At 42.7% G+C, this 144,179-nt stretch overlaps 4 protein-coding genes and 1 long non-coding RNA gene across 11 annotated transcripts in view; 3 read left to right on the top strand and 2 right to left on the bottom strand.

Annotated features, from left to right (window-relative positions):
- LOC311138416 (solute carrier family 12 member 5-like) overlaps positions 1–14,476 on the top strand; it is a gene marked incomplete at both ends in the record, with an annotated part of 278,124 nt that extends 263,648 nt beyond the window's left edge. For 3 of the 4 annotated variants that reach the window (XM_084173094.1, XM_084173093.1, XM_084173095.1), the window contains 4 exons: positions 2,596–2,798; positions 3,206–3,220; positions 3,575–3,708; positions 14,385–14,476. In XM_084173094.1, coding sequence (XP_084029220.1) covers positions 2,596–2,798; positions 3,206–3,220; positions 3,575–3,708; positions 14,385–14,476 — 444 coding nt within the window. Of the gene's footprint in view, positions 1–2,562; positions 2,799–3,205; positions 3,221–3,574; positions 3,709–14,384 lie in introns of all 4 variants that reach the window. The other variant, XM_084173092.1, reaches the window with a different exon arrangement.
- Positions 14,477–25,008: 10,532 nt separating this feature from the next.
- Positions 25,009–37,717, bottom strand: LOC311138418. The gene is made up of 3 exons (XR_014614045.1): positions 37,578–37,717; positions 26,569–26,650; positions 25,009–26,402 (listed from the first exon to the last, which is right to left on the bottom strand). It is a non-coding gene; the product is annotated as an uncharacterized lncRNA (long non-coding RNA).
- Positions 36,262–64,019, top strand: LOC311138417 (lysosomal protective protein-like). Of its 4 annotated transcripts, none has more exons than XR_014614043.1 (15): positions 36,262–36,307; positions 37,584–37,744; positions 39,257–39,368; positions 40,451–40,501; positions 40,709–40,795; positions 45,679–45,834; positions 47,192–47,283; positions 47,601–47,685; positions 49,517–49,608; positions 52,484–52,562; positions 54,196–54,344; positions 54,699–54,774; positions 55,018–55,119; positions 58,436–58,537; positions 63,106–64,019. XR_014614043.1 is itself a non-coding variant. In XM_084173097.1 (15 exons), the coding sequence occupies exons 2-15, from the start codon at positions 37,584–37,586 to the stop codon at positions 63,187–63,189; spliced, it is 1,416 nt and encodes a 471-aa protein (XP_084029223.1). In that variant the 5' UTR covers positions 36,262–36,307; the 3' UTR covers positions 63,190–64,019. The 4 variants fall into 4 exon arrangements, 2 of the variants coding, with proteins under 2 accessions (XP_084029223.1, XP_084029222.1); XM_084173097.1 differs by having other exon boundaries at positions 55,030–55,119; XR_014614044.1 differs by lacking the exon at positions 36,262–36,307 and adding an exon at positions 37,086–37,378.
- Positions 64,020–64,077: 58 nt separating this feature from the next.
- On the bottom strand, positions 64,078–88,737 carry LOC311138228 (phospholipid transfer protein-like). The gene is made up of 15 exons (XM_084172902.1): positions 88,617–88,737; positions 88,255–88,354; positions 87,613–87,741; positions 74,912–75,067; positions 74,518–74,581; positions 74,128–74,191; positions 73,897–73,988; positions 73,377–73,553; positions 72,904–72,963; positions 72,575–72,739; positions 72,165–72,232; positions 72,011–72,053; positions 65,588–65,651; positions 65,365–65,441; positions 64,078–64,995 (listed from the first exon to the last, which is right to left on the bottom strand). Exons 1-15 carry the CDS (start codon positions 88,726–88,728, stop codon positions 64,900–64,902), a joined length of 1,467 nt encoding a protein of 488 aa, XP_084029028.1. The 5' UTR covers positions 88,729–88,737; the 3' UTR covers positions 64,078–64,899.
- Positions 88,738–109,908: 21,171 nt separating this feature from the next.
- LOC311138888 (mRNA (2'-O-methyladenosine-N(6)-)-methyltransferase-like) lies at positions 109,909–141,331 on the top strand (the record flags this gene model as incomplete). The annotated part of the gene is made up of 15 exons (XM_084173679.1): positions 109,909–110,032; positions 111,488–111,612; positions 111,804–111,941; positions 112,283–112,425; positions 120,497–120,651; positions 121,141–121,288; positions 121,688–121,771; positions 122,340–122,439; positions 122,660–122,822; positions 127,900–128,069; positions 129,633–129,719; positions 129,966–130,150; positions 131,449–131,542; positions 135,482–135,657; positions 140,977–141,331. 15 exons carry the CDS (start codon positions 109,909–109,911, stop codon positions 141,329–141,331), a joined length of 2,247 nt encoding a protein of 748 aa, XP_084029805.1.
- Positions 141,332–144,179: the final 2,848 nt, after the last annotated feature.

Genomic DNA, 144,179 nt, shown 5'->3' with positions numbered 1-144,179 from the left:
CCTATTCAATGGTTTTTCTTTATTTTTTTATATTTTATACATTGTAAAATAATAGTGAAAACATCAAAACTATTAAATAACACATATGGAATCATGTAGTAACCAAAAAGTTATACAGTTGAAGTCGGAAGTTTACATACACCTTAGCCAAATACATTTAAACTCAGTTTTTCACAATTCCTGACATTTAATCCTAGTAAAAATTCCCTGTCTTAGGTCAGTGTCAAGGCCGGGCGTAGGTGTGGTGTGGAATCAATTGCAGGATGCAGATGCAAGTCCAAAAACACTTTAATAAAGTCCACAGAAACAACGGCTAAAAACAGAGCCGGTTGAACAAGGGAAAAATAAACGCACTCAGCGTAAAAGTACAACAAACGCACAACGTGCGGACTCTACAAATAACATAGAGCACAAACTGACTGGCACCACCTGCTGACATAGAACAACTACACACAACCACAAGACAGAAACAACGAGAACTTAAAGGACACATAATCAAGACGAAATTAGCAAACAGGTGTAACAAATCAGACCAAACCAAACACACACAGACACAACGAACGGTGGCAGCTAGTACTCCGGGGACGACGACCGCCGAAGCCTGCCCGAACAAGGAGAAGGAGCAGCCTCGGCCGAAACCGTGACAGTCAGTTAGGATCACCACTTTATTTTAAGAATGTGAAATGTCAGAATAATAGTAGAGAGAATGATTTATTTCAGCTTTTATTTATTTCATCACATTCCCAGTGGGTCAGAAGTTTACATACACTCAATTAGTATTTAGTAGCATTGCCTTTAAATTGTTTAACTTGGGTCAAATGTTTCGGGTAGCCTTCTACAAGCTTCCCACAATAAGTTGGGTAAATTTTGGCCCATTCCTCCTGACAGAACTGGTGTAACTGAGTCAGGTTTGTAGGCCTCCTTGCTCGCACATGCTTTTTCAGTTCTGCCCACAAATATTCTATAGGATTGAGGTCAGGGCTTTGTGATGGCCACTCCAATACCTTGACTTTGTTGTCCTTAAGCCATTTTGCCACAACTTTGGAAGTATGCTTGGGGTCATTGTCCATTTGGAAGACCCATTTGCCACCAAGCTTTAACTTCCTGACTGATGTCTTGAGATGTTGCTTCAATATATCCACATCATTTTGCTTCCTCATGATGCCATCTATTTTGTGAAGTGCACCAGTCCCTCCTGCAGCAAAGCACCCCCACAGCATGATGCTGCCACCCTCGTGCTACACGGTTGGGATGGTGTTCTTCGGCTTGCAAGCAACCCCCTTTTTCCTCCAAACATAACGATGGTCATTATTGCCAAACAGTTCTATTTTTGTTTCATCAGACCAGAGGACATTTCTCCAAAAAGTATGATCTTTGTCCCCATGTGCAGTTGCAAACCATAGTCTGGCTTTTTTATGGCAGTTTTGGAGCAGTGGCTTCTTCCTTGCTGAGTGGCCTTTCAGGTTATGTCGATATAGGACTCGTTTTACTGTGGATATAGATACTTTTGTACCGGTTTCCTCCAGCATCTTCACAAGGTCCTTTGCTGTTGTTCTGGGATTGATTTGCACTTTTCGTACCAAAGTACGTTCATCTCTACGAGACAGAACGCATCTCCTTCCTGAGCGGTATGACGGCTGTGTGGTCCCATGGTGTTTATACTTGCATACTATTGTTTGTACAGATGAACGTGGTACCTTCAGGCGTTTGGAAATTGCTCCCAAGGATGAACCAGTCTTGTGGAGGTCTACAATTGTTTTTCTGAGGTCTTGGCTGATTTCTTTTGATTTTCCCATGATGTCAAGCAAAGAGGCACTGAGTTTGAAGGTAGGCCTTGAAATACATCCGCAGGTACACCTCCAATTGACTCAAATGATGTCGATTAGCCTATCAGAAGCTTCTAAAGCCATGACATCATTTTCTGGAATTTTCCAAGCTATTTAAAGGCACAGTCAACTTAGTGTATGTAAACTTCTGACCCACTGGAATTGTGATACAGTGAATTATAAGTGAAATAATCTGTCTGTAAACAATTGTTGGAAAAATTACTTGTGTCATGCACAAAGTAGATGTCCTAACCGAAACTATAGTTTGTTAACATGAAATTTGTGGAGTGGTTGAAAAACAAGTATTAATGACTCCAACCTAAGTGTATGTAAACTTCCGACTTCAACTGTATATTCTGGTTTATGGATACATCTACAACCAGGAGTTCAAATATTTAAAGATTGGGACGCCATTAAATTTGATTTTACATATATGGCCACTCCCCCTCCTTTCTGTAATCTGTCACATCTAAACACATTATAATCATTTACATCAATGTCTTTATCAGAGACAGAACCATTTAACCATGTTTCCGAGAGAACCAGAATGTCAGGACATGAGTCCTGGACCCAAATGTCAATTGTGTCAATATTTGTAACCATTTAGGTGCATTAGCCCAAGCCCCTTACGAAATGTAAAGTTAGAGGGAGTATTAAGATAATAATAATTCCCATAAGAGCTAACAGGCATAGGGTCATCTGCCTTGTCTCTCCCCACCCTGTCTCGTGATCTCAGTCTGTCTCTGTCGCTGTGTCCCCTCCCCCTCAGGTCCAGCTCATCCATGACAGCACCACCCCGGCCAGTCCCGCCACCCCGGCTACCCCCCTGACCCCGGCCAACGAGGGGGGTGCCCAGACCCCAGGGTCGGCCCAGGTCCAGATGACCTGGACGGAAAAGGCTGATGGTGAGCCGGCCAAGCCGCCTGGCGCCTCCACCCCGGAGGGCATCAAAGACATCTTCAACATGAAGCCGTGAGTGTGGTTTGGCAAAACTGGTTTATGAGCCCTGATGAAGACCTGAGTGGTCAAAACGTTGTCAATAGTATGCAAAGTCTCTTTTCACTTAAAAAAAAAAAAAACTGGTATACTCCCATGTTGGAACCAAAAGTTATTGAAGAGTAACATTCTGATTGGCATTCTTCTTGTCTTGGGACTTTTGGTGTCAAAATGGCGGATGTTGAAATTCAACATCTTAATAAAGGGATAGTTCACTCCAAAACTATATTTTAGTATTTTGTTCATTAATCCACTGTTAATACAATCCCATGTCAGCAGTGAAGTTTTAAAAAAGAGCACTTTCAATACAGAGAAAAAACTGTGATGATGCATTTTGCATTCTCACTTTTAATCTTGTGTTTCTCTCCCTTGTCATGCTGCAGTGAGTGGGAAAACCTGTAAGTATTTCTGTGGCTCAAACATTGGTGGAGCTTACATGAAACAGTGGTCTGGAAAAAATAGTAATTTTGTGGAAAGAGTGTTTTTTAATATATATTTCATCAAGGATTCCATGGACCAAGTCAGCATAGCAAAGGTTGATTATGTCTTGAGTGTTCTGAATAGAAAAGTCGATGCTTGAGTGAAGGACTTAATGAGTGAAAGAGTGAGCATTTTGTTTTAGCTGTTTGTGAATTAGTAGCCTAAAAAGGTTGCAGTTCCACAGTTTGTTTCACTGAATGCCTAAACATAATACTGCATTATGAACAAATTAACCTTTGGTTTGGAGCTTAGCATCTTGTTTATTCCATCAGAAACCAGTCCAATGTGAGACGCATGCACACAGCACTGAGGCTGAACGGTGTCATCGTGAAGAAATCCTCAGAGGCCAAGCTGGTGCTCCTTAACATGCCCGGGCCACCCAAAAACCGAGCGGGCGACGAGAACTGTATCCTTCTTTCTCTATCCTCTCTCTCTCACTCCCAGGGAGCTTCCAAGGGTGGTCATATTAGAACAGACAAACATGTATTATTGCAGGCACAGGGCCGGCTCTAGTCTTTTGGGGGCCCTAAGCAAGATTTGGTTGGGGGGCCCCACACCTTGCCGCAAAACATTTTAATGGCAGCAGAAAGAAAAAATGTGGTTTTGCATTTCCTGCAATTCTACAATTCAAATGTTATAATTTTATAACAAATTGAATGCAATTCTTCTCATTTTGCCATGGGGTGGAGACAAATTTTTGCAGTTTTAAAGCTAATTTCCCAAAATGTTCCACATTTTGCCATGACTTATGCCATGTTTATATGATATCTGAGTGAGAATGACTAACTAAATCAATGGGGGCCCCCTGGAGGTCAGGGCCACTGGGCACGGCCCTGTGTGCCGGTTCAGTATTTAGCCAGTTTTAGATAGCTGGCTAGACTAACTAACAATCTAAAAATGAACATGGCTAATTGTCAACTAATTGAGACTGACAAAACAAGAGAAAAACTGCTGATGCACAACCACATTTAGAAATTGCACCTGGTGTATTCTACTATTCTTACTCTCAATAGTAAGTCGAGACACGACTGAGTAAAAAAAATACTAAATGTTTTTTTGGGGGGGGGGTAGGGGCCCCCCTAACGGCCGTGGGCCCTAAGCGACCGCTTATGTCGCTTACGCCTGGAGCCAGCCCTGCACAGGCATACAAGCTATTTGTTTGTAAGTTAGGTTTAGGGTTTAGGTGAGGGTTAGGGTTAGGGTTAGGGTGAATGGTCGAAATCAGATTTGTTGTTAGAGAGCTTCTGAAGTGGACTTGGCGTCCATTTTCACACTGAATGGGGTTATTTGTATTTGTATTTATTATGGATCCCCATTAGCTGCTGCCAAGGCTGGGGTCCAGCAAAAATTAAGGCAGTAATATACATTATAATACAATTTGTAAACATTAAAATACATTTTACAACAGATTTCACAACACATTAAGTGTGTGCCCTCCGGCCATTACTCAACTACAACACACAATCCAGGTGTACATGTGTGTATAGTGTGTACGTTATGTGTGTTTGTATGTGTTTCAGTGAAGGCTGGTGACTTGAACAATTGAGGAGGATGGGAGACCCACAGTATAGGCGCGGAATGCACGGAGACGACGACGCGTGTTTAACAAATCGTCAAAGGCTAATTATTTTAACCTAAAGCATTTATTAAAGACATTTATAGTACAATATTATGGGGAATGGGAATGAGAAGGCTACTTACACAGTGTTGGGAAGGGATCACAGCAGTGATTGAATGAGGGTATGAGGCATGAGTTGAGGTGTTCAGAGGCTTGACTTCAGTGCAGGACAGGGGGTGAGGTGTTCATAGGCTTCACTGCAGGACAGGCTCATCATGGATGGATGGTGTTGGAGAAGAGCTCAACTCTTCCACTGAGGGCAGGACAGGATTTGACTGGGAAGACAAAAAACAATAACACAACACACTACACAGTTAGACAAAAGAGCTAAGAATGAGTTAGTCCAAGCAAGGAGTAAAATCATTGATGTGTAATAATGTGATTGTGTTTGTGTGTGTGATTGACTCTACATACAGTAATGAGAGAAAATTGATAGGGGTACTCACAGTGCTTGGAGAGGAAACATTCAATGTGCCAGTGGATGAGAGGGCACATGAGACGTGGCTTCAGTTCATGTCAGGACAGAGTTGACAATGGTAGTGGAGTGGTCATCACCTCTTAATCAGGGAACAGGAGGAGGGGACTTAGCTGTAAATACAAGTAGCAGACACATTCCATTACAGCTGTGCCATCGTAGGTTTGGGCAACGGGTTTCTCCATGAAGTTGACACATCAAAGTAGCCCAAGAAACGCTCCTGAATAAAGCCCTGATCATCCACATACCTGACGATAACTGACAACAGCAAGCAGACTGGTGGCACAATAGGGCCCAGAGAAGTGGGGCAATTGTTTCCCCCTGGGGCCCGGAGTTTTTCCTTATCTGTTAACCTAACCAGGAAAACTCTGGACCCTATAAGGTATGGAAGTGATTAATCACTTCTACAGAAGTTTTATATGGGCTATGATGGGACTAGGGCTGTGGCGGTCACGAAATTTCGTCAGCCGGTAATTGTCAAGCAAATAACAGTCGGTCTCACGGTAATTGACCGGCAATTAACATAAACACATTTAGCATCTCCTGGCTTCCACACATAGCCTACAAGCCACTGATGCAGACCTTTGGAACATCTACATTTAAAAAAGTCTCATAAATCCGTGTAATATAGCCTACACCTTCACAAGAAAATGTAGTCTATTTCAGAAGAACAGAACAGCATACTCTGAGTTGTCCTTATGTTAGATCTTGATCTGGCTATACCATGTGGCTGTGGGCTACACTAGTTCATTTAGTAGACAAGATTTGGTTAGAATTCAGTGTCATTATTTTATATTATTTTATAGTATGAAGAATACAATTGAACAAAGCTGAATAAAATAGAAAATATATTTTCTCCAAACGATTTAAGGGAGTACGCACATGCGGCTATTCAAATGCTTTCCCCGCTTCCGGGGTCCAGGCGAAGGAGCGTACGCTCGTCTGGGTGATGGCTGTCAGGGGAGCGGCTAGGGAGCTAAAATTGAGAATGAATCTTGAGGGATGAGGGCTGGGGCCAATCAAGGAACCGCGCTGACCTTGGCTGGGTCCATCCGTAGGTCCCCCTGGGTGACGATGAACCCCAGGAAGGAGACTGTCTCAGTGTGGAACACACACTTCTCCACCTTGACGTAGAGCTGGTGACGGAGAAGGCGTTGGAGGACCTGCCGAACGTGCTGCTGGTGTTCACTCATGTCCTTCGAAAATATGAGGATATCATCCAAATACACGAAGACGCTGTAGTCGAGGAGATCCCGGAGCACGTCATTGACCAACGCCTGGAACACCGCAGGCGCGTTGGCTAGACCGAACGGCATGACTTGGTACTCGTAATGCCCACTGGGTGTGTTAAATGCTGTCTTCCACTCGTCCCCCTCCCGAATCCTCACCAGGTTGTAGGCATTACATAAGTCCAGCTTGGTGAAGACCCGTGCTCCCTGCAACGACTCGAATGCCGTGGTCATCAGAGGGAGTTGGTAGCGGTTCTTAACCGTGATGTCGTTGACCGTCCTTTTTCCCCACGAAGAAGAAGCCCGCGCCCGCGGGTGAGGTAGAGGGACGGATGTGATATACTCCCTCATGGCCAGCATCTCCGGCCGGGACAAGGAAAACAATCGCCCTCTTGTGGGCATGGCGCCCGGCAGGAGATCGATAGCACAGTCGTATGGCCTATGAGGAGGTAGGCCCTTGGCACACCTCTTACTAAACACCTCCCCCAGATCCCAATACTCCCGGGGAATGCCTGCCAGGTCTGGGCCGGTGACGGAGTCTGTAGCCGCACGGGAACAGTGCGCCGGGTGATGTAGCCCGGAACCGACTCGGAGAGGGAGAGTAACTGAACGCTCCACCCTTGGGCCAGCCCCGCGTCCATCAGGTTTCCCGCGGCCCCAGAATCCACCAGTGAATGCGCCCGACACGCAACGCGGCCCCACTGAACCCTCCTGTAGCTCAGTTGGTAGAGCATGGCGCTTGCAACGCCAGGGTTGTGGGTTCGATTCCCACAGGGGGCCAGTATGAAAAATGTATGCACTCACTAACTGTAAGTCGCTCTGGATAAGAGCGTCTGCTAAATGACTAAAATGTCAAATGTAAATGTAAAGCCTGACGGGGAGAAAGGTCCGGTAGTCTCTGGAGTTGGGGTTTCAGTTCCGGCTCGCTTGCACCCCTCCCGATACTAGCGAGCCCTCCCGGGCATGATTTGCAGTGGTGACCTGTCTGGCCGCAGTACAGGCAATGTCCCTGGTGCAGACGCCTCTGCCTCTATATCCTGGACAAGCACGCCACACCTGCATAGCCTTCTCCTAAGGCGTCTCCTCCCTGAATCGGAGGAAAGCCTCCGGGCTGATAGGGGGACATGGAAGCGCGCCTTGCGTCATTCCTCTCTCATGCGCCCTCTCACGGCGCCAATTGTCTACCCGCACCGAGAGGTCGATGAGGCCGTCCAGTCGCTCAGGCAGCTCCCTGAAGGAGAGTTAGTCCATTATCCCCTCTGATAGCCCCTGAGCGTAAAGGACGACCAGGGCGGCCTCCTCCCATCCTGCCTCTTGAGCCCGGGTCCGGAACTCCACGGAGTAGTCCGCCACCGAACGGTCACCCTGCCGACAGGCCGTGAGCCGCCTCTCGGCCTCCTGCCCCGACACCACTGAAAGGTGTCGAACACCTTGCGTAGCTCCCGGGTGAATAGGTAGAAATCGGAGCACGCCGGAGTTTGGCTCTCCCACTCCGCAGTAGCCCAGGAAAGGGCCCGACCCGTCAACAGAGTGATAATGTAGGCCATCCGGCCCTGCTCCGTCGGGAAGGAGGAGGGTTGTAGGCTGAATATCTGCCCTCTGGACGTCCGTCTTATCTCTCCGGAGGTGGTAGGCTGGGTTCCCGCAATGTCGCAGGCGAGACTGGAGATGCTGCTGCCGCGGCTTCCACTCCGCCGGCTGCCGGTGCTGGTCGGGTGTCCACCCGGCTCTGCACGGCGATCGTCAGCTGGCGGAGATTCTCTGTGATCTGCTGCAGGCTGTGGTCGTGCTGGTTCAACATGGCTCCCTGCGTTGCCAATGCGCTATGATACTGTGCTGCCTCCGCTGGGTCCATAGTGGCTCAGTTTTCTGTAAGGGTTGGTGTGAGGTGTGACCCAGGTGTGGTGCAGGTTAGACAGTAGGCAGTAGGCAGAGATGGTGAAACAAGGATCTTTACTGATGGTCCTGAAGCCAGGATACAAAATAACGGACTTTACACTAAAAAGAAAGGCGGAGCAAATAAGACTCCAAAAAACAGGCAGACAGCCAAAAATACAAAATACTAACTATGACTGAAATAATAAATAAACAGGGAGAACACTTCTCACGTACCTGTCCATACGTCCCGTGATCAGACACTGATTAGTACTGCTTGGCATAGTGAAACTAGCAGAGAAAACTGAGCAAGGGAACACAGGGAAGTGAGGGCATAAATATACAGGTGAATCAGATAGACACAGGTGACACCAATAGGAATATGATTAGTCCCGACTGTGAGTGAGGAGGTGCATATGGTTGTCGGAGGATGACACCTAGTGGGTCGCTCCGGAACTGTGACCCACTCCTGTAACAGAGGCGTACAAGCCGGCTTAGGAAAACGGAAGCTAGCTGTCCTCCGGCTACACCGTGGTGCTACTCCAGAGAGTGCTGTTGAAGTTACTATAGGCATTCATTGCAAAACAGTGTGTTTTAATTATTTTGTGACATATTAATATATTTAGTATAGTTTTATCTAAAAATGATAACTTTTTTAATGTTTCACTATTTTTATTTTTATGAAATTTCATTGAGGAGGATGGTCCTCCCCTTCTTCCTCTGAGGAGCCTCCACTGGTGTGTTTGTACCTGTGTGTGTGACTCTTCACAGTCCTTGTTGTTCCATAAGGTGTATTTATATGTTATTTCAATCTGATTTTACTGCTTGCATGAGTTACTTGATGTGGAATAGAGTTCCATGTAGCCATGGCTCTATGTAGTACTGTGCGCCTCCTATACTCTGTTCTGGACTTGGGGACTGTGAAGAGACCTCTGGTGGCATGTCTTGTGGGGTATGAATGGGTGTCTGAGCTGTGTTCTAGTAGTTTAAACAGACAGCTCGGTGCATTCAACATGTCAATACTTACAAAAACAAGTAGTGATGAAGTCAATCTCTCCTCTACTTTGAGCCATGAGAGATTGACATGCATATTATTAATGTTAGCTCTACGCGTATCATTTAAGGGCCAGCCGTGCTGCCCTGCTTCTGGGCCATTTGTAATTTTCCCAATTCCCTCTTTGTGGCACCCGACCACATGACTGGGCAGTAGTCCATGTGCGACAAAACTAGGGCCTGTAGGACCTGCCTTGTTGATATTGTTGTTAAGAAGGCAGAGTAGCGGTTTATTATGGACAGACCTTTCCCCATCTTAGCTACTGTTGTATCAATATGTTTTGACCATAACAGTTTACAGTCCAGGGTTACTCCAAGCAGATTAGTCTCCTCAACTTGCTCAATTTCCACATTATTCATTACAAGATTTAGTTGAGATTTAGGGTTTAGTGAATGATTTGTCCCAAATATAATCTTTTTCGTTTTTGAAATATTTAGGACTAACTTATTTCTTGCCACTCATTCTGAAACTGACTGCAGCTCTTTGTTAAGTATTGCAGTGATTTCACTCGATGTAGTAGCTGGCGTGTCTAGTGTTGAGTCATCCACATACATAGACACACAGGCTTTACTCAGAGCCAGTGGCAGGTCATTAGTAAAGATTTTAAAAAGTAAGGGGCCTAGACAGCTGCCCTCAGGAATTCTTGATTCTACCTGGATTATGTTGTAGAGGCTACCATTAAAGAACACTGTGTTCTATTTGACAGGTAAATCTCAATCCACAATATAGCAGGGGGTGTAAAGCCATAAACAGTGCATTCGGAAAGTATTCAGACCCCTTGACTTTTTCCACATTTTGTTACATTGCAGCCTGATTCTAAAATGGATTAAATAAAAAATGATCCTCATCAATCTACACACAATACCCCATAATGACAAAGCGAAAACAGGTTTTTAAAATACAAAACAGAAATACCTTATTTAGGTAAGTATTCATACCATTTGCTATGAGACTCGAAATTGAGCTCAGGTGCATCCTGTTTCCAATGATCATCCTTGTAGATGTTTCTACAACTTGATTGGAGTCCACCTGTGGTAAATTCAATTGATTGGACATGATTTGGAAAGGCACACACCTGTCTATATAAGGTCCCACAGTTGACAATCCATGTCAGAGCAAAAACCAAGCCATGAGGTCGAAGAAATTGTCCGTAGAGCTCTGAGACAGGATTGTGTCGAGGCACAGATCTGGGTAAGGGTACCAAAAAATGTCTGCAGCACTGAAGTTCCCCAAGAACACAGTGGCCTCCTTCATTCTTAAATGGAAGAAGTTTGGAACCACCAAGACTCTTCCTAGAGCTAGCCACCCGATCAAAGTGAGCAATCGGCGGAGAAGAGCCTTGGTCAGGGAAGTGACCAAGAACCTGATGGTCACTCTGACAGAACTCCAGAGGTCCTCTGTGGAGATGGGAGAACCTTCCAGAAGAACAACTATCTCTGCAGCACTCTACCAATCAGGCCTTTATGGTAGAGTGGCCAGACGGAAGCCACTCTTCTCTAAAAGGCACATGACAGCCCGCTTGGAGTTTGCCAAAATGCACATGAAGGACTCAGACCATGAGAAACAAGATTCTCTGGTCTGATGAAACCAATATTGAACTCTTTGGCCTGAATGCCAAGCGTCACGTCTGGAGGAAACCTGGCACCATCCCTACAGTGAAGCATGGTGGGGGCAGCATCATGCTGTGGGGATGTTTTTCAGCAGCAGGGACTGGGAGATTAGTCAGGATCGTGGGAAAGATGAATGGAGCAAAGTACAGAGAGATCCTTGATGAAAACCTGCTCCAGAGCGCTCGGGACCTCAGAGTGGGGCGAAGGTTCAACTTCCAACAGGACAACAACCCTAAGCACACAGCCAAGACAATGCAGGAGTGGCTTCGGGACAAGTCTCTGAATGTCCTTGAGTGGCCCAGCCGGAGCCCGGACTTAAACACGATCAAACATCTCTGGAGAGACCTGAAAATAGCTGTGCAGCGATGCTCCCCATCCAACCTGACAGAGCTTGAGAGGATCTGCAGAGAAGAATGGGAGAAACTCCCCAAATACAGGTGTGCCAAGCTTGTAGTGTCATACCCAAGAAGACTCGAGGCTGTAATCGCTGCCTAAGGTGCTTCAACAAAGTAATGAGGAAAGGGTCTGAATACTTATGTAAATGTACTATTTCCGTTTTTTATTTTTAATACATTTGCAAAAATGTCAAAAAACCTGTTTTAATTTTGTCATTATGGGGTATTTTGTGTAGATTGAAGAGGGGAAAAACAATTGAATACATTTTAGAATAAGGCTGTAACGTAACAAAATGTGGAAAAGTCAAGGGGTCTGAATTCTTTCCGAATGCACTGTATAGGTTTTTTTTCAGCAGCATACTATGATCGATAATGTCAAAAGCCACACTGGAGTCTAACAAAACAACTCTCACAATCTTTTTATTATCAATTTCATTCAGCCAATCATCAGTCATTTGTGTAAGTGCTGTGCATGTTGAATGCCCTTCCCTATTAGCGTGATGAAAGTCTGTTGTTAATTTATTTACTGTAAAATAGCATTGTATCTGGTCAAACACAATTTTTTACAAAAGTTTACTAAGGGTTGGTGACAGGCTGATTGGTCAGCTATTTGACCCAGTAAAGGGTGCTTTACTATTCTTGGGTAGCAGAATGACTTTTGCTTCCCTCCAGGCCTGAGGGCACACACTTTTTTGTAAGCTTAGATTGAAGAGATGGCAAGTAGGAGCAATATCGTCAATATCATCCTCATTAATTTTCCATCCAAGTTGTCAAACATAGGTGGCTTGTCATTGTTGATAGACAACAATAATGTTTTAACCTCTTCCACACTCACTTTACGGAATTCAAAATTACAATGCTTGTCTTTCATAATTTGGTCAGTTATACTTGGATGTGTAGGTCAGCATTTGTTGCTGGCATGTCATGCCTAAGTTTGCTAATCTTGCCAATGAAAAATCATTAAAGTAGTTGGCAATATCAGTGGGTTTTGTGATGAATGAGCCACCTGATTCAATGAATGATGGATCTGAGTTTGCCTTTTTGCCCATAATTTCATTTAATGTGCTCCAAATATTTTTACTATCATTCTTTATGTCATTTATATTTGTTTCGTAGTATAGTTTCTTCTTCTTTTTATTCAGTTTAGTCACATGATTTCTCAATTTGCAGTACGTTTGCCAATCGGTTGTGCAGCCAGACTTATTTGCAATTCCTTTTTCCTTATCCCTCTCAACCATAACATTTTTCAATTCCTCATCAATCCACAGGGATTTAACAGTTTTTACAGTCATTTTCTTAATGGGTGCATGCTTATTAGTAACTGGAGTAAGCAATTTCATAAATGTGTGAAGTGCAGCGTCTGGTTGCTCCTCGTTACACACCACGGACCAACATATATTCTTTACATCAACAACATAGGAATCACTACAAAACCTCTTGTAGGACCTCTTATACACAATATTAGGTCTAGCCTTTGGACCTTTGATTTTCTTAGACATGGCTACCATATTGTGATCACTAAATCCGATGGATTTGGATACTGCTTTAAAGCAGATTTCTGCAGCATTAGTTAAAATGTGATCAATAGATGTGGATGATTTCATTCCTGTGCTGTTTGTAAATACCCTGGTAGGTTGACTGATAACCTGAACCAGGTTGCAGGCACTGGTTACAGTTTGAAGCTTTTTCCTGAGTGGGCAGCTTGAGGAAAGCCAGTCAATATTTAGGTCACCCAGAAAATACAGCTGAGTGGCTACCCCAAACTGCATGATAACACTGCCTAAAACTTGTTGATTCATCACCATGGTCATTTTCTGTGCAGTATTTGGCTGCTCTAACAAGGCAGGAAAACAACCACACTTTCTGGACCAGACCCCTTGGTGTACCAGGATTCAGAGCCTGTGAGTTTTGGAGCTGGGCCATGTCCTTATCGGTGATGGGAGTGTGGCTGTTTGTGATATATTTTCCTTGCCTTCTTAGCTGTCTGATGTTGCCCAGAAATACTGTACATGAGGTGGTAAATTCAGTGTCCTTCATAAGGCACCAGCTGCGACCGATGGGTGGGTCATTTAGAAACCGGTTGAGCCCACTCCGGAGTGCCAGGTAGCTACTTATCCTGTACTGCCCGCCCTTCCCATTTCGTACATTTCCATAAAACTGTCGGAGAAGGATGTTAAACTCTTCCTTAGTGACAGTTTTGAAGTCAACAACTTTTTTATTCTCTGCTAGCCAGCCCTCGAAGCACCGCACAGCCCAGTTTGTATTCTTAACTGTTTTTTTCGTTGCGGCTTTTCTCTAGGTCATTCAATGCAGGATCCCCCAAATCTGCATGCCTGGGTATTATTGGCATCTCTTTTTCCCATTCATCCATAGTCATGCCGCCGAAAAGATCAAAAGAAATGTTCCACTCATCCATTTGAGTTTTCACAACAAAGTATCGATTTAGCCAGTCAACTGAAAAAAAGTTGTGTATGTTACTATGACAACCAGCTCAATTTGCTGTCTGTCTCGTTTGGACACATTCACTTAATATGGGACGGTGTAGATCGCAATTCAATATTGAAAAGGTCGGAGAGACAGGCAGCAAGGTTTATACAAATCTCTGTTGTTGAAAACCAAATGCTAGTCTAAAAGAAATGGGAGATAATGTCTAGATGCTTTTTATAGTGGAGATCAAGTTTATTATAAAAAATTGTTGGAGGTAGGTAAAACATTTTTATAAAATAAATATTAAAACAAATAAGTATCTGGCTACTAGTTAAAGTAAGCATGGCGCTACAGAGGTGCACCTGTTAGTTGTTTTCCTTAACTTTTGCACCCTCTCAGACATGGAGTTCCTGGAGGTCCTGACTGAAGGTCTCAACAGGGTTCTCCTGGTTCGCGGTGGCGGTCGCGAGGTCATCACCATCTACTCTTGAGAGAGCAGCCCCCCCCCCCCCCCCCTCCCCCCAAATCCCTTCATCCCCACTTCTACACAGATCCCCCCTTCCATTTGTTTCTGTAAGACACTCCCCTCACACCCAAGCAATACCCCATCTCACCTTGCCTCTCTTCACTCTATCTTCTGTTTTGCCTTAAAACACACACACACACACACGGTCTATTCAGACTAGTAGGATGCCAACTATTTAGATTACCTCACACACTTTAGAGCCTTTTCTGGTCCTATAGGATGTCAGAGGTAGCCTCTTTTAGCTTCATATCCAGACCACATATCATCTAGAGCAGATGGCTCAGAGACTTCGCCTCCCCCTCTCCATGGCCCAAATAACCTAGAAAGGAAAGGTTTTGTCCACTTCCAATTCACCCAGCAAGATTATCAATCAGTAATCTGAAATGAAATAGCGTGAAATACTGCCCTCTGCTGATTGTAGGTAGGCGTCACTGTCCAATTCCACCCCCTTTGTGCTGTTGATATCTGCCTATTGGTCAATCCACTGGTCACTCGTCTATGGAGTCAAGGATACAGAGGGTTAGGTGAGCTGGGTTGTTCAGTGTGATGTGTGTGCCTGTGTGTGTGTTTAAGGCTGTGTTTACACAGGCATCCCAATTCTGATATTTTCTTCACTAATTGGTCTTTTGACCAATCAGATCAGCTCTGAAAAATATCTGATGTGAAAATATCTGATGTGATTGGTCAAAAGACCAATTATTGGAAAAAATATCAGAATTGGGCTACCTGTGTAAACACAGCCTAAGTGTCTCATTCATCCGATTGTGGTTTGTTTTTTTCGAGGGGATGTTTTAGAGTGCCATCGATTTGGAGTCACCTACCTGTCAACATGGAGTAGCCTACCGCAAGACTGAACAGTGGTCAGTGGAGAACTGAGGACGTTGACGTTGTGTAGCTAGTCATTTATATGACCCTGCAAAACCACAGCGAAGAGAGAATATCAAAAAACTCCTATGGGAAACCCTGTTCATTAAGTGCGGAGATGACCACCGTCGAGAAAGACTGCTACCCACGGTCATGGTCGGTGGTTTGAAGAGAACGTGGTCATTCTTTTAATCAGGGTAAGTCGTGAACGAAGGAACAAAGGTTGGAGGAAGATGGGAGAGAAACAAGCAAGCCTCCGTGATGACATAGATCGTGCTCTATGAACTTTGACCTCATCTTGAGTACTCTGCAACATGTCGTCCTCATGTCGCTGTACTTTGTTTTTGCTCTCGCACTGTCATCATATTTATACTTGTCCCCTTTCCCCCTTTCTAAGTGGCTATGACCCCCTTCTAGCTCCAGCCACTGTTAGTGCCAAAAACAACAAGGCTAGTTTGGTTTTAGATATTGATACATTGTTAAACTGTGAGGATCATTCTTAGCAGAAAGGTCGTCTGACAGAAAAGCAGGGGCTCTTTCTCAATTGTCTTTCCTTGACTCCTACCATCCCCTTTGCTCGTCTCCTTGGACCGAGGAGAGACAAAGAATCGAGGAAAGACAATTGAAAAAGAGCCCCTGCTCTTCTGTCAGACGACCTTTCCGCTAAGAACAAGAAACGAAAAATAGCCAGGGATAGATTATGAGCAGTGACTTCATCATTGTCAGACAGCCACACCCCTTGACCCCAGTGTGGATCACTGTAAATAGTGTAAAAGCTCTGACGTGTGTTGTTAATTATGAGTATAGTGTTTTTGTGACTTACTAAAAAGCTTATAGTGGAGAAAATGTTCCTTCTCTCAAAGGGTCGGCTCAAAACTGCTTTTGGATTGCTTAGGCTCCTATCACTATGTAACTATCACTGTATCCTTGACGAGTACTGCACCTGCACTGTCCGCCACTGTGCAACAAGTGATTTAATGAATTTACCAGTTCATTAAATGAACATATGTTATTTTTCCACCTAGAAAACAAAATGTTGTTTCTTATGTTTATAGACAAAAGTTATACATATTTATATAATAGAGATATCATTTAAATGATCGCAAAAAAATATTATGTTGTTTTGCCAAATTTAGATATGTTTACATGTGCCATATAAAAAAATATTTTTTAAATGAAATAGATCTATGAAAGTCTAATATTGATTAAATTACAGAGCACAAATTGTGCATTAGGTTGAAGGGTTAGCGTGCAATTGACTAGTAATAACTATAAAGTGATGGAATGGAAAAGGTTTACACAGCTATTAACCTCACCCCATCCGTAACACTGAACTCTATGCAGTATAATCCAAATATGTGATTTCGTATCCACAAAATTGGCACAGATTTGAGCCAATATGTATGTCCCTGACAATGAATGGATTATTAGCTAATTAGAACAAAGACGTATAAAGTGCATTTTGAAAGAAATAGCTTAAATTTGGTCTCACATATTCATGTTATAAATTTTTTTACTCATCTATTTTGTATGTAGATTTCGTATGTCTAAGGAATTTATTAATATCTCACACTGACCAAGGACAACTATCATCATGTATTTATTTTGTGTTTTGAAAGTCAGTTGCACTTGTAGCTGAACTATGAATATAAATATATACATATATACAATAGAGGAATCAAAACAACCAATGAAACTAGTTTATAGAGCTGTTGAAACCAGTATTTATGTTTAAAGTGTTGTTTGAAACTCAGACTCATATGTTGTGAATTCTGCTAGTATTATTAGATTTATTTGTACTGTAAATTAACATGTCTAAAGGAACATACAAAGAATATCAGAAAAGGGGTAGGCATATATAGAAATACATATCAATGCTGGTGGTTTGTCTCCTCCATGACTTGACCTGGCTTTACCTATTAACTATTGGCCTGAGTCTTTCTGGACAGGAGTCATTTTCAGCTTTGGAAGAGAACTCTCCTGAATATATTATACAGTATCTTGAGGCAATACTTATACCATTAGGGTGCAATTTGTTTGGGGGTCCGGGGCAGTTCCCCCCTGTGCTTTTTTCCTCTTTTCACAAATGGCACTCTTGATTATTCCATCCTCTTAAATCCACATTTATTCTAGAGAAACTCTGAGCCCAGACTACAAGTTTGAAAGTTTTATCGAGTTGAATTGACAACAATAGTGCAATAAAGTGTTAACTGTAATTCACTGGTAGTTCTCTGCCAGTTACATCAGATCTCTTACTAGAGCAAACTCTAGCTACTGGCCTAGCCACTGCTAGTTTATACATATGGCCAATATATGACTACAACCATATGACGCTCTACTATTACAAAATTTTATTAATAGACACTCATATCAACTTTCAAAATACGTGGCTATTTTGGGATTTTACTATAACATTGCCTGCATTGACTGAGCCTTTAATCTATTTATAAAGGAAAGATCTCAGATGTTGGTGAAAAAAAGGATTTATGGGAAATGAGTTTGTTTGAATTTCCAATGTGTTTTATAGTTACTGTTTGCATGGTCTTATGTGGAAATATTTGTTTCAGTGGTATATGGTGTGATGACTTATATGTACAAGGCAAGTGGTTTGGAAGGGGAGTGTCCTCCATCTACACTAGGGCTCACTTTGGGGGTCTGTGATTAAGCTACATGACGTTGCTTTGGTCACAGACGAGAACCTGAGAATGATTGCCTCATGGTTACATAGTTAGACATTGAAAACAAGTATTTTGCAAAAAAAAAGTATGAGTTCACAATATTGTTGTCAATCTTGCTAAATTAATGTTGCGTAACGTAATATGAGCTTATGAGTTGAATGGATGGGCCTGAGAGATGTTCCTTTTGCTTTGTATATAACACTGCAGTCAAAAACTCTGTAGCCTACGGCGATGTTTGTTGTCCTTTGTTGTACATTGTTTTATCACTGTGGACAAAGTCTTAGCGTTTTGTAAGATTATGTGCAATATTGTTTCTCACTTGCCGAATCATTTTTCATTTGGTTGTATAACATTGATGTTTTTCATTGGAACACATTAACAACTGACAATTTGGCGGTGTGCTCATCAGAATGTTTAGAGCCAGGTCTTATGGACCATAAAGTTATTTTGTGTTCATCTCCTCTGTGGTGGCTAAGACAGAAAAGCACTTTATCCAGAGCTAATACTCGTTGTGATTGAAGGTTTGAGGACATAATCAGTGTTTAATAAAAACAAACTTGCCCAGTTTAAGCACCGATTCATAGCTTCCTCTGGTGGTATGAGTGTGTACTGCAGCCAGTTGGAGTAAGATCTGGGAGATGCGAGCGGGATAGCTAGATCAGATCTCGCCATTACTCTGCAGTTTTTCACTGCAATTATATACTAACTATTCATTTAATTTTCATCCTAGCACTTTAAGTAAGTGCCAGGACAGTTTTGGCATGCAGTAAAACTATTTTGTTATTTTTATTTTCTCCAATTGTTTTGGAAAGAATCACAGTATATGGTTGATTTAGAGTATGTGTCACTGAATCTATGTGGTTGAGCCTCCCTCAAACCACAAATCTACCCCAACCCACCCTTATCTACCCCCTGTCACAAATCTCCACCCCAGCACCGTACCTATACGTATGTGATTGCAGTATAATTCTGAATATTGAATCAAAGAATAGAAAACAAGCGCTTCCACTTCTGGTACTGGCTCTGCTTGGACGGCATAAGGGTAACTCGGGAGCACCAACACAGATCTATCTGTCTCATCTAGGGCAGATTCACGAAACACCCCTAAATCTGACCGGTCGCCTGCACAATTGTAGCATGAGATGAATCCGCTGGTGATCATTGTGAATTATTCTCCATCCTCAAATGGATATTAAGGGATCTGAAACGTATCTGCTCCTGTGTTGAAGAGGTTGTCTCTTCGAGAGGACACTCGAACACAAAAAAAACTACGAAAGAAAGAAAGAAACCACATTGAGTTTTGGAGTGCCTCACCATAACCATGGTTTTAGTCAACAAGACTGAACTGTTATCCCCTCAACCTCATAGTCATAGCCTAACTGTCACCTACTTATTCCGAACTAATCGTGTTTATACACTTCAAATTGATGATTGTGTACATGATTCTGTCCATGCTGTGCAAGAAGAGCCCCACTCCAGGCCTGTTGTGTAACTCAACGCATGCACATTATCCTGAACAAAGTGTAGTATTTAAATATATTGAAGTGTTTGTGGTAAACAGTGTTCCATTCATATGTTTTTAGTTAGATTTACCCTTTTCCTTAAGCTAAATGAATATTGATTGTGTTTGGTATATTTTCTTTAAACTGGTCAATCAGTGTGAATCCAAGATTAGTGAATATCAGTTACAGGATTCTATTTTTATTCACTTTATTGGTCGAAGAGGTCACCACATATTATATAGATTGTTTCATATATATATATATATATATATATATATATATATATCTGCAGATAAATGGATTACCAAAGTATATTTCAGTTAACTAGGAAATGTGTTTAGTGTGAAATTATATTATATACCACTAATGAATGAAATGCAAACTCAGATTATTTAGACGACAAGTCATATTTTCGCCTTGATTCCACACACCAAGGCCTCCTGAGATGTTTTAGAAATTGGCAGCTATATTACCAACGGGGGAAAAAAGAAATACACAATTATTTAAGTTAAAAAAGTGAAGGGTCAATGTTGCAAAATAAAAAATACTAATGAAGACAATGATCATGAAGGCCTATTCCAAATACTACAAACATCTAATGAGCCATGGCCAGCATTCTCCACCATGTACTTTTAATGATCTAGCTTACTGTACAAAGGTCTGACCCATAGGCTTTGGGTTAGGGTGTCAATTTTAGCATGCATGTTCCTGTTTTATAGACTATTGCCACAAGAGAAGTCCCTTTTAAATTAATTATCAAACTGAACAATTCCACCGATTCAGATCAACATAAAAAATTATCATCTAAAAAGTCATATTTTGGGTTTGTTCTCAAATTTTTGTATGAATGTTTGGGAAAGGAATGGATGTAGATATAAAGTGTGTGTATATATATATATATATATATATATATATATATATATATATATATATATATACACACACACACACACACAACTCTTAGTGCTCTATTCAATCCATATCAGGGAAGTTCCGCATTACAGCGTGATTGACATTTAAAGGCAATGTTCCCAGAGACTGCATTCACGGTAAATGCTACATATGTTCGTTCAATCGGAAATTACCTTTACATTTCTATGGCGCAATCTGTAACGCTTCAGCTATACAGATTGAATAGAGCCCTTAATCACAAAGAGGCCGATTCAGACTATGCCTCGATCAGACCTACAGTATCAATGCTGTGTAATACACTCTGCATTCAAACGTTTCGTTTTTTAAATTATGTAATCCAACATTTTTACTGGATATGTTTGCAACAAAAGTTCAACATTCAACTTTTGCTACTATTACTGTCAAGTATATGCATACAATTCGATGCATATAATGCATATAAGGTATGCACCACACAGAATGTAACTGCCTCTGCAACGCAATGCTGCAAGGCAAACGCAGTGTTTCATTGTAAATGAATGTACTTCTGGTGTACCAAAACGCAATAAAGCTGTCGGTGTGATCGAGGCGTTAGGAAATCACGCATTTCTTATGCACGCCTTTCCTATGCACTTCTCAGTAGTTGGTATTCAGGCTTACCTTATGAAGGTGCGTAATGGGCTTTGCAGGCGTGGTCCCCTTGCACGCGCTGAATAAATGTAATTCAACTGCTGAAAACCCTCCCACTTGCTAGCCAACCGATTTTCTTGTGGAATTTTCATTCAATCGGGTTTTCAGTACATTTATTTAAAGCCATCCCTTTCAATTTGGTGAAACTTTTAATTTGAATTTTCTCGACAGACTCGCAAGAATATATGGAGAGAACGGTTCAGAATATCAGGGATCAATGAAAGAAACCATGTAGGCCTAAATGCACACATTCGTCTCCTTTTCAGCACGAATTGATAGATTAAAAAATACTCTGATCTTGTATATGATTTAGGGTTAGATATGTATTTTTAATAAAATAAAACAACGGTTTAGAGAGCCTTTAAGCACAAAATACAGTGGAGAGAACAAGTTTTTGATACACTGCCGATTTTGCAGGTTTTCCTACTTACAAAGCATGTAGAGGTCTGTAATTTTTATCATAGGTACACTTCAACTGTGAGAGACGGAATCTAAAACAAAAATCCAGAAAATCACATTGTATGATTTTTAAGTAATTAATTTGCATTTATTGCATGACATAAGTATTTGATCACCTACCAACCAGTTAGAATTCCGGCTCTCACAGACCTGTTAGTTTTTCTTTAAGAAGCCCTCCTGTTCTCCACTCATTACCTGTATTAACTGCACCTGTTTGAACTCGTTACCTGTATAAAAGACACCTGTCCACACACTCAATCAAACAGACTCCAACCTCTCCACAATGGCCAAGACCAGAGAGCTGTGTAAGGACATCAGGGATAAAATTGTAGACCTGCACAAGGCTGGGATGGGCTACAGGACAATAGGCAAGCAGCTTGGTGAGAAGGCAACAACTGTTGCCGCAATTATTAGAAAATGGAAGAAGTTCAAGATGACGGTCAATCACCCTCGGTCTGGGGCTCCATGCAAGATCTCACCTCGTGGGGCATCAATGATCATGAGGAAGGTGAGGGATCAGCCCAGAACTACACGGCAGGACCTGGTCAATGACCTGAAGAGAGCTGGGACCACAGTCTCAAAGAAAACCATTAGTAACTCACTACGCCGTCATGGATTAAAATCCAGCAGCACACACAAGGTCCCCCTGCTCAAGCCAGCGCATGTCCAGGCCCGTCTGAAGTTTGCCAATGACCATCTGGATGATCCAGAGGAGGAATGGGAGAAGGTCATGTGGTCTGATGAGACAAAAATAGAGCTTTTTGGTCTAAACTCCACTCGCCGTGTTTGGAGGAAGAAGAAGGATGAGTACAACCCCAAGAACACCATCCCAACCGTGAAGCATGGAGGTGGAAACATCATTCTTTGGGGATGCTTTTCTGCAAAGGGGACAGGACGACTGCACCGTATTGAGGGGAGGATGGATGGGGCCATGTATCGCAAGATCTTGGCCAACAACCTCCTTCCCTCAGTAAGAGCATTGAAGATGGGTCGTGGCTGGGTCTTCCAGCATGACAACGACCCGAAACACACAGCCAGGGCAACTAAGGAGTGGCTCCGTAAGAAGCATCTCAAGGTCCTGGAGTGGCCTAGCCAGTCTCCAGACCTGAACCCAATAGAATATCTTTGGAGGGAGCTGAAAGTCCGTATTGCCCAGCGACAGCCCCGAAACCTGAAGGATCTGGAGAAGGTCTGTATGGAGGAGTGGGCCAAAATCCCTGCTGCAGTGTGTGCATACCTGGTCAAGACCTACAGGAAACGTATGATCTCTGTAATTGCAAACAAAGGTTTCTGTACCAAATATTAAGTTCTGCTTTTCTGATGTATCAAATACTTATGTCATGCAATAAAATGCAAATTAATTACTTAAAAATCATACAATGTGATTTTCTGGATTTTTGTTTTAGATTCCGTCTCTCACAGTTGAAGTGTACCTATGATAACAATTACAGACCTCTACATACTTTGTAAGTAGGAAAACCTGCAAAATCAGCAGTGTATCAAATACTTGTTCTCCCCACTGTATATTGGTGACAAAAAAATACAGTGGTTTGATTCATCCTGAAAGTTTCCATATTAAATTGTTTAATCCATGAGATATTGGAAGGTGAGAAAAGTGTACAATAGGGGTTGAACAGTAGTGCTATAAATCGACCCTAATAATCCTCACTAACCATGGAACTGTGATGACAACGGTCCAGTCATGAACTGCGCGCAACGCTCTAGGTTTAAACTGCTAAGTATGGCCTGCGTTCCATAATGATTCATATCCCAACATATTGCACAACTTGTAATATGTTCGCCTAATATGATTCACTATTGCTACCGATCCTCAGGAACAAGCACACGAACATGACAGAGGAAAGAAAGGTAAACTATGTAATGGAATGATACAAAATGTAAGGAAACAAACACTACAGTTATAAATGTATGTGGGTATAACTGACGGTGGCTACCGATGGTGGCTAATATTTAACACGATAGAAATTGTAAAAAATACAGTGAAAAGTCTGGGCAAATAATTAAAACATTCTAGAAATCATACATCAACTCGGTAGGTTTTGCGCATGGCTACAGAAGCCTATAGCTTGGGTCTCCAAATTTCATCCCTGCAAGTTATAAGGCCAACATTTCATAAACTTCACTGTGGAAAAGTTGATATGCTGAAGTTTTATGCTATATGACTGGTTTTACATGTCTCCAGCAATCATAAGGTACAACTAGAATGTAGCCTATGGAGAATGCGTTCAGAATGGACATTAATGAAATAGTAATTAAAACATATGCATAGGCTATTTATCGCCGTTTCAGAACCATGCATAGCCAAAAACACTATTTTTCACGGGAAAATGTGTTGGAGAGCCTTTATGGATGAAAGAAAAAGATAAATGTTTTGATTCATTCTGAAAATTGCCACATTCAGTTCTTCAACCCATGGTAATGTTGGAAGATTAGTGTACATATAATTATATATAATAGGGAGAATATTGTATAATACCCTGGTCTATTGCCCGCATGGAACTATGTGATGACAAGATCAAGTATTGCGCCATGGGTAAAGTTCAAACTGCTTGATCGGCGCTTCATAATGATTTAATTAGCCAGCAACAACCACACGGATGTGACGGCGTTTAGAGGAAGCAAATTAAGGTAAAGAAGCAATTAATTAATGTAATTACATGGAATGATACAAAATGAAGGGAACTAACAGTACATTGACAGTTAAATATGTGTGGTTATTAGGCCTACTGACTGATGGTCGATACTGATAGTGGCTCAAATTTAACATGGTAGATAACAGAAAATGGCGGGGTATATAATAACATTGGAAGAGTACCCAAAGGTTAACGTTGGTTATTTCTATCAGAAAAAATAAAAACTTCTACTTGGAACAGACAGGTTGCTCGACCTTATTCATCGTTTCATCCCACGTAAAGGTGGTGACATTGAGGGAATTATAATAATAATAATAACATGCCATTTAGCAGACAGCGACTTACAGTCGTGCGTGCATACATTTTTTGTGTATGGGTGGTCCCGGGGATCGAACCCACTACCTTGGCGTTAGAAGCGCCGTGCTCTACCAGCTGAGCTACAGAGGACCACAATTAAGTTTGTCAGAATACAGCGTATCTGTAGACAACTCTGCCACACCTCCATTTCTGTGATCTCCACCCGAACAAATAGCTGGCATGCCTAAATTCGTCAGAATATGCATAGAGAGAAAAGTGCATAAAAGGGAATTAAGTTCCATTTACACGCATATAACTCGGGTCTGAATCGGCCCCAATGTGAACATGGTTTTCTTCAAAAACCTTTGTCCTCTTCCTTGGTACTGGGGGGTCTTGGGTAAGGGTGGTAGGGGATTATCTGTAAATAAATCAAATACAATTAGTGTTGAGCTGTTTATTTTGTCAGTGTAAGTTAAATATTTTAAATAAATAAAAATATGTATTCTCTAGTGTTTCATGGTACATTAAAAGAGGAAAAGGTCGTTTTAGCTTACATTTCAAATGCTTATCTCTATGGCTTTTGGCAATACCCATTCCATTTTATAGATCTGTCAGCACAAAAAAAATGCAATAAACCAATACCATTTTATTACAGCTTTGTTTGAGTCGTCATTGGAATAACGATTTTAGGCCGGGATTCAATCCGATCGTAGATTACATGCTATGCAGCTTTTAAAGGCAATGTTCCCGCATTCGCGGAGATCCCATTCCCGCTGCATGTCTGCTTAAATTAAAAGCTGCATAGCATTTAACCCGGGGTCGGATTGAATCCCGGCCTTGATGTTTGAAACTACTCAAGGAGTATGCAATAACCATACAATATGTCACATTAAAAATATATATTTCAGGAGCACTGCTAGTATTTACAATCACACATGAACTTGTGTAAAGATTTTGCTGTGTAGAATTGCCCCACACAGACGCCAGATCAATCCATCAAGATCGTGGTTGAGCTGAGGACAATAAGTTCAGCAGAATCCTGAATATCTTCAGACATGCAATTAACTTTTTACAACAATTCACACAATAACCAGAAAATGGAGAAGACTGGTTACAACCCAACATTTCGGACATTCAAATAGTCTTAAATAACCGAGGTCTGTCAATACCTGGGGTAAAAAATGTCCTCTTTAAAATAATTTACAAATGCAAAACAAAAAAAAACAGTCTACATCGACTACACAAATTAATTTAACAAAAGTCGGTTTGCAGAGTCACATTATGAGGGGAATCATCAGTAATGGCTGGGGTACATTGACATGGGCGGAGGCTGACCCATGCCTTGGTCTGGAGGACGCAGAGTTCCCAGCATTCACCAGGTGGTTGAGAGAGGGTCCCCCCCCCCCCCCTGAGGGGCAGCCATGCGGCCTGTGGGCGACCCATAGCCATAGGGGGCGCTGGGGGGCACCCATAATGTTGGGGGCTTGGGATGGTGAGGGTGCCATTTTGGGGACAGGGGAGTCTGAGGACATAGGGAGGCCCGTGGACTGGATGCCCATGGTGGAGCTGTAGGCCTGGGACTGGGGGGCCATGGCAGGGCTGGCTGCGGAGGCCGATGCCCTGGCACTGCTGTTGAACAGGCTGAGGATCTTAGCCTGCAGCTACTACTGGTGGTTGGAGGCAGTGGCGGAGTTGGGGGCCAGCGGTATGCTAATGTCTGTCGAGTGGGCACTGTGGGGAGGTGACGCATGGGCAGGATAGGTAGGATGGGATGAGCGGCGTGACCGGGATGAGCTGCAGGGGGCATCGCCTGGGAGGAGGCTCAAGGTTGGCAGCCGTCGCAGGGGGATGCGCTACTGCAGAGGAAGACAAAAAACAGTCAATGTGCTGCTGTTTATGCTGTTATGAGTTCAATTCAAGTTCAAGAACAGAACAGACTACTGTAAATGGAGGAGCAAAACCCAGCTTTGCCATATTGGACCTCTTTCAAGCCCCATTTGAGGGCAATGTTGAGAGCCTTACCTGCATGTGAGTCGGCTCTTACGACAAGTTCCCTCTTGACCCTCAAATACTCCTGAGACTGTCCAGCTCTGGAGTCAAGAACCTAGGACGTCAAAGAGAAAAGTATTTCTTCATGTCAGACACACACATACAAACCCCACTATGACAACTTACACATAATGGGACGATCCAAAACGGCACCATTCCGTGCCGTTCTCCTCATCATGGTTTGGGTGGGAATTTACGTAAAAAGCGTTGTCATGTGCAACAGCACAATTTCAAGCAATGACAGTCTACCAGAGAGAGATGGAGGGAAAACAAGTAGGATAAAACAAGTAGGATAAAAGTGAAATGGTGAAACAGAACGGCTGTTAAGACACACTGAAATAAGTAGAGTGGACTTAGGCCAGGAGTAGAAAAATAAGTTAGTCGATCTCAGATCCACTGTCTGTGTGGCCAAGTATTTTAGAGTGGCCTTTTATTGTCCCCAGCCTGTGTAATGATCATGCTGTTTAATCAGCTTCTTGATATGCCACACCTGTCGGGTGGATGGATTATCTTGGCAAAGGAGAAATACCCACTAACAGGGATGTAAACAAAATTTGTGCACAACATTTGAAAGAAATAAGCTTTTTGTGCAAATGGAACATTTCTGGGATCTTTTATTTCAGCTCATGAAACATGGGACCAACACTTTGCATGTTGCGTTTATATTTTTGTTCAGTATAGAAGTAGAGAAATAAACATGTTAGCAATGGAAATCTGGGATTCCTTTTATTTTATTTATTAATTTTTTATCAGACAACCCCATAGTAGAATAGTTTACCTATTTAAATAGTCCGCTTGTTGTGTTCTGTGCGAGATAAATATTCCTTGAGGCACATTTAAGTTGCGAGAGCCATAGGGAGGGAAACCAGTATTCTGACAAGCAGTCAATGAACAACTCTTCAATCGCGGGAAATACACCTGAAAGCAGTTTTGGCCTTTGTTAAAAACCTGTAGGTCTAAGCCCTTAACTTAGTAGATATTGCGATCTAACATATGGAATAGTTTTAAGATGGTCATAAAATTGATCATTTAGCCTTTTGATTTTGAATTTCAGGATCCCTGTAGGTATAAAAAAAATCGTATAAAAAATATTTTGAAATATTGAATTTGGCCTTTACTGCAATAGCCCATAGAAACTAATTAAATACCACATTTGTACATGACAAAACAATAAAAAATTATAATAAGGAAAAAGGTTTTGAAGTGTCTGTCCTATATCTGAGAGATAAGAAAACATAGAAGAAGAAAAAATGTAAACCCATGTTTGGTCATATTTTTACCCTCTATGCACTTTGTGCCATTTTACAGCCCGGTACTGGGTTACCTTCAGACAACTCCACTGAAGTTTGTGTGTGTCGTGCAGCAAAACAACCACCTGATTTTGACAACAATCACCCCATTAAAAGGTGGAAACATCTTACCAATCACACCATTCATATGGTGAATGTGGTACCCCACACGCCACGTGTGGTACGCATTACCTTTGAATAGTGATTTAGAACCCCACATCGTACTGTGTGATACGCGACCCTTTCAATGGTGATTTTGGACAATTTAAACTAAGACAGTGCACACCAATGATTCAATGGCGCCGGAGGGGTGGCTGCCTTTTTATGGACTCTTAACCAACCTTGCTATTTTGTGTGTTTTTTCGCATTGTTTGTAACTTATTTTGTACATAATGTTGCTGCTACCGTCTCTTATGACCGAAAAGAGCTTCTGGATATCAAAACAGCGATTACTCACCTTGAACTGGATGAATAATTTTTATTTAATGAGTCGGACGAGAGGGATTTGCTCCAGACACCCGACAGGGCCCTCATCCCTGTCATTCGCAGTAGAAAGAAAATTAGATATTGCGGAAGGAGATCGGGGTGCCTGGTAAGGAGCCGGTGACGAGTGGCTAATCTGCCTTTGCCATCGATACTATTGGCCAATTTACAATCGCTTGATAATAAAGTGGACAAACTGTAATATCTTATGTTTCACTGAGTCGTGGCTGAACGAAGACATGAATAACATACAGCTGGTGGGTTATACACTGTAGCAGCAGGATAGAACAGCAGCCTCTGGTAAGACAAGGGGTGGCAGTCTATGTTAATTTGTAAACAACAGCTGGTGCACGATATCTAAGGAAGTCTCAAGGTTTTGCTCGCCTGAGGTAGAGTATCTCATGATAAGCTGTAGACCACACTATCTACCAAGAAAGGTTATCTATATTCTTTGTAGCTGTCTATTTACCATCACAAACTGATGCTGGCACTAAGACCGCACTCAATGAGATGTATAAGGCCATAAGCAAACAGGAAAACGCTCATCCAGAGGCGGTGCTCCTAGTGGCCGGGGACTTTAATGCAGGGAAACTTAAATCCGTTTTACCTCATTTCTACCAGCATGTTAAATGTGCAACCAGAGGGAAAAAAACTCTAGACCACCTTTACTCCACACACAGAGACATGTACAAAGCTCTCCCTCGCCCTCCATTTGGCAAATCTGACCATAATTCTATCCTCCTGATTCCTGCTTAGAAGCAAAACCTAAAGTAGGAAGCACCAGTGACTCGGTCAATAAAAAAGTGGTCAGATGAAGCAGATGCTAAGCTACAGGACTGTTTTGCTAGCACAGACTTGAATATGTTCCGGGATTCTTCCGATGGCATTGAGGAGTACACCACATCAGTCACTGGCTTCATCAATAAGTGCATCGATGACGTCGTCCCCACAGTGACTGTACGTACCCCAACCAGAAGCCATGGATTACAGGCAACATCCGCACTGAGCTAAAGTGTAGAGCTGCCGCTTTCAAGGAGCGGGACTCTAACCCGGAAGCTTATAAAAAAATCCCGCTATGCCCTGCGACGAACCATCAAACAGGCAAAGCGTCTATACAGGACTAAGATAGAATCGTACTACACTGGCTCCGATGCTCGTCAGATGTGGCAGGGTTTGCAAACTATTACAGACTACAAAGGGAAGCACAGCCGCGAGCTGACCAACTGGCAAGTGTCTTCACTGACATTTTCAACCTCTCCCTGTCTGAGTCTGTAATACCAACATGTTTCAAGCAGACCACCATAGTCCCTGTGCCCAAGAACACTAAGGTAACCTGCCTAAATGACTACCGATGCGTAGCACTCACGTCTGTAGCCATGAAGTGCTTTGAAAGGCTGGTCATGGCTCACATCAACACCATTATCCCAGAAACCCTAGACCCACTCCAATTTGCATACCGCCCCAACAGATCCACAGATGATGCAATCTCTATTGGGCGGCAGGTAGCTTAGTGGTTAAGAGCGTTGTGCCAGTAACCGAAAGGTCGCTGGTTCTAATCCCCGAGCCGACTAGGTGAAAAATCTGTCGATGTGCCCTTGAGCAAGGCACTTAACCCTAATTGCTCCTGTAAGTCGCTCTGGATAAGAGCGTCTGCTAAATGACCAATTATTATTATTATTTATTATCTATTGCGCTCCACACTGCCCTTTCACACCTGGACAAAAGGAACACCTATGTGAGAATGCTATTCATTGACTACAGCTCAGTGTTTAACACCATAGTGCCCTCAAAGCTCATCACTAAGCTAAGGACCCTGGGACTAAACATCTCCCTCTGCAACTGGATCCTGGACTTCCTGACGGGCCGCCCCCAGGTGGTAAGGGTAGGTAACACACATCCGCCACGCTGATCCTCAACACGGGGGCCTCTCAGGGGTACGTGCTCAGTCCCCTCCTGTACTCCAACACCATCATTAAGTTTGCCGATGACACAACAGTGGTAAGCCTGATCACCGACAACAACGAGACAGCCTGGCCGTGTGGTGCCAGGACAACAACCTCTCCCTCAACGTGATCAAGACAAAGGAGATGATTGTGGACTACATGAAAAAGAAGAGGACCGAGCACGCCCCCATTCTCATCGACAGGGCTGTAGTGGAGCAGGTTGAGAGCTTTAAGTTCCTTGGTGTCCACATCACCAACAAACTAACATGGTCCAAGCACACCAAGACAGTCGTGAAGAGGGCACGACAAAACCTATTCCGCCTAAGGAGACTGAAAAGATTTGGAATTGGTCCTCAGATCCTCAAAAGTTTCTACAGATGCACCATCGAGAGCATCCTGACTGGTTGCATCACTGCCTGGTATGGCAACTGCTCGGCCTCCGACCGCAAGGCACTACAGAGGGTAGTGCGTACGGCCCAGTACATCACAGGGGCCAAGCTTCCTGCCATCCAGGACCTCTATACCAAGCGGTGTCAGAGGAAGGCCTTAAAAATTGTCAAAGACTCCAGCCACCCTAGTCATAGACTGTTCTCTCTGCTACCTCACGGCAAGTGGTACCGGAGCGCCAAGTCTAGGTCCAAGAGGCTTCTTAACAGCTTCTACCCCCAAGCCATAAGACTCCTGAACATCTAATCAAATGGCTACCCAGACTATTTGCATTGCCCCCCTCCCCTCCACTCCCTCTTTTACGCTGCTGCTACTCTGTTTATTATCTATGCATAGTCACTTTAATAACTCTACCTACATGTACATATGACCTCAATTACCTCGACTAACTGGTGCCCCCGCACATTGAATCGGTACCGGTACCCCCTGTATATAGCCTTGGCTATTGTTATTTTTACTGCTGCTCTTTAATTATTTGTTCCTTTTATTTCGTATTATTTTATATTGTATTTTTTTGTGTGATTTTTTGGGGGGTATTCTTTCTTAAAACTGCATTGTTGGTTAAGGGCTTGTAAGTAAGCATTTCACTGTAAGGTCTACACCTGTTGTATTCGGTGCATGTGACAAATAAAATGTAATGATCATCATAGAAGGCCAAAGTTCAAATTCGTGGGTTTTTCTGTAAATTGTCCTTTCCCCCCCTTTGTGAGAAGACCTCTTCGAAACGACTCGACTCGTATTGTGACTCAAAGTGGTCCTGTGTTGACAAAGAAAATGTGCAATTATAGCTCAAGCTAAATTAGTTTGTATAAGCTCACAATTTCCCTGCAACATGGCACATTTGTATTCTGCCCATTGATGTGGGTTCTCCAGAGCTAACTGCCCATCAACCCCATTGGGTTGGGACTTGTTAAAAAGTCATGCACATAGCTACTAACAGTGTGACAACAGGGTTGTCAAAATGTTGTAAGGTACAAGTAGAAATAGCCCACACAACTTCGACACAACGTTGTGTGGTGGTTGTGTGTTTGCTGGGTATAACATTAGCTAGCTAATTTTCCCCCAACATCGGACACTCTCTAGTGGTTGGAGGACTAAATCACCTCAAGCTCAACATTTAAATGGACTGGAAAATAACGGAAAGTTTTGCGACTAAAGACAACCTTCTAGCTAGCTGACCACCGATTTTCATTGCAATTTATGTAAGATATATATATATATATATATATATATATATATATATATATATATATATATATATATATATATATATATATATATATACACACACATACATACATACACATTTTGTGGGACACTGTATATTGTAAAATTTGACTGCGCACAAATATAATAATTTAATATCCAACTTTTTACCTCTGAAATATAGCAAACAGATTTTCTAATGTTGCTAGCTTAGTTGCTAAATGTTGATAGAACTGCTAAGTAAGCAAAAAGGAAATAAATTGTAAGCGTTACATAATACATATCACGAAAACAGCTGAATGTTGTCAAACTTTACCGGCATCTTTTGTTTTTAGGAGATTACCATGTGTATGTGAATTTTATCGGCTAGTAACAGTTTTATTTTCTTATCTACCAAGGTGCATGGTGTACCTCGGCAGACCCTGGCGGACAGGCTGAGCGGCCGGGTGACCCATGGTTGTCGCAGTGGACCACCCACATTGCTTGCACCAGATGATGAAAATTATCTGGTGCAGTACTGTATCTCCTGCGCAAGCGATGGGTTCCCCTTCACCAGACAGAGGCTGATGAAATACGCCGACAAAATACGCAGGTATCTGGTGTTCTATGTGTTTATGTACAGTACCAATCAAAAGTTTGGACACACCTACTCATTCAAGGGTTTTTCTTTATTTTTACATTGTAGAATAATAGTGAAGACATCAAAACTATGAAATAACACATATGGAATCATGTAGCAACAAAAAAAGTGTTAAACAAATCAAAATATATTTTATATTTGAGATTCTTCTAATAGCCACCCCTTGCCTTGATGACAGCTTTGCACACTCTTGGCATTCTCTCAACCAGCTTCACCTGGAATGCTTTTCCAACAGTCTTGAAGGAGTTCCCACATATGCTGAGCACTTGTTCACTCTGCCGTCCGACTCATCCCAAACCATCTCAATTGGGTTGAGGTCGGGGGATTGTGGAGGCCAGGTCATCTGATGCAGCACTCCATCACTCTCCTTCTTGGTAAAATAGCCCTTACACAGCCTGGAGGTGTGTTGGGTCATTGTCCTGTTGAAAAACAAATGATAGTCCCACTAAGCCCAAACCAGATGGGATGGCGTATTGCTGCAGAATGCTGTGGTAGCCATGATGGTTAAGTGTGCCTTGAATTCTAAATAAATCACAGACAGTATCACCAGCAAAGCACCAACACACCATAACACCTCCTCCTCCATGCGTTATGGTGGGAACTACACATGCGGAGATCATCCGTTCACCCACACCGCGTCTCACAAAGATACAGCAGTTTGAACCAAACATCTCCAATTTGGACTCCAGACCAAAGGACACATTTCCACCAGTCTAATGTCCATTGCTTGTGTTTCTTGGCTCAAGCAGGTCTCTTCTTCTTATTGGTGACCTTTAGTAGTGGTTTCTTTGCAGCAATTTGACCATGAAGGCCTGATTCACACAGTCCCGTCTGAACAGTTGCTGTTGAGATGTGTCTCTTACTTCAACTCTGTGAAGCATTTCTTTCGGCTGCAATTTCTGAGGCTGGTAACTCTAATGAACTTATCCTCTGCAGCAGAGGTAACTCTTGGTCTTCCATTCCTGTGGTGGTACTCATGCGAGGCAGTTTTTATTTAATTTTTTTATTTAACCTTTATTGAACTAGGCAAGTCAGTTAAGAAAAAATTATTATTTACAATGACGGCCTACACCGGCCAAACCCGGACGACGCTGGGCCAATTGTGCGCCGCCCTATGGGACTCCCAATCACGGCCGATTGTGATCCAGCCTGGAATCGAACCAGGGGGTCTGTAGTGACGCCTCAAGCACTGAGATGCAGTGCCTTAGACCGCTGCGCCACTCGGGAGCTTGATGGTTTTTGCGACTGCACTTGAAGAAACTTTCTTAAGTTCTTGAAATGTTCCGTATTGACTGACCTTCATGTCTTAAAAGTAATGACGGACTGTCATTTATCTTTGCTTATTTGAGATGTTCTTGCCATAATATGGACTTGGTCTTTTACCATATCTTCTGTATACCTTGTCACAACACAACTGATTGGCTAAAATGCATTAAGAAGGAAATAAATTCAACAAATTAACTTTTAAGAAGGCACAACTGTAAATTGAAATGCATTCCAGATGACTACCTAATGAAGCTGGTTGAGAGCATGCCAAGACTGTGCAAAGCTGTCATCAAGGCAAAGGGTAACTATTTGAAGAATCTCAAATATAAAATATATTTTGATTTGTTTGACACTTTTTTGGTTACTACATGATTCCATATGTGTTATTTCATAGTTTTGATGTCTTCACTATTATTCTACAATGTAAAAAATAGTAAAAAATAAAGAAGGTGTGTATGTAGAATGCTGGACCGACTGTTCTCAATGTGTGTACTGTAAATGTGGACGTGTATGGTGATGCCAAAACAAACATTTTCATCCTGGATGGACAATTATATATTATATTCTATTGTAGGTTTCGGCACCCAGGGGAAACGATCCCACCACTGGGGAAGAGGTGGTGAGAAATGTTCAGGAGGAGGCACAAGAACCTGAGCATGAGGAGGCCGGACACCCTGGACAGGGGGAGAGCGGAGTGTGCCACACGTCCGACGATGGACACCTTCTTCACTTCTTATGAGAAGCACTTGGAGGAGAGTGGGTTGAGGGAGACACCCAGACAAATCTATAACTGCGATGAGTCTGGGTTTTGTAGTGACCAGAGCAGGCACAAAGTGCTGGCTTCCCGGGGCGCAAAACATGTGTACCAGCAGGCTCCGGGGACCAAGGAGCACATCACAGTGCTGGCCTGCTTCAATGCAGCTGGGGAGGACGTCCCCCCGTTTATCATCTACCCCAAGTGTTACCCCGGTGGCCACTACACACAGAGGGCACAGGAGAGGGCTGCCATGGATGAAACCATTGACGACATCGCCTCTGCTGGACCCCCTGCTGGAACCACTCCTGACAGCTGCATCACCACTGCCAGTGCCTCCCAGTGTGCAACACCTGTAGGAGCCGCCAGAGTCCCCAGCTGCAGAAGAAGGCCACGTGCCTACTCTCCCGGCCACACCATCGTCGGCCCCTCAACCCCACCATTACAAACACCAGCTCATCCAAGCCATCGGCGGCGGTTTCGACCACCACCACGATGCACACCACCCCCCCTCTCAGTCACCACCAACGCGGCCTCCTCTGGACCAACTGCCTCCTCCGTCTCCCCTGGTCACACCACCATAGCAGCCTCGTCTGGTGTCCCTGCCCCCTGCAATTTGAATACAGCCACCTCCACAGGTAAACACACAAAAATGACTGTTTGTTATCTGTTTTATAAATCTACAATGTTTAAACGTATTTCTCTGTTTACATATCTACTGTTTACATATCTTACATATCTACCTCCTCCAAAACATCTCCAGCATCCTCCAGAGGTATTGATGTAAAAAAGTTGAAAAGGGTTTTCATGAAACATGCTCTGTCTAACACTACTTTTTCTCAAACTGCAGCACAGAAAAGGAAGAGAAAAGCTCCACCGGCCAACTCTGTCACGCCACCACTCTCAGGTACTTCATAATCTGTTTCTCTCTCTCTCTCAGTTGTATCAATTACTATTGTTGTTGAAGAACTTCTACATTTTGCAAAACCATGTTAATCAATTTGATTATTATTATTTTTTTAACAAAAGAAGACACCACTTGCTGTGCTTGCTGCGGGGAGCGTGATCCGCCTGCAAGCTCCCCTCAGGAGTGTAGGTCCGAGGTGCCATGGGTGTGCTGTGACTTCTGCCAGCACTGGTTCCACTGCAAGTGTGTGCAGTGGGATCCAGAGGTAGCAGTGGAGCTGGATTTTTATTGTGATTTTTGTGACAATATAGGGATGGAGGTCGAGATTTTATTGTTTGTTTTCATATGAAATTATTTGTCCAAAAAAATCACAATAAAAATCCAGCTCCACCGCCACCTCTGAATTATTTGTCTAAAATATAATATATATAATTATTCAACCCATCTTGTGTATTTCTTCCTTTACTTTCCAAGTGCATCTCTGCAACACAAACTCCAGTGTTTATTGTTTATGTCAATGCACATTACTGAAATTAAAGTTTTATTTGATGTAAATTATTCAAACTCATTTATATTTTAGTATTAAACTGTTATCTACTTTCTCAAAACATAAGATTAATCTGTAAAACAAATTGAGACATTATTTGGTTACAACACTGAAGAACCAATTTTTAACAGTCCACCGGAGGGCGCACCGGGCTACGCTATGAAATGTTGACAGGCAAGTCTCTCTTTTTTTTAACCTGAAGGCTAGCCAACTAACACTTCGGATACGAGGTTGGTGTCTCTTTTTTTTAAAATAAAATTAAACAGATATATATTGTAATTGAACAAAATAGTAAGGTGGCCAATAACTGGGGACCGTATGCAGATAATACGGGACGTATTTATTTGCTAAACCTCTTATCAAAAAGCTGCTAATAGTTGTATTTCCACTGAAATGTCAAACATGCTAATTGCTAACCCGTTAGCTAACATTTTTACGACAACAATCACAAAACATTGATTGCATGATCACAAGATAACACTGTTGAAGGTAATATATTTATTAAACGCTGTTGAATATGCCGATAATACGGGTTTCCAACGGTAGCTAGTTATATGAAGCTTGCTAACATCTAGCCCATTCAAAGACGCTAACTACCTTTAGCGCCTATTATTGAAGGTATCATCTTCCCCGGCGGACTTTTGTTAAGAGCCCCGACGCTTGCGGTACAGATTTGGAAACATAAGGAGGAACGTATCTTTCATATCAGCAATAGATAATTTTCAAAAAACAAAAGGTTAAATTACTACACACCTTTATATGTTTTTTTCCCACACTATCTCTATGGCAGAGTTGGAGAGCATCAAAACCATAATGTATCATGGGTAAATTGCAACTGAATGACTGCTCTACAAATAATAATGAATAGTTATTTGTGATTTATAGACCAGTCAATCGGCAGTCGCCTGCAAATAGTACAGTAGGTGACGGTAATGCACCATAGGTTGGATGCCAACCGCCGATAAACCCCACTGAAGAAGAAGAGGCTCATCACGAGGTCGTTATCACAACCACAAAGTCATAATTATGTCTAAACCCCGCCTATTTGTACACTTTATCTTCTTAAAAGCGTATTTTAAACCTAACCTTAACCACACTGATAACCTTATGCATAACCCTAACCTTAAATTAAGACCAACAAACACATTTTAGTTTTCATTATCTTTTACGATATAGCCCATTTTTACTTTGAGGCTGTCGTAACTAGTGACAACCTATCACGAGCTCCAACCGCAAAAGTAAACATTTCCGTAATACTGTGGCTGTTTTATAACTAATTACGGCTTAGTTGATCGAAAAAGGTAAGTGCTAAAGTTGATTATAATAGGTTTATCCAGCTAATTAATAATTTAGCGTACTCATACCAGCCTACTTTACTGGTAGCTAGAGTGCTAACCGTTGGCTAGCCTGTTGTCGCAATCACACTGTTGTGTTTGGGACTTCGACTGTAATGACGTTAACGGTTAGCTAACAACTAATAAACATTTAATGCAATTTTACCCCCAGATGTTTCATTTGGTGTTGTCCCTGCTGTTGGGAGCGTTGGGGACTCTTGGGGCACCTGAAGCAGATCAAATAAAGTTCCTCCCTGGGCTTCAAAAGCAGCCTAACTTCAAACAGTACTCAGGATACTTCAATGTGGCTGACAACAAACACCTTCACTACTGGTGAGTGGGTAACGTTAGCTGGGTGATTCCTGCAATGCTGTGCCTTTTCTATCCCCAGGAAATATCACTTCTTACTGTAAAACATTGATTCCAAAAGGCTTTAAATATAAGATCAGGTGTCCTTTACCTTAAAAATACACAAATATGGATTTTGAAAGGATATTTTATGCGTTTTTAACACTTTTTTCAGTCGATGCCATGGCCCCGGGTTTTATTCATCAACTTCCACGAGAAATATAAGCCATTATAATAACATATTTTAAATCTTTCTTCATTATTTTATAGTCCTATTTATATTCTCTCTCGGGGCGGCAGGTAGCATAGTGGGTAAGAGCGTTGTGCCAGTAACCGAAAGGTCGTTGGTTCTAATCCCTGAGCCGACTAGGTGAAAAAATCTGTCGATGTGCACTTAACCCTAATTACTCATGTAAGTCGCTCTGGGTGAGAGCGTCTGCTAAATGGCTAAACATGTAAATGTAAAAAAATGTAATAACACTTTATTCATGATTCTTGTATTTATTGTTATTTTATTTAAGATTTTTGGTGTGTCCCTTAAAATACTTTGTTTGTTGTAATTCTCCATTTGTATGAAAGGGTTGTTTTCTTTAATGACATTCAGGAAGCCTCATCATTTCTTTGGTGGGAAAACAAATATAAACACTCAGTTGTATCTGTTTTTCCATGTTTCATGTTGTTAGTATGTATGTCCCACTCATAAATGTCCTTCCTGTTGGGCAAAATTACAGTATACATTTAAAAATATATATATGTTAAAATATCCTGTTCAAGTGTTCGCCATTATGCTAGCTCAGTCTTGCTCACTCACAGAGCTATGGCTAATTTAGGCTCCAAAAAATACACCAGGAAATTTGCACACATTATGTCAAAATAAGTTAGGTCCTCACCAAAACATGGAGTTTCGCAGAGCAACTATCAATCATCATTACTGTCGTTATGCACGGTATGTACTTCCAAAAAATGGCTGAATAAAATCAATGATCATTTGGGATACTATACTGCTGCTGGATCAGCCGACCTGTGCGTGGCAATAATGATGAGTGATTTTTATTGGAGGTGGCGAAGGTTGATTTGGCTCAAGTGACTTGGTCAAAAACAAGTTATATGACATTATAACAATTGCAGAGCTAGTTAATGGTACTTTGAATTGAAAGATCCTGGGCGTCAGAGGAGATCTCGTCTCCTCAAGCCCAGGTACTGGTTCAGTGCGTTGTCTACTAACTACATATTTTTGTCAAACCTAAAGGGAGCAGTGTAGGGCACACAACTTTAGCCATGACTTTAGCTTTGAGCAAGTGTCTTGGTTTGCAAGAGGAACTATTCAAACAACATGCCAAGTGCACTGCTTAATTTGGCAACCAGCCAGCTTATCGCTTGAGTAGGCTGTTTATTTAATAAAGTAAATAAGTAAACTCATCTTCAAGTTATGCCAACAGAATTCACTTGGGTACTACTATGTCATACATGCTCCACTCAAGTGAACCTTTTATGCAGGTTTGTGGAGTCTCAGAAGGATCCAGCTGGCAGCCCAGTGGTTCTTTGGCTGAATGGTGGACCTGGCTGCAGCTCCCTTGATGGTCTGCTCACAGAACATGGGCCTTTCTTGGTGAGGAGAACCCAAGATACATTCAATGGCCAGTTTTATTAGGCACACCCATCTAGTACCGGGTCGGAACCCCCTTTGCCTCCAGAACAGCCTGAATTCTTCGGACCATGGAAACTTTGCTCAGTTGGTATCAAGGGACCAAATGTGTGCCAGAAAAACATTACACCACCACCACCAGCCTTTACCGTCGACACCAGGCAGGATGGGGCCATGGACTCATGCTGCTTTCGCCAAATCCTGACTCTGCCATCAGCATGACGCAACAGCAACCGGGATTCATCGGACCAGGCAACGTTTTTCCACTCCTCTATTGCCCAGTGTTGGTGATCGCTTGCCCACTGCTTCTTCTGGTTTTTAGCTGATAGGAGTGGAACCCTGTGTGGTCATCTGCTGCAATAGCCCATCCGTGACAAGGACCGACGAGTTGTGCGTTCCGAGATGCCGTTCTGCACACCACTGTTGTACTGCGCCATTATTTGTCTGTTTGTCGGCTGCCTGTTAGCTTGCACAATTCTTGCCATTCTCCTTCGACCTCTCATCAACGAGCTGTTTTCGCCCACAGGACTGCCGCTGACTGGATGTTTTTTGTTTGTCAAAAACATTCTCGGTAAACCGTAGACACTGTCGTGCGTGAAAATCCCAGGAGGCCGGAAGTTTGAGATACTGGAATCGGTGCGCCTGGCTCCGACGATCATACCACGCTCAAAGTCTCTTGCGTCACTCGTTTTGCCCATTCTAACGTTCAGTCGAACAGTAACTGAATGTCTCGTCTGTCTGCCTGCTTTATATAGCAAATCACGGCCAGAGTGGTTTGGAGCGAACCATTTTCGTGAACGGGGTGGTGTACCTAATCAACTGGCCACTGAGTGTATGTATAAATGATCTAGGTACCACTTTCAGTTTAGATGACTAACTTCTTAGAATGTTGCTAGTTAAAATGTCCTGCTGTTAATGTTCAAGAGGCCAATCTTACAACTGAAATTCACACGGTCTGCCATTTTAAAATGCTTTGGATCAGTTTTGTTTTGAAGAACCACTGGCTTGGCATAGTCTTTGAACGCGGTCTACTGTTTTCATTTCAGATTCAAGACGATGGCATGTCGCTGGAGTACAACCCCTATTCCTGGAACATGGTTTGTTTCTTTCCTCTAGCATATCTTCTCTAGCCTGGTCCCAGATCTGTTTGTGCTTTTGCCAACACCATTGCTGTCATTGTCATGCCAATGATAAACAGACTGGCAATCAGGCTATATCTTATCTCAGTCTCAAAACGATTCCATTGGGTATCAGTGTTCCATTTATACACATTTGAAAAGTTACATCAGCTGTGATGTTTTTAGATTGCCAACGTGCTGTACCTGGAGTCACCAGCAGGTGTGGGATTTTCTTACTCTGATGATAAGAAGTACACCACCAATGACACTGAGGTGAGTGTTGTTCAAATGTGCACGTTTAGCTTGCCTTGGGTGGGATAAAACGGGCTGAAAACAGGTGGAGAGGGATGGGTTTGGCTTGGGGGAGAGCGAGAGAGAAGGAAGGATTTAACTATACTATAATGTAATTTATTTTTGTGACTTGCAAACCTGCTGTAAAATGAATAAGAGTTCTGAATACATTAGGAGAGGATGTTGAGTCGTTCTTATTCCTTGTTTGTCATTATAGCTAAGATTCAATGGTGGTTATTGGTGAGAGTGGAGAGGGGCTCTATCCGAGGGATTGGGACTGGGTGGCTGGGAGGACATCAGACACTTCCCTGAAGTGTGTACGTGGGGCCTCCACTCATCTCCCTTCAGTCTCTCGGTGGACCCACTCTCCCCAAGTAGACCCCCACCATTCACTATTTCATTTTAATATAATTTACAAGGTAATACAAATTGACCACAGTACTTAATTGGCAGTCTTCTCCAATGTATCTACAATTACATTATCCACAGACTCTTGGTACATTAGGAGAGGAGTTGGAGCGTAAAAGCACTAAAAAGGCATAGCGCCTACTTTGCTTTATGTTTTTGGTCTTTTCTGTTAAATGTCTGCTCAGCCCACATGCTCACACGCTCTATACTGTATATGTAATGTATACAATAACTATGTATTCATACTATGACTCTCCCATTCCATGGAATTCCCACCGCCCTCATATGACATGTCTGCTAAAATGTTTTATCTGGTTCTTCAATGATAGACGGAACTTTGATTTTGTACAAGTAAAGACCAACAAAATCCAACTTATTACATGGAATGTGCACGGGCTCCATGATAAAAAAAAATAGCATATGGTTCTTGAACACTTAAAGAGATTGTCAGCAGATGTATTTTTCCTGCAAGAGTTACTTAATTATTTTTAAAAAAAAAAGATTAATTTTATATTTAAAGAGGAGCTGGGTTGGAGAGGCCTATGCTGCCTCCTATTGTAGTAACAACAGAAGTGTAGGCATCCTAAAAATAAGAATACACCATTTTCCCTTATATCCCAGCACATGGACCAAGAGGGCTGTTTTCTAATGTTGAATTGTACCTTGCATAGTGAAAAATATACATTGATTTCATTGTATAACCCACCAGGGGCAAATCTGGTGTTTTTAGATAGAATTCAAGCTATATTAGATCAAATCCAGACAGGAAGTATTATTTTAGCTGGTGACCTAAATCAGACATTAGATAAGATTGACAGACATAGCAATAAAAAAAAAAGGCAAATTCAAGAACCTCTAAAAAGGCAGGAACATTTCAGCTCTACAAATAATTTACAGGACACCTGGAAATTACTATTCCCAACTACAAAAGACTACTCCTTTTCTTCTCAAAGTAAGAAAAGCTATTCAATAATTGACTACATTTTTATGGCCAAAAATGCTCTAAACAATTTACTGAGTTAAAAAAATCCATGACATAGGGATATCGGATCATTATCCTGTATCATACTTAATTACACCAACAGAAAATACACTTAGCGACAGAATATGGAGAATGAACAGAGCACATCTTCAATAACCGAAATGTATTAAATATGTAAATGAACAAATTAAAACCTTTACCATTACAAATGTAGACATAGAGGACAGAAAAAAATAAAATAATTAAAAACCGAGATCACCCAAAAATAAATAGTAGACACTGTTAAAACATTCACATGGAGAAAAGCTCCAGGTATGGGTGGCTTTCCCATATCATTTTATTTGACATTTTGGGACAAAGTTGCTCTCCTGTTTACACAAATAACAACAAACGTCACTCAATTCAGTGCTTCCTAGTTCCATGTATCAAACCAGTTATTTCAGTTATATTAAAACCAGGAAAATCTGGAGTCCCCTGCTGATTACAGACCCATAAGTTTAATAAATTGTGACAATAAAATAATAACAAAGCTCATAAGGAATGGCGAAAGTCTTACCAGACTTAATACATATCAATCAAACAAGGTTTATTAAAAATACACTTACAAACAAAATACAAGAACATGTTTCAGTTTTTTATACAAAACGCAAAAAAACAAGATATAGATTTATCAATAAAGGCTGTTGATGCCGAAAAGGCGTTTGAAGGTCTTGAATGGCCTTTTCTATTCAAAACTTCAGAAGCGTTCAACTTTCCAGCTGAATAATAAATTTCATAAAAATGTTATAAATGTCCTAAAGCAAAAATATACACAAGTAATACATTTATCTAATGAAAGGGGCACAAGACAGGGATGTCGTCTCTCCCCCCTCCTGTTTGCACTGGCAATTGAACCGCTTGCAGAAAGAATTAGACAGGAGCCAAACATAACAGGTATCACTATTGGTAAACATTAATATAAACTAAACTTATTTGCAGATGATCTCCTGATATACCTGACCAGTATTACAATCTCAGGATATAAAATGAACATGGAAAAACACAAAATAATGGCAATAGGAAAAAGACTAACTAATGATCTACAACAATCCTTTAAGTGGACCACAAAAAATATCAAACGCTTAGGACGTTTAAGTGACAACCAAAAAATCTTTATGTATATCTCATTACTCAACAATATAAGCAGATCTAATTAAATGGAACAATCTTCCCATAAATCCTAATGGTAGAATAAACCTCTTCAGAATGGCATGGCTTCCAAAGTTTTTATATTTATTCTTGGTAATACCAATTACCCTACCGAAGACATTTTTTAAAGTATACTCAGCCATAAGATACTTTTTATATGGGCAAATAATATTCAGAATAAAAAGGGAAGTTTGACATCTTCCTAAGTCCGAGGGTGGTTTTAACCTTCCAGTCTTGGAATTGTATCAACTCGCCACCCAAGGCTTTTACTTGCAACATATTGTTAAATGCACGAAAGCGGAACAATGGGTACATATTGAAGATGCGCATGCTCATCCTCAATCTTTTCACGAGTCTATTCTCAATGGATAAAGCTAAGAACATTAACAACTTCATAGTTAAGAAAACTATAACAATACGGAAGAAAATGAAACGTATACTACAAGAACCAATATCACTCCTAAAAACACAACCCTATGGAACAATCCTTGGATAGGTTTTCAGAATTTCACTGATAAATTGGCCTATATCAAAAACTAAAGGCATAGAAAACTGTAAAAAATTATTCCATTACAGAATTAAAAAGCAATTTTGGACTGAACAATGTAGACATTTTCAAATGCATGCAACTTAAATGTTTTATCACGAAATTTCCACCAGAAATCTTTTGGACATCAGAGCAATGTTGAGGGAATTCTATTTGACTCGGAAAAGGATACACATATGACAGGTAATACAGTATAAACAAAACCTTGAAGAAAGCCTATCCAACTGACAATATGTAAAAAAAACAATAATAATACTGAAACTATTGGAATCAAGACTTAAAAATAACTGATATAGGCACAAGATGGGGTGTTGAAACATAACTAACAAAATTGCAGTTAACAAAAATGTAAGCTTAATACGGTATAAACTCATGTATAGAATATATTATACAAGAGACAAAATTCACATTCTACAGCACAACGGCAGTCATGTCTTAAGTGTAAAACCAACAAGGCCTCAATAATTCATGCCTTCTGGGAGTGCAATAAAGTGCAAAAGTTATGGGCGGCGTTAGGAAGTTGGCTGTCAGAAGTTTTGCAATGTAAGTTTACTTTTAATCCGTCATTCAAGACATGCCATATGAGGGTGCGGTGAAATACCCAATGGTGTGGACCATGTCTCGTCAATGATGAAAAAAAAACTACTTAAAATCAAATGATCCTCCATCACTAAGACGGAATCAAATGTATTATGATTTCAATATTGAAAGGTTGTGGGCTACGGATAAAAATAGAACAGTGCAATTTGATGCCATATGGCATGGAGTGCTACAAGCACTGGAAAGTTCCGGGGGATGAAGGATGAGGGGGAGTGTGGTTGTGAGAAATTTCTTGATGTGTGTGGTTGAGGTGGGAGCATGTGGGTCTGAGCAGGTGTGATGTCATTGATGTTTGTTGAAATTTGTGTGCGTCTTATTGTTTTTTTGGTAACACTTTACTTGACGCCCAGCGTCATAACACGTTATGACACAGTCATAACATGTCATAATGTCATATGTCATAACAGCTGACATACAGTGCATTTGGAAAGTATTCAGACCCCTTGACTTATTCCACTTCGTTATAGTCCGAACCTGTCATATGGTCATAACACTGTCATGACACACATATTTACACCTGTTGTGATGTATATTGTGTTATTTTTATGGCTGGTTATGACACTTACATAACAGTGTCAAAACCAACAAAACCTACCACACAAGGCAAAACATTCCATTACACCATAGCCTACTTGTCAACAGTTATATAACATTTTCTGAAATTGACCATATGAAATGATCATTATAATTGCACACACATTGATGTCAGACATGCACCTACTCCAATGCTCTGCTGCTGAGGACTGGGATGAATGCAGAAGCAGATTTCAGTAGCAGGACAAGACACCCTCTTCTGGACTGATGATTGATATAAGGACATGTACGTGATAGGCCTATCTGGCTTATATGATTATGATGGTCATAATGCTTCTTTACAGTGTCATAAAGTGTATTTTCTTAGTCCAAGTAAAGTGACACAGGATGGTCACAATGCTTTATGACGGTGTCATAAAGTGTATTTTCTACAAGTTGATGGAAAAAAAACATGTAAAGAATTATATAAAAATCCTAGAAATTTACCACATTTCTGGTAGTTTACTTGTAAACTTGGAACGTTTTCAGTAATATACCCTCCCTTTCCAACCCTTGTTGGAACTGTACATAATCTAAGTGAGTTCAAAATGGACTTTTCTTGTCTAGGTGTCCATGAACAACTACCTGGCCTTGAAGGAGTTCTTCAAAGCCTTCCCAGAGTACAGCAAGAATGAGTTATTCCTGACAGGTGAGAGCTACGGAGGCGTCTACATTCCCACCCTTGCAGAGAGAGTGATGGAGGACGCCAGCATGAACCTGCAGGTGAAAAAGAGATGACCTGCGACACAAATTGCCCTATGAGCCCTGGTCAAAAGTAGTCAACTTAATAGGGAATAGGGTGCCCCTCCCAATACCAACCCTTCCCAGTGGGCCTGAAAGCAAAGAAAGTAAAAAAGATAAATGTGTATATACAGTACCAGTCAATAGTTTGGACACACCTACTCATTCAAGGGTTTTTCTTTATTTTTACTATTTTCTACATTGTAGAATAATAGCGACGACATCAAAACTATGAAATAACACACATGGAATCATGTAGTAACCAAAGTAAGGGCTATTTTACCAAGAAGGAGAGTGATGGAGTGCTGCATCAGATGACCTGGCCTCCACAATCCCCCGACCTCAACCCAACTGAGATGGTTTGGGATGAGTCGGACGGCAGAGTGAAGGAAAAGCAGCCAACAAGTGCTCAGTTTATGTGGGAACTCCTTCAAGACTGTTGGAAAAGCATTCCAGGTGAAGCTGGTTGAGAGAATGCCAAGAGTGTGCAAAGCTGTCATCAAGGCAAAGGGTGGCTATTTTTGAAGAATCTCAAATATACAATATATTGATTTGTTTAACACTTTTTTTGGTTACTACATTATTCAATATGTGTTATTTCATAGTTATGATGTCTTCACTATTTTTCTACAATGTAAAAAATAGTATAAATAAAGGAACTCTTGAATGAGTAGGTGTGTCCAAACTTTTGTGTGTTTGGGCTTTATAGATTGTTTATTTGTGTGTTGGGCTTTAGGTGAGATTATTCTTTAGAGTCAAGTATATTTGTAAAGGCCTCGATTTGTTTCTTGACTAGCACCATTCATTCTCGCTGACAATGTTATAACTTTCTAATAGTAACTGTGTCCACTGGTGAATTGGGGGAGAGTGAGGTGATTGCCATCTAAGAGCAAACATATTTTTTTGCGGCAGTGCTTCCTGCAAGCAGTGATCGTCTCTGATTTATTGAGAGATTCAAGGCGCTATCATCGTTAATTAACATAATATTCAATGCTTTGCTTCTACTTACATTTGTGCACTTCGAAATGAATTCTGTAACTTTGTCCCAGAAGCATTTACTGCAGGGCACTCTCACATCACATGAAGGAATGTGCCTACATGATTTAGGGGACACGGTGAACAGTAGTACACTTAATAGGGTGCCATTTGGGATGCTTATGTTGGACTTTTTTATTCTCTTCCGTAACTTGCTCTCCCCCTCCAAATTGGAATGAATTGAATAAGCAAAATCAATATGGGGGTTAACTACTTAGCCTATTTGTAGGCTATTGCATAGCTTTATGTTCAGGACTCCTCATAATCAGAAGAACAAATATGTTTGTATTTATTTTTCTCCCAGGGTATTGCAATTGGCAATGGGATGTCCAGTTATGAGATGAATGACAACTCTCTCGTCTACTTTGCTTACTACCATGGACTCCTTGGGACAAGGTACGGTTATGGCGTTTTCCTCAAATATAATGTATTCGTCACATACACAGTTTACTGCAGGTATAAAAGGTGCAGCGTAATGCTTATGTGCTAGCTCCCTCAACAATGCAGTACATTGGTAACATCCTGTCTTCTGTGAGTTTTCATGGCCTGGTCCCAGATCCCTTTCTGCTCTTGTCAACTCCATCGCTGTCATTGTCAAGCCAAACATGTTTGGCATGACCATGTGTGAGGAGGAGTTTGCATCATGGCACGAACAGACTAGGGCTAAGTCAGGCTAGATGATGACTGGTAACATGGTTCTGTCTTTCTGTCAGGTTGTGGACTGACTTGCAGGCCTATTGCTGCAAAGATGAAAATTGTGACTTCTACCACAATCAGAACCCCAACTGTTCCCACAATGTGAGTCCATTTACTTGGATGGATTCTCCATTGAGAGATCTTGGGGATTTATTTACAGGATGTTTGGGGCACATTGATTCTCGCAATGGAAATTAGTAAATCCCTAAATGGAGAGAAAGTGGTCACTCAAAAAATTAACATCACATTTAGAAATGTAAATCTTCAGAAGGCGAGGGATATTCAATAGTTGCAATGACTGTAGATCATGTGTATGTTCTCTTGTCTGTATTACGTCTGTATATTCTGTTTGTCAGCACCATTTCACCCGGTCAAATGCCTGTTAAATGAACTTGGCGAATAAAGGTGATTCTGATGACCAGTGGTAAATCTGACAAATTGTAACCTTTTTAAAATCTTTCCCCAATGTATTCCTCTACAGTGCTTTCAGAAAATATTCACACCCCTTGACTTTTTCCATATTTTGTTGTGTTACAGCCTGAATTTAAAAAAAGTATTCAACCCCTTTGTTATGGCAAGCCTAAATAAGTTCAGGAGTAAAAATGTGCTTAATAAGTTGCATGGACTAACTCTGTATGCAATAATATTGTTTAACATTATTTTTGAATGACTAGCTCGTTTCTGTATCCCACACATATAATTATCTGTAAGGTCCTGCAGTTGAGCAGTGAATCCCAGGGAGGTTTTCCAATGCCTTGCAAAGTAGGGCACAGATTGGTAAAAATAAAAAAAGCACACATTGAATATCCCTTTGGGCAAGGTGAAGTGATTAATTACACTTTGGATGGTGTGTCAATACACCCAGTCACTAAAAAGATACAGGCATCCTCACTTACTCAGTTGCCGGAGAGGAAAGAAATCACTCAGACTTCACCATGAGGCCAATGGTGACTTTAAAACAGTTAGAGTGTAATGGCTGTTATAGGAGAAAATTTAGGATTGATCAACAACATTGTAGTTAGTCCACAGTATCAACCTAAATGGCAGAGTGAAAAGAAGGAAGCCTGTTCAGAATACAAATATTCCAGAACATGCATCCTGTTTGCAATAAGGCACTAAAGTTAAACTGCAGAAAATGTGGCAAAGCAGTTAACATTTATGTTATGTTTGGGGCAAATCCAATACAACACATTACCGAGTACCACTCTCCATATTTTCAAGCGTAGTGGTGGCTGCATCGTGTTATGGGTATGCTTGTAAGCATTAAGGACTGGGGAGTTTTTTAGGATACAAAAGAAACAGAATGGAGCTAAGCACAGGCAAAATCCCAGCGGAAAACCTGGTTCAGTGTGCTTTCCACCAGACACTGGGAGATGATTTCACAATAACCTATAACAGTAGGCCAAATCTACACTGGAGTTGCTTACCAAGAAGACAGTGAATGTTTCTGATTGGCCGAGTTACAGTTTTGACTTAAATCTACTTGAAAATCTATGGCAAGACCTGAAAATGGTTGTTTAGCAATGATCAACAACCAATTTGACAGCGCTTTAAGAATTTGTAGAATAATAATAATAATAATAATAATAGACAATTGATGCACAATCCAGGTGTGGAATGCTCTTAGAGACTCACCACCGCATTAATCGCTGCCGTAGGTGCTTCTACAAAGTATTGACTCGGGTGTGAATACTTATGTAAATTATATATTTCTGTATTTCATTTTCAATAAATGTGCGAACATTTAAAAAAACATGTTTTCATTTAGTCATTATGGGGTATTGTGTGTAGATGGGTGGGGGGGGGGGGGGGAATCTATTTAATTCATTTTGAAGGCTGTAACACAACAAAATGTGGAATAGTTGAAGGGATATGAATACTTTCTGAAGGCACTGTACCTTTTTTTTTTTTTTTTTTTTTTTTTTACCCCTAGATTGCTGAGGTGCAATATATTGTCTACAGCTCTGGACTGAACATGTACAACCTCTATGCCTCCTGTCCTGGAGGGGTTGGCCAGAGAGTCAGGTAAGACCATTAGCTGACACCAATGGCGACAGCTAGTCTTACTGGGGTCCGACACATAACGAAAAATACATTGCAGACAAAATACTTCATAATTTACATACACTACTGTTCAAAAGTTTGGGGTCACTTAGAAATTTACTGTGAAGAGGCGACTCCGGGATGCTGACCTTCTAGGCAGAGTTGCAAAGAAAAAGCCATATCTCAGACTGGCCAATAAAAAGAAAAGATGAAGATGGGCAGTCTGAGATATGGCTTTTTCTTTGCAACTCTGCCTAGAAGGTCAGCATCCCAAAGTCGCCTCTTCACTGTTGACGTTGAGACTGGTGTTTTGTAGGTACTATTTAATGAAGCTGCCAGTTGAGGACCTGTGAGGCGTCTGTTTCTCAAACTAGACACTCTAATGTATTTGTCCTCTTGCTCAGTTGTGCACCGGCGCCTCCCACTCCTCTTTCTATTCTGAATAGAGCCAGTTTGCGCTGTTCTGTGAAGGGAGTAGTACACAGCGTTGTACGAGATCTTCAGTTTCTTGGCAATTTCTCGCATGGAATAGCCTTCATTTCTCAGAACAAGAATAGACTGACAAGTTTCAGAAGAAAGTTGTTTGTTTCTGGCCATTTTGATCCTGTAATCGAACCCACAATTGCTGATGCTCCAGATACTCAACAAGTCTCAAGAAGGCCAGTTTTATTGCTTCTTTAATCAGCACAACAGTTTTCAGCTGTGCAAACATAATTGTAAAAGGGTTTTCTAATGATCAATTAGTCTTTTAAAATTATAAACTTGGATTAGCCAACACAACGTGCCATTGGAACACAGGACTGATGGTTGCTGATAATGGGCCTCTGTACGCCTATGTAGATATTCCATTAAAAATCAGCTGTTTCCAGCTACAATAGCCATTTACAACATTAACAATGCACTGTATTTCTGATCAATTTGATCTCAGTCTCAGTTAATGGACAAAACATTTGCTTTTTCTTTTGAAAAGCAGGAAATGTGTAAGTGACCCCAAACTTTTGAACGGTAATGTATTTTTAAAAACATTAACTGTGTGTGTCAGTTACACAAACATGTCAATACAGTGTATTCGGAAAGTATTCAGACCCCTTGACTTTTTCCACATTCTAAAATTGATTAAATCGTTTTTTTGCTCATCAATCTACACACAATACCCCATAATGATAAAACAAAAACAGGTTTTTATACATTTTTACAAATGTATAAAAATTAAACTAAAATATTACATTTACATAAGTATTCAGACCCTTTACTCAGTACTTTGTTGAAGCACCTTTGGCAGCGATTACAGCCGCTTCTTGGGTATGACGCTACAAGCTTGGCACACCTGTATTTGGGGAGTTTCTCCCATTCTTCTCTGCAGATCCTCTCAAGCTCTGTCAGGTTGGATGGGGAGCGTCGCTGCACAGCTATTTTCAGGTCTCTCCAGAGATGTTCGATCGGGTACAAGTCCGGGCTCTAGCTGGGCCACTCAAGGACATTCAGAGACTTGTCCCGAAGCCACTCCTACGTTGTCTTGGCTGTGTGCTTAGGGTCGAGGTCCTGAGCCCTCTGGAGCAGGTTTTCATCAAAGATCTCTCTGTACTTTGCACCGTTCATCTTTCCCTCGATCCTGACTAGTCTCCCAGTCCCTGCTGCTGAAAAACATCCCCACAGCATGATGGTGCCACCACCATGCATCACCGTAGGCATGGTGCCAGGTTTCCTCCAGACGTGACGCTTGGCATTCAGGCAAAATAGTTCAATCTTGGTTTCATCAGACCAGAGAATCTTGTTTCTCATGGTCTGAATGTCCTTTAGGTGCCTTTTGGCAAACTCCAAGTGGGTTGTCATGTGCCTTTTACTGGGGAGTGGCTTCCGTCTGGGCCCTCTAACATAAAGGCCTGATTGGTGGAGTGCTGCAAAGATGGTTGTCCTTCTGGAAGATTCTCCCATCTCCACAGAGGAACTCTGGAGCTCTGTCAGAGTGACTATCGGGTTCTTGGTCACCTCCCTGACCAATGCCCTTCTCCCCCGATTGCTCAGTTTGGCCTGGCGGACAGCTCTAGGAAGAGTCTTGGTGGTTCCAAACTTCTTCCATTTTAAGGATGATGGGGGGCCACTGTATTCTTGGGGACCTTCAATGCCGCAGAAATTTTTTGGTACCATTCCCCAGATCTGTGCCTCGACACAATCCTGTCTCCGAGCTCTACGGACAATTCCTTCGACCTCATGGCTTGGTTTTTGCTCAGACATGCACTGTCAACTGTGGGACCTTATATAGACAGGTGTGTGCCTTTCCAAATCATGTCCAATCAATTGAATTTACCACAGGTGGACTCCAATCAAGTTGTAGAAACATCTCAAGGATGATCAATGTAAACAGGATGCACCTGAGCTCAATTGCGAGTCTCATAGCAAAGGGTCTGAATACTTATGTAAATAAGGTATTTCTGTTTAATTTTTAATACATTTGCAAAATAATTATAAAAACCTGTTTTCACTTTGTCATTATGGGGTATTGTGTGTAGATTGAGGACTTTGTTTTCTTCATTTAATCCATTTTAGAATACGGCTGTAACGTAACAAAGTGGAAAAAGTCAAGGGGTCTGAATACTTTCCAAATGCACTGTAAATACACACAAAAAGTAGTTTTGAAAATGCACCAACAAAGAGTTGTTCCACTGAGATTTTTTTTATTGGAATTTCAGTTTACTTCCTGCATTGACTAAATATAAATCGAATTGACCCCCTACCTTAGTTAACGCACAAGAGCCATGGTAATCTAACTGACCAATATCTCAGACCTGCACAGGTAAAGCCAGTAGGTGTCTCTCCAGATTTGTAAATGTCCTCTTGCTCTGTGTTTTCACTGTAGCATTGACAATGGGCACGTGGTGATTCGAGATCTGGGGAACAGTTTCATCAACCATGAATGGACTCGGCTGTGGAACCAGGTAAATATGAATGACATTCCCTTTTTTTATTGTTAAGTGATGCATTCGGCTGAGGACATATGTGTCAATTGTGACTTTTACATATTTTTTATGTATCTTTGAATGTTCACCTTCTGGCTGATTGTTATAATAATTTATTAGCTGTACATGATGGTCATTTCTAGTTTTGGTTATTCGATCAGTCCATTTAGTTAGAATTTCTGTGTTGGAAATCTCATCAGTAAGGCTGGGTATATACAGTGCATTCGGAAAGTATTCAGACCCCTTGCCTTTTCCACATTTTGTTACGTTACAGCCGTATTCGGTAATTGATTAAATAGTTTTTTCCCCTCATCAATCTACACACAATACCACATAATGACAAAGCAAAAACAGGATTTTATAAATTTTTGCTAATTTATAAAAAATAAAAACGGAAATATCACATTTACATAAGTATTCAGACCCTTTACTCAGTACTTTGTTGAAGCACCTTTGGCAGCGATTACAGCCTCAAGTCTTCTTTAGTATGACGCTACAAGCTTGGCACACCTGTATTTGGGGAGTTTCTCCCATTCTTCTCTGCAGATCCTCTCAAGCTCTGTCAGGTTAGATGGGGAGCGTTGCTGCACAGCTATTTTCAGGTCTCTCCAGAGATGTTCGATTGGGTTCAAGTCTGGGCTCTGGCTGGGCCACTCAAGGACATTCAGAGACTTGTCCCGAAGCCACTCCTGCGTTGTCTTGGCTGTGTGCTTAGGGTCGTTTTCCTGTTGGAAGGTGAACCTTTGCCTTCAATGCTGCAGAAATATTTTGGTACCCTTCCCCAGATCTGTGCCTCGACACAAACCTGTCTCAGAGCTCTATGGACAATTCCTTCGACCTCATGGTTTTTGCTCTGAAATGCACTGTCAACTGTGGGACCTTATATAGACAGGTGTGTGCCTTTCCAAATCATGTCTAATCAATTGAATTGACCTTAGTTGGACTCCAATCAAGGTGTAGAAACATCTCAATGTTGATGATCAATGGAAACAAGATGCACTTGAGCTCAATTTCGAGTCTCATAACAAAGGGTATGAATACTTATGTAAATAAGGTATTTCAGGTTTTTATTTTTAATGTGCAACATTTTCTAAACTTCGCTTTGTCATTATGGGGTATTGTGTGTAGCTTGAGGATTTAGTATTTAATTTTTTACGTCCATTTTAGAATAAGGCTATAACGTAACGAAATGTGGAAAAAGTCAAGGGGTCTGAATACTTCCCGACGGCACTGTACTTCACCAAGCGGTCTCTGTAGCGAAACGTTACCAGAGCATGCATAGACTTTCAACCTACGGCATGCACCAAAATGTCTGCGAGGAGCCCTCTGTACGGTGCATGGTAAGTCACAATATGCTTACAGAGTATGAGTGGGGTCAATACGAATTGAAGTCAGTCAATCACGAAGTAAACTGAAATTCCAATTCAATAATTGAAAAGGGGCATACATTTTCAATGACTTTTAATAACTAAAATGGAGAAACTATTTATATAAAATGTTTAATTTTAAATCACTTCCTAAATTGACTGACTTCAATTTGAATTGACCTCAACCCTGGTCTAGTGGAGCATAAATCCAGCCTTAGTTGTGTACCTCTCTGTTGGTCTTGTAGAAGCTGAAGGCCATGGCGTCTCAGTACAAGCGAGTGAGGCTGGACCCTCCCTGCACCAACTCCACTCCGTCCACCCTGTACCTGAACAACCCCTATGTCAAAGCAGCCCTCCACATCTCCCCCTCCGCTCTTCCCTGGGTGATATGCAGGTGAGTGAGGTATTACATTTTTAGCTACAAGGATGAGGCAGAGAGACGTGAGTCAAGTTAACATTTTTAGTGGGTAGATTATATGGCCAAGATACGGGTCATACAGCTGGGTCTTGACATTGACCAATATGGATTACCCCTTTACGGGACAGGAGGTGTTTGTACAACGTCATGGGTAACATTGTGTATAATTGACACCATTTTGTCATCTTGCTGTTTGTGAGGTACAGACAGGACTTATTTCCCCCATCACTGTATCAAAGTAAATAACTCAGTCTTTTACAACCTGTAGGTGTATACATATTTTGAACTATCTTGACCACAGTTTAATTGTGTTAATCCATGCTGTTACAGTGCTGAGGTGAATCTGAACTACAACCGTCTGTACATGGACGTGAGGAAGCAGTACCTGAAGCTTTTGGGAGCTCTGGTGAGTTTTTTTAATAGACCTGATTTCAAAGACATTTTCTTCCAAATTCTGTGCTTGACTCGGCTTGCCTGGCAAAATAAATCAATAGTATAGTCCCAAAAGTGCAAACCCTGCCCATCTGGCACTCCAGGCAGGCTCAATCAAACGCTCAACGTATTTGAAAGAAAACATAATATTTGATCCCAGGTCTGAACGTGATTGATGATTAGTGGTCTTGGCAGTAGTGCTAGAAATGTCTGTCAGTCTCTCCTGTAGAAGTACAGAGTGCTGGTGTACAACGGAGACGTGGACATGGCCTGCAACTTCCTTGGGGACGAGTGGTTCGTGGAGTCACTCCAGCAAGAGGTACATGAACTGTTTTTACCTTTTGCACAAGACCCTACGTGACAAAGGACAGAAAAAGAGAACACTGAACAGAACTAAACAGAAATGAGGCTGCTGGTGTCATGTCTGGTTCAATGCACTCCGTAGAGAAGTTTCCCTTGGGTACAGATCTAGGATCTGATTCCCCTCCCACAATCCTAACCTTAACTCTTCCGAGTCGGCGAACGCTTCGGCGCGTTCAAATCGCGGGCCGGCTTTAGGACCGCGCAGCATCCAAACCAAGTGACGCAGAGGGCTGCCGTCGATTTCATGCAGAAATGGAGACCCGAAGCTACGTTTTGAGTGTTTGTTTCATGTAAATACACCAACTAAAACCAAAGTTATGATAATTTCAATTCCATGAAAAAAGTGCGTCAAAATATGCGCTCTTTTATGAGCGCGTTGCATTTATTATAATAACTTTGTCGTCTTTTGTGATAAAAAGGAACGGAAAAAAACGTGTGCTTGTGCTAACCCGGTTCTTCAGGATGCACACGAGTATATAAACATTCATTCCCATGACAACTAGCCATTGCGAAAGAACGAACGAGAGGAATTAGTTCAGTTCATGAGTAGTTTTGGAGAGTTTTTCACGAGTTAGTATTTCAATTGTTAGTATTTCAAGAGTTTTATTGTCAGCAGTATCGTTTTTGTGAAGCAATATGAGGCGCACACTTCACGTTGAACAAGCCGTCGACTTGTTATTCCAAATGAGCGATGAAGAAACTTTGGAAAGTTCGTCGTCAGACAATGAGAGTGGCCAGGATGACTTCGAGGACCCTGATTTTGTTGCTGAAAACGTGAGGTAAGAAGACAAACATTTTTCTAAAATGAATTTGTTTTATTGCTTTCGTTTATCTTACTATAGTATTCTATTCTACTTCACTGTAGTGCAAATGCCAATGAACATCTTGAACTTTGAATAATCTTGAATCCGTTTACCTGTTTTGTATAGTGACGACGACGACGACGAGCAGCCTGGGCCATCAACAGCCCCCACCCCCACAACAAGCCGACGGAGGCCATCACAGAGGGGGCGTGGAAGGAAGGATCAGGCCAAGACCAGGTCAAGATCTCCAGCCCAGTCAGCAGCACAGCCAGAACAGAGCTCTGAGCCATGGAAAACAGAGACTGATCCTGACACTGCCCCACAAGCCAGTAGGTTCATGCCCCGCAGACCACCAGGAGCCCAGGTGGATTTGCATTCAGGGCACACACCAAAGGACCTCTTCCTGCTCTACTTCGCCGCAGATACAATGAGGACAATCTGCAGAAACACCAACAAACAGGCAGCAAGAAATCAGCAGAAGGGGAGCAAATATCAGTGGACTGACGTTGATGTGGAGGAACTGCACAGATTTCTGGGTCTCCTCATCTACACCTCATTGGTGACTCTGCCTAGTATCCAGGACTACTGGAAACAAAGCCACATATTGTCTGTTTCATTGCCAGCGAAGGTCATGCCAAGAGACAGATTCCGGTCCATCTCATGGAACATCCACCTAAGTGATCCAGAGGAGGATGTCATAAATGACCAGCGCAAAGGTACACCCCAGCATGACAAACTGTTCAGGGTCAAACCTCTGATGGACGACATTCGCACTGCCTGCCAGGCTCATTACCATCCTAAGAAGGAACTGTCAGTCGACGAGAGGATGGTGGCTACAAAAGCCAAAACTGGCATGACCCAGTACATGAAGGACAAGCCTAACAAATGGGGGATCAAGCTCTTTGTGTTGGCAGAGTCTAACAATGGCTACACTCTAAACTTCAACGTGTATGTTGGGAAAGCACACACACCCAGCGTGCATGGACTTTCATATGATGCTGTTATGGACCTCATTCAGCCATCACATCTTGGTACAGGATACCATATTTATATGGACAATTTCTACACCAGCCCAAAACTGTTCCTGAGTTTGGGAAGTATGAAGTTTGGAGCCTGTGGGACCTACAGAAGCAACAGAAAAGGGTGTCCTAGTGGCAGAGAAAATGCCCTCACCAGCAAATCGAAGAGGGGGTCTGTGAGATGGATCAGAGAGGATCGCCTGGTCTTTGTGAAGTGGATGGATACGCGGGAGGTGTCGGTGTGCTCCACAATCCACCCAGCGTTTTCGGGCGAGACAATCAAGAGGAAGGTGAAGGAAGGACCTGGACGCTGGGTAGCAAAAGACATTCCCTGCCCTACCCCCATCATGGCCTACAATAAGTACATGGGAGGGGTTGACCTGTCAGACCAGCTTCTCCAGTATTACTCAACCCATCGCAGAACTGCTCGCTGGTACCGTACCCTCTTCCTGCATTTTTTGGACATGGGAACAACAAATGCATACATCCTGCACTGTGACATCAGTGCGACCCAACAGGTCACACCCATGACGCACAAGAACTTTGTGGCAGAACTTGTGGCCCAGCTGTGCGGAGTGACCCAGACAGGGGTTCCACTTCAAAAAAGCACCAGCCATGTTTCTGTGGCCATTGCCAATGTTGCAGAGGCCAAAGACAAAGCCACAGCAGGCCGCAGGGTTTGTCAACGCTGTAAACAAGTTGACAAGAAGAGGTTTGTCACACCATGGAAGTGCAAGGCCTGTGATGTGGCTCTCTGTGTCATTGTGGACAGGAACTGTTTTGAAGAGTGGCACAAATAGGGTAAAGGCCAGTGGCTATACCTACTTTTTTTGTAAATAGTTGTGTATTGCTTGTATATATCTCAAGAATACTTTTATATGTTCATATTTGCACTTTGTGGTTCAATTTGAAGCTTTTTTTTTCATTTTGGACAGAAACTGTTTTGAGGAGTGGCACAAAAAGGTTTAGGGTTAGAATAGAAGAAAAACGCCAGTGGTTATACCTACTTTTTATTGTAAATAGTTATTTATTGCTTGTATATATCACCAAAATACTTTTATATGTTCATATTTGCACCTTGTGGTTCAATTTGAAGCTTTTTAAATGCTTGGTTCACCATGTTTGAGGGTTTTACAATAAAAAAACCATCTTTTTTCTAAACGGACTTTGTGTTTTCTGTGTGTGTTTGGGTCCAGTGTGTTGAAATAGTATGTCAAAGTGAAAAACTTACTAACAGATCATATAGGTGAGGTTGTGCTGAAAAAAAAGATACCCAACATTGGTCTGGTAAACATTTCTTTATGTAGTATATCAGGGCAAAATTGAAGGTACCCAAAAACGGCCAAAAAAGCTCCAGACTCCGAAGAGTTAACCATTATTGGGGAAAATGCTTCACCCCACACCATTCTATGCTGTGGCTTGAGCCCTGGCTGTGTCTGTCCGTCCCAAGGTCCAGGTGAAGAGGAGGCCATGGACCTACTATACCGGCGAGAGTCAGCAGGTGGGTGGCTTCGTCAAGGAGTTCTCCAACCTGGCCTTCCTCACCGTCAAGGTAAGGACGCATTTCAAACCATCGAAATAGAATTGGAACCTGTATTCCATTATTAGAATTACCTGTTAATCTGTGGATATACAGATTTATGGCTGCAAGAACTATCTTTTGGAACATATATTCCATTAACACGCTGAACAAACACCCTAAACCCATTAACATGACAGAACAGAAAAATAGAAAATGGAGTTAATTTCTAGTATTGCAGAGGCAAGTACTGAAATGTCTGGTCAGAATAGAGAACCCCTTGCCCTCTCCACTAGCCCCTAGCATATCCATCCTGTAAATGGCTGATCTGAGGTGAAAAGCAATATTGGGTAAGCTCCCCTAAACCCCACTAGGTGGAGCCATTGTAACAGACTTTGTTTTACATGCACACGACAAGACTTTGGATAAGCTCACTGAGCTAATTGGGGGGCTAATGCAAGTGTTCAGATCTCAGGCAAGACGTCGGTTCACTGAACAATTGCTTCCACCCATCCCGTCCCTAGACATTAGACCACAAAGGAATAGGGGATTGTAGGGGGAGATTATTGCTAGATGTTGTCTCAGACCAGACACTATGTTTTGCTGCCAGATATACAGTGAGCTCAAAAAGTATTGGGATGGTGACAATTTTTTGCTGTTGTTTTGGCTCTGTACTCCAGCTCTTTGGATTTGAAATGATACAATGACAATGAGATTAAAATGCAGACTGTCAGCTTTAATATGAGGGTCTTTTCATCCATATCGGGTGAACCGTTTTAGAAATTACATCACTTTTTGTACATAGTCCACCCATTTTAGGGGACCAAAAGTATTGGGACAAATTCACTTATGTGTATTAAAGTAGTCAAAAGTGTTGTATTTGGTCCCATATTTCTAGCACGCAATGATTACGCATAATCCTGAATGAATCGTAAATAATGATGAGAGACAAAGTTAGACGCATAAATATCATACCCCCAAAAATGCTAACCTCCCCTGTTATTGGAATGGTGAGAGATTAGCATGTCTTGGGGTATGATATTTGTGCATCTAACTTTCTCACTCATCATTATTCATGATTCATTCAGGACTATCCGTAAGTGTGTAGAGTCACAAGCTTGATATAATCATTGCGTGCTAGGAATATGGGACCAAATACAAAACTTTTGACTACTTTAATACTCATATAAGTGAATTTGTCCCAATACTTTTGGACCCCTAAAATGGGGGGACTATGTACAAGAAGTGCTGTAATTTCTAAACGGTTCACCCGATATGATTGAAGATACCGTCAAATTAAAGCTGAATATCTGCACTTTAATAAACCTAGAGTCTATTGAAGCACCAGTGCATCAATCTAAGTAACATAACAAAAAAATCCCCATCAAAATCCGTCAGTTTAAGCTAGAGATATATTGTTTTGCATGGGCTGCGTCTCAATCCACCACATCCGGCTATGGCGGCCTTCCGCATTTGCGGTGGAAGGTGGCCGAGCTACAGCGGTGTTTGTCAGACCATGAGACATCCCGAAAATCGGTCTTCTCAAGAAAACGTCTGCAGCGTCGAACTGTTTGGCCAGCAAACTAATATGACCCCTCTATGGAAAGATGAGACTCTCGCAAACACTATGGGGTTTGCTCTATGACCTCCAAGTGTCACAGGACTCGTCGTGTTTGGAGAACAAAGAATGCTGAGTTGCATCCAAAGAACACCATACCTACTGTGAAGCATGGGGGTGGAAACATCATGCTTTGGGGCTGTTTTTCTGCAAAGGGACCAGGACGACTGATCCGTGTAAAGGAAAGAATGAATGGGGCCATGTATCGTGAGATTTTGAGTGAAAACCTCCTTCCATCAGCAAGGGCATTGAAGATGAAACGTGGCTGGGTCTTTCAGCATGACAATGATCCCAAACACACCGCCCGGGCAACGAAGGAGTGGCTTCGTAAGAAGCATTTCAAGGTCCTGGAGTGGCCTAGCCAGTCTCCAGATCTCAACCCCATAGAAAATCTTTGGAGGGAGTTGCAAGTCTGTGTTGCCCAGCGACCGCCCCAAAAAATCACTGCTCTAGAGGAGATCTGCATGGAGGAATGGGCCAAAATACCAGCAACAGTGTGTGAAAACCTTGTGAAGACTTACAGAAAACGTTTGACCTGTGTCATTGCCAACAAAGGGTATATAACAAAGTATTGAGAAACTTTTGTTATTGACCAAATACTTATTTTCCACCATCATTTGCAAATAAATTCATTAAAAATCCTACAATGTGATTTTCTGGAAAAAATATTCTCATTTTGCCTGTCATAGTTGACGTGTACCTATGATGAAAATTACAGGCCTCTCTCATCTTTTTAAGTGGGAGAACTTGCACAATTGGTGGCTGACTAAATACACTGCTCAAAAAAATTAAGGGAACACTTAAACAACACAATGTAACTCCAAGTCAATCACACTTCCGTGAAATCAAACTGTCAACTTAGGATGCAACACTGATTGACAATAAATTTCACATGCTGTTGTGCAAATGGAATAGACAACAGGTGGAAATTATAGGCAATTAGCAAGACACCCCCAATAAAGAAGTGGTTCTGCAGGTGGTGACCACAGACCACTTCTCAGTTCCTATGCTTCCTGGCTGATGTTTTGGTCACTTTTGAATGCTGGCAGTGCTTTCACTCTAGTGGTAGCATGAGACGGAGTCTACAACCCACACAAGTGGCTCAGGTAGTGCAGCTCATCCAGGATGGCACATCAATGCGAGCTGTGGCAAGAAGGTTTGCTGTGTCTGTCAGCGTAGTGTCCAGAGCATGGAGGCGCTATCAGGAGACAGGCCAGTACATCAGGAGACATGGAGGAGGCCGTAGGAGGGCAACAACCCAGCAGCAGGACCGCTACCTCCGCCTTTGTGCAAGGAGGAGCAGGAGGAGCACTGCCAGAGCCCTGCAAAATGACCTCCAGCAGGCCACAAATGTGCATGTGTCTGCTCAAACGGTCAGAAACAGACTCCATGAGGGTGGTATGAGGGCCTGACGTCCACAGGTGGGGGTTGTGCTTACAGCCCAACACCGTGCAGGACGTTTGGCATTTGCCAGAGAACACCAAGATTGGCAAATTCGCCACTGGCGCCCTGTGCTCTTCACAGATGAAAGCAGGTTCACACTGAGCACATGTGACAGACGTGACAGAGTCTGCAGACGCCGTGGAGAACGTTCTGCTGCCTGCAACATCCTCCAGCATGACCGGTTTGGCGGTGGGTCATTCATGGTGTGGGGTGGCATTTCTTTGGGGGGCCACACAGCCCTCCATGTGCTCGCCAGAGGTAGCCTGACTGCCATTAGGTACCGAGATGAGATCCTCAGACCCCTTGTGAGACCATATGCTGGTGCGGTTGGCCCTGGGTTCCTCCTAATGCAAGACAATGCTAGACCTCATGTGGCTGGAGTGTGTCAGCAGTTCCTGCAAGAGGAAGGCATTGATGCTATGGACTGACCCGCCCGTTCTCCAGACCTGAATCCAATTGAGCACATCTGGGACATCATGTCTCGCTCCATCCACCAACGCCACGTTGCACCACAGACTGTCCAGGAGTTGGCAGATGCTTTAGTCCAGATCTGGGAGGAGATCCCTCAGGATACCATCCGCCACCTCATCAGGAGCATGCCCAGGCATTATAGGGAGGTCATACAGGCACGTGGAGGCCACACACACGACTGAGCCTCATTTTGACTTGTTTTAAGGACATTACATCAAAGTTGGATCAGCCTGTAGTGTGGTTTTCCACTTTAATTTTGATGGTGACTCCAAATCCAGACCTCCATGGGTTGATAAATTTGATTTCCATTGATAATTTTTGTGTGATTTTGTTGTCAGCACATTCAACTATGTAGAGAAAAAAGTATTTAATAAGATTATTTCATTCATTCAGATCTAGGATGCGTTGTTTAAGTGTTCCCTTTATTTTTTTGAGCAGTGTACTTTTTTCCCCCACTGTATATACACACACGTACACACACACACACACACACCAAAAGGGATACTAAAATTCCAAATCAAATAGCTAAATTATCCATAGTATGACCATCTTAAAACAATTATGTATGTCAGCTTGGAACCCCCCCCCCCCCCCAAAAAAAACTAAAAACAAAAACAAAACAAGAACACCTTTGTCACAGTCCAAATACCTTTGGAGCTCACTGTACATTGTAGCAGTAGCCTACATCCCAATCACTGCAGTAAAAAGCTCCCAACATTCCTCTCTTGGGAAGCAGGTACAGTGATTAGAACACACCCATTTTCTTAACATGTAATCTGTGGCTTGATGCTAAACATCTAGATTAGTAGCACATTCCTATCCGAAAAAGAAAAGTGCTTTAACCCTGGTTTAAATGCTTTAAACCAGGGTTGTGTTCATTAGACACCAAAAAATGAAAACGGACTGAAATGGGGAGGGACTTCTTTGACTCGTTCAATAAGTAAAAAAACAAAACAAAAAAAATCTGTTACAAATTTATATTTTTATATTTTTGCTTTGCCTTCCCTAGTGAACATGACTCAGTTCACCGGCAGATCGCTAGTCATCTTCTACTTTTGTTTATCAACAGGGTTCAGGCCACATGGTCCCCACAGACAAGCCCGTCGCTGCCTTCACCATGTTCACTCGCTTCATCAAGAAACAGCCCTACTGATCTGGGGCCTGTGAAAAAAGCCTACAGGAATGGCCCACTCTCTCTCTCTCCACTGTTTATCTCATTTGATTTGCACTAGCTCATGGTGAAAAGCACTGGTTCGTATCCAAAGACCACTGACATATCCTCCAAGCATTTCGTTAGCCTGATCCCAGATCTGTTTATGCCATTTTGTCAACCATAGCCTACTCCTATCTATACAGCACCAACTGATCTGGGACCAGGTTTAGTGTTTTGTTGTCCTAGCCTATGAGTTTTGTATGGCGTCTGCTTTGGGTGTTTGATCATGCTGTGATAAGATGCTGCTGTACCCTGCCAAATGAATTTGAGGTATAAAGGCCATTGTGTGATTAGAAATACGATCAAGATTTGTCATTCACCATCGCATTGATTTCAGCTGTTTGCACTTGTTGATTGTATGTATTCAGCATTCGATGGTACACAAGGCAATGGTGTGGTTCATCCACTATGGGATGAATCCTAACTTGCTCTTAAGTCAAATTTTCCATGAGTCTCCCACTGACATCAATGCATAACTACGTGGAAATTCAACTTAAGTGTAAGTTAGAATTTGCCCCTAAGTAATTGCCTTAAATCGCAGTCTATGTAGTCAAGGGGATCTGTTCACTGTCAGGAATTGTCTTTTGAAAAGGAACAAACGCCTCTAGATGTACAGTAATTCAACGATATAATAGTAGATATATCGATGTGCCTCATCACAGAAATGAATACTTGGAATCACTTTGATAAAAAGGGAACTTGTCTTTGCTTCAGCTGTATTCACATTGATTCTGTCATGATTTTATAATAAAACGGTTCTTTACCAATAATTCACTTGTGAGTGATTTGTCAGAGATTACAAGTAAATGTAGTTGTTTTTGTCTTTTTACAACAAAAAAAATACTGATTTATTAAACATTTTGTCATACTGAATGTTGTTCAGTTATGCCTTAGTTACACATGTAAGGAAAGCCTTTTGATCATTGAAAACACTTTGCAGGTATGAAGCCATATTACAAAAGTAAGGTTTTTAGGTTTTCAGTTAACATTCATTAAACATTTCATATCTCATACAGTACATTTTATTTCTCACCAGCTAGCTCTCATTTGACTAATGGTAAAGTAAAGAAAGCATTTTTGTTTGTAGAAACACATGTGAAATGAGTTAAGTTTAGCATATATTATACAGTTAAGCATTGTCATTTTTAAGAGGATGGTGAAGAGCACACAATTAATTCTTATGACATTAGCATGGGCATTGACATGACCATGGGTCAGGTAGTGTTTTGAGTAGTGCCCTCAAATACAGGATGCGCCCTTCTGAGGCAATCATTTTGTTGATTATCTCTATACACTATAAAAATAGGCAGCAGTATAAAAGTATCTTTAAAGCACTTTTCAAAATAGCAATAAATGGGGGAAAAAATACTAAAGTTGTGGTACTATTACGGTGATCTTTATACATAAGCATGATTTTTTATTGTCCAATTCGCTCTCATAGAAATTGGAAAATTGCAGCCTAGTGTATTATCTTAGATCCTTAAAAGATTTTGAATCTGCATGATTTGGTGAATTCGTTACAGTAGAGCCTGCTCTATGTTGTAGATAATGAATCTATGAATGTGCCTTGAGGACATAGAGACACCGGATTGGATGTGTGTTTATATCGAAGATATCTATCCTTGGTTATTGCTGGTGGAGAATTCTCTTTTAGATGGCGTTCTCGGCATCAGCCTGGATCTTCCTCTCAATCACCTCCCTCAGGCCCTTGCTGAAATGTAGGTTTGCCCCAATGATGAGGTAACCCTGAAAGGTCAAGTGAAAGGTGGGAGAAGCTGATTAGCTGCGGTTCATCAACAGGGCCACATTCAGAAGGCAAATGTTATGGAATGTACTGGATAGGAATATGAATAGAGCTGAAGTGATTCCGATTTCAATATGGCAGAGAGGTGTGTTTGTTCTACATAATATAGCCTATTTCTATCCGAACGTTCCTCAATGTTGTGCCCTGCTGATTGGCCAAGATGTCAAGATGATGTTGTAGGTGGCTATGATTGTCCAAAATTATTCCTGACAATTGCCACTTTCAGATAATACTGAACAAGCTAGAATTTGATTAGTATATCAAATGTGTCCTTCTCGCATAGTAGAAGTAACAGACGCCTTGAGACTTACGTTATGATACTCCACCACTTCCGCTATGAAGTCCATACCATCTGCAAGAGGGATAGCGACGCCTCTCTTGGTCCAGTCTGAAATTGAATTACGGGTGAAGGCTTGAAAATACAGTCAACAATCAATTGAAAAAATACATGTTTTTGTTATCTGAGTTACATGTTTTATGTACATTGAGTATTTATTGTGGGGTTAAACTGATCTGCTTTAAAAGGATACTCACTATTGATGATAGGTACTATTGATATCTGCAGCATAGTCTTGAGGGGGCCTTGTAGGGGAATAAGCTATAGAGACAGAACAAAGAGACATACCTGTGATATATTACTGTAAGCTTTGGAAGGGTTAATGGTAGGGGAGACCGTGGATGGCTGTCTCGCATGTTGAGTTCATCTAAAATCAGCCCCGTTGTGACATGGGGAATGGAAGCATGGAGTGGCAATTGAATGCAAGCTTCACCAAAAATGTGAAATAGTTAAAACATTATAGCCTGTGTATCTATAGGTAACAGGGTTGGCGTGTTATGCTCGACATCAGTCTTCCAACACAAAACAACAGAAAATGGCGAAAAATAGTAGAACCAGCTCAACTGCTTTTACACTGATTTGGCTATTAGATGTTAAATGTTTCTTTTAGAATTTTTATTTTATTTTTTTAATTAATTGTTTCACCAAATTAAAACGAGAGTTCAGTTCACGTAATAGGGTTGACCTTAAAATGAGGGACAGGGATACAGTGCCTTCAGAAAGTATTCACACCCCTTGACTTTTTCCACATTTTGTTGTGTTACAGCCTGAATTTCAAATGGATTCAATTGAGAGAAAAAAATGTCACTGGCCTACACACAATACCCCATCATTTCAAAGTGGAATTATGTTTTTTGAATTTTTTACAAATGAATTAAAAATGAAAAGCTGAAATTTCTTGAGTCAATAAGTATTCAACCCCTTTGTTATGGCCAGCCTAAATAAATTCAGGAGTAAAAATGTGCTTAACAAGTCACACAATACACTGAACAAAAATATAAACGCAACATGTAAAGTGTTGGTCCCATGTTTCATGAGCTGAAATACAAGATCTCAGACATTTCCCATAAACACAAAAAGCTTATTTCTCTAAAATGTTGTGCACAAATTTGTTTACATCCCTTTTAGTGAGCATTTTGCCAAGATAATCCATCCATTTGACAGGTGTGGCATATCAAGAAGCTGAATAAACTGCATGAACATTACACAGGTGCACCTTGTGCTGGGTACAATAAAAGGCCACTTTAAAATGTGCAGTTTTGTCACACAACACAATACCACATATGTATCAAGTTTTGAGGGAGCGTGCAATTGGCATGCTGACTGCGGGAATGTCGACCAGAGCTGTTGCCAGATAATTTAATGTTAATTTCTCTACCATAAGCTGCCTCCAACATCGTTTTAGAGAATTTGGCAGTATGTCCAACTGGCCTCACAACCGCAGACCATGTGTATGGCGTCATGTGGGCGAGCGGTTTGCTGATGTCAACGATGTGAACAGAGTGCCCCATGGTCCCAGCATCACCCATAGACATAGTTACACAGTAAATCAAGGAGAGTTGAAATCACAGAGTAAAAAAATTTAGAGTTCAATTGACTACTGGAGTTGTCATAAGCATAAGCTACGGACAACGAACACAATTATATTTGATCAATTGCAATTTGAATGCACAGAGATACCATGACGAGATCTTGAGGCCCATTGTCATGCCATTCATCTGCCGCCATCACCTCATGTTTCAGCATGATAATGCATGGCCCCATGTCGCAAGGATCTGTACCCAATTCCTGGAAGCTGAAAATGTCCCAGTTCTTCCATGGCCTGCATACTCACCAGACATGTCACTCATTGAGCATGTTTGGGATGTTCTGGATCGACGTGTACGACAGCGTGTTCCAGTGCCCGCCAATATTCAGCAACTTCGCACAGCCATTGAAGAGGAGTGGGACAACATTCCACAGGCCACAATCAACAGCCTGATCAACTCGCAAAAGAGATGTGTTGCGCTGCATGAGGCAAATGGTGGTCACGCCCCTACTTTATTTTTTTTACAGTGTCTGTGACCAACAGATGCATATCTGTATTCCCAGTCATGGGAAATCCATAGATTATGGCCTAATGAATTTATATGAACTAACTCAGTAAAATCTTTGAAATTGTTGCATGTTGCATTTATATTTTTGTTCAGTATACAGTGCCTTGCAAAGTATTCATCCCCCTTGGCATTTTTCCTATTTTGTTGCATTACAACCTGTAATTTAAATAGATTTTTATTTGGATTTCATGTAATGGACATACACAAAATAGTCAAAATTGGTGAAGTGAAATGAAAAAAATTACTTGTTTCAAAAAATTCTAAATAATAAATAATGGGAAAGTGGTGCATGCATATGTATTCACCCCCTTTGCTATGAAGCCCCTAAATAAGATATGGTGCAACCAATTACCTTCAGAAGTCACATAATTAGTTAAATAAAGTCCACCTGTGTGCAATCTAAATGTCACGTGATCTGTCACATGATCTCAGTATATATACACCTGTTCTGAAAGGCCCCAGAGTCTGCAACAACACTAAGCAAGGGGCACCACCAAGCAAGCGGCACCATGAAGACCAACGAGCTCTACAAACAGGTCAGGGACAAAGTTGTGGAGAAGTACAGATCAGGGTTGGGTTATAATTTTTTTAAATCAGAAACTTTGAATATCACACGGAGCACCATTAAATCCATTTTTTAAAAATAGAAAGAATATGGCACCACAAGAAACCTGCCAAGAGAGGGCCGCCCACCAAAACTCACGGACCAGGCAAGGATGGCATTAATCAGAGAGGCAACAAAGAGACCAAAGATAACCCTGAAGGAGCTGCAAAGCTCCACAGCGGAGATTGGAGTATCTGTCCATAGGACCACTTTAAGCCGTACACTCCACAGAGCTGGGCTTTACGGAAGAGTGGCCAGAAAAAAGCCATTGCTTAAAGAAAAAAATAAGCAAACACGTTTGGTGTTCGCCAAAAGGCATGTGGGAGACTCCCCAAACATATGGAAGAAGGTACTCTGGTCAGATTAGACTAAAATTGACCAGTGGTTTAAGGGGAAACATTTAAATGTCTTGGAATGGCCTAGTCAAAGCCCAGACCTCAACCCAATTGAAAATCTGTGGTATGACTTAAAGATTGATGTACACCAGCGGAACCCATCTAACTTGAAGGAGCTGGAGCAGTTTTGCCTTGAAGAATGGGCAGCTGTAATTGCTGCAAAAAGTGGCTCTACAAAGTATTGACTTTGGGGGGGGTGAATAGTTATGCACGCTTAAGTTCAGTTTTTTTGTAATATTTCTTGTTTTTTTCACCCCAAAAAGTATTTTGCATCTTCAAAGTGGTAGGCATGTTGCGTAAATCAAATGATACAAATCCCCCCAAAATCAATTTTAATTCCAGGTTGTAATGCAACAAAATAGGAAAAATGCCAAGGGGGGTGAATATTTTCACAAGCCACTGTAATTGACAGAATAAAAAGAAGGAAGCCTGTACATAATACAAATATTCCAAAACATGCATCCTGTTTGAAATAAGGCACTAAAGTAATACTGCAAAAAAAATTGACAAAGCAATTACGTTTTTGTCCTGAATACAAAGTGTTATGTTTGGGGCAAATCCAATACAACACATTACTGAGTACCACTCTCCATATTTCAAGCATAGTGGTGGCTGCATCATGTTATGGGTATGCTTGTAATCGTTAAGGACTGGGGAGTTTTTCAGAATAAAAAAGAAATGGAAAGGAGCCAAGCACAGGCAAAAACCTAGAGGAAAATCTAGTTCAATCTGCTTTCCACCAGACACTGGGAGATGAATTCACCTTTCAGCAGGGCAATAACCTAAAACACAAGGCCAACTCTGCACTGGAGTTGCTTACCAAGAAGACAGTGAATGTTCCTGAGTGGCTGAGTTACAGTTTTGACTTAAATCTACTTGAAAATCTATGGCAAGACCTGAACATGGTTGTCCAGCCATGATCAACAAACAATTTGACAGAGCTTGAAGAATTTTATAAAGAATAATGGGCAAATATTGTACAATCCAGGTGTGCAAAGCTCTTAGAGACTTACCCAGAAAGACTCACAGCTGTAATCGCTGCCAAAGGTGATTCTAACGTGGATTGACTCAGGGGTGTGAAAACGTATGTAAATTAGATATTTCTGTATATCATTTTCAATAAATGTGCAAACATTTTCTAGAAACATGTTTTCACTTTGTCATTATGGGGTATTGTGTGTAGATGGGTGAGAAAAAACAACAACAATTGAATCCATTTTTAATTCAAGCTGTAACAACAAAATGTGGAATAAGTCAAGGGGTATGAATACTTTCTGAAGGCACTGTAAATTAATCACTAATCACAATAAATAAATAATAATCTTCTGAAATGACTTTGTCAAAGCAACAAATAAATATAGGGCATTACAATGAAGGTGAAAACGTGGAGGAATGTTTGGGTTAAGTGAGTTAAAACCTTCCTAGAAGTCACAGAGGGTGCACGGAGGGACATGTCAAAATGCTGAATTTTGTCACTTTAGCAAGTCTTTCTTCATTCAGATGTATTGAATTATCCATGTGGTCTACATTGAAGGGCATTTCATTAAATATAACAGGCTTTTAAAAATCAATATTGGTGCACAATTTCTACTTAAAATATAAAAGGGACACAAAATGCACTCATTTCGTGGAATGACCTTTCTATTTTCTACACTTTGTGACTGTTCAACGATAATGGTGAATGATGTTCTGTTGAATTCCAGATTATTTGCTGTTGTGGCGTTCCAAGAATGGAAAGAGACATAAAACCAGCAAAGTGTCAAGGTATGAATGTTATTTCAAAGATAAATCTACTTTTACGTATTTTTCAAATGATACACTTCCTTGTGTAGTATATCTTACTATGTTGATCTCCATGCAGGCCCATCACACGATGCTGTGCCTCCAAACCACTTCAACCAGAAGCTACCTCATTGCATCAAGGTGGATGAAAACGTTCACAGTTCTGGCAGTCCTCTGATTTACAAGGAGTGTAAAGGACTACATTCTGAAACGCATCAATGTGGACAACCCCGATGTGTATGATGTCTATTTGAAATGTAACCTTGAATATGAAGTTTTATAAACCAGTTGTGATTAACACCGATTCAAGAAGAGATCACCCATCAAACTCAGACTGCCCCTGAAAAGTCCATGACTCCGTAAGGAATGAGAAGGACTTGGCAAAACACTCCCTTTGAGATTGAGACTGTTATGGTTTATGTGTCCAGTGCAGTGGAACAACCTCATTCTACCAGTCAGGGCATCTATTCAGATTATTTGCTGTTGTGGCGTTCCAAGAATGGAAAGAGACATAAAACCAGCAAAGTGTCAAGGTATGAATGTTATTTCAAAGATAAATCTACTTTTACGTATTTTTCAAATGATACACTTCCTTGTGTAGTATATCTTACTATGTTGATCTCCATGCAGGCCCATCACACGATGCTGTGCCTCCAAACCACTTAAACCAGAAGCTGCATCAAGGTGGATGAAAACGTTCACAGTTCTGGCAGTCCTCTGATTTACAAGGAGTGTAAAGGACTACATTCTAAAACGCATCAATGTGGACAACCCCGATGTGTATGATGTCTATTTGAAATGTAACCTTGAATATGAAGTTTTATAAACCAGTTGTGATTAACACCGATTCAAGAAGGGATCACCCATCAAACTCGGACTGCCCCTGAAAAGTCCATGACTCCGTAAGGAATGAGAAGGACTTGGCAAAACACTCCCTTTGAGATTGAGACTGTTATGGTTTATGAGTCCAGCGCAGTGGAACAACCTCATTCTACCAGTCAGGGCATCTATTCTGCTGGATCCATTTCTGATGCATTGATAATTGAGAGAAGCAAGGAGTATAACGGAACTGTTGAGGTCAGTAAAGTTCCTGTTTAATGTACAGCCATCCTATCGATCCCGGAGGAGAAGACAACCATGCAACAGACCACTGCTATGTAATGTGCTAATAAAGAAAATAACATCTTTCTTCAGACCAATACTAAATCATGGTCCAACTATGTCACCTATCAAGCTAGAGAGATAGACATTGGCTTGCCGGAAGGCCTTTTTTCATCTGATTATGACTGCTGCCCAGATATCCAAAGGTTCATTTCTGAGTTTTATTATTCCTACAAAGAGTTTAATTCCTCAATGTTCCCTGAGAATGTGTGCTTTCCTCAGAAAAACGTTAAGGGTAGGCCTATATGCCATAAGAGATCCCCAAAGGGATCTGTAAGTTCATCCAAACGAAAACGTGATGATTCTGACATGGAAATGCCTGTCAAAAGATACACATTTTGATTCTGGACAGAGACAACATATTTTGCATTATCAAGCAATGTTCTCTGAATTCATTTCTTTATAAATCCCCTCAAAATTAAATATTTGCTCTTTACTTTTCTCTTGTGAAAACAGGTGTTGTTTCATTGGTCTTCATTATTAGTCTTGATTTGGGTTAAGGCATTAGGTTGAATGTAGTGCAAGTGAAATTATATAGGGTCAGAATTGTTAGAAAGAGCGAGAGAGAGCACAGAATCTTACCGCCAGTGATTCCAAAGCAGACTGGTTGGAGTAGATTTTCAACCTGTCAATAAAAACAGAATACACTTAATGAATTTGCCTGTGACGCTACAGTGATATTGTGTGTGTATGTGTGGGGGTGTGTTTGTATGTGTGTGAATACATGCATGCCTACCTCCTCAAGTCTGCTTGAACAGCCAGTCTCTTGCCCTTCATGGACACCTTGGCATTGAATTTGGCCTCCTGCAAGGAACAGAAAGATAAACTTTATCAGTGCACTGGTCTCTACACTTTTCCTTGCTGCTTACCTTGAGGAAATCACTGATCTGACATGGTAAAACTGGTGAGAGCAATGGGTGGAAACCACGTTTTCACCCATCCTCTCACTTACGGATCAGTGATTACCTCAACGAAAGGAAGAAAGCTTTTTTTTGTGAACAGTTGTTTTTATTGGATCACGTCAAAGGCAATACAATCGATAAAAAAACAATACAATTTTCCCACCTTTTTTACCCATCTTTTTTTCCTTTCTTATTTTTTGATAAATATCAGTAGCTGACAAAGACAAGACGTCTTCTTTCTCACCATGGTCATGCTGCTGAGCTGAACAGGCGCCTTGCCGGGAGGTAGCACCATCACCGTGACGATGGCGGTGATGGCCACGGTGGCCCCGGAGGTCTTGATGGTTGTCTTGGGGGCAGAGTTCAACTCCAGTTGCAGGGAGATGGGGTACTCCACTAGGGCTGGGTTCTGACATACACACACAAATGCATGCACACACATACACACACACACGCACGCGCGCACACACTCACACACACACAGGAGTGAGTGAGTGGAATGCAAAAGTGGAATTCAATGTCTTGACCCTATTTGTGGGGGCATTAGGTCACAATCCCGACATACATACTCACAATCATCATAATGGTGCCAAAATAGGTCGTCCTGAGGAGCATCTCCAGATCCTTTGGCATCTGAAAACATAGTATTAATATAGAAATTACTATATTCATGTCATATTACTACCAGAACAATATTGGTATGCTGTGAAAAATACAAAATAAGAACTCTGAAATTGCATCTGATTTAAGTATGCAGAGACTCCTTTTTCACTAGTACATATTTTCAGCCTAATGATTGGGCAGATCACCTCATTATGTAAAGAGGTGCAGTACCAAGCATGACTCAGCTGCTTATTAAAATCTGTGTCAACATGTCTGGCAGCACCTCTGATGCAGACAACAATTCTTAAAGGCCTTATCAGACAATATGGAATAATTTACACCTTGGAGCTAAGAATTACTTGCGTCATGTCATGTGTAGGCTAAAATGCAGGGGAGAGAGTACGGTTGCAAGACAAAATGGGGGACTCAGGCCTCATACTTACATGCTCGTTGGCGATATTAATTTGTAATATGCCAGCTTTATAATAGGAGTACAACCCACTGTCAAAGAAGTACTCGGACAGAGCCAGGTACACCATGCGGTCGTACTCTCTCACAATTGGGTTGATGGCATAGTTGACCAAGGTGTTGCTCTCGTTCCCGAGCTCAAAGAACATGCCCTGTGTGGCACAGTGAGAGAGAGAGGAAGATGAAATACTGTAGAGATGAGAGTGAGATACAAAAATAGGTAACACTTTATTTTAGGGGTCCCTAAGGGCTTCATATTACAATTATAATCTATAAGCATTTTGTTTATGTCAACAATTGCATGTTGATAATAGGCAGTATCAGTGATATTACTGTGACTTATGAATGCATAATGTATGGTTCTGGATGTGTTATGAAGTGCTTATGTATGTACCCTTCAAATAATGTGTTACCCAAACATACATCCATAATATACACACGGTATGAGCACGATGCATGAGACTAATGCACAGCTAGCTAGACTATCTCACTCACCCTGAAATCCATGTCAAGACTCCTTGAAGTCACCACTGGGTCACTTAGGAGAGAGTAGTCGATCCCCACATACTTGTCCACTTCTGTTCGCACTGGATGGGTCCAAATTAAAACAAACACAAAATTATCTTTCTGTGTGCAAAACGGTCAAAAAAGTAACTTTTTTAAACGTTAGTTATGTTATAACCAATCTCTCAAGGCATTTTCCAATGAACCACTGTACTATCTTACCTGGAATTGTCTCCAACAAAGAGTTGATTAGAACCAAACCAGCGTGGTTCATGACAGGGCAGATCTATGAAAAGAACAGACACATGTTAAAGTAACTGTCCAGTGCCCCAGATTTCAATGAAATATAGCCTATAAGAATTACAATATGAGCGAAATAGATTTTCTTCCAAAAATTATAATCCAGTATGTTAAAAAGTAGCTTTTATGTGTACCCCTACTTGCCCTGTTCATTCTGAAAAGAACGATGTGGGCTTAACACGGTCATCATAAATATTCATGACGAGTGAACAGCTGATTTGCCAGCTCAGCCAATGAATATTTAATCATACGTGTTCATATGTTGTAAGTGTAACCAGTGTTCTAGAATGAAATCAACTGATCTGTCAGCACCTGTTGGTTCAGAAGGAAGCGCATTCCTGTGGTCAAGAATGTCGCCAGGAAGTCATACACCCTCCTGAAACGGAGCAAACCAGAGTTGTAAATCATTGAATTACACCCACTCATGTTCAAAAATTCAAAAGCTGAAAAATGCTCCAATATTGCCAATAGCCACATTATACTGCAATTAGTCTCCATTGCACACAAGATTAACATTAAAAAACCTATTTGTCAAGGGAGACCTGACTCAGGATCAGTTTTGCCTTTTAAATAATAATGATTACAATTATTATAGACAGGGAGGACCTGATCTTAGATCAGCACTCCTACTCTGAGACACTTGATACGTGGTCACTGGTCAAGAAAGCAGCTTAAGTGTTTTAAAAAGACTATCAACAGGATTTACCCCAAGGTGCCAGTGAACTTCATTTTCATTTTGGCAATGGAGGCATCGCAGGTGATGTTGGAGATCTTGAGGCGCCCCAACTCATCTCTGGTCATGTGCAGGACAGTGAGGATGTTCACGCCTTCTGCAGAGGCGTTGATGGTTCCGGAGTCATAGCTATGAGACCACAGAAAATAAATATTTTCAGATCACCATCATACATACGTCATAATCATAATCTCAACCACATAAAATAGCATCAAAAGGTTTGAACTTCCAAGTGTCACGACTGTCTGTGAGATGCGGTAAACGAAGTCAGGCGCAGGACACAGAACTCTCGGATACGTACTTATAATACGAAAAGGATCCAAAAGGACACAGAAAATAACTCCACGCAGGGAGGAAATAACCCGCTCACAAAATAGACAACCGTGAAGGGGAAAACAATCACACACAAAGTACAGATGAGAGACTGTCACGGTTTCGGCCGAGGCTGCTCCTCCTCCTTGTTCGGGCAGGCTTCGGCGGTCGTCGTCTCCGGAGTACTAGCTGCCACCGTTCTTTGTTTCGTTGTTTGATTGGTTTGGTCTGTCTAGTACATCTGTTCATGTTTAGTGTTGATTATGTGTCCTATAAGTTCTCGTTGTTTCTGTCATGTGTTGTGTGTAATTGTTTTCCTGTCTGTTGGTGTTCGACTGTTTTGGACAGACGCTAGTTTACCGTCGCACTGTTGTTCGTGCGTAGTCGGGTTTTATATTTTACGCACTGTTGCGTATTGTTCGCCTCCGGGTTAGTTTACCCGTGTATTTTTGTGCTTTGCCAGTAAAGTCAAGTTTGACTGAGCTCCTGTGTCCTGCACTTGATTCCACCACACATCCGCATCAGAACCCCTGACAGAATTACACACCATCTATGGAATCAGCAGGAGCGACAGCAGCGCCTGAGTCGTTGGAGGAGCGCGTCCGCAGCCAGGATGATCAGATCCAGCGAATGGGGACCGCTCTGCAGGACGTCATTAACACCTTGCACCGATGGGAGTCCAGAGGGTTACCCACACCTCCACCTACCTCACCACCACCATCGGTCAGTCCGACCGTCCATGTTCCGGAACCCAGTGGGATTCGGCTCTCGCTCCCGAGGGCGTATGACGGCACAGCTTCCGGGTGTCAGGGGTTCCTCCTGCAGGTGGAGCTCTACCTGGCCACTGTACACCCGGTGCCCTCGGGACACGAGAGCGTTTCCGCCCTCATCACCTGTCTCACCGGCAAGGCGTTGGAATGGGCCAATGCCGAATGGAGGAGGATAGACGCCACCACCATCTCCTATGCGGAGTTCTCCCGTCGCTTCAGGGCCGTGTTCGACCATCCCCCTGAGGGGAAAGCGGCGGGGGAGCGTCTATTCTACCTCCGACAGGGGAGGAGGAGCGCCCAGGAGTTCGCACTGGAGTTCCGGACTCTAGCGGCAGATGCAGGGTGGAATGAACGGGCCCTCATCGATCACTTTCGTTGTAGTTTACGGGAGGACGTCCAACGTGAGTTGGCTTGCAGGGACACCACCCTTACGTTCGACCAGCTGGTCGACATGTCCATACGTCTGGACACCCTGCTGGCCACCCGTGGACGTTCCGAGTGGGGTCCGTCCATTCCATCCTCCAGCACCTCCGAGCCGAGCCCTATGGAGCTCGGAGGTGCTGGCGCTAGAGAGAGGAGGAGAAGGAGCCCGAGGGAGGCTGTCCCCTGCACCACTTGTGGCCGTGGAGGGCACACTGCGGCCAGGTGCTGGGGAGGGTCTCCATTGGGAGGGGACAACAGGCCACGCACTGGGGAGCCATTCCAGGTGAGTAGACGCCCCACTCACCCAGAGCTTTCTGTTGTACATTTTTGTATACCTGTAAGTTTTCCACAGGTTGCACCTCATTCCCAGCATAAGGTGCTAGTAGATTCAGGCGCAGCTGGGAATTTTGTTGATCGGAAATTTTGTTTAGAGTTAGGGATTCCCCTCATTCCGGTTGACACTCCATTTCCCGTTCATGCATTAGACAGCCGCCCGTTGGGTTCGGGGTTGATTAGGGAGGTCACAGCACCACTTAAAGATGTGTACGCAGGGGGGTCATGAGGAGAATATTCAGCTATATCTGATCGACTCTCCTGCGTACCCGGTGGTGCTGGGAATTCCCTGGTTAAGTACCCATAACCCTTCCATTTCGTGGCAACAGAGGGCTCTCAAGGAGTGGTCTGCTCAGTGTGAGGGGCGATGTCTGGGTGTTTCCGTGGGGGCGACCTCGGTGGAAAGTCCAAACCAAGTGCCCGCAATGCACATTCCCCCTGAATATGGGGATTTGGCACTTGTGTTCAGTAAATCGAGAGCGACGCAGTTGCCTCCCCACAGACAGGGGGATTGTGCGATAGACCTCCAGGCAGGAGCGGCGCTCCCGCGGAGCCACGTGTATCCGTTGTCTCAAGAGGAGAAAAGGGCTATGGAGACTTACATAGCCGAATCTTTGAGACAAGGATACATACGGCCCTCCACTTCCCCTGCGTCCTCGAGCTTCTTTTTTGTGAAGAAAAAGGATGGAGGGTTGCGCCCGTGCATTGATTACCGTGGTCTCAATCAGATTACTGTGAAGTACAGTTATCCTCTCCCTCTGATTGCGACTATGACGGAGTCATTGCACGGAGCGCGTTTCTTCACAAAACTGGATCTCAGGAGCGCGTACAACTTGGTGCGCATTAGGGAGGCGATGAATGGAAAACAGCCTTTAGTACCACCTCGGGTCATTACGAGTATCTCGTCATGCCATACGGGTTGATGAACGCTCCTTCGGTTTTCCAATCATTCGTGGATGAGATCTTCCGGGACATGCAGGGGCAAGGTGTGGTCGTGTACATTGATGACATTCTGGTGTACTCTCCTACCCGAGCCGAGCATGTAGCCCTGGTGCGTCGAGTGTTGAGGAGGCTGTTGGAGCACGACCTGTGTGTCAAGGCAGAGAAATGTCTGTTTTTCCAGGAGTCGGTCTCCTTTTTGGGTTATCGGTTGTCCGCGTCAGGGGTGAAGATGGAGGTGGACCGTGTGTCAGCCGTGCGTAATTGGCAAACCCCAACCACTGTTAAAGAGGTGCAGCAGTTCTTGGGCTTTGCGAATTACTACCGGAGGTTTATCCGGGGTTTTGGACAGGTAGCAGCTCCCATCACGTCCCTTCTGAAAGGGGGTCCGGTGCGCTTGCAGTGGTCAGCTGAGGCGGACAGGGCTTTTGAGAAACTGAAGGGTCTGTTCACTTCGGCTCCGGTGCTGGTGCATCCGGATCCCGCCTTACCATTTCAGGTAGAGGTGGACGCGTCTGAGGCCGGTATAGGGGCTGTTCTATCTCAACGGTCCGGCACGCCACCTAAACTCCGCCCCTGTGCTTTTTACTCTAAAAAGCTCAGCCCGGCGGAGCGAAATTATGACGTAGGGGACAGGGAGCTGTTAGCCGTGGTACAGGCCCTAAAGGTGTGGAGGCATTGGCTTGAGGGGGCTCAACACCCTTTCCTCATTTTGACTGACCATCGGAACCTGGAGTACATCCGGGCAGCTAGGAGACTGAACCCTCGCCAGGCTCGGTGGAACATGTTTCTAGCCAGGTTCGTATTTAAAATCACGTACATCCCTGGGTCCCAGAACGGTAAGGCAGACGCCCTGTCCCGGCGGTATGATACAGAGGAGAGGTCCGTTGAGCCCACTTCCATACTACCGGAGTCTTGTCTAGTGGCACCGGTTGTGTGGGAGGTCGATTCTGAAATCGAGCGGGCGTTGCGTACTGACCCTAGCCCTCCACAGTGTCCTGTGGGTCGGACGTACGTTCCGCTCGAGGTTCGGGATCGACTCATTTATTGGGCTCACACGTCACCCTCCTCTGGACATCCTGGTATTGGCCGGACAGTGCACTGTCTTAGTGCTAAGTACTGGTGGCCCACGTTAGCCAGGGATGTGAGGGTTTATGTCTCCTCCTGCTCAGTGTGCGCCCAGTGTAAGGCGCCTAGACATCTGCCTAGGGGTAAGTTACAACCCCTGCCAGTTCCACAACGACCATGGTCTCACCTCTCGGTGGACTTTATCACTGACCTTCCCCCCTCGCAGGGGAATACCACTATACTGGTCGTTGTGGATCGGTTCTCTAAGGCCTGTCGTTTGCTCCCTATGCCGGGCCTTCCTACTGCCCTACAGACCGCCGAAGCGCTATTCACCCACGTTTTCCGGCACTACGGGGTACCCGAGGATATTGTGTCTGATCGAGGTCCCCAGTTCACCTCCAGAGTCTGGAGAGCATTTATGGAGCGTTTGGGGGTCTCGGTGAGCCTTACCTCGGGTTACCATCCTGAGAGTAATGGGCAGGTGGAATGCGTGAACCAGGATGTGGGTAGGTTTCTTAGATCATACTGCCAGGACCGGCCGGAGGAGTGGGCACGGTATGTTCCTTGGGCAGAAATGGCCCAGAATTCCCTACGCCACTCCTCAACTAACCTAACCCCTTTCCAATGTGTGTTAGGTTACCAGCCGGTTCTGGCACCTTGGCAGCAGAGCCAGATCGAGGCTCCTGCGGTGGATGAGTGGGTGCGGCGCTCGGAGGAGACGTGGAACGCTGCACACGTCCATCTGCAGCGGGCCATCCGTCGTCAAAAGGCGAGCGCCGATCTCCACCGCAGTGAGGGGCCGGTGTACGCACCTGGTGATCGAGTCTGGCTCTCTACCAGAAACCTGCCCCTCCGCCTGCCCTGCCGGAAGCTGGGTCGGCGGTTTGTGGGGCCGTTTAAAGTCCTGAGAAGATTGAACGAGGTGTGTTACAGATTACAAATGCCTATTGAGTATAAGAATATTAACCCCTCGTTCCATGTGTCTCTTCTCAGGCCGGTGGTAGCTGGTCCACTCCAGGAAGATGAGATCAGAGAGACTCCTCCGCCCCCATTAGACATCGAGGGGGCACCGGCGTACACCGTGCGATCCATCTTGGATTCGAGACGTCGGATGGGGGGTCTCCAATATCTTGTGGAGTGGGAGGGGTACGGCCCGGAGGAGCGGTGCTGGGTGCCGAGGAGGGACATCTTAGACCCGTCTCTGCTGACTGAGTTCCATCGTGGTCATCCCACGCGCCCTGCTCCGCGTCCTCCTGGTCGTCCTCGAGGCCGGGGTCGGCGCACGGCTGGAGCCGCGCGTCAAGGGGGGGGTACTGTCACGGTTTCGGCCGAGGCTGCTCCTCCTCCTTGTTCGGGCAGGCTTCGGCGGTCGTCGTCTCCGGAGTACTAGCTGCCACCGTTCTTTGTTTCGTTGTTTGATTGGTTTGGTCTGTCTAGTACACCTGTTCATGTTTAGTGTTGATTATGTGTCCTATAAGTTCTCGTTGTTTCTGTCATGTGTTGTGTGTAATTGTTTTCCTGTCTGTTGGTGTTCGACTGTTTTGGACAGACGCTAGTTTACCGTCGCACTGTTGTTCGTGCGTAGTCGGGTTTTGTATTTTACGCACTGTTGCGTATTGTTCGCCTCCGGGTTAGTTTACCCGTGTATTTTTGTGCTTTGCCAGTAAAGTCAAGTTTGACTGAGCTCCTGTGTCCTGCACTTGATTCCACCACACATTCGCATCAGAACCCCTGACAGAGACAGGGGTAATTATAAGGGAAACAATTAACATAATGACGAACAGGTGTAAACAATACAGACAAAACTAAACAAACACCGATAACATCGAACGGCAGTAGCTAGTACTCCGGGGACGACGAACGCCGAAGCCTGCCCGAGCAAGGAGGAGGGGCAGCCTCGGCAGAATCCGTGACAGTACCCCCCCCCCTTGACGCGCGGCGCCAGCCGTGCGCCGACCCCGGCCTCGGGGACGGCCAGGAGGACGCGGAGCAGGGCGAGTTGGGTGACTCCGGTGGAACTCTGTCAACAGGGAGGGATCTAGGATGTCCCTCCTAGGGACCCAGCACTGTTCCTCCGGACCGTACCCCTCCCACTCCACGAGATACTGCAGACCCCCCATCCGACGCCTCGAATCCACGATGGAACGGACTGAGTACGCCGGAGCCCCTTCGATGTCTAGTGGGGGCGGAGGGGCCTCTCGTACCTCATTCTCCTGGAGTGGACCAGCTACCACCGGCCTGAGAGACACATGGAACGAGGGGTTAATGTGATAATTAACAGGCAGCTGTAACCTATAACATACCTCGTTCAATCTCCTCAGGACTTTAAATGGCCCCACAAACCGCCGGCCCAGCTTCCGGCAGGGCAGGTGAAGGGGCATGTTTCTGGTCGAGAGCCAGACCCGATCTCCCGGTGCATAAACCGGACCCTCACTGCGGTGGCGATCGGCGCTCGCCTTTTGCCGTCTGATGGCCCGCTGCAGATGGACGTGCGCAGCGTTCCATGTCTCCTCCGAGCGCCGAAACCATTCATCCACTGCAGGAGCCTCGATCTGGCTCTGATGCCAGGGTGCCAAAACCGGCTGATAGCCCAACACACACTGGAAAGGAGTGAGATTAGTGGAGGAGTGGCGGAGTGAGTTTTGGGCTATCTCTGCCCAGGGAATATACCCCGACCACTCCTCCTGCCGGTCCTGGCAGTAGGACCTCAGAAACCTACCCACATCTTGGTTTACTCTCACCACCTGCCCATTACTCTCAGGGTGAAAACCCGAGGTAAGGCTGATCGAGACCCCCAAACGTTCCATGAACGCCCTCCACACTCTAGAGGTGAACTGGGGACCCCGATCAGACACTATATCTTCAGGCTTCGGCCGTTTGTAGGGCTGTAGGAAGACCTGGCATAGGGATGAGACGGCAGGCCTTAGAAAACCGATCCACAACGACCAAGATCGTGGTATTCCCCTGGGAGGGGGGAAGGTCCGTGACAAAATCCACCGACAGATGAGACCATGGCCGTTGTGGAACGGGGAGAGGTTGTAACTTCCCCCTGGGCAGGTGTCTATGCGCCTTACACTGGGCGCACACCGAGCAGGAAGAAACGTAAACTCTCACGTCCTTAGCTAAGGTGGGCCACCAGTACTTCCCGCAAAGACAGTGCACCGTCCGACCAATACCAGGATGACCAGAGGAGGGTGACGTGTGAGCCCAATAAATCAGTCGGTCACGGACCTCGAGCGGCACGTACCTCCATCCCTCTGGACACTCTGGGGGAGAAGGGTCTGTACGTAATGCCCGCTCGATTTCCGTGTCGACCTCCCACACCACCGGTGCCATGAGACAAGACTCCGGTAGTATGGGAGTGGGCTCAATGGCCCTCTCCTCTGTGTCATATCGTCGGGACAGGGCGTCTGCCTTAACGTTCTGTGACCCGGGGATATACGTGATCTTAAAGACAAACCGGGCCAGAAACATGGCCCACCTAGCCTGACGAGGGTTCAGTCTCTTCGTTGCCCGGATGTACTCCAGGTTACGATGGTCAGTCAGAATGAGAAAAGGGTGGTTAGCCCCCTCAAGCCAATGTCTCCACACCTTCAGGGCCTGGACCACAGCTAGCAGCTCCCTGTCCCCCACGTCATAATTGCGCTCCGCCGGACTGAGCTTCTTAGCATAGAAAGCACAGGGGCGGAGTTTTGGAGGTGTGCCCGAGCGCTGAGACAGTATAGCACCGATCCCCGCCTCGGACGCATCCACCTCGACTTGGAACGCCAAAGAGGGATCCGGATGTGCCAGCACCGGAGCTGAAGTGAACAGGTCTTTCAAATGACTAAACGCCCTGTCCGCCTCAGCCGACCACTGCAAACGCACCGGGCCCCCCTTTAGCAGGGAGGTAATGGGAGCCGCTACCTGTCCAAAACCCCGGATAAACCTCCGGTAGTAATTGGCAAAACCCAAAAACCGCTGCACCTCCTTTACTGTAGTTGGAGTCTGCCAATTACGCACGGCTGAAACGCGGTCAATCTCCATCTCCACCCCTGACGCAGACAACCGGTGTCCCAGGAAGGAGATGGACTCCTGGAAAAACAGACATTTCTCTGCCTTCACATACAGATCATGCTCCAACAGTCTACCCAGCACCCGACGTACCAGGGACACATGCTCGGTACGTGTAGCGGAGTATATCAGAATGTCATCAATATACACCACTACCCCCTGTCCATGCAAATCCCGGAAAATCTCGTCTACAAATGATTGGAAGACTGAAGGAGCATTCATTAGACCGTATGGCATGACGAGGTACTCATAGTGACCCGAGGTGGTACTGAAGGCTGTTTTCCACTCATCTCCCTCCCGAATGCGCACCAGGTTGTAAGCGCACCTGAGATCCAATTTTGTGAAGAAGTGCGCCCTGTGTAATGACTCCGTCATACTAGCAATCAGAGGGAGAGGATAGCTGTATTTAATAGTGATCTGATTGAGACCACGGTAATCAATACACAGGCGTAAACCCCCATCATTCTTCTTCACAAAAAAGAAACTTGAGGACGCAGGAGAAGTGGAAGGCCGTATGTATCCCTGTCTCAAGGATTCGGCGACGTATGTCTCCATAGCAGCCGTCTCCTCCTGAGACAGAGGATACACATGGCTGCGAGGGAGCGCCGCGCCAACCTGGAGGTCCATCGCACAATCCCCCTGTCGATGAGGTGGTAATTGAGTCGCCTTCTTCTTACAGAAGGCGCTTGCCAAATCGGCATACTCAGGAGGAATGTGCATTGTGGGCATTTGGTTCGGACTCTCCACCGTCGTTGCCCCTACGGAAACACCTACACACCGCCCCACACACTGATCAGACCATCCCTTGAGAGCCCTCTGTTGCCATGAAATGTTGGGGTCATGAGATATTAACCAGGGAAGTCCCAACACCACTGGAAACGCAGGAGAGTCAATTAAATACAACTGTATAGTCTCCTCATGACCCTTCCGCGTTTTCATCTTCAGTGCCGCTGTGACCTCCCTAATCAATCCCGACCCCAAAGGCCGGCTATCTAGGGCATGGATAGGGAAGGGCACATCGACTGGTAATATAGGGATCCCTAACTTATATGAGAAATGGCGATCGATAAAATTCCCAGCTGCGCCTGAATCGACTAGCGCCTTATGCTGGGAGTAAGAAGAAACTTCTGGAAACATCACTTGGATACACATATGAACAGCAGAGAGCTCTGGGTGAGTTGGGACCTTACTCACCAGGAATGACTCATCAGTGCGCTGCCTGCTGCCTCGAATCCGAGGAGACCCTCCCCAGCACCGAACCGCCGTGTGTCCTCGGCGGCCACAGTTGGTGCAGGGGACAGCCTCCTTCCTGGCCTCCCTACTACCAGCACCCCCGAGCTCCATAGGGCTCGGCTCGGAGGTGCTGGGGGATGGAATGGACGGCCCCAGCGCTGGACGTCCGCGGGTAGCCAACAGGGTATTCAAGCGAATCGACATGTCCACCAGCTGATCGAAGCTTAGGTTGGTATCCCTGCAGGCCAGCTCTCGACGAACGTCCTCCCTCAAGCTGCATCTGTAGTGGTCGATGAGGGCCCTCTCATTCCATCCCGAATTGGCAGCCAGAGTCCGGAAGTCCAGTGCGAATTCCTGCGCGCTCCTCCTCCCCTGTCTGAGGTGGAATAGACGCTCACCCGCCGCCTTCCCCTCCGGGGGATGATCGAACACTGCCCTGAAGCAGGTGAACTCCGCATAGTTCACAGTAGCGGCGTCTATCCCTCCCCACTCGGCGTTGGCCCACTCCAGTGCCTTGCCGGACAGACAGGAGATGAGGGCGGACACGCTCTCGTATCCCGAGGGTGCCGGGTGAATGGTTGCCAGGTAAAGTTCCACCTGGAGCAGGAAACCCTGACACCCGGCTGCGGTGCCATCATAAGCCCTCGGGAGCGAGAGCCGAATCCCACTGGACTCCGGATGTGAGACGATAGGAGTAGCCGATGGTGGTGGTATCGTTGGAGGAGGTGTGGGCAAACCTCCTCTCTCCCATCGTCCCAAAGTGTTCATAACATTATCCATAGATGCGGCACCAAGATTTTGGAGCATCGCTGCCTGTTGTAGGACGCGCTCCTCGAGTGATCCAGTCGGTGCCGTCGCTCCTGCTGACTCCATGGTAAGGTGTGTGATTCAGTCACGACTGTCTGTGAGATGCGGTAAACGAAGTCAGGCGCAGGACACAGAACTCTCGGATACGTACTTATAATACGAAATAGATCCAAAAGGACACCGAAAATAACTCAACGCAGGGAAGAAATAACCCGCTCACAAAATAGACAACCGTGAAGGGGAAAACAATCACACACAAAGTACAGATGAGAGACAGGGGTAATTATAAGGGAAACAATTAACATAATGACGAACAGGTGTAAACAATACAGACAAAACTAAACAAACACCGATAACATCGAACGGCAGTAGCTAGTACTCCGGGGACGACGAACGCCGAAGCCTGCCCGAGCAAGGAGGAGGAGCAGCCTCGGCAGAATCCGTGACACCAAGACACTCTCCTTGGACATCCTCTTTGAAGTTTGATGTCAAAGAAGATGGAAGATGACTCATCAATCTAGCGTACCTCTGCATGACTGAACTCCTCAAGGCTCTACAGATACCATTGTCAATATTTAACCACAGGCATTATTTTGCATTCTTTTCTTGATACATTTTTTTTTTTCATCTTTATTTAACCAGATAAGTTAATTGAGAACCAATTCTCATTTACAACAACGACATGGCCAAGAGGCATAACATTGCAACAGTGAACAGGACAACACACAATACCACTAAAAATAAAACACACTATACAGAAATATTCACAATTTGTTAGAGCAGAAAAGTCCAAGGCAACACAGCAGACTTAATTATCAGCAGGTACTTTGATCAGATAGCAGCTCAGTTCATGTTTTTGAAGGAGTATGATGGGACGAATGTGTCAAGTTTGAGGAGCTTTTGCAGCTTGTTCCAGTCATTGGAGGCGGAAAACTGAAATAAATGACGGCCAAAGGAAGTGCGTGCTTTGGGAATGACCAGTGTGATACAATGCCTTCGGAAAGAATTCATACCCCTTGACTTATTCCACATTTTGTTGTGTTACAGCCTGAATTCAAAATTGATTAAATTGCAGTTTTTTTCTCACCCATCTACACACAATACCCCATAGAAAGTGAAAACATGTTTTTATAAATGTTTATAAATGTATTGAAAATTAAATATAGAAATATCTCATTTGCATAAGTATTCACACCCCTGAGTCAATACTTTGTTGAAGCACCTATGGCAGCGATTACAGCTGTGAGTCTTTCTGGGCAAGTCTCTAAGAGCTTTCCACACCTGGATTGTGCAACATTTGCCCATTATTCTTTTAAAAATTATTCAAGCTCTGTCAAATAGGATGTTGATCATTGCTAGACAACCCATTTCAGTTCTTGCCATAGATTTTCAAGTAGATTTAAGTCAAAACTGTAACTCAGCCACTCAGCCATTCACTGTCTTCTTGGTAAGCAACTCCAGTGTAGATTTGGCCTTGTGTTTTAGGTTATTGTCCTGCTGAAAGGTGAATTCATCACCCAGTGTCTAGTGGAAAGCAGATTGATCTAGGTTTTCCTCTAGGGTTTTGCCTGTGCTTAGCTCCATTCTGTTTCTTTTTTATCCTGAAAAAAGTCCTTAACGATCCTTAACGACTACAAGCATACCCATAACATGATGCAGCCACCACTATGCTTGAAAATATGGAGAGTGGTACACAGTGATGATGTGTTGTATGGGATTTTCCCCAAACATAACACTTTGTAGGCCGTCATTGTAAATAAGAATATGTGAATTGCTTTGCCTCATTTTTTGCAGTATTACTTAAGTGCCTTGTTGCAAACAGGATGCATGTTTTGGAATATTTGTATTATGTACAGGCTTCCTTCTTTTCACTCTGCCAATTAGGTTAGTATTGTGGAGTAACTACAATGTTGTTGATCCATCCTCAGTTTTCTCGTATCACAGCCATTTAACTCTGTAACTGTTTTAAAGTCACCATTGGCCTCATGGTGAAATACCAAAGTGGTTTTCTTCCTCTCCGGCAACTGGGTTAGGCACGATGCCTGTATCTTTGTAGTGACTGGGTGTATTGATACACCATCCAAAGTGTAATTAATAACTTCACCATGCTCAAAGGATTTTTCAATGTTTGCTTTTTTTTTTTACCCATCTACCAATAGGTGCCCTTCTTTGTGAGGCATTGAAAAACCTCTCTGGTCTTTGTGGTTGAATCTGTGTTTGAAATTAACTGCTCGACTGAGGGACCTTACAGATGATTGTATGTGATGGGTACAGAGATGAGGTAGTCATTAAAATATCATGTTAAACACTATTATTGCACACAGAGTGAGTCCATGCAACTTATTATGTTACTTGTTAAGCAAATGTTTACCCCTGAACTTATTTAGGCTTGCCATAACAAAGGGGTTCAATATTGATTGACTCAAGACATTTCAGCTTTTCATTTTTGATCTGATTTGTATACATTTCTAAAAACATAATTCCACTTTGACATTATGGGGTATTGTGTGTAGGCCATTGACAAAAAATCTAAATTTAATCAATTTTAAATTCAGGCGGTAACACAACAAAATGTGGAAAAGGTCAAGGGGTGTGAATACTTTCTAAAGGCACTGTATATCTAATAGCAGGTTGCTATTGGTATTGGAGATGTTGAGGAGTGAGCTGAGGTAGAGGGGGGACTTAAATGCACTAGGCTAGAAAGAGAGACAGTAGTGGATAGCGAGAAGGACTCACAAGAACCAATATAAGATGTGTCTCTGGAAGCTGAGAGCGATGGAAGAGTTCTGCACCGCGAAGAGCAGTCCTAGGCCAGGCTGGAAGGCCAGGTCAGCGTAGGTCAGGTTCAGCTCATTTATCTTCACCCTGACCCACAGGAAGGAAGAGACTCGGATCAGTGCTTGGGCTGATACTTGAAAGTCACTAGATATGTGTCTTGAAATGTACTAGTGAATCCTGTAGCCTGGTTGCCAATTGGTTGAAGTTGGCCAATACAGAAACAGTGAGTGGGTAGAAATACTTTCTACATGGGTTGATTTTCCAAGAACCCATATTTCTAGAAGATAAAGCAGTTCTAGCCTCTTCAACCAGACAGATCGCCATGCGCATGGCATATTATATTATTATGATCCTTTTTCATTTCATGTAGTGAGCTAAGCCATCTGTCTGGTTTACGAGGCTAGAGCACCTTTATCTCTTAAAAGATCATGTCCAGTTGCTAAACTTTATAGGTCGTCTTTTAGAAATCCAGATTCTTGGAACATCAACCAATGCAGACTCTGCTCACAGTTCCATGATAGGCACTCATATAAAAGGGATCTGGAGCAATTGGATGGCAGCAACTTCTGAGCAATAACGTGGATGGATCCCAGGGCTTACTCTTTGATGGTGTACTGGAAGTGGCCCTCTTTGCCCTTCATCTCTGGCATGGTGATGTTGCTCAGTTCCTCAACCACAAACTTCTGGGTCTCATACTTCACTGAAAGACAGGTTTGAAGGAGTTTGAGTTTAGAGTCTAGAGCTACCTAGTGAATACATTAAGCAGACAACCCAGACAACTGAGAGGGGCTAAATGGATGACGGTGCTTTGGTAGAGCAAAATGCTGATAGTGGCAATGCAGCGGAAATGACGTCTTCCTTTGGTCAAGACTGACCATTGAAGACTGTCTGGGACCATTGTAGACTGTTGAAAACTATTAAGAACACATGTAACAAGAGCGTTTTTGGGGTGAATTTCTTACACATTTCGAGCCCCCTGTTGGTGATCCGGATCTTGCAGCCTGGTGGTTCTTCTGCTGACATGGCGGCGATTAGAGGGAACAGGAAGAGGATAGACACCGTGCAGGAAGCCATCACGACTGCCTGAAGGGGCGTCAAAACAGAGAAAAGGACAGTGGATAACGACCCAGCCACCTCAAAGCTCAAACACTAACAAGTCCGACTTGATTTACGATTTTCAGGACCTAAAGAGCACAAACAGAGTAAGTATTGCCTTACTTGTAGAACTACTCAATACTAGACCTCCCACCGGTCACTCTCGGTCATAAAATGAGCAGTTTATCATTGGTGACTAGCTTTCTGGGGTTGCTTTACTCTTCCTCGAAACTAGGGTGATAACATGATTCATCCAATTCTTATGAACCTTATTGATGCTTTATTCCATGAGATTGAATTACACAATATGACCCAAAAGTCAGGTCATCAAGGTTTATATCATAAAATAAATGGGTATTAATTTCAAACACAATGTCATATTAAAGTCAAAGGTTATGAATGCCTTTTGGAGAAACTTTGTGCACTGCCTATCTCAAAGTTCCTCTATTACCATTTTCCAGGGACAGTTAACAGAATCAAAAACTGAATGTAGAGACATGATTATTAACCGCTTACAAACATGTATATTGTCCCACTTTCATTATCACAAAGATAGGCAATTTAGATATACTATGGCAGTGTCGAAATTATCAAGTGATAAAGTTACAATAACAAATGTTATTGTAGGCTAATCTGTGCATTCATATTATCAACCTTGCTTACAGATGTTTTGAAAAGAGTCCCTAGATATCATGCGCAACAGCAACGTCAATGGAGTTATTCCTTCTTGTCCTGTACACCACTCTCATGCCCCCCACCTCCATCACAAGTTAGAATTCAAAGACTTCTCTTCCCTGAAAAAATCCTGCACACAAATCTCTTACCTCAACGATGGAGGGTCTGTGGAAGGCCAAACAAAAGAGAAAAACAAAAGAAAATCCCTAAATGTTTGTATTCTTTAAGCTATCTCCACAGTGTGAAATTCAAATGCTGCAGTTTCTCTGCCCTGCTGTAGCATGTACGGTTGCTGAGTAAGTGAGTCAGAGAGAGAGAGAGAGAGAGAGAGAGAGAGAGAGAGAGAGAGAGAGAGAGAGAGAGAGAGAGAGAGAGAGAGAGAGAGAGCATGTGCGTGTGTATGTGTGTAAAGCTGCACAGCTCTTTGTCTCATTCAACAGCAGGGGCAGCAGCTCTAGCTCCCCACGGTGAGGAACTAAAAGGCTTGAAGGAAAGCAGGATGTTCCTTGACCCATAAGGTTTTAGGAGGGACTGCTGAACAACCCCCCCCCCGCCAACCCAGTTTCATTTAGACTCTCTATGGGGTGAAAGATTGAGGGTTCCCAGAAGGAACTGTTTCTGGGGGGAAATTGTAAACAGTGTCTTCTGCATAACAACAGTGACCACCACACAAGGATATATGCATGTGCAGCTGCATGTGTCTCACCTCAGACATATACAGTGCCTTCGGAAAGTATTCAGATCCCTTGACCTTTTCCACATTTTGTTACGTTACAGCCTTATTCTAAAATTGATTAAATAGTTTTTTTCCCTCATCAATCTACACACAATACCCCATAATGACAAAGCAAAAACGGAAATATCACATTTACTTAAGTATTCAGACCCTTTACTCAGTACTATGTTAAAGCAGCGATTACAGCATCGAGTCTTCTTGGGTATGACACACCTGTATTTGGGGAGTTTCTCCCATTCTTCCCTGCAGATCCTCTCAAGCTCTGCCAGGTTGAATGGGGAGCGTTGCTGCACAGATATTTTCAGGTCTCTCCAGAGATGTTCAATCGGGTTCTAGCTGGGCCACTCAAGGACATTCAGAGACTTGTCCCGAAGCCACTCCTGTGTTGTCTTGGCTGTGTGCTTAGTGTCGTTGTCCTGTTGGAAGGTGAACCTTCGCCCCAGTCTGAGGTCCTGAGCGCTCTGGAGCAGGTTCTGATCAAGGATCTCTCTGACTTTGCTCCGTTCATCTTTGCCTCGATCCTGACTAGTCTCCCAGTCCCTGCCGCTGAAAAACATCCCTACAGCATGATGCTGCCACCACCATGCTTCACCGTAGGGATGGTGCCAGGTTTCCTCCAGATGTGACGCTTGGCATTCAGGCCAAAGAGTTCAATCTTGGTTTCATCAGACCAGAGATTCTTGTTTCTCATGGTCTGAGAGTCTTTAGGTGCCTCTGGCAAACTCCAAGCGGGCTGTCATGTGCCTTTTACTGAGGAGTGACTTCCATCTGGCCACTCTACCATAAAGGCCTGATTGGTGGAGTGCTGCAGAGATGGTTGTCCTTCTGGAAGGTTCTCCCATCTCCACAGAGGAACTCTAGAGCTCTGTCAGAGTGACCAGCGGGTTCTTGGTCACCTCCCTGACCAATGCCCTTCTCCCCCGATTGCTCAGTTTGGCCGGGCGGCCAGCTCTAGGAAGAGTCTTGGTGGTTCCAAACTTCTTCCATTTAAGAATGATGGCGGCCACTGTGTTCTTGGGGACCTTCAATGCTGCAGAAATGTTTTGGTGCCCTTCCCCAGATCTGTGCCTCGACACAATCCTGTCTCGGAGCTCTACGGACAATTCCTTCCACCTCATGGATTGGATTTTGCTCTGACATGCACTGTCAACTATGGAACATTATATAGAATGGTGTGTGCCTTTCTAAATCATGCCCAATCAATTGAATTTACCACAGGTGGACTCCAATAAAGTTGTAGAAACATCTCAAGGATGATAAATGGAAACAGGATGAAACTGAGCTCGATTTCGAGTCTCATAGCAAAGGGTCTGAATACTTATGTAAATAAGGTTTTCTGTTTTTTAATTTGTAATAAATTTGCCAAAATTTCTAAAAAGTTGTATTTATTTAATCCATTTTAGAACAAGGCTGTAACGTAACAAAATGTGGACAAAGTCAAGGAGTCTGAATACTTTTCGAAGGCACTGTAAACCACCAAGTGTTTAAAGCTGCAATATGTCACTTTTTGTATTTGTTTTTATGTTCAAAAGCTCCAATAGTGGTCATCCAATGTGATGCAACAGTAACAATATTGTGCCTCTAGCCTGCCTGAGAACCGCTGTATTCATTGGTTTTCATTTTCCCTGTCTGGTCCGATTTTTCCGCCAGATTTTGGGGGGCACACAATGAGTGTTTGGAGAGAGAAATTTGGAGAGCAGACAGGCAAAAAGGGAAAGTGATAGAACCCGGGCCAAGACAAGAGTAAACCTTGGATTTGCGTTCACACAGTGGAGAGAACTAAGGGAGTTGAAGTGATTCAAAATCGACCCTGAATTTGATTTTTTTCTGCTGAAAAGGTAAGTTCTTGATCTGAATGCCCTGTCTTTAGTCAGCTACTGTACAACACAACATTCTAAATCTTATTCTATCTTTCAGCTAAAGGAGACTCTACAATAACAAGTATCGAAGGTGAAGTGTCTACACAATGAAAACTACACCGACATTCCAGAACTTCAGAGAGCAGTGTTGAGAAGACTGGACTCTCAATTGGGGCTACCAAGGAGAATGATCCTGAGATCAGATGACCCAAGACTCCCTGAAGTGCCACCATAAACAACAGCTGAGCTGCTACAACTTCGAGGAGACGTTGCCACGCAACACAGTGTGCAGTAAGCACACATTTGAGCTGGGAAGGACTGGCACTTTCCCTGTTGTCAGACTTGGTGGTTCCCGGGAAGTGTGAAAACCTACAGAGTACTCAGAATTGTTGTTGAAAGAGGTGGGCCTACAACCAAACATATATAGCATATAAATAAGGGAGGTTTGTGTGAGAGACAATACTTGTGCACGTTTTATCTAGCATATAGTCGTCAGTATTGTACTTTTGTAATGGTTTTAGAATAATTTACTAAACTGTTCTCTTTTCCTGGATATCTATGCTCTTGACGGTTTACACTTCAAATTATCAGATCTACAGGTGGGTAGATAACCAGAAAGATGGATTGACTACCCTGGTGTAAATACAGTACAAAACAAGTCGGTCCAATTACACAGATCAGGTCAAATAGTTTTATTAGGGAGATAAACAAGAATACATGGTAGTCTCTGTAACCTTCCTCAAAATAAGGAAAGCACAGTGTAAAGGAAACATTCTGATGAAGTACTGAACTGATATCAACCAGACCAAGGCAAAACTCACACAAAAAATGACTTGTATTTTCCCTAATTGAGATCCAAATGAAGAATAAAGTACAGTGTAGTGTTAGCCTGTTATGTAAACATACTTGGTAATACTTTTTTTTATTGACTATTGCAGTGGTGAAATGGCAGCAGTTGTGTGTTTTAATGTGCAGGAGTCTCCCTGTAATTCATGCAGGTGCACCAGCGAGGTTGTCCGGAGACCGTGGGATAGCTCTCCGGTACTCAATGATGTCAGAAATCACTCCAGGTAGATGGTACTAACCATCTCGGCCAGCCTCTTTTCTTGCAGTCGGGCAGGCCTTTCAAGGTCTTCCTGTCCAATTCTTTCTGTAGTCCTGCCTGTGCCCCTTGACGGTCTGCAGCTCTTCAAAACTAGAATCCTACAGAAAAAATATGTACACAACACTTATTAAGATTGTATTGTAATGTTCACTGCATGGTCTTTTATGTATAACCCAAAAGGGTTTTCATGCAGAAGAGTTGAGTATAACACTTCTACAATCCATACACAACATCTTCAGTCATAGCTCCCGAGAAACAAGGGACCATCCCAGTACTGTTATTAGCTAACTAGTATAGCTAGGAGTCAGAAGGGCAAAGGATTGAATGCATGCCAAAGCCAAGGTTATTTTCCATGTATGCAGAGCTATGATAGTCTAAATTACACTTCTACAATCAATACACACCTTCATAGCCATAGCTCTCGACAATCAAGGGGCCATCCCAGTAATGTTATTAGCCAGCTAGCTAGCTAGTATAGGAGTAAGAGAAGGGCAAAGGACTTGCTAAGGCCAAGGTTATTTTTTGAGGTCAGGGCTCTGTGCAGGCCGGTCAAGTTCTTCCACACTGATCTCGACAAACCATTTCTGTATGGACCTCGCTTTGTGCACAGGGAAGTTGTCATGCTGAAACAGGAAAGGGCCTTCCCCAAACTGTTGCAACAAAGTTGGAAGTACAGAATCATCTAGAATGTCATTGTGTGTCATCATTAAGATTTCCCTTCACTGGAACTAATGGGCCTTGCCCAAACCATGAAAAACAGCCCCAGACCATTATTCCTCCACTTGGCCATGGAAACCCATTTCATGAAGCTCACGAGAACAGTTCTTGTGCTGATGTTGCTTCCAGAGGAAGTTTGGAACTCAGTAGTGAGTGTTGCAACCGAGAACAGACCATTTTTTAAGCGCTGCGCGCTTCAGCACTCGGCGGTCCCGTTCTGTGCGCTTGTGTGGCCTACGATTTCGGCGGCTGAGCCGTTGTTGCTCCTAGATGTTTCCACTTCACAATAACAGGACTTAAAGTTGACCAGGGCAGCTCAGTTTTACGAACTGACTTGTTGGAAAGGTAGCATCCTATGACTGTGCCATGTTGAAAGTCACTGAGCTCTTCAGTAAGGCCAAAGGGTGGCTATTTGAAGAATCTCAAATATAAAATATATTTGGATTTGTTTAACACTTTTTTGGTTACTACATGATTCCATATGTGTTACAATGTAGAAAATAGTAAAAATAAAGGAAAACCCTTCAATGAGTAGGTGTTCTAAAACTTTTGACCGGTAGTGTATAACTTTTATTATTATTATTATTATTATTATTATTATTATTATTATATTTATATATTTAATGAAATATCTTATGTTGTTCTTGTCTCTTACTGTTCTGTACTTTGTCATGTATTTGTATGTTTTATGTGGACCCCAGGAAGAGTATCTGCTTCATGTGCAGTAGCTAATGGGGATCCTAATAAACTAAACTATTGTATATCATCCTCCATCCCCCAGTTATGGGAATCTGTCTCAAGACAACTATTTTGGCTGATAGGAAACAAGTGTTTTGCAAGGATATTGGAAATGTAATCAAAACATATTGGATGATAACTTGTTTTTAACTAGGACAGAGAAATTTATAACAGATTTTTCCAACATAACATAGGTACAGCAAATCCCCTTATTGTATGGGACACTTTTAAATGTGCCTTTAGAGGCCATGCAATTCAGTACTCATGTTCGAAAACAAAAGCAATTTAGGTAAAAGGAGTCCATACTAACAAAGGAAATAGAAGGTCTAACAGAACAGATAGATAGCAATAAAAACTGTAACATAGAGGCTCAGAATAAATGAGAAGAAAAACAAAAAGAAATGGAGAAACTTATTCAAGAAAGATCAAACATTATGCTTTGGGGGTGTTTTTCTGCTAAGGGGACAGGACAACTTCACCGCATCAAAGGGACGATGGACGGGCCATGTACCGTCAAATCTTGGGTGAGAACCTCCTTCCCTCAGCCAGGACATTGAAAATGGGTCGTGGATGGGTATTCCAGCATGACAATGACCCAAAACACACGGCCAAGGCAACAAAGGAGTGGCTCAAGAAGAAGCACATTAAGGTCCTGGAGTGGCCTAGCCAGTCTCCAGACCTTAATCCCATAGAAAATCTGTGGAGGGAGCTGAAGGTTCGAGTTGCCAAATGTCAGCCTCGAAACCTTAATGACTTGGAGAAGATCTGCAAAGAGGAGTGGGACAAATATCTCCTGAGATGTGTGTAAACCTGGCGGCCAACTACAAGAAACGTCTGACCTCTGTGATTGCCAACAAGGGTTTTGCCACCAAGTATTAAGTCATGTTTTGCAGAGGGGATCAAATACTTATTTCCCTCATTAAAATGCAAATCAATTTATAACATTATTAACATGCGTTTTTCTGGATTTTTTTTTTGTTATTCTTTCTCTCACTGTTCAAATAAACCTACCATTAAAATTATAGACTGATCATGTCTTTGTCAGTGGGCAAACGTACAAAATCAGCAGGGGATCAAATACTTTTTTCCCTCACTGTATTTGACCCCTCTGCAAAACATGACTTACTCCCGAGTGGCGCAGTGCTCTAAGGCACTGCATCGCAGTGCTAGCTGTGCCACTAGAGATCCTGGTTCGAATCCAGGCTCTGTCGTAGCCGGCCGCGACCGGGAGACCCATGGGGCGGCGCACAATTCGTCCAGGGTAGGGGAGGGAATGGCCGGCAGGGATGTAGCTCAGTTGGTAGAGTTGGGTTCGATTCCCATGGGGGGCCAGTATGAAAAAAATAAAAAATAATGTATGCACTCACTAACTGTAAGTCGCTCTGGATAAGAGCGTCTGCTAAATGACTAAAATGTAAATGTAGTACTTGGTGGCAATCACAGTGGTCAGACGTTTCTTGTAGTTGGCCACCAGGTTTGCACACATCTCAGGAGGGATTTTGTTCCACTCCTCTTTGCAGATCTTCTCCAAGTCATTAAGGTTTCGAGGCTGACGTTTGGCAACTCGAACCTTCAGCTCCCTCCACAGATTTTCTATGCGATTAAGGTCTGGAGACTGGCTAGGCCACTCCAGGACCTTAATGTGCTTCTTCTTGAGCCACTCCTTTGTTGCCTTGGCCGTGTGTTTTGGGTCATTGTCATGCTGGAATACCCATCCACGACCCATTTTCAATGCCCTGGCTGAGGGAAGGAGGTTCTCACCCAAGATTTGACGGTACATGGCCACGTCCATCGTCCCTTTGATGCGGTGAAGTTGTCCTGTCCCCTTAGCAGAAAAACACAACCTTAGCATAATGTTTCCACCTCCATGTTTGACAGTGGGGTCATAGGCAGCATTCCTCCTCCTCCAAACACGGCGAGTTGAGTTGATGCCAAAGAGCTCGATTTTGGTCTCATCTGACCACAACACTTTCAACCAGTTCTCCTCTGAATCATTCAGATGTTCATTGGCAAACTTCAGACGTGCCTGTATATGTGCTTTCTTGAGCAGGGGGACCTTGCGGGCGCTGCAGGATTTTAGTCCTTCACGGCGTAGTTTTCTTGGTGACTATGGTCCCAGCTGCCTTGAGATCATTGACAAGATCCTCCCGTGTAGTTCTGGGCTGATTCCTCACCGTTGTCATGATCATTGCAACTCCACGAGGTGAGATCTTGCATGGAGCCCCAGGCCGAGGGAGATTGACAGTTCTTTTGTGTTTCTTCCATTTGCGAATAATCGCACCAACTGTTGTCACCTTCTCACCAAGCTGCTTGGCGATGGTCTTGTAGCCCATTCCAGCCTTGTGTAGGTCTACAATCTTGTCCCTGACGTCCTTGGAGAGCTCTTTGGTCTTGGCCATGGTGGAGAGTTTGGAATCTGATTGATTGATTGCTTCTGTGGACAGGTGTCTTTTATACAGGTAACAAGCTGAGATTAGGAGCACTCCCTTTAAGAGTATGCTCCTAATCTCTGTATAAAAGACAACTGGGAGCCAGAAATCTTTCTGATTGAGAGGGGATCAAATACTTATTTCCCTCATTAAAATGCAAATCAATTTATAACATTATTGACATGCTTTTTTCTGGATTTTTTGTTGTTGTTATTCTGTCTCCCACTGTTCAAATAAACCTACCATTAAAATTATAGACTGATCATTTCTTTGTCAGTGGGCAAACGTACAAAATCAGCAGGGGATCAAATACTTTCTTCTCTCACTGTAATACAGGTAATTAGCAGTGGCACACAAGGTTGAATTATTATGTGTTTGCCAAATAATTTTCGATTTTAAATAACAAACCTCTCAGGAGACACATAGGCAAGAGCAGCCCCCCAAAAAAGAGCACCCAAAAAAACTTAACAACAAACTTGCTAGATATCAGGGTTGGGGTCAATTTTGAATTGAGTTGCGAATTGCTCTTTAATTCCAATTCAATTCTTGAATTTGAATTGAATTTGAATTGGCCACACCCCACAGGAGGCAGAATTTTAACTAAATTTGAATTAAAGGAGGTACAATTTAATTAAATGAAATTCAAATGGCTTATTTATTCTACGCATCACTATACAAATGTTTATTTTGATATAATGTATGGATACCAATTCCATGTAACATATGGTTGAAACATTTCATTTTAAAAACCTTGTCCTAAAACTATATTAAATCATCAAAGTGGCCTGTTCAACAGTGGCCTATTCTAAGAACATGTTGTTGGTTGTCTATAATAATTTATAATTCCCTTAATGTTTTAAATATGAGTAAAAAATGTATATATCCCAGAATGCATTAGATCAAACACTGGAGTATGAAAGGGAACAATGATCTCATGACAATGAAAAATACTGTTTGAAATCTTTGATATTTGAAGTGGTCTTTGAGTTATAATCAAACTAATATTTGTAATGGTATGTGTATGCTTTGCATTAATAAGTGGCAGATCCTTTTGATAAAATATTTGTCGAATGACATGTTTCATGTCTCAGTTGAATTGGTTTAAATTGCGTTGAATTAAATTATATTTCCTTCCATTCAAATTCGATTCAAATTCTGCTTCCGGTGTGGCCAACTCAAATTCAATCAAATTCATGGATTGAATTAAATTGAGAAATTCCGAATTGACCCCAACCCTGCTAGATACCAGTCAAGTAACAAGTTTCCTCACTTGCTCTAAGAAATAAGATATTATGCAGAGCAAGTCAGAGTTGACTGATTCAGCACCTGCTACATCACTATATAAAGATTTGTCATAGCCTCAGGTCCTGTTTCAATAGGCCTATGGCTTAATTATAGGACCCCAGGGCCTGAATTTGCTGGTCAAATTATTACTTTAATTGAGCGAAGATGAGCTGCAATACTGCCTTCTTTGGTTAGGGGGTATCGTTTAATTATTTTCAAGTTATCAGTCTTTTTTTTCCTCTTTCAACGTCTATCTCAAAGTTAGCATTTTATCATTACTAAAACACAGCACCTTAAATTCCACTGAAAGGTGTCCTTTTCAATTAAGCTTTAATTTACACAGTCACCACACCAATTTGAAAAAGAAGAATGTATTGACATTTTATCAAACATCTCTAATCTCAGTGTTTGAATTCATCCAAGAAGTGATTTACTCTAACATAATTACAGTAAACACAGGATTTAAATACAGACCGCTTAAACTGTGAACATAAACAGTATTTTCCACATCCACTTAATTATACCTTTTGAAATGACAATGGTAACAACCAATTTGTAAACCCCTAATTGTGTGAAGCCTTGCTATAGTTCACTCTGTTGTATCATCCCACATCATAAAACACAAATCCAAACCAGTCTGGAAAAAGAAATTATGTGCAGCGTCTAAGCATGAATCTTAGCAGGATATTAGTTTCTAACTTTGATTAAAGTCATTTAATAAACACATTCAACAATACCTGAAAGCCATACACCCACACTCACCTTTGCTTGTGCCATTGTGGAGATGGCACAGAGAAATCTTTGTCCTCTCAACTCATCAAATCCTGGGTATATTGAATTATGAGCTGCCTGGTCTGTCTACATTATCTTACCATTTTAATCTTTTTTTATTTAATTTTTTACTTACATCCCTCCCATCCCTTATTTTGCTTGAGTAGTGAATCATAATCAGACATCATACCAATTTTAGAATACATATAAGTGTATATGCAAAATCCCAAATTATGATCAATTTTCATGACCTGAAACATCCTTGAGGGACCCATTTTGCAGATAGCTTCTTTTTTTTTTGCAAGGCTGTCCATTAATTTGTGAGAGAACCTGTCTTCTCTTCTGAGAATTACATTTTTGCTTTTTAAAAGTATGATGATTCAAAGGTTATTTGAGGTACTCCATGCCACGATGTTCATTAAATAACAGTTTAGCCTTGACATTTGGAAAAACATTATTCTGACTGAGGTAAAATACAAACATTTGCTAGTACCAACCCTTGGATAGATTGAGCTAAACCAGTGGTATGCTATAGTTGTAGCATACTCTTAAGACAGTGAGAATTTCCCAATAAGGTTGCTACTGTAGGCCTATATCATATATTTTTACCAGTTGTATTGACCTGGTGCAATGTTAGGTAAGTTTTGTGTATGCCATGTCGATTTAGGTCACTTTTTGCCTCACATGTTCTGTTGCACAGACAACTGAACTGTTCAGGAATGCTGAACAAATCGGGATCCACAGGGGCAGGGTTGGTTCACAGCGTTAAGCTAGTGCCATTTAGGTCTCTGGACCAAACAGATCCTAATGGTTCCCAGCTCCTTACCACGATGATGACTCAGCTCACTTCTTTTATGTATATCTTAACATAAAAGAGCCGTTCTGATAAGTGGGAGGATATTTAAAAATGAGCTAAATGGGGGTCTGCAACAATTGTAGGCTACCGTATCAAATTGAATGGGTGAATTACAATGTGCTCAAAAGGTGCAAGAAGTAATATGTTCATCATGTTTAATAATTTGAATGGCCATTGTAGAACAGAACATCCATACACAACCAGATGTCAGTGTTGACATAATGTATGGTGAAAAAGTGGGATGATTTTTCTCCTGACCTGCATGTCTGTGGTAAAATATCAGGGGCGTATTAATTACGCTGATTCTGTTTTAAAACGTTTCTTAAACGGCAAACAGAACGAAACGGGGAGGGACCTACCTGAATTTGTCCAATTGAAACTTCTCATTTTAGTTGTTCGGTTTTGCAACCATTTGGACTAATGATTACACCCCAGATGTAACACTGTGGGCATGCACATTTCAAACAACCCAGTCACACCTGAGGCACAGTAATCAATTATAAAAAAGTGATTTATTGAGATCATGTGCAGGGAACAGATGGTGTTGATTGTTAGAAACCTCTGAAATTCCTCTAGCCTATTACCAGGACTGCAACTTTTATTTTACCAATAACAAAAATATGTGTTATACATTTTATAATATTTAACATTCAGCGCACACATAATGGAACAATACAAATAAAGAGACAGAATAGCAACATTAATTGAAAGTTGTTCATTTATTAGTCTTCACATGCAACAAAGACATGAGTGCATAAATCTGTTTGACATGGTATCATCACATAAGCATAATACAACATCTTCTAATAACATTATAATAAATACATAGACTACTGAGCATGTCACTAATAATGGCTTGTATCAATCGAAAAAGTAGGCACTGCACAAAACAAAACTACACAAAAGTGCACATAATTCGATATTATTTCGTAATTCCATCGGAGTATTACTGGTTAAATAGTTCAGACGACTTTGCAAATGTGTTTTTTCATGACTACTTTCACAAGCAAAGTTCTGAAGAACTAGCTACTAAGCTTCTACTGTATGTCGACGTTTACAAATGTCCTTCTACATATGGCTACTTCTCAATGTTGCCTAGAACGACAACTAAACTTGCGCGTGCGCAATACCAAGGCCCGAGTCCCCGATACAAGATGGCGGAGAAGGTGGGGAGTGAGAGGCGGAGGCAGGTCCGGATTGAATAGAGCAAAGGCTATACAAGGTTCCCAACAAACCTCTATAAGGTAAGGGGAATAACCACATTAGCGATACAGCAAGGGCATGGACAGGTGGTGGAATACGCAGGGTATCATATTATCCACTAAAAATGTGCACGCATTGTCAATGCACGAAATAAACAAACAATATTGTCTGCAAGGGGTTCAGTGGCAATGACTGGATATCGCGCGCCATCTTGTCTCAACAAAAGTGCGCGCCTAAATATTTGTATGCGTTTGAAATTAAAGGAGTTCAGATACGCCTATTTTGACAGCATACACGGGTACCCTTACTAATTCTCGTCATTTTTATGTCTCAATAACCCCGTTTCGTACAGTATCCTACCGTATTTTATCTGTTTTCCACGTATCCCCCACTTGGGTTCCGAGATGCTGCCGTTGCCTTTTATTGTGTAGCGCAGCTACCCGATGTTATCCCCTCCTCCTTCGTGTTTGTTTTCGGGCGGCTCTAACTGGGGTGGGCGGTGTAACAGCGCATGCGTGTCCTTTTGCTCATTTCTGTTATCAACGAGAAAGATAGAAAACGCATCTGCAAGATGTCAATTTCATGTGTTATGTTAATCAAAAGGACATCAAATTAATAATTAAACACTAGGTACTAGAATACATAGGTATAGCTAGCCAGTTAACGTTAACTATCTAGCTACATGTTTTATACATAATACATTCATGTTGATTTAGCTAGTTAGTTTATTTTCACCAGCGTAATCCCCACCGCTGGTTTCACTCTGCTGGTTCGGAGGGATTTGACGGAGATTATGACGATATATGTCGGTGCACTATGTTGCCAATAACACCTTGTGGAAGTACAACACAATCTAGCTAGCTACTGTTACCTCCCTAGAAACACTAGTCTGGCTAATTTATTATCTCATTCTCTTGTGCGCTCGCTACGGGTCTGGATGAATGGGTTCTATCATTCATTCATTGAATGATTACCACTACACTAGTAGGCTACCATTCACTCCAGACTGTAAATGCAGAAATGTCAGGACAATCAAGAGGTCTTACTTGTTGAAAAGTAACCACAATGAAATGATATGACCAGGCGAAGATCCTTTGAACGCTGCGAGTAGGCTAGTGAGGATGCGGCGGTTGGAGAAGCAACCGATGTGCTGGAATGCGATTAATATGGATGATCGTTCTGATGATATGGGTCCGGAGGATGAGGTCAAGAACCTGAATGTTCTGTAGTGGAAAGTACCTGAATGTTCTGTCGTGGAAAGTAATAGGAAAAAGAGAGACCATGCTACTTACTGAAAGCAGTGGCTCTTCTGGCGAAGAGAGCGTGAAGTTATGATGGTGTTTGATGTGACCACAGGGCCTCATTTATAGGACTATACCCAATCCGATTAACCTAGGGGTCCTCAACCTTTTCTTGCCAAGGGACCTGCAAACCGGCGAACCCCATCATATGTTAGCAAAAACATGTTTTTCACATCTTGTCATCAGGTGAATGGCAAGGAGAAGTAATGAACATTATAAAATTAATAGATTTGGTAGATTTTTGTTATTATTTGAACCTCCCCACATTATACAGTGCCTTCAGAAAGTATTCACACCCCTTGACTTTTTCCACATTTTGTTGTGTTACAGACTGAATTTAAAATATATAAAATTTAGATTTTTTGGTTACTGGCCTACACACAATACCCCATAATGTCGAAGTGGAATTATGTTTTTCAAAATGTTCACAAATTAATAAAAAATAAAAAGCTGAAATGTCTTGAGTCAATAAGTATTCAACCCTTTTGTTATGGCAAGCCTAAATAAATGTGCTTAATATGTCACATAACAAGTTGCATGGACATTTTGTAAAATGATTACCTCATCTCTGTACCCCACACATACAATTATCTGTAAGGTCCCTCAGTCCAGCAGTGAATTTCACCATGGATTCAACCACAAAGAGGTTTTCCAATGCCTCTCAAAGAAGGGCTCCTATTGGTAGATGGGTAAAAAATAAAAATAAAGCAGACATTGAATATCCCTATGAGCATGGTGAAGTTATTAATTACACTTTGGATTGTGTATCAATACACCTAGTCACTACAAAGATACAGGCGTCCTTCCTAACTCAGTTGCCGGAGAGGAAGGAAACTGCTCAGGGATTTCACCTTGAGGCCAATGGTGACTTTAAAACAGTTGCAGAGTTTAATGGCTGTGATAGAAGAAAACTGAGGATAGATCAACGTTGTAGTTACTCAACAATACTAACCTACAGTGGTGATTTTGGCATGTAAATCTTGGTGGGGCAAAAAAAAATAATGTGGGATGCATGCCAGCAAAGCCACAACACAACACTAAACAATACATTAATTGCACTATAACGGTGTCAAACTGTTCCCACAAACTGTTAGGGCCTACATAAAGCTGTCCCAACAGCAGAGTCCCAACAGCAGTCCCAACATCTTACCACTGCTACACCTGGCTATCAGCGTAGCCTTGTCTGGCAGCGAAACACAGCTGATATGGCTGACTTGCTTAAACAAATGTGGTTTCTACTGACAATTGAGATGTAAAAACTATGGCATAAGGGGACGACAAGCGGATAAGAAGCAATCCGTAATTTCGATTAAGACATTAATGAGCGAGCTACGACGGACGTATTCAATAACTATTTGTTTAGCACTTTTGAAATGTACAGCGACAGAATTCAGAACATGGGCCATTTTTACAGTGTTCTCCCTGTATACCAAGTCAGAACCGTAGGATAAATAAAGGGGGCATATAAGCAGACAATGAAAGCTCTTACAATATTCAATGATTACATTTCTCTGAAACAGGTTATAGGCTACATGTGCACCACCAATTCAGAACAGTAGGCGAAATTAAGAGGGGAAAATATCCCAAATGATTAGGGGTGGCACATGGGCTACTAACAGCTTACTATACAACATACACTTATTATTACTTTCTTAGCTACAGTATACATTTCTCCTGGCATATTACATCATTTATGCAGCAGCATACAATACATATTTGGACTCACCTTGTTGTGCTGTGCTCACTTGAACAGGAAGGTGGCGCGGCGGTCCTTCGTGGGCAAAGTCTGGCATTCTCTGGATTTATGGTGCTTTCAAGACAACTGGGAACTGGGGAAAAAAACAAGGTTGAATCATGATGACTTCAGTGATCTTCAGGTCGTAGCTCTAGAATGAGGCCCGAGTTCCGGATTTACAATTCCGAGTTGGATGACCGTTCAAAACGTATTTTCACAGTCGGAGCTCATTTTTTCCTTGGGTTCCCAGTTGTCTTGAACTCACTGAAGTCAAGTTTTCGCAGTTCCCGAGTTAACAATTGTTTTGAGCGCGGCACAAATCATGCTTCATTGACAGCATGGCCAATGATGAATGTTTATCATTTTAAACTTGGAAAAGAGACCCTGTATCCCAGATTTGGGACCACACAGCCACTCCACTGAATAGCAGGCTAGTGATTGCCTTGCAATGCTTGCAGTTAGCCACTGATTCCTTCCAAACCACTCATTGTTGAATTTGTGATTTCCAACTTGTTGTGTAATGTTTATGTCCAATGGCCGATGAGCACCGATACGTTTTATCTATAATTTCTCTTCATTATTTATCTTCAGATGACAAGGATTAAAAAGGATTTGCTAGTAGATTGTCGACTTGATTCATGATGATGACTGCTAGCTAAGATTTTGAAAGTATCATGTTGACATGATCAGTCCAATCAAAGCTACTGTAGATATAACGGGATTTGACGTCATTTTATCTGTGGCCAATGACCTTGAGCCTTCTTGGATGGGCACTTCTAATGTAACTCTATGGCAGCACCCAAGGGTCTTGAATTTTCGAGCTCTACCCTTACACTTGGCGGTGACGTAGTGTCCCCATGAGTGACAGAACACTGAGCCAATCACGGCGCAACTAGAAAACATTGCCAACACCTACGCTCCGTATTTTCCGCTGGCTGACCCACCACCACAGAAAGCACTGAGCTAGGCTGAAACACCTGGATTTTGGAGCTGCCTTACTCAAGAAAGCAAAAAAGAGACCATGTTTGTATGCGGCTTAATTAACTCAATGATTGTTTTTATTTTGTGTCTTTGTTTGCAAACTGATATGTGACACGTATTAATGCCTAAATAACATGCAAAACAGGCAAGCAATTTAAAATTTTTTTTTTTGCTAAAATTGTGTGGCTCAAAACTGCCCTGAATAACGGATCGCCACTGCTAACCTAATTGACCGAGTGAAAAGAAGGAAGCCTGTACAGAATAAAAAATATTCCAAAACATGCATCCTGTTTGCAACAAGGCACTAAAGTAATACTGCAAAAAAACGTTTTGTCCTCAATACAAAGTGTTATGTTTGGGGCAATCCAATACAACACATTACTGAGTACCACACTCCAAATTTTCAAGCATCATGTTATGGGTATGCTTGTAATCGTAAAGGACTGGGGAGTTTTTCAGGATAAAAAATAAACATAATAGAGCTAAGCACAGGCAAAATCCTAGTTGAAAACCTGGTTCAGTGTGCTTGCCACCAGACACTGGGAGATGAATTTGCCTTTCAGCAGGACAATAACCTAAAATACAAGGTCAAATCTACACTGGAGTTGCTTACCAAGAAGACAGTAAATGTTCCTGAGTGGCCGAGTTACAGTTTTGACATAAATCTATTTGAAAGACCTGAAAATGGTTGTCTAGCAGTGATCAATAAACAATTTGACAGTGTAAAGGAAAGAAAATATGTGCCAAATGTGGAAGGGAACATGATTACGGTGACTGTGGGAACAATGTGAAGGCTAAATGTTGTAATTGTGGGTGGGAACACAGCATTTGGTGGATGCCAGGTGCAGAGAGAGGCCCAGAGATATAGAATCAATCATGATGTCTCATATGCAGACGCTGTAAAACAGATTGGTGGAACGACTAGGCAGACTGATGGAGCAACCCTGGCTGCTCTCGTAGTACAGTGCCTTGAGAAAGTATTCATACCCCTTGACTTATTCCACATTTTGTTGTGTTACAGCCTGAATTCAAAATGTATTGCATTTTTTTTCCTCACCCATCTACACACAATACCCCATAATGACAAAGTGAAAACATGTTTTTAGAATTGATTGCAAATTTATTGAAAATGAAATATACACTGCTCAAAAAAATAAAGGGAACACTTAAACAACACAATGTAACTCCAAGTCAATCACACTTCTGTGAAATCAAACTGTCCACTTAGGAAGCAACACTGATTGACAATACATTTCACATGCTGTTGTGCAAATGGAATAGACAACAGGTGGAAATTATAGGCAATTAGCAAGACACCCCCAATAAAGGACTGGTTTTGCAGGTGGTGACCACAGACCACTTCTCAGTTCTTATGCTTCCTGGCTGATGTTTTGGTCACTCCATGAGGGCCCGACGTCCACAGGTGGGGGTTGTGCTTACAGCCCAACACCGTGCAGGATGTTTGGCATTTGCCAGAGAACACCAAGATTGGCAAATTCGCCACAGATGAAAGCAGGTTCACACTGAGCACATGTGACAGACGTGACAGAGTCTGGAGACGCCGTGGAGAACGTTCTGCTGCCTGCAACATCCTCCAGCATGACCGGTTTGGCGGTGGGTCAGTCATGGTGTGGGGTGGCATTTCTTTGGGGGGCCGCACAGCCCTCCATGTGCTCGCCAGAGGTAGCCTGACTGCCATTAGGTACCGAGATGAGATCCTCAGACCCCTTGTGAGACCATATGCTGGTGCGGTTGGCCCTGGGTTCCTCCTAACGCAAGACAATGCTAGACCTCATGTGGCTGGAGTGTGTCAGCAGTTCCTGCAAGAGGAAGGCATTGATGCTATGGACCGCCCGTTCCCCAGACCTGAATCCAATTGAGCACATCTGGGACATCATGTCTCGCTCCATCCACCAACGCCACGTTGCACCACAGACTGTCCAGGAGTTGGCGGATGCTTTAGTCCAGGTCTGGGAGGAGATCCCTCAGGAGACCATCCGCCACCTCATCAGGAGCATGCCCAGGCGTTGTAGGGAGGTCATACAGGCACGTGGAGGCCACACACACTACTGAGCCTCATTTTGACTTGTTTTAAGGACATTACATCAAAGTTGGATCAGCCTGTAGTGTGGTTTTCCACTTAAATTTTGAGGGTGACTCCAAATCCAGACCTCCATGGGTTGATAAATTTGATTTCCATTGATCATTTGTGTGTGATTTTGTTGTCAGCACATTCAACTATGTAAAGAAAAAAGTATTTAATAAGATTATTTCATTCATTCAGATCTAGGATGTGTTATTTTAGTGTTCCCTTTATTTTTTTGAGCAGTGTAGAAATATCTCATTCACGTAAGTATTCACACCCCTGAGGCAATACATGTTAGAATTACCTTTGGTAGCGATTATAGCTCTGAGTCTTTCTGGTTAAGTCGCTAAGAGCTTTGCACACCTGGAGTGTACAATATTTGCACATTATTATTTTTAAAATTCTTCAAGCTCTGTCAAGTTGGTTGTTAATCTTTGCTAGACAGATATTTTCAAGTCTTGCCATAGATTTTCAAGCCGGTCTAAGTCAACTGTAACTAGGCCTCTCAGGAACATTCAATGTCGCATTGGTAAGCAACTCCGAACCTGGTCTTCCTCTAGGATGTTGCCTGTGCTTAGCTCTATTCAGTTTATTTTTATTCTAAAAAAACTCCCTAGTCCTTGCCGATGGCGAGCATACCCGTAACATGATGCAACCACCACCATGCTTGAAAATATGAAGAGTGGTACTCAGTGATGTTGTATTCGATTTGCCCAAAACATAAGGCTTTGTATTCCAGACATAAAGTTCTTTGCCACATTTTCTGCAGTTTTACTTTAGTGCCTTATTGTAAACAGGATGCATGTTTTGGAATATTTTTTATTCTGTACAGGATTTCTTCTTTTCGCTCTGTCATTAAGGTTAGTATTGTGGAGTAACTACAATGTTGTTGATCTATCCTCAGTTTTCTCCCATCACAGCCATTAAATTCTTAACTGTTTTAGTCACCATTGGCCTCATGGTTTCCCTGAGCGGTTTCCTTCCTATCCGGCAACTGAGTTAGGAACGACGCCTGTATCTTTGTAGTGACTTGGTCTATTGATACACCATCCAAAGTGTAATTAATAACTTCACCATGCTCAAAAGGATATTCCTGAACTTATTTAGTCTTGCTATAACAAAGGGGTTGAAGACTTATTGACTCAACACATTTCAGCTTTTCATTTTTAATTAATTAGTAAACATTTCTAAAAACATAATTCCACTTTGACATTATGGGGTATTGTGCCCTGCGTCCTCCGAAACACAACCCAACCGAGCCGCACTGCTTCTTGACACCATGCCCGCTTAACCCGGAAGGCCAGTGACACAAAATCTCAATGTGATCTATTTTAAATTCCGTCTGTAACAAAATGGCTACACGGAGTATCTGCATTGACCCTTCTATTTTATTAAAATGTTTCCTCTGTCTCTATGCACACTGACACACATTCATACTGACTCTACACACACACACAATCATCATATACACTGCTGCTACTCTGTTTATCATATATCCTGATGTCTAACCCTACCACTCCAGTATCCCTGCACATTGTAATTTTTTGTACCCCTTTTTCGTGGTATCCAATTGATAGTTACAGTCTTGTCCCATTGCTGCAACTCCCGTACGGACACGGCCCTGCGTCCTCCGAAACACAACCCATCCGAGCCGCACTGCTTCTTGACACAATGCCCCCTTAACCCGGAAGCCAGCCGCACCAATGTGTCGGAGGAAACACCGTACACCTGGCAACCGTGTCAGCGTGCACTGCGCCCGGCCCGCCACAGGAGTCGCTATTGCGCGATGGGACAAGAACATCCCTGCCGGCCAAACCCTCCCCTAACCACCCGGTCGCGGCCGGCTGCGACAGAGCCTGGACTCGAACCAGGATCTCTAGTGGCACAGCTAGCACTACGATGCCGTGCCTTAGACCACTGCGCCACATCGGGAGGCCTCTTATTTCTATTTCTTGTGTGTTTTTGTTCTACTTGACTTTTTAATTTTTTTATAGTACTACTGATATTGATTATTGCATTGGGAAAGACCATTAAGAAAAGCATTTCACTGTACTTGTGCAGTGCACTGAACAAAAACTTAACTTGAAATAAAATTGACTTCATAGCTTTCATTGGAAAGGTTATCAACACTACTGAAAGCAGAAATGCCGGCAACAGAGTTAATAGGTGTAACAGATGTTACTGTCGACATTATTTTTTAAATGCTGAATAATCCTAAAGATGGATTGTCTCAGCATGACAGAGGAACATTTTGATGTGGTTGTGGGGGGGTTTGGGTATGGGGGAGGGTTTCTTAGAAGTTAGTAGGGATTTTGTTGTTTATTTTTTCTTAGTAGTACAGAATGAAGCAAAACATGATTGATCGCACAGTCCAGCACAGTAGGTGGTGGCATGCACCTTAAACGATTGTTTGCGGACCGCCATTATAGCATAGAATGTCTTGCTTGATCCCTTGAATCAAAATCGTATTTCGGAAAGCATGTCAAATCACCCCCTGGGTACCTTGGAGATTATGGAACAGTTTACATTTGATCACATTTAAGAATAGTAAACAGCTAGCATGCTAGGTTCATTGTTCTGTCATTTGAAAAGTACACAGTATATACTTTACCAGGCAAATTAAGTGAAAACCCCTTGGCTATTTTTGCACCATCTCTTTTCAGGACAAGACAGATGAGGAGAGATGTCAAGTGAGAACCACGGAACAGTGAAGGGGGACACTGCTATGGTGATGTCTCCCACAGGCTCTGCCACACAGGGGTCTCCTGTCTCACCTTCAACTAGCAAGCCCGTGCCAGAGTTGCCAGGTAAGATAGCCCTAGTGACATGACAACAAGCAGTGCATAAATGCCGTAACTCTGCTCTCCAAGCATTCATTGTATGGTAAAATAATAATGCCAATGAGCTGTGTGGTCCAGTGGTTACAGCCACTGACCCCGGAGTCGGCATGGGTTCGAATCTGGCCCGCTGCCCTTTGACTCACCACCCCTATCTTCCCTGTCTTTCCAACACTTTACTATCTCTTCAATAAAAAAGCAAAAAATATATAAAAGCAGTGGGACTGCCCCACTCTTAAAAAAAATACCTTTAAAAGAAATGATGCCAGTATTTAATGTACCCTCACATTCACAATAGTTTGAAATTAGCTTCCTTTTCTGCCATTTTCTTTATCGATACAGGATAAGTGAAAGCAATATGCCAGAATCCCATTTGGCAAGAGGATACCCACCTGTACAGTTATTTTAAAGCCTAATGTATACCCTAGGTACGAAGCGCAAGAAAGCTACCCAAAATGGGGATCCTGTGTTCTTACAAAGTTATGACTTGCACGGCTGCAAACGTCTGTGTAGTTTTGCTATTCAACGAAAATATGGAGAGTGGTACTTTGTAATGTGTTGCATTGGATTTGCCCCAAACATAACACTTTGTATTCTGCACAAAAATGTAATTGCTTTGCCACATTGTTTTGCAGTATTACTTTAGTGCCTTGTTGCAAATAGGATTCATGTTTTGGAATATTTGTATTCTGTACATGGTTCCTTCTTTTCACTCTGTCAATTAGTTTAGTATTGTGGAGTAACTACACCATCCAACGTGTAATTCATAACTTCACCATGCTCAAAGGGATATTCAATGTCTGCTTTTTATTTTATTTTGGCCCATCTACCAATAGGTGCCCTTCTTTGTGAGGCATTGGAAAACATCCCTGGTCTTTGTGGTTGAATCTGTGTTTGAAATTCACTGCTCGACTGAGGGACCTTACAATTTATCTGTATGTGTGGGGTACAGAGATGAGGTAGTCATTCATAAATCATGTTAAACATTATTATTGCACACAGAGTGAGTCCATGCAACTTATTATGTGACTTGTTAAGCAATTTTGTACTCTTGAACTTATTTAGGCTTGCCATAACAAAAAGGTTAAATACTTATTTGAAAAACATAATTCCACTTTGACATGATGGGGTGTTGTGTGTAGGCCAGTGACAAAAAATCTCAATTTAATCCATTTTGAATTCAGGCTGTAACACATCATAATGTGGAAAAAGTAAAGGGGTGTGAATACTTTATGTAGGGTATAGATGAGGGTACTGTACGTAGGGTATAGATGAGGGTACTGTACGTAGGGTATAGATGAGGCTTAAGATCAGTGCTGAGGAAGGAAAGGATACTGTCTCTGTCTATGTTGACTTGCTACTTACAAGTGAAAAGGACCAGACGAGATAGATTTGACCTTTCTGACACCTTTCCCGTTTGTGCAGACGAGCTCGTCCAGGCCGGCTGGTCAAAATGCTGGAGCAAGCGGGAGAATCGGCCCTACTGGTTCAACCGCTTCACCAATCAGTCGATGTGGGAGATGCCAGTCCTGGGGCAGCAAGATGTCATTGTGAGTGCAAAATGGTTATAGCTTCTTGATTTGGGACTGAGGGAAAATGTTTCTTAGGCTCTCTTTTCTCAGTATCTGTCTCTTGATGGAACTTGGTCTGAACCTTAAGACCTCCTTGCATTATATCAACATCACTCTACTCCAGCAATTTTCTAACGCGGCGGCTGCCCTGTTTGTTCCTGTCTTTGTAGTCCGACCCGCTGGGTTTGAATGCTGCCCCGGCCTCGGCGGAGGGGGCAGGCGACGCCGGCGTGGGCAACGGGCAGCGCAAGAGATGCCTGTCGGAGGAGGCCGCCCAGGGGGGTCCTAACAGCTTCAAGAGGCCCAAGGTGAGTCATTGAGCAGAGCACGTTTCTTACAGTCAATGCCGCGAAATTATACAAGTGTGACAATTTTCATGCTTCTATACCAAAGTGATACATTTTCGAGCATATCTACTGGACTACACAGTGCTGTCTCTTACATTTGACAGCAGGAAAGTAATGTTTAAGCAGAATCATATGGTGTGCCCCTTGTCTCTGTCGATTGTTTCATACGTTTTTTTTTATTTGAATATTTCGTCTTTGTCACTCTAATCCAACATTATATTGACATTGACATTTTAGTAATTTAGCTTACAGTTAGTGAGTGCATACATTTTTCATACAATATGTGACTGTGTCATTGACAGATTGAGATTGGTATACCTGTAACCCCAACGACACCCACATTGCCCATCTCACCCATTACCTCTGGGGCAAAGCCGTGGAACTCTACCACAGGCACAGAGGACAAGCCAGGGCAGCCCGCACCGGCCCTATACCGTCCCACCGTGTGAGTACAGCCACACATCAGTCACTGGAATCGAAATGTAGACATCCCATGGCCCCATGTCCATTTCAACTGATAAAAATGTACATTAAAATGACCACTACCATGGTGTACGGACTCAGATCTTCATCCCAACAGCTCATTTGCCAGTTTTTGGGACGATTTCTCTGACACAGGTTGACGTTTATTGGGATGAGTCTTGTCCTTGAGGCAGAACTGAGCGATGTTCCGCTAGATGGGCCAGCTGCAAAGTCAAAATTGGCTATATTGTAAAAATTCATGAAAACAAAAATTAGCTTTTTGTTCTTAATGTAAGGTTAGGCATTAGGGTTAGCATTGTGTTTAAGGTTAGGTTTAAAATCAGATTTTATGACTTTGTGGCTGTGCCAGCTAGTGACCACTCTGCAGAGCTCCCTCCAGAACAAGGTTAATGATGAAAAACGCTAACCTGCTCCTTAAAGTTTAGTAGTCCTGGACTAAAAAGCTATTTCGATGGTGATTCTCCATTGACCATGCTTTTTATTCCAGGACTAGGCAGAGAAACTGGCCCTTTGTTATGTCATGTTATGTAGAACGCTGCCTGAGGAAGACCTGTTTTGTCGAAACGTGTTGGAGTGTTGATTCTGCTGTAGCATAATATGCTGATCTGCTTGTGTGTCTATAAATGGTTGTATAGCCTATAGTACACTACAGTCAGTGTGAATTACACTGTGACATGACATTTTTTTAATGGACCTAATAATAAATATGTAATTTAACGGTAAAAATGAATTGCCTTTGAATGTGGCATGAACGCAACCAGTCATGATGCTTTCATCAGATTGTCAAACAAATCCCTTCAGAACGTAGGCTATCTGTGCATGTTCATCCACTCCAAAATAATCCAAACAGTGCAATGCATGTATACCATTTGATGAATGGAAATAGACAGCTGTTTACAAAACACCAAAAAGTGTTCCTAATGACATTCAGCTATTGATTAGGCCTACATTAATTGATGCATCTTGCTGACAAATTGACGTTTTTTGTAGCCTGAAATGGGGCTGAAACTGTCCCGGGAAAAAACGGGATGGTCACCCTAACACACAAGGTCAATTTACTAGACTAGACTGCAATGTGTAGGCCTATTACCTTGAACTTCAAATAAGCATACCTGTAGCCAGTGATGTAGTGGTAAAAGTAATAGTTGGGTAAACTCGGATTACCGGTCGCGGTGAAAAAAGTAAACGCTTCCTATGCTTTCAATTAGGGTTGGGCGGTATCCAGATTTTCATATCTTCATACCGGCTTTCTCTCACCCTGGGATTGAAGGTATTACCAGTTTAGTTCACAAGTGGGCTCCAAAAAACGCAAAAAAACATTACCAGAATGCTAACAAAATTAGTACAAGTAATAGTGAATTTGCATGGAGGCTGCTAGGTAAATATGCTAACGAGCGCAAACGAAAACAAACTAATTGCAATCCAGCTCATAAAGTTATATAGGTATGAGTTTGGATTGTGCAAATGAACAAAGTTTTGATGCATGCAGCACTGGCTCTCCAACAGCATGTCTACAGGCTGTGTCTGTGTGGAGTCTGGAGTCTCTAGGGCAACGGGCCTGCCTGCTCTGCTCGGAGAAGAGGGGGGAGGAGCAGACGGGTGAGAACAGAGGAGAAAAACATAAGGAAATCAAGATACTGTAGCAGTGGCAGCTGTACAAATAACTCCTCCAAAGGGCTTTGCCTTCTGAAACACGGCAGAAAGCTAACACAATATGATTCCCTGTCACCTTATTATTCAGCCACTTACTTAAATAGCAAGTTTAACGCATAATTCTGCATTTTTCACAGAAAAAAACATAAAACGCATAAGAAATATAATGTCTAGAATGCTTCTTATTGTAATTCCTGCTCGGCATAGACTAATTTTGTGTTTCAGTTCGGATGAGAATTTCCGAACGTACAATGCAAGATTAACTTTAAGCAAAACATTAGGAAATGTAGCTGGCTATATTCTTTCTATGATAGGCCTAAACATTACATTGTAAGCTCATTTACTTGTGTGGCTGCCAGCCAAATGAAGCTATTTTATGTTGAATGTGTTGCACTAATGTATTTTCTGTGAAGGAAAACTATAGTTGCAGGTCCCTGATCACTCTATTGAAGCTAAAGAAACACTGTTGACTTTCAATATAAAACGCGACCCCTGTCAATACACAGCTGGACTCACCTACTTCCGCTTTCTCCTGTTGTGCTATTTACAAACAAACACATGACTGGCTCAACTGTGCTGGGGAACTAAGTAAGCTTCATAATGTAAAATAATATGGCCGTTGAAATAAGAACACGATCTGCTTTATCGGGGGAGCTACAGGCCCTGTGTAGCTCAGTTGGTAGAGCATGGCGCTTGCAACGCCAGGGTTGTGGGTTCGTTTCGTTAAAAAAAACATGTATGCACACACTAACTGTAAATCGCTCTGGATAAGAACGTCTGCTAAATGACTAAAATGTAAATCTCCTAACCATTGCATAAGTTGACTGCAGGTACTTACTTAAAATAGCTACAAATATACTTCAAATAAATAGTTTTGACAGTATTGAAAAACCATCCCGTGGCTATTTCCAAATACCCTGGTATACCGCCCAAGCCTACTTTATATGCATTGGTGGGTAAACTGCGTTTAGTTGTGTTTACCCTCCAGTAGGCCTACACCACCGCCAGTAGCCTACCCTCTCAGCCGAGGAAATTTGACACACATGAACACATGCAGAACAGGTAGCCTACATTCAATATAATACAGTATACAAGTTGAATCAAAACATGTTTACACCCTAGTTCATGAGTTGTCCATAATTCATGAGTTGAATGCATGGAGTCTTCACAGATCGTGTGACATAAAACACTACCTTTCTTTCCTTACATTAATGACATTCATGACAGTGTTATTTGTAATTATTAAGCATTTAACAATTGAATTAGAACATTGAACTTAAACTTTGTAAGATTCCTGGATCTCAGAAAATGCAGTAAGTGTAACTATGCCTACATTTCATTATTTTTCGCCATGAAAACAGTTCTCATGGGCACACAAATCCAAAATAATGTAGGCCTATGCCATCGCAAAATCAAATGCTTCTAACCGAAAGAGTCAACTATAATCCTACTGTCATTAATGTTGGATGGATTGGATGCGCATTGGTGTCTAGCTGTAGGCTAGTTATCTAGCAATATTGGCAACCATCATCAGCTGATACAGGAAAGAAAACAAATATTGATAGAAAATAGTAAAGCTAAATAAATGGTCTACTTCTTCTGGCCACGGACGGCACGGAGAACACCACAATACCCACGCACACCTGAAAAACGAAGCAATGAGCGCTTAGTTTATTTTAGCTGACTGACAAAAGCAAACAATGATAAATCAACGGATAAATCAAATTAATGCATTGGATAAAGGCTATTTTTATCGAGGGCGCGTGGCAAACAAAGGAAAATCTATGCGTTTAAAGGAGCTCAGCTGAGGCCGAAATTCAGCCCTACTGTGAGTATAGCTTTGACAGGGAGACAGTTTGTGCCGCCATGTATAAATAAATGGTTTAAACCATGACAGAGAAGTGAATTTGGAAGCTTTTATTTTCATATTTACCACTGTAAATCATATAGGAGAATGGTTAAATTAGCATTATTTAGAGACTCCAACAAAGTTTAACTTATGTTGCATTTAGGGTAGCTAATGTCTCAAACATGGGAGCTAAGCCCCCCCTGGCTCCCCCATAATTCGCACCCTGACTACAGTTCACTAAAGTGTTATTTATCTCGTCGATATACTGGGCAGGCAGGTCTCCTTTTTGTCTTGTTTTGGGATTTTACGTAGAACCTTAGTTGATAATAGTTCTATAAAGCTGAAATGGCAAGCATGGTGAATAACAGGCTCTGTCGTATTCTCTGTTTTTTTGTTAAAGAAAATATTGCCGCATCCACCACCTGCCCTCTTCGGAGGACAAACATAACTTTTGTTTTTACAGTTTTTTGTTTGTTTTACATGTACATTCTACACACATTTTGCATACATGGCACTTATTTTTTTCCCCACAGTAGTTACATAGCAAGAATATAGTTATTTGATATACATTTACATTACATCTGGATATATATAGTACTTAAACACATACAGTATATACATTATTGTGTTTTCAGTCATAACTATTATAGAACATTAGCTTTTAAACCCACCCCTCAGCTAATTTCAATCCATCCCACCTATCTCCGTAAACCACCCTCTTTTGATTTCCATGTGACATATATTTTTCAACTGTCCTGTGATGTTTCACATAAATTCTGAACCTTTGTAATCCCATAGTATCTACAGATTGTAAGTTAAAGATAAATATTTTTCATAAAAGTATTATTACAGTGGCATGCGAAAGTATTCACCCCCTTGGCTTTTTTCCTATTTTGTTGCCTTACAACCTGGAATTAAAATGGATATTTTGAGGGTTTGTATCATTTGATTTACACAATATGCCTACCACTTTGAAGATGCAAAATATTTGTTATTGTGAAACAAACAAGAAATAAGAAAAAAAAAACAGAACTTGAGCGTGCATAACTATTCACCTCCCCAAAGTCAATACTTTGTAGAGCCACCTTTTGCAGCAATTACAGCTGCAAGTCTCTTGGGGTATGTCTCTATAAGCTTGGCACGTCTAGCAACTGGGATTTTTGCCCATTCTTCAAGGCAAAACTGCTCCAGCTCCTTCAAGTTGGATGGGTTCCGCTGGTGTACAGCAATCTTTAAGTCATACCACAGATTCTCAATTGGATTGAGGTCTGGGCTTTGACTAGGCCATTCCAAGACATTTAAATGTTTCCCCTTAAACCACTTGAGTGTTGCTTTAGCAGTATGCTTAGGGGCATTGTCCTGCTGGAAGGTGAACTCCGTCCCAGTCTCAAATCTCTGGAAGACTGAAACAGGTTTCCCTCAAGAATTTCCCTGTATTTAGCGCCATCTGTTATTCCTTAAATTCTGACCAGTTTCCCAGTCGCCTGCCGATGGAAAAACATCCCCACAGCATGATGCTGCCACCACCATGCTTCACTGTGGAGATGGGTTTTCTCGGGGTGATGAGGTGTTGGGTTTGCGCCAGACATAGTGTTTTCCTTGATGGCCAAAAAGCTCAATTTTAGTCTCACCTGACCAGAGTACCTTCTTCCATATGTTTGGGGAGTCTCCCACATGCCTTTTGGCGAACACCAAACGTGTTTGCTTATTTATTTCTTTAAGCAATGGCTTTTTTTCTGGCCACTCTTCCGTAAAGCCCAGCTCTGTGGAGTGTACGGCTTAAAGTGGTCCTATGGACAGATACTCCAATCTCCGCTGTAGAGCTTTGCAGCTCCTTCAGGGTTATCTTTGGTCTCTTTGTTGCCTCTCTGATTAATGCCCTCCTTGCCTGGGCCGTGAGTTTTGGTGGGCAGCCCTCTCTTGGCAGGTTTGTTGTGGTGCCATAGTCTTTCAATTTTTTTATAATGGATTTAATGGTGCTCTGTGGGATGTTCAAAGTTTCTGATATTTTTTTAATAACCCAACCCTGATCTGTACTTCTCCACAACTTTGTCCCTGACCTTTTTAGAGAGCTCCTTGGTCTTCATGGTGCCGCTTGCTTGGTGGTTCCCCTTGCTTAGTGGTGTTGCAGAATCTGGGGCCTTTCAGAACAGGTGTATATATACTGAGATCATGTGGCACTTCGATTGCACACAGGTGGACTTTATTGAACTAATTATGTGACTTCTGAAGGTAATTGGTTGCACCAGATCTTATTTAGGGATTTCATACCAAAGGGGGTGAATACATACAGTGAGGGAAAAAAGTATTTGATCCCCTGCTGATTTTGTACGTTTGCCCACTGACAAAGAAATGATCAGTCTATAATTTTAATGGTAGGTTTATTTGAACAGTGAGAGACAGAATAACAACAACAAAATCCAGAAGATGTTATAAATTGATTTGCATTTTAATGAGGGAAATAAGTATTTGACCCCCTCTCAATCAGAAAGATTTCTGGCTCCCAGGTATCTTTTATACAGGTAACGAGCTGAGATTAGGAGCACACTCTTAATGGGAGTGCTCCTAATCTCAGCTTGTTACCTGTATAAAAGACACCTGTCCACAGAAGCAATCAATCAATCAGATTCCAAACTCTCCACCATGGCCAAGACCAAAGAGCTCTCCACTTTGAACATCCCACGGAGCACCATTAAATCCATTATTAAAAAATGGAAAGAATATGGCACCACAACAAACCTGCCAAGAGAGGGCCGCCCACCAAAACTCACGGCCCAGGCAAGGAGGGCATTAATTAGAGAGGCAACAAAGAGACCAAAGATAACCCTGAAGGAGCTGCAAAGCTCTACAGCAGAGATTGGAGTATCTGTCCATAGGACCACTTTAAGCCGTACCCTCCACCGAGCTGGGCTTTACGGAAGAGTGGCCAGAAAAAAGCCATTGTTTAAAGAAAAAAATAAGCAAACACGTTTGGTGTTCGCCAAAAGCCATGTGGGAGACTCCCCAAACATATGGAGGAAGGTACGCTGGTCAGATGAGACTCAAATTGAGCTTTCTGGCCATCAAGGAAAACACTATGTCTGGCGCAAACCCAACACCTCTCATCACCCCGAGAACACCATCTCCACAGTGAAGCATGGTGGTGGCAGCATCATGCTGTGGGGATGTTTTTCATCGGCAGGGACTGGGAAACTGGTCAGAATTGAAGGAATGATGGATGGCACTAAATACAGGGAAATTCTTGAGGGAAACCTGTTTCAGTCTTCCAGAGATTTGAGACTGGGACAGAGGTTCACCTTCCAGCAGGACAATGACCCTAAGCATACTGCTAAAGCAACACTCGAGTGGTTTAAGGGGAAACATTTAAATGTCTTGGAATGGCCTAGTCAATGCCCAGACCTCAATCCAATTGAGAATCTGTGGTATGACTAAAAGATTTGTGTACACCAACGGAACCCATCCAACTTGAAGGAGCTGGAGCAGTTTCTCCTTGAAGAATGGGCAAAAATCCCAGTGGCTAGATGTGCGACGGTTATAGAGACATACCCCAAGAGACTTGCAGCTGTAATTGCTGCAAAAGTTGGATCTACAAAGTATTGACTTTGGGGGTTGTGTAAATCAAATGTTGTGTAAATCAAATGATACAACCCCCCAAAAAAATCCATTTTAATTCCAGGTTTTAAGGCAACAAAATATGAAAAATGCCAAGGGGGGTGAATACTTTCGCAAGCCACTGTATTAGGTAATGCTGCAATCAGTTGGTTGTAATTTCGGATAGAGCAAACATTTCCATATTTTTTTGTTAACTGCACATCTGACAACTCCACCGTTCCTATTCATAAAATCATTTAACATAAAATTACTTTAAATAAATAAAATATCCGTAAATAATGTTTTTTTTTGGGATCAATTTGTATGTTTGAGTTTAACCTTAATATTTGTTGTAATATTTGTTCTGTCTTTTTTGGGGGATGAAACCAGCTTTGTATGGCTTGTTTTAGAAAGACCGATATTTAGAAAATGGTTCCGTTATCATTTAACTGAAAGTGAGAGGGTGTAATCTGGATAAAGGGGAAAAGGCCATTTTTGATCAAGGGGTGAGCCATTCTTACTAATCTACTGGAGAACCAGTTCGGGTTTAAGTAGAACTTTTGTATGACTGATGCTTTTAGTGAGAGGTTTAATGCTTTAATATTAAATAATTTTAACCCCCCAAACTCATATTCATTATATAAATAAGTATGTTTAATTCTGTCTGGCTTGACATTCCTAATAAAGTGAAATATGTTTTGCTCATATAATTTAAAAAAACAAATCATTTGGCATAGGCAGGGCCATAAAATGGGTAAACTGGGATATGACTAAAGAATCTGGGTGATATTTCCACAAATAGGCAAGTATTTATCTTTCCGTGGTAGCAAGCAAGAACGTATCTATTTTTGCTAACTTTTATTGAAATGTGTTGTAGTGAGTTCATTTATTTCTTTATGGATATGAATACTGAGTATGTCTGTCATTGTTGCTGTTGTAGAATATACTGGGACCTGGACATTCAGACGAACGCAGTGATCAGAGAGCGAGCCCCCGCCAACCATCTACCTCCCCACCCGGAGATTGAGCTCCAACGCTCCCAGCTCACCACCAAGCTACGGCAGCACTACCAAGAGCTCTGCTACCAACGAGAAGGTACATTACCCACACAACTGGCGTTGTGTCAAGTCAAACATTGCTTTAAATAAAAATGATTGCTTTTCTTACCTTAATGTCTTACTTTTCAAGGTGCCTCCCCATTATGCTGTCAGATGTTTGCTTTCTAGATGAGCTTGAGGTGTCTGTCTGAAAACAATGCTGAGGTGTCACTTTTCTTTTCTACAATGCTCAATATTTTTCAAGCCGTTGTGGTCACTCACCACCCCTGGTCCTGGAGTGCCACAGGGTGCGCAGGTTTTTACTCCAGCCCAGGGTCATGTTAATTAGGCACAAAACGGAAGACAACGGACTGAAACGGAGGGACTGGCTGAACTTTAACAATAAGCAACGCTCATTTTCATTTTCCATTGTGAAATGGATTCAAATGTTTTCCCATATTTATGCCCTAGTGAACACAACCTAGGTGTTCCTATTCTCGGCTGACCTCAACCTTGATGATCAATGGGCTTTCCCCCTCTCTAATAGGTATCGAGCCCCCACAGGAGTCTTTCAACCGCTGGCTGCTGGAGCGCAAGGTGCTGGACAAAGGGCCCGACCCCCTACTGCCCAGCGATTGTGACCCCATCATCTCCCCATCCATGTTCAGAGAGGTCATGAATGACATCCCCATCAGGTCAGTGGGAAAGGGTTATCTGTACCAGTCCTGGCTTCAAATCTGTGCTTGCTTGATCTTGCCTGGCGCAAAGGAACCAATGGAATAGACCCACAACTGCAAACCCCGCCACTCCAGGCAAGCTCAAACAAACGCTCAAAGTATTTGAAAGATGTCAAATATAATATTTGAACAAAGGTCTGATCTGTACATACCGATTATAGTCTACTCTATAATAACGTCTGTATGGCTTGATTCAATACAGTAAATTAAGTTGTCTGATGTTGCACAAGGAGCAATTGTTTTTGCATGTGAAATGTCAATACATTTAAATGTCGTCTTAGCATTTCAATTTGGACAACAGTGGCTCCTCTCAACGCTTTGTTTCACTTACTACAGTTTTGTTATTTCTTATGCCAGGTTGTCCCGCATCAAGTACAAAGAGGAGGCCCGAAAACTCTTATTCAAATACGCCGAAGCTGCCAAGAAAATGATTGACTCGAGGTAGGTGTTTCTGGCACACTAGAGTTAATTAGACAAATTCCCTTTTTATATGGCCTGATATTCTTTGATGTCGCTCCAAGTATGACGTCAGTGAAGCTGTCTTAAAGAATTCGAGCCACTAATATGTTCTGGCACACCACTACATAAAGCCCCTTGACAATTTAAAATGTACTATATATAGCCGATAAGTTATATAACTCAAGTGATGGCTCAGCATTTTTTTTAAGACCACCGCTTTGACTGCAAGATCCAGCTCATAACATAACAAGCAACACAATGTCTCGGTATTTTGGCATCCTACATAGATAGCATTTATAGACCTGAAGCAGAAACCCACAGCTTCTGGGTTTGCACTTGAACGCTAAACCAAAACCGTCCCGTCTCTTTCCCCAACTGTCTTGACTGAGTGGCAGCTTGGATAGATGTGAGGAAAACAACTGAAGAGGGGAAAATAATAAAAAAAATAAAGCATTTATATGGGAGATTGATTGGGCTAGTTGAGCGGCTCTTTGGTTTGAAACGATTTGTCTTGCTTGGAGAATGACCGGTGTGTTTTATGTCCTGTTAGAAACGCCACACCAGACAGCCGGAAGGTTGTGAAATGGAATGCGGAGGACACCATGAACTGGCTACGGAGAGACAACTCGGCCAGTAAAGAGGACTACATGGTGTGTATGTGTAGTCAAGGAGTAGTGTGTGTGTTTGTGTGTGTGTGTGTGTGAGCTCGTGTGTAGTAGATTGTGTGTGGTTTAGAAGTGTGGCATACTGTATGTATATATGTGGCAACAACAAAAAAATATCCATTGCTGTATAAATTCACCTCAATGGAATGTACACTGACATGTATCTGTTGAAAAGCATATCCGAAACCTAGTGTTTTTCCCTCAGGATCGTCTGGAGCACTTACGGAAACAGTGTGGTCCCCATGTAACGGCGGTAGCCAAAGACTCAGTGGAGGGAATTTGTACGAAGATCTACCACATCTCAGTAGAGTACGTGCAACGTATTCGTCAGGCCCACCAGACCATGCTGAAGGACTGCAACATCACGGGTGAGACGTGCTAACTAGCGAAATCTCCTCAGACTCCGCACACTAGGCTAGACTCCATCCATTTATCCCCACCCACGGCCGCTGTGACGAACCGATCCAAATGTAGCATGCATCGGTCAGAAAATAGATTCACACATTACGAATCGCCGGTTCACAAAGTTTTTTGGGGTTCATATTACATTCTTTCTACCTTGCGAAAATACTTCTCATCTTTTGTGAAAACTGATACCTCATCTCCTTCAGTGTCGAACTGCGTTGACCGTCATTAATCTACAATTAATTTAGCATGTTGAACAACCCCAGGCAATATCAGTAGACTAGTCAAACTGTCCCCGGCTTCGCGCGCTGACTGATATGAGGAATGACCCTGTTCCTGATCGTTCACATCTGCGCGGCACCTTCAGCATTCAAATGCTAAAATGGCTTGCGTGATATTAGGCTTTATTAGTTGAGTGACAACCTATATCATTTGCTAGGTTATTGTTATCTATGCACTGTTGAAAATCTTGTTTTACCCGAATAAAAGTAAGTTACCGGAGACTCAACTCTCATCTGGCTATACCTGCTGAACGGGGCTTACAATAGATTTCAGTTTGATTGTTCAGTTTCACCATCAGCAATAGTTTTGATAGTTTTGCTTTAAACAGTCAGTTTAAGTATTCATACCCCTTTACTTCATACCCCTTTACTTAATCCATATTTTGTTGTTCAGTGTCTGTTGGAAAGCAGACTGATCCAGGTTTTCCTCTAGGAGTTTTCCTGTGCTTAGCTCTATTCTGTTTCATTTATCAGAAAAAACTCCCTAGTCCTTTCCGATGACAAGCATACCCATAACCAATGTTCCTTCTAAGATGCGCGGGTGCACAGCTCCCCCGGGACTGCTGTGCAGAAGAAATATCAGCCCATGCAGAGAAGCACGAGATTGAACTTCACTCAACTTTCTAGTTTTCCCCTTTTAGTTAACACTATCAACGTTTCCCTCTACTGTGGGAATTGTGATCGAATCAACGCAATATTAGCCACTTTCAATACAACATACCGAAACAACAAAAGAAACTAAACAAGATATTTTCTTGTAGGCAGAGCGCATTGGAGTAGGATTCTATTGCATTGACAGGCACGACTTAGGTACATACTCTACACAGACCGGTACGCCATAACCAATCAGAGCTGCACTATCCCTATATGTAAATAGACCATTGCCATATATGGATCTGTGTCATTCACTTTGAACTGAACTGTGTTTACAGCATGAGTCGTTGCGAGTAGATGCACTTGTTTTCAGATCAAAGTGAGAGCTGCATGTAGCCACGTGTGCACATTTGTTCATATTCTTTGCTAGTAAGTGAGTTATTAGCCCAGTTATAGCTCATTTCTAGTCAGCGATGGGGGAGTGGTTGCTTCCTACAAGAGCAAAAAACGTGTGCATTTCTAGCCATCTTAGAAAAACAAGTCAGGTAAAGAGCTTTTTTTCTGTCTTAAAAGGGCAGTGTTGTATTTTAAGGCAGGCTTGAATAAGCTAAGTAGCCAATAGGCAGAGGATACCATAATTTGTCTGATTCTCTGTAATAATGGTATGGGAATAATAATGCATTTTATTTTGTAAAGTGGTTTCTTGCATCAAATAACACATTTTCAGTCACCTCCTTGTCTGAAGGACAAGTGGATGAACAGGTTAATGTCAATCCCTACATGTTTTTTTCAAAAGTCTCATGGAATGTAGGTCTATATTGAACACCACACATTGGCTGAATGATAGAACAGCTATTTTCATGTTAAAATGTTATGGGATGCATTTTCTCCATAGTTTATTATGGTAGGCCACTCTGATAGGTCTACATTATGATCAAATAGCCACAGTAGCCTACTTGGCCACTGTTATACAGTGGGGGAAAAAAGTATTTAGTCAGCCACCAATTGTGCAAGTTCTCCCACTTAAAAAGATGAGAGAGGCCTGTAATTTTCATAATAGTACACGTCAACTATGGTGGACAAAATGAGAAAAAAAAATCCAGAAAATCACATTGTAGTATTTTTAATGAATTTATTTGCAAATGATGGTGGAAAATAAGTATTTGGTCAATAACAAAAGTTTCTCAATACTTTGTTATATACCCTTTGTTGGCAATGACACAGGTCAAACGTTTTCTGTAAGTCTTCACAAGGTTTTCACACACTGTTGCTGGTATTTTGGCCCATTCCTCCATGCAGATCTCCTCTAGAGCAGTGATGTTTTGGGGCTGTCGCTGGGCAACACAGACTTTCAACTCCCTCCAAAGATTTTCTATGGGGTTGAGATCTGGAGACTGGCTAGGCCACTCCAGGAACTTGAAATGCTTCTTACGAAGCCACTCCTTCGTTGCCCGGGCGGTGTGTTTGGGATCATTGTCATGCTGAAAGACCCAGCCACGTTTCATCTTCAATGCCCTTGCTGATGGAAGGAGGTTTTCACTCAAAATCTCACGATACATGGCCCCATTCATTCTTTCCTTTACACGGATCAGTCGTCCTGGTCCCTTTGCAGAAAAACAGCCCCAAACATGATGTTTCCACCCCCATGCTACACAGTAGGTATGGTGTTCTTTGGATGCAACGACGAGTTTAGTTTTTACCAAAAAGTTATATTTTGGTTTCATCTGACCATATGACATTCTCCCAATCCTCTTATGGATCATCCAAATGCACTCTAGCAAACTTCAGACGGGCCTGGACATGTACTGGCTTAAGCAGGGGGACATGTCTGCCACTGCAGGATTTGAGTCCCTGGCGGCGTAGTGTGTTACTGATGGTAGGCTTTGTTACTTTGGTCCCAGCTCTCTGCAGGTCATTCACTAGGTCCCCCCGTGTGGTTCTGGGATTTTTGCTCACTGTTCTTGTGATCATTTTGACCCCACGGGGTGAGATCTTGCGTGGAGCCCCAGATCGAGGGAGATTATCAGTGGTCTTGTATGTCTTCCATTTACTAATAATTGCTCCCACAGTTGATTTCTTCAAACCAAGCTGCTTACCTATTGCAGATTCAGTCTTCCCAGCCTGGTGCAGGTCTACAATTTTGTTTCTGGTGTCCTTTGACAGCTCTTTGGTCTTGGCCATAGTGGAGTTTGGAGTGTGACTGTTTGAGGTTGTGGACAGGTGTCTTTTATACTGATAACAAGTTCAAACAGGTGCCATTGATACAGGTAACGAGTGGAGGACAGAGGAGCCTCTTAAAGAAGAAGTTACAGGTCTGTGAGAGCCATAAATCTTGCTTGTTTGTAGGTGACCAAATACTTATTTTCCACCATAATTTGCAAATAAATTCATTAAAAATCCTACAATGTGATTTTCTGGAGAAAAAAATTCTCAATTTGTCTGTCATAGTTGACATGTACCTATGATGAAAATTACAGGCCTCTCTCATCTTTTTAAGTGGGAGAACTTGCACAATTGGTGGCTGACTAAATACTTTTTTCCTCCACTGTAACTGTACTGTAACTTAAAGCGGGTACAGCCTCAGTGTTCACAGTAAACCCACGCTAGAAGTTCACAGAATCTTCACAACGTTCAAGTGTGCGCTCAGGAGACCTGACATTTTCTCAGTGCTGTTTTCTCCTATCACAGCCATTAAACAATTGTTTAAGTCACCATTGGCCTCATGGTGAAATCCCTGAGCGGTTTCCTTCCTCTCCGGCAACTGAGTTAGGAAGGATGCCTGTATCTTTGTAGTGACTGGGTGTATTGATACGCAATCCAAAGTGTAATTAATAACTACACCATGCTCAAAGGGATATTCAATGTCTGCTTTATTTATTTTTACCCAAGCTACCAATATGTGCCCTTCTTTGCGAGGCATTGGGAAACCTCCCTTGTCTTTGTGGTTGAATCTGTATGTGTGGGGTACAGAGACCTATTATTGAAGAAGAAAAAAAGATCAGAATTGGGCTGCCTGTCTAAACTCTGCCTTACACACACACACGTCAGCTAAGACAGATCCAGCTCAGAGAGGCATGAGCTCCATCACCAGCAGATTTAAATTTAGAATGGAAAATGAATGTGTTAATGCAACAAATGTTAGTGCATAGAATCATATCGCACCGAATCGCATCGTTTCAAACTAAAACGTATTGTTCCTTTATCGTGTCTGAGCCCATGTACAGTGCCTTCGGAAAGTATTCAGACCTCTTTTGACTTTTTCCACATTTTGTTACGTTACAGCTTTATTCAAAAATTGATCAAATTGTTTTTTTCCCTCATCAATCTACACACAATTCCCCATAATGAAACAGCAAAACCAGGTTTTTAGAAATGTTTGCTAATTTATTAAAAATCAAAACTGAAATATCACATTTACGTAAGTATTCAGAACCTTTACTCAGTACTTTGTTGAAGCACCTTTGGCAGCGATTACAGCATCGAGTCTTCTTGGGGATGACGCTACAAGCTTGGCCACACCTGTATTTGGGGAGTTTCTCCCATTTTTCTCTGCAGATACTTCGCCAGATCCTCTCAAGCTCTGTCAGGTTGTATGGGGAAATTTTTTGGTATCTGTGCCTCAACACAATCCTGTCTCAGAGCTCTACAGACAATTCCTTCGACCTCATGGCTTGGTTTTTGCTCTGACATGCACTGTCAACTGTGGGACCTTATATAGACAGGTGTGTGCCTTTTCAAATCATGTCCAATCAATTGAATTTACCACAGGTGGACTCCAATCAAGTTGTAGAAACAGCTCAAGGATGATCAATGGAAACCAAGATGCACCTGAGCTCAATTTCGAGTCTCATAGCAAAGGGTCTGAATACTTTGTAAATAAGGTATTTCGAATAATTTTGAAAGGAAAATATGCACATCCCTAATTATCTATTTATTTTTGGTGCACAACCATATAAATATATTGAGTCTGAATGGGAATGTCTGTTCTAGTCGTTCTATATCAGTGCCCAACATTTTGTTACTTGAATATCCAAAATTCTGTTGATATTGTGGTTTTACTCTGAATTGAAGCAATTCTCAATATCCATGGTGGACTAGTGTTTTCATGTTTTTTTCTTACTTACTTACTTTTGTTTTACTGTTATTTTTGTTTTTCCCCTCTCAGACCCAGAGGCAGCCGAGGTGCAGGGCAGGCTGGTGTACTGCTACCCCGTCCGGCTGGCCCTGCCCTCGCCGACCCAGCCCCGCGTGGAGCTGCACTTTGAGAACGACATCGCCTGCTTACGCTACAAGGGAGAGATGGTCAAGGTCAACCGTGGCTACTTCGCCAAGCTGGTGAGGAATATGTTGTAGCAAAGATATTATGTGTAGTATAGTATTAAAAGTACCAAAGTGCCTTCGGAAAGTATTCGGACCCCTTGACTTTTTCAACATTTTGTTACGTTACAGCCTTATTCTAAAATGGATTAAAACAAATAAAAAATCCTCAGCAATCTACACACAATACCCCATAATGAAAAAGCAAAAACAGGTTTGTAGATTTGTTTGCAAATTTATAACAAATAAAAAAACAGAAATACCTTATTTACATAAGTATTCAGACTCTTTGCAAAGAGACTCAAAATTGAGCTCAGGTGCATCCTGTTTCCATTGAAAATACTTGATGTTTCTACAACTTAATTGGAGTCCACCTGTGGTAAATCCAATTGATTGGACATGATTTGGAAAGGCACACACCTGTCTATATAAGGTCCCACAGTTGACAGTGCATGTCAGAGCAAAAACCAAGCCATGAGGTCGAAGGAATTGTCTGTAGAGCTCTGAGACAGGATTGTGTTGAGGCACAGATCTGGGGAAGGGTACCAAAACATTTCTGCAGCATTGAAGGTCCCCAAGAACACAGTGGCCTCCATCATTCTTAAATGGAAGAAGTTTGGAACCACCAAGACTCTTCCTAGAGCTGGCCGCCCAGCCAAACTGAGCAATCGGGGGAGAAGGGCCTTGGTAGGGAGGTGACCAAGAACCCGATGGTCACTGACAGAGCTCTAGAGTTCCTCTGTGGAGATGGGAGAATCTTCCAGAAGAACAACCATCTCTGCAGCACTCTACCAATCAGGCCTTTATGGTAGAGTGGTCAGACGGAAGCCACTCCTCAGTAAAAGGCACATGACAGCTCGCTTGGAGTTTGCCAAAAGGCACCTAAGACCATGAGAAACAAGATTCTCTGGTCTAATGAAACCAAGATGGAACTCTTTAGGCTGAATGCCAGGCGTCACGTATGGAGGAAACCTTGCACCATCCCTACGGTGATGCATGGTGGTAGCAGCATCATGCTGTGGGGATGTTTTTCAGCGGCAGGGACTGGGAGACTAGTCAGGATCGAGGCAAAGATGAACGGAGCAAAGTACAGAGAGATCCTTGATGAAAACCTGCTCCAGAGTGCTCAGGACCTCAGACTGGGGCGAAGGTTCACCTTCCAACAGGACAACCACCCTAAGCACACAGCCAAGACAACGCAGGAGTGGCTTCGGGACAAGTCTCTGAATGTCCTTGAGTGGCCCTGCCAGAGCCCGGACACGAACCCGATCGAACATCTTTGGAGAGACCTGAAAATAGCTGTGCAGCAATGCTCCCCATCCAACCTGACAGAGCTTGAGCGGATCTGCAGAGACGAATGGGAGAAACTCTCCAAATATATGGATATGGCAATGGTTCTGAGTGCATGACATTGACGTTAAGTATACACACACACACCATTTTTAGGTGCGTTGATACTTGCACAGTTTGAGTTGTTTGAGAAACTGCCGGGAACTAATCCTGGAAGGTGTGGTTGATATAATTGACTAGCATCGCCTCTGGGCACATGCTCTCTGCTAAAATACTCACCCCTCTATCCAGGAGCTCTTATACCGATACAGCTGCATCGACGATCCCAGGTTCGAAAAGTTCCTGTCACGAATATGGTGCCTTATCAAGAGATACCAGGTAAATCGGACTTCCTAACCCCCCCCCCCCCCCCCCATTCTATTTTTCTTTAAAGCTTTTCCTCTATTTTCACTGCCAAAGTAGTATTATTGATATGAAGCTATCTGTTGGGAGGCAATGCTCTTATAGTCCATCATCCCCTCCAACTTCTTGTTGCTCTTTCTCCTTTTCACTTCATCTTTTCTGTTGTTTGTTGTGCTGATGTCATCGTTTATTGTGCTAATTATGTCACTGTTTGTTGTGCAGGTGATGTTTGGCGCCGGGGTGAATGAGGGGATGGGCTTACAGGGGGCCCTTCCTGTGCCTGTCTTCGAGGCACTCAACAAGCAGTTTGGGGTGAGCTTTGAGTGTTTCGCCTCGCCGCTCAACTCCTACTTCAAGCAGTTCTGCTCGGCTTTCCCTGACACCGATGGCTTCTTTGGATCAAGGGGGTAGGTTTTTTAAAATAAATGTTTTTATGGTTTACTTCTCATCCCAAACAATACGTCATTATATGTGGTCTACCCCAGTGTTTCTCAACCTCCAGTACATGGTGCTGCACCGGTACGTGGCATGTTGCTGACCATTTCCAGAGAGTCTAATCCGGTCAGATTTACAATGCTTGTTTCAATGTAAGGTCCCTGACACTATAGCATGCCGGTCCTTGACACAAAAAAGGGTTGAGAAACACTGGTCTACCCCATCTCAACTAAACAGAGACCACCGAGGCATGGTCCGTGTACTTTTTAGTCATTTGTTAACCTCTTAACGATCGGACCCTCTTTTTCAATTTTCGCCTAAAATGAGATACCCAAATCTAACTGCCTGTAGCTCAGGACCTGAAGCAAGGATATGCAAATTCTTGATACCATTTGAAAGGAAGCACTTTGAAGTTTGTGGAAATGTGAAATTAATGTAGGAGAATATATCACATTAGATCTGGTAAAAGATAATACAAACAAAACAACATGCGTTTTTTTGAAATGCAAGAGCAAGGCCACAATATAATAATGCAGTTAAATGCAATTTAGATGTTGGCCACTAGATGGCAGCAGTGTGTGCAAAGTTTCAGATTTTTTGTATCAAGTCTGCCCAAATGTGCCGAATTGGTCAATTGATACATTTTCAAGTACATAACTATAGAGAACATGCAAACATGATATGGTAATGCAAAATGTAAGTTTACACACTCCCAGGAATGTCATACATGATGGATCATTAGCTTATACACTAACTTTCACACATCTAGATGGTCGGGCGGGGTGGGTGTGGTGCAAGAGACAGCAGGGGTTCAAACTGTAGAACCCAGTTCATACATTTGAATATAAAAATTGATTTTATCAAACAAAACTATGCTACATTTTTATCTCTGGGACCCTTAGGATAACAAATCAGAGCAAGATAACTGAATGTAAGTACATTATTTACCTTCAGAGGTGAATGTATCAAACCAGTTGCCGTGCTTAGTTTTTTGTTGTTGTTTACTCTCTTCAAACAATAGCATGGTATTTCTTCACTGTAATAGCTACTGTAAATTGGACAGTGCAGTTAGATTAACAAGAATTTAAGCTTTCTGCCCGTATAAGACATGTCCATGTCCTGGAAAGTTTGCTGTTACTTACAACAGTCAAGCTAATCACATTAGCGCACTTTAGCTCAACCGTCCCGTATACGGGACACCGATCCCGTAGAGGTTAATCTATGGGTTTCTAGTTTGACCCTGTTCTAAAATGTTCTCTTTGCCTCCAAGGCCTTTCCTGAACTTCTCACCGGCCAGTGGCTCCTTTGAGGCCAACCCTCCCTTCTGTGAGGAGCTGATGGATGCCATGGTGACACACTTTGAGGTGCTCCTCCTTAGTTATTTTTTCTTGATCACTAGTTGAAAAGATGGCGCCTTGCTGGATGGCCGCCATTTTGCAATCTCCGACTCAACATTGCTATTTTGTGATTATTTTATTTTATTTTATTTTACTTAATTTTCTCGAAATGTATCCGCTATCATTTCTTACATCCGACAATAACTTTTGAACATCTGATCGGCAGTTACTTATCTCAATTCCCGCTTCAACTTCGACTCATCTGCCCTGGAATCTTTCTGTAAATCTGACCCAATTTTCGGGCTACCCAAGAGGAAATGCCGACGTTACAGAGGCAAGAGAAGGGGATCCTGGCGAGATTAAGCTGAAGGGAGAACCGACCACCTCTTCCCTACATTCTACTGGCCAATGTACAGTTACTTGATAATAAGATGGATGACCTCCGATAGCAGCTTTGCTACCAACGGGACTCTCAAAATTGCAATATTCTCAGCTTCTCTGAAACATGGCTCTCAGACAAGATATTCTCCATTCACCGTGCCGACATGACAGTGAAGTTGTGGAAATCGAGGGAGGAAGGGGTTTGCCTCTTCATAAACAACAAATGGTGTGCTGACTTGAGCGCAGTAGAAGTGTTGACCCATTGTTCACTCGTCTTGGAATACCTGATGGTCAAATGCCGACCCTTTTACCTCCTGAGGGAGTTTTCAGCTATTATCGTGACTTTTGTATACATTCCACCTCAGGACAAGAAAAATAACACGCTGGCACTTAACGAACTGTACTAGGCTATAGCCAAGCAGGAAAACTGACATCCATACATTTACAAGCAGAAGTTCAAACAGGAATTACCATTGACTTGCTCTGTTGAGAAAATGGTCTCCAGAATCAGAGATGATGCTACAGGACTGCTTTGCTAGCGCTGACTGGAATATGTTTCGGGACTCCGCCGATAACATCGACGAGCTAACCACCTCCGTCACAGACTTCATTAGGAAATGCATCGGTGATGTTGTCCCCACAGTTAAGGTTCGCTGCTTCCCCAATCAAAATCCCTGGATTAACACTGAGGTTGGCACTAAACTAAAGGATAGGGCTACCGCAAACAACCATGAGGCTACGGCTGAGGACATGAAAAAGTACAAGCAGTCCCACTATGACCTCCGCAGAGTCATCAAACGAGCAAAAGGACAATATATGAATAAGGTGTCATGTTACACAGGCTCCGACGCCCGCTGCATGTGGCAGGGGCTACAGTCCATTACAGATTGCGAAGGAAGACCCAGCCATGATTTCCCCAATGATGCCTCACTACCAGACGAACTCAATGCATTTTATGCACGCTTTGACAATAACAACATCGTGCCGGGTGTGAGGGCTGCCACCAACACAGAAGATTGGGTGATCTCGCTCGCAGAGGCCGATGTAAGTAGTCTTTAATCAGGTCAATACCTGCAAGGCCGCGGGGCCCGATGGTATTCCAGGGCACGTTCTCAGAGCAGAACAACTGGCAGGTATATTCACGGTAATTTTAAATCTCTCCTTGTCCCCGTCTGAGATTCTTTTAAGATTACCACCATCATTCCTGTTCCCAAGAACTCTAATTCTTCATGCCACAATGACTACCACCCTGTAGCACTCACATCAGTAATCATGAAGTGCTTTGAGAGTCTGGTTATGGCACATATCAACTCCATCATCCCAGAACCCCTAAACCCACTGCAATTTGCATACCGCCCCAACGGATCCATAGATGACGCAATCTCAATTGCACTCCACTGCCCTCACCCACCTAGATAAGAGGAATACCTATGTGAGAATGCTGTTCATTGACTACAGCTCAGCGTTCAACACCATTTTCCCCTCCAAGCTCGTCACCAAGCTTAGGACCCTGGGAATGAACAACCCCCTCTGCAGCTGGGTCCTGGACTTCCTGACGGGCCGACCCCAGGTGTGAGGGTAGAAACATCACCTCTGCCTCGTTGACCCTCAACACAGGGGCTCCACAGGGGTGTGTGCTTAGTCCCCTCCTGTACTCCCTGTTCACCCACGACTGCGTGACCACGCACAACTCCAACACCATCACCATCATCAAGTTTGCTGACGACACAACTGCGGTAGCCTGATCACCAGCGACGATGAGACAGCCTACAGGGAGGAGGTTAGTGACCTGGCAGTGTGGGGCCGGAAACAACAACCTCTCCCTCAACATCAGTAAGACCAAGGAGCTGATCGTGGACTACAGGGAGGGGGGCGGTGCGGGGGGAGCACGCTTCTACCACATCGACTGGACTGCAGTGGAGCAGGTCGAGAGCTTCAAGTTCCTTGGAGTCCAAATCACTAAGAACTTAAAATGGCCCACACACGCACAGTCAACCCCCTCAGGAGGTTGAAAAGGTTTGGCATGGGCCCTCAAATCCTTAAAAAGTTATACAGTTGTACCATCTTGACTGGCTGCATCACTGCTTGGTATGGCAATAGCACCGCCCTTCGATCGCATGGTTCTACAGAGGGTGGTGAGGATAGCCCAGTACATCACTGGGGCTGAGCTCCCTGCCATCCAGGACCTCTATATCAGGCGGTGTGAAAGGAAGGCCCGGAAAATTGTTAGACTCCAACCACCCAAGCCATAGACTGTTCTCTCTGCTTCCGCACGGCAAGCGGTACTGATGCATCAAGTCTGACACCAACAGGTTCCTGAACAGCTTCTATCCCCATGCCATAACATTGCTAAATAGCTAACAAAATGGCTACACGGGCTATCTGAGTTTACCTTTTTGTATTTTATTCTTATTTTTGCGCTGTCTCTATGCACACTCACAGGGCCTTACACACTACACACACTGATACTCCAACACACATACAAACACTCCATCATTTGTTCACAGACACATAATATGCACATATATTTATACTGACTCTACACACACCCACTCACATGCAATAATCATATACGCTGCTAGTACTCTGTTTATCTTATAAATGCAACATGTAAAGTGTTGGTCCCATGTTTCATGAGCTGAAATAAAAGATCCCTGAAATTTTCCATATGCACAGAAATATAATTGATCTCAAATTTTGGGCACAAATTTGTTTACATCCCTGTTAGTGAGCTTTTCTCCTTTGCCAAGATAATCCATCCACCTGACAGGTGTGGCATATCAAGAAGCTGATTAAACAGCATGATCATTACACAGGTGCACCTTGTGCTGGGGACAATAAGGCCACTCTAAAATGTGCAGTTTTGTCACACAACACAATGCCACAGATGTTTCAAGTTTTGAGGGAACATGCAGTTGGCATGCTGACTGCAGGAATGTCCACCAGAGCAGTTGCCAGAGAATGTAATGTTAATTTATCTACCATATGCCGCCTCGTTTAAGAGAATTTGGCAGTACGTCCAACCAGCCTCACAACCGCAGACCACATTTAACCACGCCAGCCCAGGACCTCCACATCCGGCTTCTTCACCTGCGGGATCGTCTGAGACCAGCCACCCGGACAACTGATGAAACTGTGGGTTTGCAAAACTGAAGAATCTCTGCACAAACTCTCAGAAACCGTCTCAGGGAAGCTCTTCTGCATGCTCGTCGTCTCCACCAGGGTGTTGACCTGACTTTATCGTGTTCTTATTTTTATATCTAGTGTGTTTTTGTTCTACCTTGTTATATTTAGTATTACATTGTTATTGAATACTGCATTGTTGGAGTTAGCGCTAGCAAGAAAGGCATTTCACTGTGCTTTTGCATGTGACATTAGAACTTGAAACCCATTTAAAGTGAACATTCACCCCTCAATCAAAGTTTGTTCAATGTGTTGATACTTCAAAAGTAGTCCATAAACCACACCATCTGTTTAGATCCCACTGTATGTACTAGGAGAAAATCTGCAGGACTTCAATTTTGAACTGTTCCCTTTTTGAATTCCAGGGAAAGTTTTGATTGAGTAATGTACTATGCCCTGTAGGAACTACTGGAGAAGTCCAGTGAGCCCCTGTCCTTCATCATCTTCGTCCCGGAGTGGCGAGATCCACTAACCCCAGCCCTCAACCGCATGGAGACCAGCGCCTTCCGCCGCCACCAGATGTCGCTGCCCGCCTTCGAGCACGAGTACCGCAGCGGCTCGCAGCACATCTGCAAGAAGTGAGTGTGTCCAACGCCGCAGAGTCACTTCCATTGTTCTGACTAGGGTTGTCAAGATAACAGTATCGTGATACTTATAAGTATCATGGCAAAGAAACAAAACATGAAGCAGACTTAATTTCTTGATGAAAACCATCCTAATGCTGGAAACAAAGTATTGTGTTGTCAGCCAGAGTCACATTTGTTTATTCTTCAACCTATAGCACACAATATTTGACATACACTACCGTTCAAAAGTTTGGGGTCACTTAGAAATGTCCTTGTTTTCAAAAGAAAAGCAATTTTTTTGTCCATTAAAATAACATCAAATTGATCAGAAAGAGTGTAGACATTGTTAATGTTGTAAATGGCTATTTTTTATGTAATATCCACATAGGCGTACAGAGGCCCATTATCAGCAACCATCAGTCCTGTATTCCAATGGCACGTTGCGTTTGCTAATCCAAGTTTATCATTTTAAAAGGCTAATTGATCATTAGAAAACCCTTTTGCAATTATGTTAGCACAGCTGAAAACTGTTGTGCTGATTAAAGAAGCAATAAAACTGGCCTTCTTGAGACTAGTTGAGTATCTGGAGCATCAGCAATTGTGGGTTCGATTACAGGCTCAAAATGGCCAGAAACAAATAACTTTCTTCTGAAACTCGTCAGTCTATTCTTGTTCTGAGAAATGAAGGCTATTCCATGTGAGAAATTGCCAAGAAACTGAAGATCTCGTACAACGCTGTGTACTACTCCCTTCACAGAACAGCTCAAACTGGCTCTAACCAGAATAGAAAGAGGAGTGGGAGGCCCCGGTGCACAACTGAGCAAGAGGACAAATACATTAGTGTCTAGTTTGAGAAACAGACGCCTCACAGGTCCTCAACTGGCAGCTTCATTAAATAGTACCCGCAAAACACCAGTCTAAAACGTCAACTGTGAATAGGCGACTCTGGGATGCTGACCTTCAGAGTTGCAAAGAAAAAGCCATATCTCAGACTGGCCAATAAAAATAAAATATTAAGATGGGCAATAGAACACACACTGGACTTTTTCTTTGCAACTCTGTCTAGAAGGTCAGAATCCCAGAGTCGCCTCTTCACTGTTGATGTTGAGACTGATGTTTTGAGGGTACTATTTAATGAAGCTGCCAGTTGAGGACCTGTGAGGCGTCTGTTTCTCAAACTAGACACTAATGTATTTGTCCTCTTGCTCAGTTGTGCACTGGTGTTTTGCGGGTGAATTCATAAAAAATAAAAAGGAGAACGCCGCACACTGCTGGTCTTGTGATTTTATTATAAGATTTCGACCCTTAGGTCTTCATCAGGCATCCATATCCCAGTCGGGGTGGAAGGTCCTATATATAGGGGCAGCACTCAGTGACATCCCTTCCTGGAACAGGAGGTAAAAATATAAGAGGTTCACAATATCAACAATAAATGTATCAAACTATATGACCATACACAAGGAATGTGAACAATAATTACAGTTTTATATACTGGTACTGTGTGTATACAGTGAGGGGAAAAAAGTATTTGATCCCCTGCTGATTTTGTACGTTTGCCCACTGACAAAGACATTGATCAGTCTATACTTATAATGGTAGGTTTATTTGAACAGTGAGAGACAGAATAACAACAACAAAATGACAAACGCATGTCAACAACCTTCTCACGAAGCTGCTTGGCGATGGTCTTGTAGCCCAATCCAGCCTTGTGTAGGTCTATAATCTTGTCCCTGACATCCTTGGAGAGCTGGGAGGCAATTACTTTTTCACACAGGGGAATTGGGTGTTGCATAACTTTGTTTATGAAATAAATATGTAATTGTTGTGTTATTTGTTCACTTATGTTCCGTTTATCTAATATTAGGTTTTGGTTGAAGATCTGCTAATTCAGTATCACAAATATGCAAAAGTAGAGAAAATTAGAAAGGGGGCAAATACTTTTTCATAGCACTGTGTATGTATGTATGTGTGTATATATATATATATATATATATATATATATATACACACACACAGTGGGGAGAACAAGTATTTGATACACTGCCGATTTTGCAGGTTTTCCTACTTACAAGGCATGTAGAGGTCTGTAATTTTTATCATATGTACACTTCAACTGTGAGAGACGGAATCTAAAACAAAAATCCAGAAAATCACATTGTATGATTTTTAAGTAATTAATTTGCATTTTATTGCATGACATAAGTATTTGATACATCAGAAAAGCAGAACTTAATATTTGGTACAGAAACCTTTGTTTGCAATTACAGAGATCATACATTTCCTGTAGGTCTTGACCAGGTTTGCACACACTGTAGCAGGGATTTTGGCCCACTCCTCCATACAGACCTTCTCCAGATCCTTCAGGTTTCGGGGCTGCCGCTGGGCAATACGGACTTTCAGCTCCCTCCAAAGATGTTCTATTGGGTTCAGGTCTGGAGACTGGCTAGGCCACTCCAGGACCTTGAGATGCTTCTTACGGAGCCACTCCTTAGTTGCCCTGGCTGAGTGTTTCGGGTCATTGTCATGCTGGAAGACCCAGCCACGACCCATCTTCAATGCTCTTACTGAGGGAAGGAGGTTGTTGGCCAAGATCTCGCGATACATGGCCTCATCCATCCTCCCCTCAATATGGTGCAGTCGTCCTGTCCCCTTTGCAGAAAAGCATCCCCAAAGAATGATGTTTCCACCTCCATGCTTCACGGTTGGGATGGTGTTCTTGGGGTTATACTCATCCTTCTTCTTCCTCCAAACACGGCGAGTGGAGTTTAGACCAAAAAGCTATATTTTTGTCTCATTAGACCACATTACCTTCTCCCATTCCTCCTCTGGATCATCCAGATGGTCATTGGCAAACTTCAGACGGGCCTGGACATGCGATGGCTTGAGCAGGGGGACCTTGCGTGCGCTGCAGGATTTTAATCCATGATGGCGTAGTGTGTTACTAATGGTTTTCTTTGAGACTGTGGTCCCAGCTCTCTTCAGGTCATTGACCAGGTCCTGCCGTGTAGTTCTGGGCTGATCCCTCACCTTCCTCATGATCATTGATGCCCCACGAGGTGAGATCTTGCATGGAGCCCCAGACCGAGGGTGATTGACCGTCATCTTGAACTTCTTCCATTTTCTAATAATTGCGCCAACGGTTGTTGCCTTCTCACCAAGCTGTTTGCCTATTGTCCTGTAGCCCATCCCAGCCTTGTGCAGGTCTACAATTTTATCCCTGATGTCCTTACACAGCTCTCTGGTCTTGGCCATTGTGGAGAGGTTGGAGTCGGTTTGATTGAGTGTGTGGACAGGTGTCTTTTATACAGGTAATGAGTTCAAACAGGTGCAGTTAATACAGGTAATGAGTGGAGAACAGGAGGGTTTCTTAAAGAAAAACTAACAGGTCTGTGAGAGCCGGAATTCTTACTGGTTGGTGGTTGGTAGGTGATCAAATACTTATGTATGTATGTATGTATGTATGTATGTGTGTGTGTGTGTGTGTGTGTATATATGTGTGTATATATATATACACACAGTGGAGAGAACAAGTATTTGATACACTGCCGATTTTGCAGGTTTTCCTACTTACAAAGCATGTAGAGGTCTGTAATTTTTATAATAGGTACACTTCAACTGTGGGAGACGGAATCTAAAATAAAAATCAAGAAAATCACGTATGATTTTTAAGTAATTAATTTGCATTTTATTGCTTGACATAAGTATTTGATCACCTACCAACCAGTAAGAATTCCCCCTGAGGGATCTCCTCCCAGACCTGGACTAAAGCATCCGCCAACTCCTGGACAGTCTGTGGTGCAACGTGGCGTTGGTGGATGGAGCGAGACATGATGTCCCAGATGTGCTCAATTGGATTCAGGTCTGGGGAACGGGCGGTCCATAGCATCAATGCCTTCCTCTTGCAGGAACTGCTGACACACTCCAGCCACATGAGGTCTAGCATTGTCTTGCATTAGGAGGAACCCAGGGCCAACCGCACCAGCATATGGTCTCACAAGGGGTCTGAGGATTTCATCTCGGTACCTAATGGCAGTCAGGCTACCTCTGGCGAGCACATGGAGGGCTGTGCGGCCCCCCAAAGAAATGCCACCCCACACCATGACTGACCCACCGCCAAACCGGTCATGCTGGAGGATGTTGCAGGCAGCAGAACGTTCTCCACGGCGTCTCCAGACTCTGTCACGTCTGTCACATGTGCTCAGTGTGAACCTGCTTTCATCTGTGAAGAGCACAGGGCGCCAGTGGCGAATTTGCCAATCTTGGTGTTCTCTGGCAAATGCCAAACGTCCTGCACGGTGTTGGGCTGTAAGCACAACCCCCACCTGTGGACGTCGGGCCCTCATACCACCCTCATGGAGTCTGTTTCTGACCGTTTGAGCAGACACATGCACATTTGTGGCCTGCTGGAGGTCATTTTGCAGGGCTCTGGCAGTGCTCCTCCTGCTCCTCCTTGCACAAAGGCGGAGGTAGCGGTCCTGCTGCTGGGTTGTTGCCCTCCTACGGCCTCCTCCACGTCTCCTAATGTACTGGCTTGTCTCCTGGTAGCGCCTCCATGCTCTGGACACTACGCTGACAGACACAGCAAACCTTCTTGCCACAGCTCGCATTGATGTGCCATCCTGGATGAGCTGCACTACCTGAGCCACTTGTGTGGGTTGTAGACTCCGTCTCATGCTACCACTAGAGTGAAAGCACCGCCAGCATTCAAAAGTGACCAAAACATCAGCCAGGAAGCATAGGAACTGAGAAGTGGTCTGTGGTCACCACCTGCAGAACCATTTCTTTATTGGGGGTGTCTTGCTAATTGCCTATAATTTCCACCTGTTGTCTATTCCATTTGCACAACAGCATGTGACATTTATTGTCAATCAGTGTTGCTTCCTAAGTGGACAGTTTGATTTCACAGAAGTGTGATTGACTTGGAGTTACATTGTGTTGTTTAAGTGTTCCCTTTATTTTTTTGAGCAGTGTATATATATATATACACACACACACCGAAGACATCAAAACTATGAAATAACACATATCGAATCATGTAGTAACCAAAAAAGTGTTAAACAAATCAAAATATATGTTATATTTGAGATTCTTTAAATAGCCACCCTTTGCCTTGATGACAGCTTTGCACACTCTTGGTCTTAAGTCTATGTCCTGTGCTGGGGTAGGTAAATGAGTCACATTTATACGTGAAACTGTATTGTGATAACCTCAGTTCTGATTGCCCAAGTTGCCCTTTCGAAAAGGACGCTCCTGGATGCACCCTGAATAGGACACTAGCGTAGTTGCAGTCTAGTTGGAGTTTAAATGTCTTTCTCTCCGTTTCTTTCTCAGGGAGGAGATGTACTACAAGGCAGTCCAAGGCACGGCGGTCATCTTCCTGCAGAATGCCGCCGGCTTCGCCAAGTGGGAGCCCACGCCGGAGCGCATCCAGGAGCTGCTGGCAGCCTACCAGGTCTCCCAGCGAACCTTGGGCTCCCCAGTCCCCTCATCCACCTCCTCTGCGCCCACTACGCCCTCCCCAGCCAGTGCGGGGGGGTCGGGCAACAAAGACTCTACTGCCGCCAAGACGGCACCTGAGCGATCGGCCAGTTTGGACACATCACCCTCTAGCCAGGAAAACAGCAGTAGTGGTGGTAGTAGTGCTCTGGAAAATACTACGCCACCATCCGAGGCAGCCAGCATTTAAAAGGAGGGGAGGGGACATGGGTGAAAGTAGAGTGCGTTTTAGGGATGGGGGAGGGGGGAGAGGGACTCTACAACTGGTGCTGAGAGAGTGGGGTGTGAGGATTTGGCCCTGGACTGCTCGGGCGCTAGGGTAGCCTACGAAGGAGGGCCTCCCCCCTAAAATCGGTTTACTTTCTCTGCCTCGACTATTTCATATTAGTTCTACTAGGTTTTTATGATTCTGGTCATTATTTACTGTAGTATCTCTCATTGCATTTTATTAATGTAGCTAGTGGTAGCGGTACTAGGATTCCCTTTTCTATCATTGTTGCTGTCGTCGTCAGTCATTTTGGGTAATTCCATTCCTTGTTCATTGGCCTTTTGCTGGCACCCTGGGAATAGGGTGCCATTTGGGACATACATTGTCATCTGCTCCCGGACAGCAGGACTTGGCTGTCAGTTTTGACGTGTGGAATTGAAAAAAAAGTCCTTGGAAAAGTGTTGTTGTTTTGTTTGTCCAAATCCCCTCTATCCCTTACAGAAGGGAGATGTGTCGTTGGGTGATAAGGCAGCTATGTTTCTAAGCCTATAAACAGTTTAGAGGCAATCCTTGTAATAATAAATAAATAATAATATGCCATTTAGCAGACGCTTTTATCCAAAGCGACTTACAGTCATGCGTGCATACATTTTTGTGTATGGGTGGTCCCGGGGATCGAACCCACTACCTTGGCGTTACAAGCGCCGTGCTCTACCAGCTGAGCTACAGAGGACCACATGTCCATTGACCACATGTCCCATGTCCATTGTACATAGGACAGCCATCAGTAAGTTAGAGCAGGGTTTCCCAAGTTCGGTCCTGCTCCCCCCGGGGTGAACGTTTTGGTTTTTGCCCTAGCAGGACATTCAAATAATCAAAGCGTGATGATGAGTTGGATGTTTGAATCAGCTGTGTAGTGCTAGGGCAAAAACCAAAACGTGCACCCAGGGGGGAGCCCAGGACCGAGTTTGGAAAACCCTCAGAGTATTGAATGAGAGAGATTGAGGGCTTTGAAGACATTGCATTTCTTTGTGGACTATTGTTATGCAGTTCACACATACCACAAAGTAGTAGTTCCATATTGGCCAAGTCTCTGCACCGTTTCCATATCTGCACCGTTTCCATATCCGCACCGTTTCCATATCCGCACCGTTTCCATATCTGCATTTTTTTATCGATAAATGCAAATACACAGGCCATTAATACATCTTACAATTGCAATATGTTGTAAACCATTAGTAAGCATTGGCTCGAACAACAGCTGAATTACTATGCCTTTCCCCCTGCGCTGTGTGTAAATCCAAAACAACTGCAAAATGTGTTAAACTGGCTTGTTGAGCAAAATACAGTACGTCCCTTCGCTTATAACCCTATCCACTTCTCTAAAATACGGAAAAGCACTAAATGAAATAATACCTGATGTAAATTATACCCATGTTAAACATAATTTGGGGGAATTCTGTGATTGTGTTCAACCTGGTTGCATTATTTTCACATTGTAGTGCGTGGTATGGCATGAAACATAGAATAGTTATGTTGTTTTTAATCCCTCAATCTCAATTGTATATTTTTATATGTTTACACCAGTATGAGATTAGAACGCATCACTGGGCAGCACAATGAATGTACATTTTTAAAAGGCAAAACAGAAGGTCAACGTTGCGTCCCACATGTCACCATCTTCCCTATGTAGTGCACTACTTTTGACTAGGGCTTATAGGGCTCTGGTCAAAAGTAGTGCACTATGTAGGGAATAGGGTGCCATTAGGGACACCGTCAAAGCGACTCGCCTCAGTCATCTAGCCGAGAGAATAAATGTATAAAAATTTGAGAAGTTACAAATGTTTATTGTACAATTCCTTCATTATATGACTAATTGTCTCTGTCCTTGTAAACTATGATCATCACGCACTACTATGCCATCTCAGCATAAAGTCTTATCTATAGTCTGAATGCTTGTACAATGAGTTTAGGCATAAGTTTCTTACTAGATATCATCACTTGCCTTTGCCCCATTTGTATATACTTAGGATTGAGGTTTTTATAGATAACTAATTAGGCATGGGGCTGGAGGATAAGGCAAGGTTATGTTTATGCTGTTGCAAATGTATGATGGTTGTCTTGCTCTTTGAACATAATACTTACTACAGGAAGTTTGGCATCGCGCCCAACAACCTGGAGACAAACTCTAGCCATTCGTTCTTCGTCATTTGAGCATTGATCACCAGTCACATACCCTGATCCTAGTATGTTTCTGTCACCAGCAAAACAAAGTGTAGATATTGTACAGAAAATTGGTATGAAGTACGTGTTATTTTTCTCTATGCTACACAATTGTATTGAACTCTAATAGCAAAAATAATAATTGTATGTTGTCTGTTTATCCATGATTTTTTTATTTGAGTTAATTTAACATAATTTAAGATAAATCTGTTTATGTATTATACAGTTTATTACATAGAAATTGTTTTAAACTAAACCAAAGTGTTATTAAAAGAAATAAATATATATTGTATGTAAAAGTAGACGTGTGTATAATTGCATTAGTAATGCTTAAGGTGTAACCAGCAAAATTACTACTTGAGTTTATTTTTATAATTCTATTTTTTTGTTCTGGTAAGAGCAGATTTTATGTTTGGAATTTATTTTGCATGACACTTTTGACACTTAAATCATAACAAATATATTTGTATTCTTAAATCTGTTCATAGATTTTTTACATAAAGGATGAGTATGAATACATTCATTTATCCCTATCGGTTTACCCTTATGGTCATTTATTGTCTGTAGATCGTCTGTAATACCATAAATGTTTTTCTCAATGTGATTC

The sequence above is a fragment of the Coregonus lavaretus genome, assembly GCF_964263955.1.
Source record: "Coregonus lavaretus genome assembly, chromosome: 12".
Classification (NCBI taxonomy): domain Eukaryota; kingdom Metazoa; phylum Chordata; class Actinopteri; order Salmoniformes; family Salmonidae; genus Coregonus; species Coregonus lavaretus.
Note: the sequence above shows the minus strand (reverse complement) of the source record. Positions and strands in the feature narration are given on the sequence as shown.

What these genes read in the sequence shown, in the direction of transcription:
- LOC311138417 (XM_084173097.1), top strand. Translation starts at nt 37,584, where the DNA reads ATGTTTCATTTGGTGTTGTCCCTGCTGTTGGGAGCGTTGGGGACTCTT. An exon ending in ACGCCAGCATGAACCTGCAG is followed by an intron (nt 45,835 to 47,191) that starts GTGAAAAAGAGA and finishes TTTTTCTCCCAG; the next exon opens with GGTATTGCAATTGGCAATGG. An exon ending in CATGGACTCCTTGGGACAAG is followed by an intron (nt 47,284 to 47,600) that starts GTACGGTTATGG and finishes TCTTTCTGTCAG; the next exon opens with GTTGTGGACTGACTTGCAGG.
- LOC311138228 (XM_084172902.1), bottom strand. Translation starts at nt 88,728, where the DNA reads ATGGCTTCCTGCACGGTGTCTATCCTCTTCCTGTTCCCTCTAATCGCC. An exon ending in CAACAGGGGGCTCGAAATGT is followed by an intron (nt 88,355 to 88,616) that starts GTAAGAAATTCA and finishes CCTGTCTTTCAG; the next exon opens with TGAAGTATGAGACCCAGAAG. An exon ending in GTCTTGACATGGATTTCAGG is followed by an intron (nt 73,554 to 73,896) that starts GTGAGTGAGATA and finishes TGTGCCACACAG; the next exon opens with GGCATGTTCTTTGAGCTCGG.